The sequence below is a fragment of the Acartia tonsa genome, chromosome 2, assembly GCF_053477335.1.
Source record: "Acartia tonsa isolate MP-2025a chromosome 2, ASM5347733v1, whole genome shotgun sequence".
NCBI classification, from domain to species: domain Eukaryota; kingdom Metazoa; phylum Arthropoda; class Copepoda; order Calanoida; family Acartiidae; genus Acartia; species Acartia tonsa.
The window spans coordinates 31,561,589-31,678,071 of NC_137261.1; the positions used below are offsets into that span (position 1 = coordinate 31,561,589).

General features: G+C 32.6%; 1 protein-coding gene across 3 annotated transcripts; it reads left to right on the top strand.

Moving 5' to 3' along the window:
• Window positions 1–1,685: 1,685 nt before the first annotated feature.
• On the top strand, window positions 1,686–90,459 carry LOC145310534 (uncharacterized). Of its 3 annotated transcripts, XM_080150461.1 has the most exons (46): window positions 1,686–1,714; window positions 28,584–28,711; window positions 28,986–29,094; window positions 30,005–30,058; window positions 51,903–51,978; window positions 57,754–57,844; window positions 60,981–61,142; window positions 61,668–61,763; window positions 62,033–62,179; window positions 63,775–63,848; window positions 64,003–64,071; window positions 64,397–64,503; window positions 64,824–64,949; window positions 65,418–65,508; window positions 65,851–65,934; window positions 66,281–66,349; window positions 66,710–66,799; window positions 67,113–67,231; window positions 67,691–67,847; window positions 68,006–68,101; window positions 68,653–68,713; window positions 68,990–69,118; window positions 69,407–69,499; window positions 69,865–69,900; window positions 71,001–71,078; window positions 71,286–71,395; window positions 74,410–74,491; window positions 74,828–74,908; window positions 75,421–75,476; window positions 75,948–76,034; window positions 76,893–76,999; window positions 77,628–77,717; window positions 78,142–78,192; window positions 78,380–78,452; window positions 78,876–79,002; window positions 79,423–79,530; window positions 79,945–80,023; window positions 80,237–80,392; window positions 80,770–80,833; window positions 81,100–81,175; window positions 81,464–81,567; window positions 82,894–82,948; window positions 83,783–83,865; window positions 84,144–84,231; window positions 84,975–85,123; window positions 85,787–90,459. In XM_080150461.1, exons 2-46 carry the CDS (start codon window positions 28,655–28,657, stop codon window positions 85,851–85,853), a joined length of 4,164 nt encoding a protein of 1,387 aa, XP_080006587.1. In that variant the 5' UTR covers window positions 1,686–1,714; window positions 28,584–28,654; the 3' UTR covers window positions 85,854–90,459. The 3 variants fall into 3 exon arrangements, with proteins under 3 accessions (XP_080006587.1, XP_080006588.1, XP_080006589.1); XM_080150462.1 differs by lacking the exons at window positions 1,686–1,714; window positions 28,584–28,711; window positions 28,986–29,094; window positions 30,005–30,058 and adding an exon at window positions 42,925–43,069; XM_080150463.1 differs by lacking the exons at window positions 1,686–1,714; window positions 28,584–28,711; window positions 28,986–29,094; window positions 30,005–30,058; window positions 51,903–51,978 and adding an exon at window positions 57,311–57,404.
• Window positions 90,460–116,483: the final 26,024 nt, after the last annotated feature.

Genomic DNA, 116,483 nt, shown 5'->3' on the forward strand with positions numbered 1-116,483 from the left:
TTGTTTTGCTCTAGTGGCGTGCACAGGAAAGTTGCAATAAAACCCGTTTTTGGCGTTTTTTGGTGCTTTCCCCCGGCATTAAAGCCCGTTTGCGACCTAAATACCCGGTTATTTGGCCCAAAAAATTAAAAATGTAATTTTTGAACGCCCAAAGTGAGATGAACACTTTTTAAAACTACGATACGATCCGTAATTGAAAACTACATAACCTCATGTAATTGATAGAGCTACAACTAACATACAAAACAATTTATATCACATTTAAGATTTTGGCTATAGGTACCACCCCTTTTTGGTTAATAAACCCGGTTTTTGTTGTTGTTGTAAAAAAGATCTATTAGTAAAACCGGGTAATGAAAATTTCAGACTTTCCCCCCATATGCCGAGCCGGGTCTATATAGAACGTAAAAAAACGATAAAAAATCATATAAAAAATAATAATTTGAATAAAACGAATTCACAAATGAATGTAAATGCCAATAAACTTTAAATTTCACGAAAAAAATCACTAACTTTACTTCATAAACAAAAAAGTTAGGAGGGGTATTTTAAAATCACCTTGTTTTTCTTGGTTTTCAAATTTTGTTGAGCTATACCGGCAAACGGAAGTAAGCAAATCTGCCTGCTCCAGGGGGAAATGAAAACCAGGGTAGTAGAGGGGGGATTCATACTGAGAATGATGCAATCCTAAAACTGAGAACCGGTTTTTTTCGGCATTTTCTGGAACCGGGCGTTAAAAGCCGGTTCGTCACTAATGGGATAATTGAGCTGCTTTGCTCATAGGAACTTTCATATATAACTAATATGAACTTTTATACATACATTAAAGATGTAAATTTTGTTGATAGAATGTATAAATAAAAGAAAACAGATTTTTGTTTACATTTAATATCAGCAGAGCGTCAAGAAGTTTTGATAGTTTCCACAATCTGATGTTTAGCCAGTTTTAAACCCACTATAACTTTTAAATATCAACATTTATTATCATTGTAATAAAGTAACAGAATCTCAGTGTGTTTGTGAGTGTGTACTGAAGGATCTTGCTAACCGCTGAACCTATATGGTTCTCTTTTACAGTGTAGCTTCTCATAGGTCTTGTTAAGGTTTATAGATGTTTGAGGGGGAAAAATCGCCAAAAATCAACAAAATATAATATAATAATATTTTTGGTAAACAGCTGATCTTAACATAGATTGAAAAAAAACATTTTGCATGCCCCTAGAGATCTTTAGGGGTGTAACCACTAGTTTTATTTAAAAAGTATTTCATTGTGAGCAATATTCTATGATTTAGATATTTATGCCAGAATGTTTTTATCATAAGTGGACAAAAATCTTAGTTGTTCCTTTAAGACCCACCAGATTTACCAAAAAAAAAAACTTCATGATGATTCCTGTCAAATTTTTAATAACTAAAATAGCTGAATACATGTAGCTATTGAATTTCAAGGGTGATAAATCTAAATGATGTAGATATTGTTTGTTTTACATAAAAGTTTTAACTCTCTGAATGGTGAATATAGACAACATAATTTGCATCCATTTTAACCTTTACAATTTATTTTTTGGATATTAAATAAATAAAATATCTTTGTAATTTACATTGATTACTAATAAAAAATACATTTTTTTCTAATTTACTGTCTTTTTAGTAGCGAAGTCAGTCTATATTGTATAAACGACCAAGCTAATATTGCTTGATTCACTTCTACAAGAGACAAAATGAATTGAAAATGATTGCTAAAATCAAAATATATCTTCATGCCTTAAATAATGTATTTTTTTAAAATAGGTTAAAAAACATACTAACTTATATATATTTCAGTCAATAAAGCTCTAGGGTAAATAAATGTTATTTTCAAGGCTGCTACTTAAGATAGACAACTGAATTTATTTGTTAGGGTTCTCTTTACCGTTTAGCATCTAGTATAAATTCTTCTTGATCTGCCAGTCTGTTAGCTATGCTACAAAAACATAACTACTTATATGTATAAAACACATATTTTCATCCTTAATCTTTGTGCTTCGCTAATAATAAAAAAAAACATTTATTTGATGTTAATAATTTTACTGATTACTGGCAATTTTACCTTTGGGAATAATTTGTTAATGTAATAACTAAACACTCTGAAAATTACTATTAATTCCTATTATAACCTTTTAAACAAATTAATATAAAGTGTTCCAGTATAACCATTTAAATCAGGGTGGAAGGGGAAACTTGACCGTAAACCCGCCATAACGTGTCAATGTCACCCTAAGCTGGATACCCAGATCACCACCTCGTTGCTTGGGAGAAGGAGAGCATCCATCCAAATCCACTTCAATCTCATGATAAGTTCATATTATTTGGTGGTTCAAATTAACAGTATAAGAACATTTTTGCGGATTATTTCATCACTAAAACAGGTTATTTTGTTTTTTCAAATAGAAGATCGCAATGATTTATTTATTTAACCTTCAAATCCCTGATTTAGATAATGTGTAAAATTATTATTTTCAATATTCTATTTTTCAACAAATATGTTAAATATTAAAAAATATATAGACTGTTATACCTGTCTGTTGTTCGTATTATAAGTATGGTTTACATAAGCTTTTTATCAATCTTTTCTAGTGGTGGCTTAAAGGAATTTCCACTCTAAAAAATAATGAAAAGAATAAGTATTCTTGAATTATGATAGATTATTTAAATTGAATCGAAGATGACCACAGCCATCCAAGCAAAATTTAAAAATCACACAGTCGGAAAAAAAACGAACATCAACAGTTAATGTTAGGACATGAATAAACATAATTTAAACCACTTTTAAATTGTGCATAATCGTCCTAAGAATCAAAGTTTCTTGATGATAAAGGAAGTTTGCAAACATCTACAAATCTATTGTGATTAAAATAGTTCTACGGACTTTCTGGTAACTATTAGAGAGTTAAAGCTATGATATCTATTAATTGTATCTTATTGTTTCAAGAATCGCCCTTCAAATTTTTAAACCGATAGGATAATTTTTAGAATATGACTTAATCATCGATCAGAGCACCCCATTACAGTCGAAAAATAGACAAAAGGATAAACGGTTAAATCTTCAAATGTTGAAAATCTTCACTTTTAATAAACATACATAAATTCACATTGTAAAGCAACATTAGTTGAAACTGGCACATTGGTCAGATGCCAGATTTGTATATGGACAGGTTTACACCTCGACTAAACCAATTTCGGAGCAATTTCCATCATCCACCTTATATACACACACGTCAATCGTTCCTATGGTTGTTATTTTTTACATAATAACAATACATTAACAGGTAAGAGAGTATATAATGTTGTGATGTTAAAGAATAATTATATCACTAGGAATGATGAGCTATCTCTCGCTCTTTTGCTCGTTATCTATCTATCCCCGCAACCCAAACTCATATATCTATTCTCTCAGAGACAACTTACCCTCTTTTATATTCTCCCCCGGCTACCCACCTCCCTTGCCTTTTCTTCATTTTCTCTTTCTCTTGCTCTCTCTTTTTGCATCAGGCAATCTCTCTTATTAAAGCCCATTTTTTTACTCTTTCATTTAACTCTATCTTTTAGCACTAAAAACAAATATAAATGGCTAAAAATATATCTTCTGATAAAAGTAACATAAGTCATAAAACAATTTTATTTTGAATTTATTGTTGACATTATAAAGCTTGCTTAAGACATCAAAAAGTGGATAATTAATTATAAGATTTTTAAACATCCATAAAATATAAAATATTTTGTTATAAAACTTCTTTCTTGTATTGTCAATAGAATAGCTAAAAATTATATTTCCCTTTAATTATTTGAATTTTTAAAAAAATCTATCAACCTATATGTGTTAATATTATATGTCATAAGCTTGCATCATATGGAGGGGGGGGGGGTGGCCCGGGGGGGTATTGGGAAGTCAAAACCACCAGTAAATTTAAATTTGGAAGGCCTTTCTTCTCTTTTTCACCCCGTCAAAGAATCTCCTCGGAAAATGTCCTTGAAATTCGTGGGCATTACTATTCAGATGTTTTATAATGTTTAAAATGTATTAAAATCCAGAAAAAGAAGTAATTTTTTTATGGAAAAGTCAGTTTGTCCTATTGTCAGATTTGTTTAGCTTTGCTTATATAAGTGATGTCACCCTTGTTAAAAGCGCAGCTTTTCTAAAATTAGGGTGGGTCCATTCGTACGTCCGTCCGTAACGGTTAGTTATTTTCAATAATTTAGACATGTTAGAATTGTCCTATCAATTTCAAACTTTGCATGATAATTATAACAGTTAGGTACGATTTAGGAAGCGTAGCAACTATATAATTGTTACCAGAATATCCGTATATCTATTTAAATCATGCTGATTTTCAACTTTTATGACAATAACTTTTTGTATGATATTTTTATCCTATTCATCTGATTTTTTTGAATACGGATTCCTAGAACAACAAAGTACAATGTATAAGCAAAGCATCTCTATAATCAAGTCCTAAAATGTTAGTATGTTTTTAAACAGTATCCTGTTTAAATCAGTTTTGCAATAAATTTACAATTTTGTTTCAACTTAAATATTTATAAATATTCTGCTTATTCAGTTCTGATACTTTACAAAAATTTTAGAGCTCCGCTTTGATGGAAGTTATCATCCTTGTTTCTACATTGCTAACTCTAAAGCAACTTATTGCAACACTCTGTTATATGTACAGTTATATGCATCTAAATAAATTGTAGCTCTGATTAATCTAATCTAACTTTACAAAGCATAGGTGTAATGCAATTTTATTAAAAACGACACCTTTCTTAACTTACAGCTCTATTTTAGCATGCACGATGATTCCTGTAACAGTTTGATAACATTTAAAACTATAGCATTTCTGTTTTTAAATTAATTTAAACATTTTGATTTATTGATTTTTTATTAAAAAATCCTGTTGTTTTTATATAATTTATTTCGAATTAAACATGAAACAAACTAATTGCAAAAATCCTATCAATTTAATTTTGAAATTATTGTTTTCTAAGGTGATTAAGGACACTTAAGCATTTATCTGACGGATTTTCAGAGATGTTAGTCTGTTTCATCATTATCAAAAGTGCTGTTGTTATCTTTCAATAAATAGACAAAAAAAAATTTTTTTTTTAATTATTAATATTAAAGTATGTGTGTAACAGATAAAAATATAACTTACTTATAGACTAGCTGCAATCGTAACAGCAGAGGCGCGCGGAAGGAAGTGTCAACACCTCCCTAAAACAAGTCAATAAAAAAATAAAAACATCTTTTCCCTTTTTGCAACCCCATAGGGAATCGCTCTTCACGCCACTGATTAAAAGGCTTAACTCTCCTACAAAAGAAAATAGAGAACACAGATACATAGTATTTATATGTAGACAAAATGCGGGAGAATTCAACATTTATTGCAACACAAAACACAAAATGAATCAGCCCAGACATCTAAAGTAGAATAAAGAAGGACGAATGATTACGTCAGATAATTTAGCATTTTTTGAAGCCAAGCGATGATTTTAAGATGTTGATTTGTTAATTTATAAACTCTTACGAAACGCTAAACCTATGGTCAACGAATAAGATAACGTGGCTGTCCAACTATATTGCTAGGTGGTATTTCTGTGCAAATTAATATTTATACTTGTTTGACTACGATTCATTAACAGAGGGTCGACAATTTATTTAGAATATTTGTTTGACTTGTAGATTAATTTTGCCAATGAAAAAAAATATATGATTTTTGACAATTTATTCATTAAACTTTCATTATTCTAATATTAATAAAAATATTAATAGAAAAATATTAAATGCATCAAAATATATATTTGTTAAAATTTGTAGTTAGTTGTAAGATTCATGACTATCTGAAACAAAGAATTCTTTTAATCTTCCAATTTACTTAATTTTTCTTTCAGCTGTTCTTTTCTTGTTAACTGAAATTCAAGCTCTTTCAATTCTGGCAACATGGTACCCTTAGGCCCACTTTTCCTTCTACCAGCTGAGGATTTTACGTGTCCTGATACAGATTTCCTGCCATTGCTGCTTTCTGAACTGCTACTTTCCCTTCTTGGAACAAAGACTTGACTTTGAACTGGATTATAGTCTATCTGGCTTGTTGGTGAACTGCTATCTTGGCTGCTTAAGTTTGGCCTGTAGCTGACCGTTTGGTGGTTGTGGGACTCAAATTGTTGGCCTCCAAAGTCATTAACTTGGCCGCCAAAAGCATCATCCTGGCTGCCAAAGGCACTAACCTGGCCGCCAAAAGTACCAGCATTGCCTTCAATAGCAAAAGCTTCTCCGCCAACAGCACCAGCATATCCATCACTACATTTATTATCCCAATATTCTAATGAAAATCCAGGAGGGTCACGTGTTTGAGTATTCATAGAACCAGTCTCTTGATCATTGGTAAATCCTACATAATTATTCGAGTTGGAGTAACCGCTGAATCCATCCTCAAAATTGGCTAAGTTCAGGTAGACCAAACCTTCTCCTTCGACAATACCCGAGGCTAGTTTCCTTGAAAAATCATCTAGAATTGATTGATCGATTTCTGCCTCATCTATTTCAACTGAAGGTAAATTTTTGTCCGACATCATTGGCTTGCTACAGACACGACTACACTTGTTGTGTATTGCTTGTGGTGTTTCAAAATAAACTAACAATCTGGTCAAAAATCAACGTGTTTTATAGCAGATATTGCGATAGAAATCGAAACAGTAAATATATGTATGTATGTTGTAAAGTTACATAAATTGCGACAGTATGTTGTAAAAAGTTTAATAAATGTAGAGCTTTTGAACTTTTTGTTTACACACTAGTGACATCGCCAATAGCCTCTGAGAAATGGGAGGTTGTATTCCCCAAATTTATTTCTTGTTGAAAAAAAAGATTTTAAAAATATCTCGGAGTCCCCTTCTAAATAGCCTAAAACCTAACTTCTACCAATAATCAACTTCCATGAAAATTGAAGACAATCGGTTCTAATTGTACGAGAACTTAGAACACCTTCAAACAGACAAACAAGCATCATGCTACATAAGTATAAAAAATGTGTTAATGAATTTTACAAACTAGACTTTTTGAAACTACGTGTATAAATATAGTTTTTAGATTTTATATGCACATGGAGATATATCTAAAGAAAATCTTTAGGCCAAACTACGAAATAGAAAATAAAAATATTTGCTTATTAGTTGAAAGCTAGGTGTATCTATATCTAATAAATAAGATAGAAAAGTTTATGAAAGATATTTACAACTAAGTGGCCTGTGGAAAGGGAACGAAGGAGAGTTGTCAACAGTAACACACTTAATAATAAGTTATTTGTGAAAACTGCCTTTCCTTTTTTTCATCCCCTTCTTAAGGCTTAACATCCTCATGGCGAATTCCTGTGCACGCCACGTGCACTGGTTACAATTTAAGGTGGGATTTAGAAATTGGTCATGAATAATGCAAATATTACAAGATGACTTCATATTTGCCATAAACCAGCACACACTTATTCAAAGAAATAAAAGTTATAATATAAAACTCCATTGAACATTAGATTTTAAGAAATACTTTAAGGTGGCAAATAACAACAAGAATGACTATAATTGAATCAATATGAATAATATCTAGGTTTGCTATGTTAAAGATGGTATACAAAAATATTCATGAATAATTAGATAATGACTTCATAATTGCAAACAAATCAAGGATGACTATTGGCATGGTGGAGCTCCTTATTTGAAAGAAAATTAAATCAGCAATTTAATTAAGTCAAACCATTACTATGCACAGTTAACCCTTCCAGATAAAGGTCGTGCAATCAAAAGGAATTGTTGTCTAATGTATGTTCTTACCTAATATACGTGGGTGTTAGATTATATTTAGCATCCTATAACAAGCGGCTGATGCTCTGGCTTCTCTAGATGATCACTTTAACGAGGTAATTAACTACTAATGGTTTCCCATAGAGTAGTGGTTAGCGCACTACGCTGTGGTTGGGAAAATCCGAGTTCAAGTCCCCTCATAGATATTGTACTTGGATGACAAATGCTGTTGCAATTTGTCAGTATATAATCACGCAACCTTCCCTGTGATGCCCTTAGGTTGTAAGGAGGGAGATTTGTAGGAAGTTAGGATCCTACCTATCAAGCAACTGTAATCGTGCTTTCCCTCGTCCATGCTCCTCATTCATAAGAGAGTGCCATTAATTAGGGTGGCTTAATATGGAACACCTGCCAAAACTCTAGGCCAGGGTGATGTAATAATTGAGTAGCTTTCACGAGAATTGCGGGTCAGCTTGTAATGTAACATAGAATACACTCAGCTGTGCGCGAAGCTTACCAATCTAGGATTGGTCAAAGGATTCTCACCTCCAATCTCCTCGTGCATCTGAATCCTAACTTCAGAGAATCAAGGCTACATACATACATACACGAAATGTAACCTAAATAAGTTGAAACCACTACCAAAACCATTAAGATTGAATAGAATATAGAATATTAAATAGCACTAATCTTACAACGCAAAAAAAAAATAAGAGCTCCTTTGCTTTAATTAAAAACTAGCGTATTGTCCCTAGCCTATAGGGGCCCTGTATCCAAAGTGGGGGGGGGGGGGGGGGCAGAAGAAAAATTGCTGAGGCTATCAGTATCCAGGGACCTATTTGAAACCTCTTAATATGAAGAATTTGATTAGACCAGTTTTTAACGAGATCTAAACGTACAGCCAATAAACCTTTATTACATACTAACAGCTGTGCTCTTTTGTATATTGTTTCAAAATGAAATAAATATTTTAAATGTAACATCTAGAGGGTTCTGTATAAAAAAATAGGTCAAAAAATAACCTAAACCCTATGTAAAGCTTTCCTTCAAAAGAAAATTAAATCAGTAAAGTAGTGTAGTGGGTCTTACTTGAGATACTTGTAAAATAAGCAGAATGGCATTTTCGTGATCCTAAACGAGTGGACAGATTTTTATGAAATTAGTACCATTTTAAAGCGTTAATTTTTCTCTATTGATTTTTCTTTTATTTGAATTTTTAAGCCCACAAATGACGGATCCCGAGTTTTAATTATGAAACATTTGTACTTATTATATTCTGTTAAAACCTTGTGATATCTCATATGAGGCCATATTTTTCCACGAAATCAATATACATATAATGCTCCGCATTTATATGTATATTTGACCTTTCTATCATCTACGCGTGTAGGTTTTAGGCGATATTTAACTTATGTACTTTTGTAGAAGAGAGCTCCAGTTATCCAGGGATTTGGCATCCTCAATGCATCACGGAGATTTCCCCTGCACAACTGAACGTGACTAAACGGGAAACTCAACATACACTCCGGCCTGCTGATATATCCTACGCAGACCTACGTGTATCCCTTGCCATCCCTGTATGATCAGAAACGCCCCCTCAATACTTCAATACTCTCTGTAATTTTCCTATATGTATATTGATATAATATGTATTCATTAATTTTGTGTAAACTATACTTGTCTATTGAAAATACATCAGTTCCGCACAAACAGTTGTTAGTAGAGTATCAACTCCAATTTGTGGGCAGCTAATCCTAGCTGCAATTAATTATCCAGAAACATATAAAATCCCCTGTGGGTACTTGCGTGTAGTATTCGTTATTTAACTTAGCGGAGACGTACAAACGAAGGGAACGAGTTGCTTCGCTCTTGAATCGCTTCAGCCACAACGTTACCATTCCAACGTGAAGTGCCGCCACACCGCTTATGGGGGTGCTTTAATAGTTTTTAAAAAGCTATCTATTACGTCCGATCCGTTACAGTCAAACTGGTGACAGCTGTGCTTGGATAAACCGCAGTGCTCAACAGGAGATTTACGAGGAAATTACCCAGAGGAACTACGGTAATTTCGGACGATTGTGTACATCCAGACGAGTTTTATGAGAACTGAGATCAGAAAGGACGAAGATCCCTGTGTTTGGAGACCAGTGTGGGACCATTCTGACGTCTGGGACATCAACTTGGTAAAATTTTCCTTAAATTTTGAAGGAATTTCGTTAAGTTTCAAAGATGGCGCAAGCTCAGCAGGCCGCTGATCTAGAGCAGTTGAATTTGCAGCGTGCTATTCAAGAGGCACAGGCAGAAGGAGCGCCGAATGAGAACGCTCAGCTCATTGCGCTAGGCAATACCTGGTTGGAGAACCAGCGCCGGAAGCTTAACAAGCAGAATTTTCCCCGGTTTTGCAACCGTGCCGGAGAAGATTGGGATGGCCACAAGACAAAGATGGCCAACGCGTTTAGAATTGCCCGTCATCACCCATCGGATCAAGAGGGCAGGAAAGGCCAATACATCATGAGTCTCGACGGAGAAGCGTTCCAGATGGCCCGAGAAGTCGCTGACAACCAAGATGCGCTCACCCTTGAGCAGGTAATGGATAGGCTGGATGCCATATTCTTAGCACCATCAGATTCAGACATCAACAAGGACGCGTATAAGCAGTTGTCACAGGGCAAGAACGAGATTCCGCAGACGTACCTTGCCAAGAAAGAGCAGATGTGGTTGAAGGCCTACTCCCCAGACAACCGTGATCCAGGCCAATTCCGGAAAGAGGTAACCCTTGGTTTACGCCATCGAGAGGTACGAAAAAGAGTTTTCTGTCAGCTACCTAGTATTACCAGCATGGGTGTCCTACGGAATGTTATTATGAACGAGATTGCCACACAGCGCCAACTTATTCACCATGGAGATGCTGAGGATACCTCCATGGATGGCCTCGCCACGTCCAACCGTGTCATCTATCGCAACGACGGCACCGAGGATATGGAGGTCAACGCTGTCGGAGACGGAACTAGTAGCGTCAAGTGCTACAATTGTAACCAGACAGGCCATTATTCGCGTAATTGCCCTAAGAAGAAACAGCAAGCGAGTAAAGGTACGGGCGGTGCCACCAAAGACAAACCGAAAGGCAACTGTCGGAGGTGTGGCACGCCTGGCCATTGGCAGAAGACGTGTACTATTCCTGAGGACAAGCTGGCAAACGTGCGCAAGAGAAACCAGGAGAAGAACGCCAACAGCGGCGGACGCGGCCGACAATATCAAGATCGTGGCCGTCACGCCGTGCGAGAGATGCGTACCAACGAACCTGGAGACGCGGACAGTGGCGTAGGAGATGATGACCAGGCGCAGTTCTACGGAGATGTCAACTGTCTGGAAGCAGTTGGCCACAGAAGCAAGACTTCAAAAAATGTGAGAGAGGGCTCCCGACGGTAGGTCGGAGTCCCTCAGCAGCTGTAGACCCTACCACCCTCAATCAGATGCAAGGACGGAGAGGCGCCCGGGCCATGGTTAAAATCAGCCTGCGTGCAAATGGACCGACTGTGCGGACCTATGGTCTCATCGATACCGGTAACAAGTTGCACGAAGGAGTCGCCGTAAATGAGGAGTTAGCCCGGAAACTACAGTTGCCGATCGTTCCTTGCGAGTTATCAGTGGGAACAGCGGCGAATGGCGGCGATATGGACGTCATCGGCCGTGTGTACAACATCAGCGTCATCTTGGGAGATGACTGTCCTAGCTACATTCGAGAGGCCTTGGTTATACCTGAGCTTCGCACCCCCATCAATCTTGGGTGCAAGTGGGTCGAGGAGATTCGTGGAGTTCTAGATTACTCATCACCGGTGCAGGCGGCGTTGGTCGTGAAGCAGACGAGAGTTCCGCTTGTGCAGTCCATCGACTACGAGGTTCCAAGTACCTCAGAAGACGAAGAGCGGTCTGGAAAACCGCCGGGGGAGCACTCGCCCCCCAACCCTCAGATAAGTGTTTCATTACGAGCCTTCGAGGAGTTGAATGCAGAAATAAGTAGCTATAGTAATGCTGTAAATGTTTGTACGCCCACTTTTAAAGATTTATGTAAAGCAGAAGATAATTTTGCGAATGGTAATGTGCACCATTCACGTGAGTTTTTAGCACTTAAACCGGATTCCATCGAATCATATGTTGCGCAACTTTCTTTTAAGCACAAAGCAAAAGCAGATTTTGAGCGCAAAAACGTTTGGACACGTAATGTCAAGGGACCGCTTCGTAATTCCCAAGGGCCGGCCGTTCGTTTGAAAACCGTCGCAGTAGGTAAGCGGCCGCGTCCTGTCCGTTTGTCCGTCCAAGCGACTAGGATTCTCGCGCCAGAGTCAGTGTCTGTCGTTAATTTTCTTCCTAGCCGAGAACTCCGACCGCAAGCGATTGTCATGGTAGAAGAGACCGTTTTAGATGATAGTCCAGTGCATGTGTTGGAAGGAGTATACAGAGCCCAGCAAAATGGGATAGTCCGCATCCCTGTCGTCAACTTGCAGGAGGCGCCGTGCATTGCATCGGCCGGGTGTGTGTTCACCGCCGAGATTTGTGAGGACAGCAGTATGGTGATCAACACCGAAAGCTTGGTGTTGAGAGAGCCCCATGAAGTTATACAGTCAATGTCCGAGAACAAGACGAGCGACGCCACCAAGCCCATGACGAAGGAGCAGATGGAGAACCCCACGTTCAAGGAAGTTTGGGAGGACCTGGAGATGGAGGACAACGAGCTACTGAACGAGCACCCCGATGTCAAGAAGCAAGTCAAGGAGCTCATTTACGAATACAGAGACATATTCAGTCGAGAGGCCCCTGGGCACACAGACCTGGTAACAATGAAGTTGAAGCTCAAGCCAGGGACGGAGCCCATCAGGCAGAGATACAGGGAATTGAACCCTAAGATGTTGAAGGATCTGGAGGCACAGATGGCCGACTGGCTCAACCAAGGAGTGATCGAGCCGAGTTCATCGCCATGGGCGAGCCCCCTTGTTCCCGTGCGCAAGAAGGATGGAAAGATCAGATGGGCAGTGGACTTTCGCAGGTTAAACAGTTGCTTAGAGCAAGACAGTTACCCGCTGCCGAGGATACAGACTCTATTGGACCGCGCAGGAGGACATCGTGTATATTCAACGTTAGATGCCACAGCCGCCTACTTCAACATCTCCATCGATCCAGCATCCAGGGAGCTGACGGCTTTTGCCACGCCAACGGGTTTGTGGCAATTCCGCCGCATGCCCTTCGGCATCAGCACAGCACCAGCGGTATACAGCAGATTCATCAGCACCGCAATGAACCCGCTGGGGAGCGAGGTAGCGCAATGCTACCTCGATGATGTAATATCATATAACCTGAGAGTTGCGGATCATGTACCACAGATGCGACAGGTTTTTGAGGCTCACCGCAAGGCTGGAATCAAGCTGAAGGCCAAGAAGAGCAAGCTGTTCCAGAAGAAGATCCAGTATCTTGGCCACATGCTGAGTCACGAGGGTATCGGTATGGTGCCAGAGTATGTGGAGCGTATCAAGAACTGGCCGCCGCCCTCAACCGTCGCCGAGTTGAATAGTGTCCTTGGTTTTTACGGGTACTACCGGACCTTCATACCGGAGTACGCCGACTTGACGTGTGAGATGAATGCACAGAAGAAAGCCACCAAGCTAGAGTGGACCCCAGGGATGGAGGAGCAGTTCCAGCAGTTGAAGGACAAGTTCCAGAATGCCCCCATCCGCGCTGTGCCTGATTTTGAAGCGGATACCCCATTTCAACTGACCACCGACTACTCCGGAAGAGCAATCAGTGCGATCCTGAGTCAGGTTCAGAATGGCGCCGAAAGATTGATCGCCGCCATGGGACGTAAAACGACTGGCGCGGAGCAGAGATATCCCTCATGGAAAGGAGAAGCCTCCGCAGTTATTTATGGCATCAGAAAGTTTCGGACAATCCTGAGCTTCAAGCCGTTCCAAGTTAATACGGATAACAGCGCCCTCAAGCAGTTGAAGTCACTGAAGAAGAACACTGGCATGATGGCCAGGTGGACTGAGGAGCTGGCTGGTTACGAATTCCGTGTGGTTCATCGGCCGGGGAGACTCAATACCAACGCCGACGCGTTGAGCCGGCGTACCGATGCTGACATGCCAGACCCCACAGCCGAGGAAGAGGCTGAGCAGGAGGAGTACGTCGGAGCTGTAGATGACCCTGCCGACGAGCTTCCTGACCGCCGAGAACGGTACAGAGACAGAGTGTACCGGCATCAGTTAGACGACCCTATTTTAGAGAAGGTTCGTAGATGGATTGGCGTTGACCGGCGTGCACCAGACAAGGCAACCCTGCGTGGAGAGAGTAGGGACGTGCACCGGCTGGCTGAGATTTTCGACACTCTGCGCATTGCAGAAGATGGAGTCATTGAGCAGGAGATCAACACCTTCACAGGGAAGCGACGCAGAATCATGGTCCCTTTGTCCCTGAGAGAAGAGGTGTTCACTCACTGCCACAGAACTACCACGGGAGCGCATTTTGGCATGCACTCCACCATATCAAAGTTTTTGAGAAATTTCTATTATGTGGGACATCAAGCAGACATCCGCCTGAGGATCGCCGTCTGTCATGACTGCGTCCAGAAGAACATCAAGGCCAACATCAAGATAGGAGCGCACGTACCCATCCAAAACGGGTACCCGCTCCAGACAATTTATATGGATGTGGTAGGCAAGTTCGACACAACCACAGAAGGATACAATTTTATCCTGACACTACAGGACGGATGGTCACGTTTCGTTCAGGCGTACCCCTTGAAACAGAAGACCGCCGACGAGGTCGCCACGACGATTATGGACAAGTTCATTTGTACCTTTGGATGCCCGCAGGCATTCCACAGTGATCAGGGAAAAGAGTTCTGCAACACCATCATGAAGAAACTCTTGCAGAAGCTCGGTGTTAAGCACGAGCTAGGCCCCGTGGCGAACCCCCAGAGCAACCTTATAGAGAGGTGGCACCGGACCATGGAAGAGACGCTGAGAACCGTGATCCAAGGACGGGAGACTCTATGGCCAGAGTATTTACCTGGAGTTGTCCTGGCGTACAACACGAGGATCCACAGCAGCACCGGCGTGACCCCCTTTCTTGCCTTCCAGGGTAGAGAGGCTACTCTACCCGCGGATTTAATTTTGCGGTTACCAAACCCTGACGATGACAAGGATATTCCCACAGCCGTGAGAAATTTATTGGACAGATACACGACCATGTATGAAGCCATGGCGAAGAGTCAAGCAAGCACCATTCGAAGAAATGCTTTGCAGTATCACGGCAATCGCGAATTTCGAGTAGGCGATAAAGTTTTCTATTTGGCACCCAACCATGGTAAAGCAAAGAAGAAGATGACCAAACATTGGAGTGGACCATACTTAGTTACCGAGAAGTGTGCCGACGTTTTATACAAGATTCAGACAATACCAGCGGGAGAAAAGGAGGACTTGGTTGTGCATGTTGGTCGGTTAAAACCATATTACCCCCCAGCAATGACAGATGGAGACCCAACTTCTCCCCCAGAACCATTTGAAGAAGACGGAGATGAGGCAGGGGAGCAAATTCCCTTGAATCCAGAAAGGCAGGCGAAGCCGCCTAATCCAAGAGTTGATTTCTCAAATGGGGATGACAGCGATGATGAGGGAGGACCCCCCAATAGACCGGGAGGAGCACCACCACCACCGCCCAACATTGACCCCCTCAACCTTCCCCTACCGGATACACCACCGCCCAGATCACCAGCGATGCAGCGCACACCGCGCAGAGAGCAGAGTGAGAAGAGAGGGAGGGAGAGAGATCAATCTTGCGAACCGTCCGGTTCGGGCACTCAACGGAGAGATGCCAAGCGAACCCCCGATAGAGAGAGAAGCCCGAGAAGAAGCTCGCCCCCGCAGACACCGCGCCGAGATAGAGAGCGCGAGCGAGCTACGTACACATACCCTTCCGCACCCCGGGTAGAGAAGCGCGCTCTGAGCGACAATGAAGAGCCGTCCACGGACTCACCCGAAAAAGGGGAGAGGGTTAAATCCGGAGGAAAGAAGCAGAGGAGTGGGACACTTTGGCAACAGCAAGTGGAGGAGAGCAAAGAGGTGTTAGACAGCTCGGACGAGGATATGGACCCGCCTGCAGTGGCTACACTTGCGCGGACAATCAGAATCCCCGTCAAACGCGGAGCAAAGCTGCCATACAAGGGTACGAAAGAGAGTGCGGGCCATGACATATACTGCCCCGCCCACACAATCCTTCCCCCTGGGCAACAGACTTGCGTCCCTCTCAAGCTACACACCCGTGTACCCCCCGGATATTTTCTTAAACTCTTTGGCCGTTCAAGCATAGAACGGGAGGGAGTAATTTTACTGGCAGGATTAGTGGACAGCGACTACACCGGCGAGATACAAGCAGTCTTCTGGAACTTGAGTACCGAAGCAGTGGAGTTCAACAAGAATCAACGAGTGTGTCAAGCGGTGATCCTAGAGACTCGCGAGGTGGAATTTTATCATGTCGATAATCTTCCTACCACTGATCGCGGTGCTAACGGCTTCGGTAGCACCAACCAGTGAGGCATATTCATTAGACATAGTAGATTGCACAAACCCTTCCACCATCAAGAAATTCAACAAGGAAACAATATGCAGAGCAGAGGAACCTACACAAGAAGTTCCAGTGAAGGAGCGCTACACAATTCTACAGAGGCCAACCCTGACGAAGGTACACGGATACTCCTGCGAAGTGAGGGTATCCTTGTACCATTTCAAGTGCGGAGTTTGGGGCCACCTCAAGTTACAACAGGTACCCCAAACTATGAGGCACGAAGAAATTACTGCAGAAAATTGCCGCCGCATGTCACTGGTGCAGGAATATCAAATTTCTGGCTACGGTGACCCTATCAAAGTGAAACTTAACCGCCCAACCTACGTTTCGGCAACCCTGGCCGGATCCCTGAAGATGGAAGACGACAAGATCACCTGCATTGGGCAGACCATCCGCATGGGCGACACCATCCACTACAACACCCTGAAGTTAGCTGAGTACCAGATTCTACTCAAAGAGGAAACTTTTCTGGTAAGCAACAACAAGGTAGAGAGTGAAACTGATCATCTATCTCTACCATGTCCATATCATAAAGGGGAGTGCATCACTGGCGCTGCGACATTCGTCTGGAATATCAACGACAGTTCCTGCACTCTACAGATGGTCAACACCATCAACCCCCTCACCACCATGGACACCTACCTAGTGGACCACCAGCAGCAAGTTTTACTCAACACTACAGGCGCAATGAAATTAATGCATTGCCCCTTTAATGTCATCACCACGGACCACGACGGCATCTACCTGGGCAAGACCAGCGAACTCAGCAGACTCGCCACCATCGACCCCGGACAAATAGATGTAAACCTTCAAGCTGCAGTACATTTAAATTATTTAGCCTACAGTATGCGCCAGACCTTCAGCCAACTAGATGTAACACTACGGAAGACCATATGCGAAACCCATTACCATGGAAAGTCAGACCAACCAGTGCTGCTGCATGAGCAGACTTACGGACTCTTGAAGGGAGACCTGTTGATGACCTTCCAGTGCACCAAGAGGACTCAGAAGATCAAGGACGACATCAATTGCTATCAAGATATACCTTTGGATCCTGATGGTTATGCAGATGCTGCAACTAAACATTATAAGTTGCATTCTACAAGGGTAACGTGTTCAGCAACTTTCCCCCTAACTGTCAAGTCTAAAGAAGGCTGGATTCAGCTGACTCCCGCCATCATCAAGACTCAGGCCCCCATGGAAATGACCATTGACACCCCTCTAGTTAACTGGACGGATTTCAGCCATGGAGGAATCTACACGGAAAGAGAGAGAGCTGAATGGTTACACACCCTCACCTTCCCCTCCTACACCGAGGCAAGCCTGAAGGAGATCACCTACGGATTATGCATTGGAGACGGAAATTGTAACCAACTTTCTACCAACAACCTACCCCTGTACACCCTTGAGAATCTAGTGCCGGACATGGAACGCAAACTTGATTTGTGGAGCAGCGTCAAGAGCTGGCTCCATGAATATGGCGACCTAATGGCATTCGCATGCCTGGTCATCCTAGGGCTAAAATTTATAACTGATCTGATATGCATTATCCTCACATTTCTACGTGTAGGACCTGGAGCCGCCATCGCCTTAATTGCCCACCTTTATCTTTATAACAAGCATTCCTACCAGAAGCTTATGAGAAAGAAGAAGGCCGATACCAGACCTGAGAGGCGAGAACCTACGACAACAGCAGAGACAACGTCGCTATTACCAACGACATCAACCCCGAAGATCCAGATGACAGAGATACAGCCCATCATGTTAGATCCTGCATCCTTGCCATCATACAACACTGCGACTAAAACATCTAGGCTATCAACCTTAATACCATGACATCGCAATAGGTAATATTGGCCGACCAGTCTATTGTCTTTGCCAATTTGAGCGTTATGTTATCTGGCACGTCTGTTCGCCAGATAAAAAGGGGAGAAAATGTAGTGGGTCTTACTTGAGATACTTGTAAAATAAGCAGAATGGCATTTTCGTGATCCTAAACGAGTGGACAGATTTTTATGAAATTAGTACCATTTTAAAGCGTTAATTTTTCTCTATTGATTTTTCTTTTATTTGAATTTTTAAGCCCACAAATGACGGATCCCGAGTTTTAATTATGAAACATTTGTACTTATTATATTCTGTTAAAACCTTGTGATATCTCATATGAGGCCATATTTTTCCACGAAATCAATATACATATAATGCTCCGCATTTATATGTATATTTGACCTTTCTATCATCTACGCGTGTAGGTTTTAGGCGATATTTAACTTATGTACTTTTGTAGAAGAGAGCTCCAGTTATCCAGGGATTTGGCATCCTCAATGCATCACGGAGATTTCCCCTGCACAACTGAACGTGACTAAACGGGAAACTCAACATACACTCCGGCCTGCTGATATATCCTACGCAGACCTACGTGTATCCCTTGCCATCCCTGTATGATCAGAAACGCCCCCTCAATACTTCAATACTCTCTGTAATTTTCCTATATGTATATTGATATAATATGTATTCATTAATTTTGTGTAAACTATACTTGTCTATTGAAAATACATCAGTTCCGCACAAACAGTTGTTAGTAGAGTATCAACTCCAATTTGTGGGCAGCTAATCCTAGCTGCAATTAATTATCCAGAAACATATAAAATCCCCTGTGGGTACTTGCGTGTAGTATTCGTTATTTAACTTAGCGGAGACGTACAAACGAAGGGAACGAGTTGCTTCGCTCTTGAATCGCTTCAGCCACAACGTTACCATTCCAACGTGAAGTGCCGCCACACCGCTCGAGGCGGGCTTTAATAGTTTTTAAAAAGCTATCTATTACGTCCGATCCGTTACAAGTAGTTATTGAAATCTTACTTTCTGAAGAAAAAAAAACTTAGTACTTTCTATAATAGGATATAAAAACATTAATTAATAAATTAGGAGAAGCTACACCTCCCTCGCAATATCAACCCACACAAGACAAACCTTTGAGGAAAAGGGCACACATAAAAATGACACACACATAAGTTTTAGGGATTTCCCACTTTGTCGCAATGTCCATAAATTATATCCGTTAATTTTGAAGATGGTATCTTTTACCCCAGTAATGGAATTATCAGATTTTGGCATTTTAAAGGTTTATTTCAATAACAGTCGAAATACCCTAAATGAAAATACTCTCATCAAATTCTATTGTGGCATATTGTCACAAGCATAATACCCCTTAAAATTAAAACTAAGTGTTATTTGGCATACAAATCATGCGGGGTTCTATCCCGCCCCCCCCCCCCTTCATTCAACATTTATTATTTTTTTGTTAAAGAAAATATCTATTTTTACGGGCTTAAGTTTTGGGTCACCTCCCTCTATCTATTTTTGTTGTAAAAAAAGAATAAATGCTTTTGATTTTATTGGGGGTGGATTTATTTTTGAGGACATATTAAAGAAAGAAACTTAAAAGCTTAGAATGACCATTTGTTATATTCTCTGAAAAGCTGAGCCAGATGAAAGAGGGGGAATGATAGATAATCAACTAAATGTTGTAAGATTCTAGCATTTCTTGTGAAATCAGTATTGCCCATTTTGAAATATGCTCCGGACAGACATGCATACATACTATGTGATTGGTTCTACCACACCAGTATGCTAAATTTATCAATAAGCTTCTTAATATGAAGATTACATTTATAAACAGTGGGGGGAAAATTAATTTTATTGTATTTCCATAAAGTTTAATATGTATATTGTATAAGTTTTATATATACATGTTTGATAATTGTTTAGAAACAATAGGTCCTTCTTTAAGGACCAAATATTCTTTTCAAGGAAGCTTTGTCTAGGTCTTGTGAGAGTTTTGGGAATGTACTCGCTGATAAAGAATAATGGACAGTGGATAAAACTGATATAATATACAAAAAAAAATTAAATATCATTTAATTTCAAAAATTGACTTTTGTTGATTTTAGTTTATTCTTATACCAGAGTAAAAATATATCAAGTTCTAGAATTTCAAAAGTCTAACGCAATTTTTTACATTTTTTCCTTAGAACTTTTATTAGTCATTTTTATGGTGTTTTCCCTGTTCGCTTAAGCTTAACTTTTAAGGGGTAGAGTTTTAAGTCTGAAAGATTACCTTTTTTACCCCCCCCCCCACACCTCCTCCCAATAATGCCTCATGTAGTCCGTCTGCACGCACGAACGGCTAAAAAGAAGGGGGGTGGGGGTTTATGGTAGTTGTTTTTATGTGTGTGTTACGAAGGGGTACCGCAGAGGTTAGAGTAACCATCTAGCTGGAAAAAATTAATAGAGTGACGGAACAATTAGTATTTAGTATCCACTTCTTTTTAAATGTAACTTTCAAAAAATAAATAATCAAAGTTTTTTTCTATTAAGTAGTTTGATAATTAAATATTTAATTATGTAATAAATTTTTAAAATCAGTCAATGATGAATAATTGAAGTAAATTTTTTTAAACTACTAGTAAAAATCATAAAGTTGTTTTTACAAATATAGAAATATAAATACCCTGGTACATATAAATTTCCGCTCTTTTTAAAAATTCTTTATTATAACTCTATTGAACTAAGCACCTATTCTATTATGAACATCCAAGACGAGACCAGTTTTGTGTGTGTGTCGACGACCATGGGCGCCTAGTACGTTGTGAAATTAAAATTAGTTGACTATATAAGCTCTTCTAAGATTAGATTTTATTTTTCAGTGTCATTTTTTGCTTTGTTGGTATGTGAAAATATTATTTGTATATAAAAGTGAAATAACAAAGCATAAGTGTAGATTTTAAGTTTGACTTGCAAAAGTTTATATTAAAATACGCCATAGAATTTAAAACATATTTGGATTTATAGTAGCGAAGCTACTCTTTAATTCGTAATGTCCATGTGTCAGTTTGAGGGTCTGTCCGTTAAACACCAAAAAAAGGGAAATGTGATTTTCTTGGCTCCTATTCAAGATAGACAGCTGAAATGTTTAGGGATTAAACAAGTTCATAATCTACATAATTCAATCAAGTTTCATTAACGTTAGCTTAATAACTGGGGTAATTGATCGAATCCTAGATTTTCTTTGACACTGCTTAATAATTAAATTTTTCTGATATTCATTCATATTTTTTGAGCTTCGCTACTTATGAAAGTTGTCATCCTTGTTTGCTTATATTTTATCAACTTCCTTCTTGTTTTGTAAAACGTTTTGCAAAAATTATTAGTTTGCACACATAAAGGTTAGAAGAAAAATTAATAGGTACCATTTATCTAAAAATTTTAAAAACATCACAGAAAAAAAATGATGATTTTTCCCCTATTAATAGAATAACGTTGATGCATGTTCTAAAAAATGAGATTTTACGTAAATTTTGTATTTAAACAAAAATATACATAAAATATATCATTTTGACTTTAACACATAAAGAAAATATTATGCAACATCAATCCAAATTTATCGCTTGTTTAGTTGCTAAATTAGTGAGTCTATTCTTATGCAGTTAAAGTTTGCTTGTTGACTTGGAATTTTCAAGTGTAGTGTAAATATTTGTTTTTCTTATTTTATAAAGTAAAGAGTTAGTTCTAAACATTTTCTAGTGGTTTTGCTTATAGCCTCTAGGGGAGCCACCTAATAGAGTAGAGGGTCTAAATTTTAATTAGTTTTTGTTCATAACAGTGAAGATAGATTTTTTTTTTTTGGGGGGGGGGATAATTTTTCTTCTTGACATCTTTTAGGGTCAAAACTACCTAATACATGTCAATATCAAGTAAAATCTTCTTGTTATCATAACTGTTCATTCCGGTTCAGCATCATGATTAACAAGGATGACATCATTCGTAAATAGCAAAGCTCAAAAATCCTGCATGAACAAAGAGACCTGAGGTGGTTTCTTAAAAAAAATTTGCCCCACGAATCGCTTATGAACATAAGATTTTATTTAATTTTTGTAGATTTTTTTATTTGATTTTGGAGGATTTTTCACGAAAACAATTTTGCCCCAATAAGCGATTAGTGGGGCAAATTTTTTTTAAGAATCCACCTCAGGTGAGTAATAGAGTAGATGCTCAGTGGTCATAAATAAGGGGTGGAGGATAAGATAAAAAGAAAAGGATGAATCATGTAAATAATAAATCACTAAACCTTTGCATATCAATTCATAAATGTCATCCATATAAAGACCGACAACAGACTGACTGATCATGTAAGTTGTATAGTAGATGCTCTTTGGTAAGGGGTATTTTGACAAAAAATACATATTATAATTTCAGTGTATTTTGTATGCTTTTGGATATAGATTTTAGTTAATTAATTCTTTGTCAATATAACATAAAAAGGGAATGGTTTGTTTCCAGTTTTAAGATTAAAATCAATTTAGAATGCAATGTAATGAGCAATTAAAAAGATATTTTAAAAACAAGACAGCAAACGGTCATAGATGCGTAGATATATGACTTAACATGAATGCATACATATATGTATTTAAAGAGAAAGAGAGAGAGAAAGATTAAAGATTAATAATTGGTTACATTTTCATTGTCCTCTCCCTCCTTGAAATTCAAAAAAGGTTAATATTTTGAAATGTATTTGAGCAAAATCTAATCAAAAGTACAAAATAGTCATGATTTAAGAGAAATAAAAGGTTGTTTATCTTAGGTATACACTAATATACAGCTAACAGCTTTGACTCAAAGGGCTCTATAGTATTATTATTATATACTCTAATGTTATACAACATTTCTGCTGTAATGAGTAGATTGAGTCAGTGAGTCAGTGAGGGAATAAGATACTTATAGGGAGCTACACATCTAAGAACAAATTAGAGTGTTACACACTATAATACTTTTATCATACAATGATAAGAAATGACTACGAATGTTTTATTCTAAATATTAGGATTTATTTCTGTAGCTCAAGATCTCCCTAACCTCTGAACCAATATGTTTTTTTATAGTGAAGCTTCTCTTAGGTCCAGGGAAGGTTTACAACTATTTTGGGGGATCTAGGAGAAATCGCACAAAGAAAAAAAACTTCCTTCCCAAAAATTATCTTTTGAATGTAAAGATTAGGATCGACTTATCCACCCTTTCCTCAAGTACCCCTAGAAGCCTAAAGGGGCTTAGCCGCTAGTTATACCATATAATACCTAATTTTTTTTGTACCTAGAAGAAATCAAATCAATAAGTAAAAAAATGAGTGTAACATTTTCAGTATTGCAGTCCTTGGAAATTAGGATTCCTTTTTTTTTGAAGTACTGAATAGTTTCACTTTATATTCAACCATTTTGAGCTGATAATGAATTTTTTTACACCCTTTTTTTACATTAATTTAATTGTTGTATGTCCTTTCACTAAATGCTATAAATACACTCATATATAAAGTTAGGTCTTAAGTCCGATGTGCAGAGTAGCGTCACAGCTCTATAAAATTCTAGAAAAGCTATATATCATAATGTAACTAAAATATTTTTTTATAAATCTATTAGCATCACATCTTATACTGAATGATTTTACGTTCTAGCTATTAAGGAAAAAAATAACTCCTAATATTTTTCTTTTAAAATAAATCAAAATTTGATTTTTCTAGGGCATTTTTTTGTTGGATATGTGACAAAATAAAAGAGTAAAAAGCTAACAGTTTCTTAACCAAAAACCATGCCAAATATTATTTTTTTAATTATTAGAAATACATTGTTACATTAAATGACAACCCTTTGCTATGGAGTCAGTCACTAACACATTTTTACATGTATTTATACAATGTTGTTTAAATTCTAAAATATTTACGATTTTCAATACAGATATTTTTCATCTATAATACAAAGTAGCTTGATCTCTGTCTGTCCGTCCGTCCCTTAAGATCTCGGTAACCACTGAACCGATCGGATTCTACTCTTCAGGGAATATACCTACTGGTCCTGTTGAGGTTTTAGGCTATTTTCTTAAGGGGGTGGGACACCCCAACCCCCCCAAAAACAAAAAAATCCCCCCTTCCAATTTTGTTTTTTTTCTAAGAATTTGCTGAAGATTTCCTAGGTCCTTTTACGAATTTCGCCTTAATTTTTTTTTTTTACCTGTTGGGGCAAAGCCCCTAGAGGCTAGGGGCGAAGCCAGTAGTATCATTTAAAGTAGTAAGGGTTTTATGTCTGAAGCTTAAGACTCAATAACTCTGTACCGATTTAGTAAGTATCAAATAGGTACTGTGATGGTTTTAGGTCATGTGTCGGGTTGGTTTCAGGCTATTTTTTAATACAGGGCTACAATATGGTAGGGGCGTAGCCGTAAGTAAATTATAAAGAGCTAGTATTAAATTTCTTTCTGGATTTTAAAAGTTTGTTAATATTTTGCTAGCTCCTAATGAGTTGCTGTTATTATACTTTACATAGAAGCTTCCTACTGATCTTTTCTTACAGTTTTATTCACGAGAGGAGAAGGGTATAAAATCCTCTCTTGCTGTAAATAAGTGATTTAAATGGGAGCTTATTTCTGCTAATGTGCTAATTTGCTTTCTATGTATAAACACTTTCACATTCTTGGTGCAACCTTTGCTCAATGAAAAGGTTCTCAATCAATCAATCAAAAGAATAAAATTCAATAAATGCACTTTTACTACATCTCTTGCTTGTGCTATTATTTATATTTTCATATATTTTATGATCCAATGTTAATTTATTATATCCTAAAATTTATGGAAATTTAATTTTATTGTTTTGAGTGTTTAATGCTTACAGGATGAGCGAGAGAAAAATTAAATTTTGCGATTATTTGTACAATTATTTTTTTTATTTGGGATAGGGTGGGGCTAATTTTATACTTGGGATCTTATCAAATAGAGGGGGAGGCGTATCCTACCAAAATAGCCTGAGACATGCCCAAGAATAATATTAATAATTGATAATAATCTTATGGTTCATGTTCAAATACAAATCCTGGAAAAAAAATATGCAAAATTATTATTTATTAAACAAAGTTTCTCCCTTTAAGATCAAGCTTCAATGGTATACATATGCATTTTGGGAGGAGAAAAAATTTACATGTAAAAACTTCAGAAATTTTCAACTTAAATAGTTTCGGTCAGGTTTATTTAAACGAATATGGGACATTATAATAATGTAAAAGAAGTATTTTTTAAAAATTATTTGAAGTTTAGTTTACTCAACCAGCAATGCCAAAGAAAATACATAAGTGCGGTAAAAAGCACATTATTTATTTGACATTCGCAATATAGATAATTTTTTATTTTTAGTTGGTTCAAACATTCATAATCTTTTTGGGTATGTCCGCCATTAACGGTTAGCTGCGTTCAAAGTGGTGTTTATGGTATTAGTAGTTATGCTGCTTCATTAGTAGTTTTTAAAGCTTTTCTGTAATTTGGGTCGATTCGTACGTCCGTCTGGAACGAATAGCTTTTTTCGTTAATTTAGTCTTGTTAGAATTGTCCTAATGATTTAAAACTTTGCATGATGATTCCTGCGTCCATTTTATACATGTTGATTTTTTAACTTTTTTAACAACAAATTTTTATGTGATATGATTATCCGATTGATCCGATTTTTGGAATACTGATTCCTAGGACAACAAATTGTAACGTTATAAGCAAAGCATCTCAATAATCTAGACCTAAAAATGAAAGTATGTCCTTAAACATTATACTGTATTTAAGCAGTTTTTCAAAGAATTTACTTACAATTTTGTTTCGACTTTTATACATTATTTATCTGACTAGGTATTCAGTTAAAACACTCTACAATTGATAATGTTCGTTTGTCCTACCCTTTCAGAGCTTCGCTTTTATGGATGTTGTCATCTTTGCTTCTGTTCAATGGTATCGTTCAGAATACAGTTTCTAGGAATCAATAATTTCTCTAGATTTAGTTTTCCAGTATTTCTCTGAACTACTCTGTAAACAAACTTTCTGTTTATATATTTCTTAATTAACTTATTTTGGTGGACCATGTGCTTTTATAGGAGCTAATCCACTCGATAAATTGTCGTTGCTTTCTGTCTGAATAAATGCTAATACCAAGAATTTATTGAAATGTATCAATAAAGAAAAAGTTTTCCCCTTACATTTTTTTCTTATTTCTCTTTTACTTTGTTTCTTTCAATTTTGTTTTATTCTATCTTTCTTTTTTACGTCCTCTATCTCTTTTTTACTTCTATTCTTTTAATTTGTTTTTCTTCTATCTTCATTTCTTTCTCTAATAACTTGTTTTTTTCTTTCCTTTTTTTGTCTTTATATTTTAATGTATGCTCTTGTGTCCCTCCTATAATGTGAAGCAGATTGTCCTTGTTATACTCATAATGAGACCCTATTGTTGACTTTCCCAAATATGATTACATATTCTGTGTTAGCCTGATGCTAGAAAGAATATATATAATCAACAGGAAAAAATCAATTACGTTCATTTGTAATAGAAATAAGGTTACTATACTTTTTGACTGAATAAACAATAAACATACCAGTTCATATTTGGCCTTGGGTGAAAGGGGGAGGGGTTTTTCCCTCCCCCCGAGATATTTTTTCTCAGGGGATAAAACTTTTATTATCCACCCACCAAGATTTTTATTTCTTGGGTAAAATTTTTTAAAGAGGGATTGAGGGGTTTCAAAGTTTGTTTTTTTAGGGGGGTTGGTATTGAGCCACCCTTTATTTGTATCATTTATTCATTTTTAGCTAAACACAGTTTAATCATCTAATGCGTTAGGTATTTGATTAATTATAAGACTACTGATCAATAAACAAACAAAAAATATGACGTCATAATTGTGGTGTTATTATTTTTGGTAAATTACAATTTATTTTGAGTTTCTTAAGTAAAAAAAATGGCTCCTTCCTTTTTTAGTATTCTTATATCATAATGACCCCACTTTCCAGGCCTTAAAAAATATCATTTGAAATCTAGTATTTTGGTCAGCAGAGATTGTAATTAGATCCTAAATTTAAGTTGTTATTGGATTTATTTGTACGGAATCTTTATATAAACTACCAAATAATGAACAATGAATGCATCGATACTTTTTATTTGTCAATTTTGGTTTGCTTCGCTTTAATGGATGTTGTTATCCTTTCTATATACTTCCAATTATAGAACCTAAACTTTCTCTTTTGAGCTTTTTAGGCTTATGGAGGGGGGTGGGGTCAGGTAAAACAACCCCTCTAACACTACCTTCTCCCTAACTCACGTGTTAGTATCTTAAATGTACAAAAAAAAATTCACAAGCACTAATACACCAATTTGCGTTCAAAAAGTGTTAATACATTGACATTTTTCGACTTTTTAAAGTGATTTTTTGGCAATTTCTATCACAATATAAAATTTTACTTAGGTGAGATTAAACCTAATTGTTTATTGTAGAATGTCATCAAAACTAGTTAGCTAAAAATTGTAGTCTTTTTCTTTGGCGGAAATGTTAAAACACCATGGGGAAAAACTTGGGTCCTAATATTTACCTTCAGGGGAAGAAAGTATAAGGTAATTTTCTTCAATCTTTTTTTAAATTTTTGCTGCGTTATTTATGGACCCATTGATAATTACTTTCTTAAACTTTCTTTATTTTGCAATTAACAGCTCTTTGTTTTGATTTTATATCAAAATTATGAGATCACTAAAACATATAACTACAGTGGCTGTGAGAAAACCGCACAATTTTTTAGACAATTTCTTATATTTCAAATACAGGTCTTTTTAGAACCCACCTATAGAATGTTTTGGTTATTTTCTATATTCAAAATATTTGCCAAAACAGTTAATTCCTAGTGCAATCATTAGATCAACACAGTGATATTACACAAATTTCATTTTAGTAACGCGTTATTCAAATAATCCTATTACGAAAAGCAGTAATTTTTTGTTTAAATTGTCCTTTAAGATCTCTTTAAACCCTAAATGGTTTCAGTATTCTTTTTAGGAAAGCTTTACATAGGTCCATGCATGGCTTTAAACCAGTTTGTCGTTGATTTTAAATACAAGGATGGTTTTAGGCAATTTTACATGTCAGCAAGTAATTAATAACTCCTATTTTATTTGGAAGTTTATAAATCAGACGTAATGAAAAGCATTAAATTCGGCATGAACCATTAAAATGTTATTTAAAAACTCAATATTTTAATATGGGTCTAAATAAACCATTGGTGATAATGAGCGAATTTTAGTTTCAGACTGGTTCTAGCCACACACACACACACACACATTCAAAGGAAAACGTAAACTACGGGCACAGGATGAACGAATACGAAGCCAGCAGTAAAGATGGGACTTTCCCTATGGTAACTTCGAAAGTGAGCCTTCAAATGACGTGTTTTTATTGGGATTTTAAGTATTTTTAAAACAATGTTGATACATATTTTTAAAGCAAAGTTTTGTAAAAGTTTTTGAACCTACTGTAGGTGATACGCTTAGCATAGTTGCAAAGCTAATATTATTCATTTTATTTTTAAGTCATAAAATTTATTCTTTGCTGATTTTAACGATTGTATGAAATATTACACAAATTTTAATGATTTTCGCATTAAAAGTCCTCAAACCATCATTTGAATGCTGTATTTACAAAAGAGTGACATTGGAGAAAACAATGAAAATGATTATAAAAATGGTAATGGTGAAACTATAAGTGATGAAACTAGTAATGATATAGATGGCAGTGAGAGTCAGTTAAACACAGGTATTGATTTTTAAAGAAAACTAAACAAATGCCCCATGAAGTTTGTCCCTATCAAAATTTTTAAACTGGATGAATATTATATTCATACTTTAAAGTTTTGGAAGGACAGTGAAGAATGTAAACTCATGAGCTAATTGATATTCTAAAAGTAGTTTGTTTGATCCTGGTCCTGGATAGGTATTGTAAATATTTCTATTTTTCTGGGAAGGTTAATATTAATAACCCCAAGGAAAGTTTGCTCCGGATAATTAATTGTCATAGAGATGCTGACAAAATAATTGAGAACTTAATGCCTAGGGTTGCTTGTTAACTGACAATCTTTAAAAATCCTTTCTACTTTATATAATATTGCCTCAAGAGGTTTGATCAACCTATTTTTGCGTTATTTAGATTTAAAAAGAAAAAGTAAAAAAATCATTTTTTTGGGTGGGGGGGAGGTTAGACCCACCCTTTTTAAATTTTAGTTTTAAAAAGAAAATTTTTATTTGGGGAGAATTTTTTATTTTCTTGAAGGGTTAGGGGTGTCACATCCCCCCCCCCCCTTTCAAAAATAGCTTTAAACCATCACAGGACCAGTAGGTATATTCCCTGAAGAGTAGAGCCCAATCGGTTACTGAGATTTTAAGCTTCAGAGAGACAGACAGACATCTTACTACTTTTTATTATAGACTAGGGACACTTGAGGAGGGGAGAGTGGAATTTGATAACCAATTTCTTATTTTAGATTTTAAAAGAAAGTTAGAAAAAAAATTTTGGAGGGGCGAAAAAATTTTTATTTTTTTTTTGGGGGGGGGTGTGCCTTCCCTAATTTTTAATTTAACAAACACACTAACACACAGACATCCTGTTACTTTAGTATAAGGATATATATTATTTTAATTCTATTACTACTAAAATCAATGTAATTCAGCTAAACTTCTGGGCCAGCAAGTAATCAACATCATGGGGAACTCTTACAGCGAAGGTAATCATATTTTTTTTAATGCCATCTTTGCAATGAACATATCTATGCTTCTTGGTGTAAATAACACAAATATAAAATTAGAATGCGCTGTAAGTATATTTTAAGAAAAGTTTTTCACATCAATTATTTATAAAGCTGTTTGAGTATGAAAGACTATTGTAGCCCTAATTTATGTCTATATTTTATTAATTTTTTATGAACTTCGCATTTGAATTTTGTTTTTTTTATAAAAAAAATATACGTAAAGATGCTTGAAAATAAAAATAATTTTTCTTACCTATTACATTTTGAAAACTTTACTGGAGTGATAATTTATCAGTAAAAATCTTGAAGTGATTTTACAATCTTGCAACAATATTTTATATGTTGCAAAAATATTTGCAAAAAGATTAACCCCATTCACCGGTGTCCTGGATAGGAAACAGGTTTTTTTGACATACGTCTCACAAGACCTATGTAGTCATGACCGGGAGATGATGACGGTTCAGTACATGACTTTCGTTAAATCACAGCTGATCATTTTTGTGGATTTTTTTGAAAATTACTTTTTTATCCCAAATTTCATAGTTTTTCCCAAAAAAATCTCGATTTTTCTTACATTTGCTGCGTAGTCAGCCTAAATTTACACAAGAAAAGTATAATAAGTAACAGCTGTACTGAAGATTCTGCTATCACAATTTATTTCTCTTCTATTAATCCACCTGTTAAACTTATTGATCCATGTTTCAAGACATTAAAGTTACCGTCCCTGTCCTTCAACTTTAACAAGTATGCCTCACAATACTGTCCACTAAACAGGGTACCTCTCTCCACCCTGGTATAGCTAGACCTCTAATCTAGCTGGCTGACATGGTTCACCAAGCCTATAAATCTTGATGGAAGTTAGTTTAGAATTTTGTTTGTTAATCATCAATTTGACACAACAAAACTATGAAAATTTGGGTATACAAATAATTTTTTTTAAAAATCCACAAAAATGATCAGCTGTGATTTAACGAAAGTCATGTACTGAACCGTCATCGTCTCCCAGTCATGGCTACATAGGTCTTGTGAGACGTATGTCAAAAAAAAAACCTATTTCCTATCCAGGACACCGGTGCATTTCTAGGGATCATATCAGAAATACGAAAGGAGGTTTGTGGCAAAAACTGCTAATATCCAAACTGCTGGTCAAAAATCCAACGTTTATAAGACCTTAAAAAATCTTTATTTATAAGAAATAAAACTAAATATGTAACAGAAACTCATAGCAAGAGATAACGCGCATTTATGTATGCTGCGCATTGACTGTGAGCTATTTGATTTAAAGTACATAATTTGCAGCCTTATTATACCGTTTCTAATTTGTTTTCTTCAAAAACCTTCAAAGAAAATTTTCCTTTTTCTGACTTCATACCAAAATTTATTTTCTTGATTTTTAAATAAAATTATTTTTCTAATGTTGGAATAACAGGAATAGAATAAATTTCAATGCACTTTGTGGGAGAAACAATTTATTTTAAAGGATTTTTGTTGTTGGTCATTCTGATAGCATAAGAATATATTGAAGCAATTCTCTTAGGCAAAATTGAATTAGTTTATGATTAGGTAGCTAGACATTTTCTTCTTAAGTAAGTAACTTTTTCTTGAAAGAAACCTTAGCTATATTCTGCATTACAATGTGGAACAGTGTCCCTCTGTTCGGATAACTAACTGTTAGACTGATTGAGCTTTACTTTTCAGTGAATATACTTACTTGTCAGTCATACCAAGGTTTTAGGTTTTTTTTGGGGTTGGAATAATTCCGATCCGTTTTCCCCCTCCCACGAAAAAATTAAGGTTACAGAAGGGGCTTTTTTCAGTAGAGAACTTTAGGAATAATGCTTTTAGTAAAATTCGTTATGTGTGTATCGTGTTTACTCCTCCCCCCCCCCCCCCCCCCGTTTGTGTGCAAAGAGAGAAGTTATTCTTGATATATTATAATAATGATAATAATGACTATGTTATGGCTACTGATTTGGATAAATTAAACTTATTGCATATATGGTACACATACTTTATTCAACAAAAATCTTTAGTTTTCAAAATTATTTCAACAATTGACACAACTCTGAGTTAAAAGTTATAAAAGTTTATAATTAAAATTAACTGTGGGAATCATAATATAGGCAAAGTTTCATCTTGAACAGACAATTCTTTTAAAACTCTATGTTGTTATGCTTGTTATTGTCGAGGTTAAAAAGCTGATTTATGATTGTAGCTCAATAGTCATATATAAAGTATTGGAAATTTAAAAATAACTCTAAATTACAAGTTTGATACATATACATATTTATTATGTACATCAGCATGAAATCTTATATTTTAGATCAGTGAGGAAAGAGGATAGGTATTTAAACCATAGCCCCCATTTAGAAATTAAGGAGTAATTTCTTTTATAAAAACTGCATTCATATCTACGATCTAAATCAGGGAGGAAGAGGGAGGGGGGTAATAACTGACCCCCATTTATTACCACGAGCTACCATTCATTTGCTTTAGAATTTTCGGGGTCTGTATGGTTTATAATTGGTCTGTACAAAGTTACAATATCCAAACTTTTCCACCAATAATTCTTCTTAGAGTGTAATTTTAGGTCATTTATTTATCGCAATTGTCTGATCCCTAAAGATCCCTGATGATACATAGATAATTTTTGTAAAAGTGATGATCATAGTAAAATCAACACAAACATACATACGTACAACAATATTGTACACAGACATAGTACCTTGGGCTGACGAAATTAAAATTCGTGTAATATTGCAAATTTGGGACAATATTAATTACCCAAAATAACATAAAATTTTGTTTGAAAATATGTAATATGCAATCATTAACAAGGAAATAACAATAATTAAGCCTCAAATAGCCAGAATATTGCAGACTTAATTATGTTTTGTGAATGTAAAATTATAGTCTTAGAAACAATTAGCGTTGCAATATTGTATAATAACATATATATTGCCAGGCTAATGGATTTTGTTTGTAATAATCAAATATTTTTTTTCAAATATGATAATTTTAGTTTATTATAAAATCACTAAACCTAGCAAAAATCTTCTTAATGAAAAATATTCTTATTCTTTATTATGTACCAGCGGCTACGCCCCTAGAGGCCTCTAGGGTCACTTGATGAGGTGGAAGTTTATTTTTTTTGTGGGGGGGGGGGGAGAGGTAATTTTTTTCTAGGGGCGATTTCTCTTGGGAGGGTGGTGGTACCCTCCCCCAAAAATAGTTATATACCTTCCTGGGACCTATGAGAAGTTACTGTGTAAAGGAGAACCCAACCGGTTCAGCGGTTAGCGAGATCCTTTGGTACACACAGACAAACACACATCCTGTTACTTTATTATAAGGATGATATTTTTAAAAGCGAAGCTTTCATATAATTAGGATCGGTTTGTCCATCCGTATGTCCGTCCTTGATAAATAGCTTTTATTCCTTAATTTAGGCATGTTAGAATTGTCCTATCGATTTCAAACTTTGCATGATGATACCATACCTCTAGTAGTTAGGTATGATATAGATGTTGAGAAAGATGTAAAACATATAATTCACCATATAATTATAGTTGTCAGAAATTTCGTTTTCCTTATTCAGTTTCTTATCAAAGACGAGGGAGCATATTAATTTATAGAGTAGCTGACTTATATTTATATTCTTATTATTAAGTTCAGACACTATACAAGTCTTAATGTCCGTTTGTCCTACTGTTTCAGTGCTTCGCTTTTATGGATGTTGTCATCCTTGTTAATAAGTGAATATGTTAAAATTTGACAAAAATAGCCTTAACCAAACCCCCCCCCCCACCCTCTTACCCTCTATTCTTAATAACTAAATGAGACGCTGAACATTTATTTATTATTTAACTTTCATTTTCAATTTAACCCTGAATTGACAGGCAAAAACAGGGATTTAGGATTAAGTAAATCAGTGCTATATCTGTTTTAGCAAAGTTTGTTTTAGCTAGGAGACTAGTGTTAAAATCGTAGAATGAATGAAGCTAATGTAATAATGAACATATCAAATATTTGTTTATTGATTCAATTATATAAAATTGATATCAATCAATAATTATATTATAATTACAATGGAAATTGGATGAATTTTAATACTTGAATTGTTAAAGGCTGGATTAGATTTAAAAAGTGGGATAACATATTTTCTTTTTTTCAAACTGTAAATACCAAACAATTTTTGATTCAAAATTATATTATTTCCTTCTTAATTGTATTATGATATACGCCTATTTCTTGGAATCTATAAATTTCTCCTCCCTCTTTGTCACATTAGGTTGAACCATTTAAAAAATCATGGTATTCAAATTATATTACTTCCTTCCTGAAATATGGTTTCATAATTCTTAATTGTATTATAATATACGCCTCTTTCCATGAATCTATAAATTGCTCCTCCCAATTTTCACACCAACTACTCATTATCCCTATAATACTTTTAACTTATCATCTTGTAATTATAACTTTATCCCTGTAACATACTTTTAACTCTATTTTTTGTGATGGGGGGGGGGGGGGGGGGAGGAAATATCGAATTTCCAAATAATCCCTTCAAACAAAGAAAATAATATCTAAGTATTTGGGCAGTTTAAAGTGGAAGCTTATGAAAAAGTATCTTATGTGTACATAGAAAGCATTAAGGATTACTTATTTATTACATTAGAGATACGTTGTGACGAACAGATAAATTTTTATTATAGCGAAGCTGTGCTTCTAAAAAATATGGTTGACAATAATGTTTAAACTTACTGTTTCAACAGTTTCACTGTTTAACACAAAATCTTATCAAAAAGCCCCTTTTACAATCTTAAACAAGTCAAGTTTTAAGTCAGTTGACCTAAAATAGACTTCATACTGGTTCTAATGGTATGCCTACCTTATTCTACAATTACTATGAGCCGCTCAATTTAAATTTTAAAATCTACGTATGTTGTGGCTCACATATCATTTAACTTTAATACAGATTTAGGAACCAAATATTGAAAATCCATAAAAGCGAAGCTCTGAAATGAAAGGACAAACTAACATTTACAGGATAAAATGCACAAGTCTACATAAAATTATTGCGATTATAGTAAATTTGGGGGAAACGTGGGGGAAACGTGATTTTTAATAGCGAAGCTACTCTATCATTCGAAATGTCCGTCCGTCAGTCCGTCGGTCCGTCCGTCCGTCTGTCCGTCCGTCTGTTTGTCCATCTGTCCGTCTATCTGAGACAAAATGGGGGAAACGTGATTTTCTCGGCTCCTGTTAAAGACAGCTGAAATTTTTAGTGAAGATTCCCATGATAAATGCGCATCTAATCTATACATTGTTTTGTCCATCTGTATGTTAATTGGGGTGCTAGATCGATTCCTAGATTTTTTTGTTTTCATAATTTTCTCGACTCCTTTTCAAGACAGACAACTGAAATTTTCAGGGATTAAGTAAATTTGCATCATACATATTTTTACTAAGTTCAATTAAGATTTGTATATTAATTCGGGTGCTAGATCAATTCCTAGTTTTTCAATTTTAATGATTATCTCAACTCCTGTTCAGGATAAACGGCTGGATTTTTTAGGGATTAATCAAGTCAACATTTTTAAAAAGCTTTTTTTAAGATATGATAATTGGTTGGGGTGCTAGATCACTTCCTAGTTTTTCAAGTTTTCATGATTTTTCGACTCCTGTTCAAGATAAACAGCTGGAATTTTTAGGGAATAATTAAGTCAACATTATACATATTTTCACCAAGTTTATTAAAGACTTGCTATTGGTTGGGGGGCTAGATCGATTCCTAGATTTCACGTTTTTCTTCTTAGCTTAATGCTTCAAAAGATATCATACATTTTTAAAAGGTTTCGGGATTTATTTCATTTATGTCTTTTAACATACCTAAAAGATTATTTTTCCTGATGTCTATCAATAAATTTTGAGCTTCGATACTTATGGATGTTGTCATACTTGTTTTAGCATCGCTTTCACTACATGGATTCTACATGATTCTTGTTTTTACTTCAAACTAAATTTAATCTTAACCATGAATCTTAATTAATTAGAAAATGAAGTATAAAATTATGAAAATTGCCAATTACAATACAAAAAAAAATAATTAAATTATTGACCAAAAAAAGTTAGGATTCTGCTAGTTTGGAACCAATCAATCAAAATACTGAAATTATATCAAAATATAGGGATCTATAGAGATAAGACAATGGCTGTTAAATTGATGTACATAACCAATGATGACACATAAAATTACCCCTTCTGTAGTCCCCAAAGTTGTTAAGCCATCGCACAAGAAAACGTTATTTTAATGGCGTTGCTACAAAAGACCAACTCTACAAAAGACCAACGCCTACAAAAGACCAACTAGTCGGTTCTACAAAAGACTAACGCCTACAAAAGACCAACCCTACAAAAGACCAACGCCTACAAAAGACCAACGACAACAAAAAATCGTAGAGCTGGAAGGTCTATAGCTGCAACTGGTGTAGCATCATATTTGTATTTATCAAATTAATAAATATAATGAATATAATGTATGCTTTAAATAGATTTTAAGCGACACAATTACAAGAAAAAAATTGTAATTATTTTTTTGTATCAATGTAATCAAATAATGGCTTGAAAATCTTCTAAATTTTAAAGAAAAAATCTTCCAATTTTAATGATATCCAATATGGCGATTAAAACACAAGGACAAAATTCAAAACCGAAATTTCTTTCTTGAATAACTTTGTCCACAGGCTGAATTTTAAAATTCCGTCCGACAGTTTGTCCAAAGTCTGTGTTTGCTACGTAACGGAATAGTTTCGAACCCGATACAACCTTGCTTTTAAAAAATTGACCCTTTTGTAGTTGTTGGTCTTTTGTAGGTGTTGGTCTTTTGTAGGCGTTGGTCTTTTGTAGGCGTTGGTCTTTTGTAGAGTTGGTCTTTTGTAGGCGTTGGTCTTTTGTAGAGTTGGTCTTTTGTAGGCGTTGGTCTTTTGTAGAGTTGGTCTTTTGTAGCAACGCCATTTTAATCTTTGGGGACTAGTGTAATAAACAGCAAAATGCCCCCCCCCTCTCTCTCTCTGCTAGTTCCCAAAGTCTTAAAATAACGTTTTCTTATTTGTTGGCTTAACAACTTTGGTGAACTTTACTGAATTTTCAATTTTGTTGGTATAACCACTGCTATATTAATAACCTGACCATTCAAAATACAATAAAAGACCACAAAGTTGTTAAGCCAGCGAATAAGAAAACATTATCGTAAAACTTTGGGGACTAGTTTAATAAACAGCCCATTGTCCCCCCCTCTCTCTCTGCTAGTTTCCAACGTTTGATAATAACGTTTTCTTTTTCGTTGGCTTAACAACTTTGGGGACTTAAGGAATAAGACAATGGACGATAAATTGATGAAAATTTCCCATTTACGATAAGAAATAAACAAATCATTGTTCAAAAAGTTTTGAGGACTTTTATCGAATTTTGATTGGTTAGTTTATTAACTATAGTGTCCAAACGTCCAACCCCTAATCGTAATGTATAGAAGGGGTAATTTTGTTTACCATAATTGAGGATGTACATCAATTAATCTGCCATTGTCTTATTCCTGTAGGTTCCTTTATTTGGGTATAGTCCCTTTAGTGGCAAGGGGCGTTTCGTCATATTCTAAAAGCAAGGCTTTCTATAATTAGGGTCGGTCCATCCTTTCGTATGTACGTCCGTCTGTACATCCGGAATGGATAGCTTTTTTTGTTAATTTATGCATGTTAATTGTCCTATCGATTTCAAACTCTGCATTGTGATTCCTGTAGTAGTTAGGTACGATTTAGAAAGCGCAGCAATTCTATAATCATTATCAGAATGTCGGTATGTTCATTTTAAACATGTAGATTTTTTACTTTTTTAACAACAAATTTTTATGTGATCAATTATCCGATTTTTGTATATTTTTGTATATTGATTCCTGGGACAACAAAGTACAATATTATAAGCTAAGTAACTCTATAATCAAGTCCTAAAAATGTAAGTATGTCCATAAACATTATCCTGTATGAACTGGTTATAAAACTTTGGGTACAAGTGTAATTTATGGTCCAATGGCACCTCCCTCCTGGTTTGCTCAAACAAATGCATCATAAAACGGTTTGAGAAATAAAGCCAAACATTAACCCATTTACTAATTTAAAACAAGTAAATTTGAATAACAAAATGGTTAGCTCTTAAAAAATTAAAAAGGATGACAACATCTGACCAAACCTTCAAACTACCAATAATTTTAATCTGAAGATAGGTGCTAATAATGTTTATTATAATCAGATTGAGATATGAAATTATCCTCCATTGTTCATTATTATGATTTTAGATAAATTTTAGGGAGGGAGGAACATTGGGCTGTTTATTACACTAGACTCAAAAGCATTTAGTAACATTTTCTTATTTGTTGCAACTTTGCGACTTTAATTATCGGTTTATTGAGTTGAGTGTCCAAATGTTTCAACCACTAATTATAATCTACAAAAAGGGGTTAATTTTGTGTATCATCATTGGGGATGTACATCAATTTATTGTCCATTGTCTTGTCCCTTTAGATCCCTGATAAATTTTGAAATTCTATCAATTTAACCGTTTTGTTGAAAATAATATTGAGTCATAAAGTAGCTAAGCTCAAAAGATTGTGTTAATTCCACTGCTGCTCTGTATGATACTGAGCAAAGGGGGAGGGGGGAGACTTGTCCTTAAACATGGACTTGTATTCTTACTTTTCTACCGATTAAAACGAAATTTGATGCTTATCCACAATTTTATTCCAATACAAAAGGCTAATGTTTAATAGCATAATGTTGTTTTTTTCTTTATTATAGTATTTAGTATTTACGGTGAATGTTGTTTGTCATCCTTATTAAATTGAACTAATATTATTAAAATGGCTTAAAACCTGTCCTTAAGCAATATATGTGCTAACTGCTCAACTAATATGGTTCCCCTTAACAATACAGCTTAAAATTAAACCACCTCTATTACCTTAATAACAAATAAAATATTATTTGAGATGCAAAGAAAGGATAGAACAATTTAGTTTGAATGGGAGGAGAAAAAACAAATATGAATAATTCCCCCAACCCCTGAGTATCATATAACATAATTAACAACATTTCTTTTCGGTCAAATAACTTGACCTTGTTTGACCCCCCCCCTCCCCCATCACACACATCCAGATATATTTTTAAGAAGCGCAGCTTCTATCTAATTTGTTTGGCTGTACGTCACAACGTATCTCCATCAAAATAAACATGTAATCTATTGTAACCTAAAGTTAAAAAAATGTATTAAACATTTTTTTAAAGATCAATAAAAGTTTTAGACATGCTCAGAGCTGAAACTGATTTAAATTTGGAAATTATTTTCCTTGTTTCACTAATAAGTCATTGATTATTAGGAAATTCAATCATAGGTTAAAGTGAGGCGATCTCAGTGGCGAGGCAAAGTTGGTAATTTTCAACACACTTTCATTAAATGACACTTTTCTCCATGTTTTAATCGACTGATAGGAAAATCATTAAACCAAAGTTGTTCGTTATTAAATTACACACAAACAAGGATAATAACATCCATAAAAGCGAAGCTCTGAAACGATATGACAGACGAACATTAACTTTTGTTGAGTGTCAGAACTGAATATACAAAATATAAAAATATAAGGTTTGACAATATTATACGTAAATTTGTTGCAAAACTTCTTAAAAACAGAAATCTGTTTAAGGACATACTGCCATTTTTAATACATGATTATAATATTGTATAATATTGTACCTTATTGTAATAGGAATCAGTAATAAGAAATCAGATCAATCGGATGATTTTATCACATAAATAATTCTTATTAGAAAAGTAAAAAAACCAACATGTTTAAAATGGACGTACGGACCTTCTGGTAACGATTACAGAGTTTCTACGATTTCTCAATCGCCATGCAAAGTTTTAAATCGCTAGGACAATTCTAACATGCCTAAATTAACGAATAAAAGCTAACTATCTCGTACGGGCGGACTGACCGACCCTAATTATGGAAAAGGTTTGCTTTTAAAAAGTATAAATAGTAGCTGTTCATAGGAGAGTTTATAACTATTTCTGCAAGGGTATCATTATACCGAGAGTGATTGCATCAAGAAAAATTCCAATCACCCCCCCCAAAAAAATTAATTAAAACAAGGATGACAACATCCATTAAAGCAAAGCATTAAAACAGTAGAACAAAAGGACATTAACACTTGTATAGGAGAGTTTATAACTATTTCTGCAAGGGTATCATTATACCGAGAGGGATTGCATTAAGAAAAATTCCCAACCCCCCAAAAAAATCAATTAAAACAAGGATGACAACATCCATAAAAGCGAAGCATTAAAATGGTAGAACAAACGGACATTAACACTTGTATAGTGTCTGAACTGAATAATCATAATGTAAAAGTATAAGAGTCAAAGCAAAATTGTAAGTAAATTTGTTGCAAAACTGCATGATACAGGATAATGTTTATGGATGTACTTACATTTTTAAAAGTTGATTATAGAGTTGATTAATATTCAATATACCAAAAATCCGATCAAACGGATAATTAGATCACATAACAAGGATGACAACATCCATAAAAGCGAAGCACTGAAACGTTAGGACAAACGGACATTAACACTTGTATAGTGTCTGAACTGAATAAACAGAATATAAAGTATAAGAGTCGAAGCAAAATTGTAAGTAAATTTGTTGAAAAACTGCTTGATACAGGATAATGTTTTTGGACATACTTACATTTCATGAGTTGATTATAGAGTTGCTTTGCTAATAATATTGTTCTTTATTGTCCCAGGAATCAATATACCAAAAACCAGATCAAACGGATAATTAGATCACATAAAATTTTGTTGTTAAAAAAGTAGAAAAATCAACATGTTTAAAATGGACGTACGGACATTCTGGTAATGATTATAGATTTGCTTCGCTTTTTAAATCGTACCTAACTACTAGAGGAATCATCATGCTATTTTTGAAATTGATAGGACAATTCTAACATGCATAAATTAACAAATAAAAGCTATCTATCTCGGACGAAAAATTAACATGTTTAAAATGGACGTATGGACATTCTGACAATGATTATAGAGTTGCTACGCTTTCCAAATAGTACCTAACTACTACAGGAATCATCATGCAAAGTTTGAAATCGATAGGACAATTCTAAAATGCCTAAATTAACGAATAAAAGCTATCTATCTCGGACGGACGGACGGACCGACCCTAATTATAGAAAAGCTTCGCTTTTAAAAATGTGTTGTTAAAAAAGTAGAAAAAACAACTTGTTTACAATTGGAAGTACGGACATTCTGGTAATGATTATAGATTTGATACGCTTTCTAAATCGTACCTAACTACTACAGGAATCACCATGAAAAGTTTGAAATCAAAAGGACAATTCTAACATGCCTAAATTAATGAATAAAAGCTATCTATCTCGGACGGACGGACGGACCGACTCTAATTATAGAAAAGCTTTACTATTAAAAATGTGTATAACTCTATTCTCTAATACAAAGTAGCTTGATGTCTGTCCGTCTGTCTGTCCCTTGAGATCTTGGTAACCACTGAACTGATTGGATTCTACTCTTTAGGGAAAAAAATCTGTAAAAAATCTTGATTTGACCAAACTTATTTATCTAAGGATAAAGAGGTGTTTTTAAAAGAGAAGCGAAGCGAAACTGAGGCCTAGAAAATAATGGATTTTAGTGGATAAGACTTTTTAAAAAGAATTTTTTACGACTTTTGTTAGCAGGTTGACTGTCTACTATTAACAGGGATCTTAACCCTTTACGGTCGGGCCCCTTGCCGCACCTTAATCGGTCGGGGGGGGGGGGGGCGTTGAACCCCCCCCCCCCTCATTATCTCAGTTACTATTAGAGCTAGAGGGCTAAAAAATTTTGGATCACCCTGCCAGTTTTGCTGGCATCCTGTGCCCGCCAGGATGGAGATATTCAAAAAATTCCAACTCTCAGTTATGTGTTATACCCATACTTAAAAAGTCAAGCAGTTTGGGCTCTTTATCTTTCACACACAGAAAATGAGATAGAAAAAACCGGAAGGGGGGGCGTTCAACGCCCCCCCCCCCCCAACTGTTAAGGGTTAAGGGATTGGACAAAGTAGCCCCAAAGTAGATAAATTGTTTTAAACCCAATAATGACAAGCCAAATATAATTATTTGTTAAAAACTTCAAGTACTAATAGTTTCAAAAGTCATGCAAGGTTGAGTGATTTTTTTCGGAAAAAATTTACAAGTACCCCTTTTTGAAAAATTAGAAAATAAACCCCTTTTACCTAACATCATTAAGGATGCTATATTGACGAATATTACATCACTAATTATCTTTTCTTACCCAATATTACACACTTAATTATCTTTTCTTAAAAATACAGAAAATATAAAAATTAATAAGGTTTGTCATATTCCTATTATTACATCGTTGATTATTTTTTTTGAAAATAAAAATAAATAAACAAAATCATATAGGATAATCATATATGTAATATTCATTTTTGAGATATTGGATAATTTTGAATTTAGACAGTCCAAGGTACTATGTCTGATTGTACATTCTATCAAATTTTTACTAAGTACAGTTTATATTTTTATGGATATAAAAATATATATTAAGAGAGAGTTTCCTTATAAAAATAATGATTGTTAAAAGATAAAATATTAAACAAAATTGCACACAAATCAGATGTATTTTGCTAAAATTAATAGCACTTTTTTTGTAAAAACATAATTCAAGCATATGTGTAAATTTTGAGTTGTTTAGCACTTTTAGAGACTTAGTATGTTTGTATTGAATACATATCAGTTATTAAAAACACTCTAAAGTGATGAGGTGACAATCTGCATATTGAAAAATTTTAAAAGTAAAAAGTGTTAAAAATGAGTGTGGTTCCTTTTCTAGCTTTAAGAATTGCAGGTACAATGTTTATGTATGGTTTTAGGTATTTTTGTATTTTTTTATTGTAAAGAATCAAGAATGACTACACCCATAAAAGCTTTTCTATAATTAGGTTCGGTCCGTCCGTCCGTTCGTCCGTATAATAGATAAGATAGCTATTATCAACTAATGACCATGTTATAATGTCTAAATGATTATGTAACAAGGATAATTAGGTCTAATAAATTTGGAATAAAAAAGAACAGTAAAGTATCATTAATAAAAACAGGAAATTTGTAAAATGATATCCTTTATAAGTGTCTATACTGAAGGATCTCACTAACCCTTGAACCTATAATGTTTTCCTTTACAGTTGCTCCTCATAGTTCCTTGGAAGGTATATAACTATGTTAAATAATAAAATGACCCACAGAAAAAATTTTACCCCCCTCCCTCTCAAAAAAGTAAAAATTTTATTTACTTAAAAAATAAAAATTTATTTTACTTTTTCTTTAAAAATCCAAAATCTAATGTGGTTGGAGGGGTGGGGGGGGGGGGGCGACTTTATCCCACCTCAAGTGACCTAGTCTTTTGATAAAATCCCTAATCCCTATATTATCTACATATATATGCAGCACGCTTCGTTGAATGCATATCCTGATTGATATCCTAATGAGACATCTGGGTGGGGACGCACACACACACACACACGCGTAGGAACAGATATTCTGAAAACATTTAAGTATCAGGAATTCCATATTTTGCATACAACTAAACCATAAACTAAAAGGAAAATCAATCCATTTAAAATATGTGTTTAGAATTGTCTTTTTAAAAATGGGATGAAGGGTTACCATTAAATATTACATTCCCTAAAGCTCTCAAAGTTACACAATTTAAGTGAAATTTTTCGAGTAGGTATACTGTTATGGAGAAATAAAAATAATTTTTTTTTTCTTCAAGATATATTTAGTCTAATTCTAGTGCTTAAACAAATGCTATTCCAGATATCTTGAAATGGATAGTCTACATTAAACTACATGTATATAATATTTTAATTATCCCCCTAAAAACTGAAATTGATAATGCATGTCTCCAATTATTTTTCAGAATGTTTGACTATGTTTATTAGTATAGCAGGTATGAAGGGGAATGAACTGAATCTATGATAGGATATTGTAGCGGTCAAGTACGTTTAACCGTTAGAAAATACCCCGATGTCAAAGCTATGAAACTTAAAAACTGAATTTTTCAAATCCTCTACTAATACTGTGTAGTTTCAGTTACCACAATTTTTTTTTATATAAATCATTTATTTGAATATAAAAATGTTTATCAATAGATTTTTGTAATGGTGATTTAACTAGGATATCTATTTCAATAATAAGCACAGATAAATCTAGTAACAACATTATTTCATGAGAATAGAATATACCTGATAAAAAATACGTAGAGTGGGACCTTAAAGCATGTTACAATGCATTAACCTTAACAGATAATAGGTTGCACCTGATTTGGTTCAAGACATTCCACCTACTTTACCTATTTCATAGATCAAACAAATCATGCAGCCGTCTTTACCAATTTTAACGTCTTTAGTTACGGCAGGGTTTAGGTCGATATTCTAACCCAAAGATTCCCCCCCCCCCCCCAACATGCGGGTGTGCAAGGTAACAGTGTAAGAAAAGAAGTTGTGTATAGAAATAGAATTGAAAATTCGGTGAAGATAAAGTAATAAATCCCTAAATAAAAGTAAAAGGGTAAAAGGGTTTATCTGTGTGTACCGAAAGATCTTGCTAGCTTCTTAATAGAAATAGTTATTTATAATTAAAAGTTTGGCTTCTTATAGGACGCAAGAGAATATATGTCTATACCTATATAGTTAAGTTTTATTTTCCATAATTTTTTTGCATATTTGAGGCAGAGAAGGAAAATGTCTATTTGATATATTCAAAGATAATTTTTAAAAGCGAAGCTTTTCTATAACTAGGGTCGGTCCGTCCGTCCGTCCGTCACTCCGTACGTCCGTCCGTCACGGATAGCTTTTTTCGTTAATTTAGGCATGTTAGAATTGTCCTATCGATTTCAAACTTTGCATGGTGATTCCTGCAGTAGTTAGATACGATTTAGAAAGCGTAGCAACTCTATAATCATTACCAAAATGTCCGTACGTCCATTTTAAACATGTTGATTTTTTTACTTTTTTAACAACAAATTTTTATATGATCTAATTATCCGATTGATCTGATTTTTTGTATACTGATTCCTGGAACAACAAAGTACAATATTATAAGCGAAGCAACTCTATAACTAAGTCCTAAAAATGTAAGTATGTCCATAAACATCATTCTGTATCAAGCAGTTTTTCAACAAATTTACTTACAATTTTGCATCGACTCTTATACATTTATATTCTGATTATTCAGTTCTGACACTATACAAGTTTTAATGTCCGTTTGTCTTACCGTTTCAGTGCTTCGCTTTTATGGATGTTGTCATTCTTGTTTAACCAAAACTAAGATGGTATGATAAATACAAACAACTAAAAGGGTGTTATTTTAATGTCAGTGGTGTGGATACCCCCCCCCCCCCCAAATTGCTAAAAGGCTCAAATGTTAAACAAGCGTCCTCTGATTGGCAAATTGACGCAAACCAAACATCTATCTCAAATAGCAACCAAGAAATTCCTATTTCAGGCATATTTTAGGCAACAGACATATAAACATTCATCCAGAATACAGATCTTATGAAACCATTTAAAAAGAAATCAGCCTCTTTCTTAAATAGCAAATAAGAAAATCATAATTCTGCTTACATTAGACAGACAGATATCATTAACCTTATATCCTGTCTAATCAAAAATAATCTAATATTTTGTCTTTACTTCTGGAATATAAATGTATGTTGTCTTCCTTGTTGATAATAAATGAGCTATGTAATATACTCTATCATGAAAATAAATTTGCGGAAAGAAATGATTTTGATAGCAAAATTTTTCATACACTTCTTCGCAAATTTGAATTTGCATAAATACGGGAAACAGAGATAGGACAATTTACTGTAAAAGATAAAGTCAATCGGTTCCAATGTTTTTTTGCCATGCGTTAGCTTTATTAACAAAAAGAATCAAATGATTAGCTGTTTTTTTTTCAAACCACAGAACCTGATCTTCATTTGCTTGACCTTTATAGTCCTACTTGAAATTAAAAAAATGAAATAAACTTGGAATCTTAAGCCAATTTTTCCATCACTTTTACCCTTATTCTGATTTTGAACCATTAATCTTGTCCTTTCTCCGACACAGAGACTAGAAAACCTACTTAAGTTTATTAACAAGCATGATACCACCCAAAAAAATTTTACCTCCCTCCTAATAAATTTTTTGTAGAGGGGGGATAAAACACATGTTTTGGAAATGAAATGCCAAAAATACCACAATAAGAATTATTGGCATTGATGAAATCAATCGATCAACTAGTCAGCATTAATATTTTTCCAGTCCTCCTTTTAATTTCGCTACTCTTGGAAGTAACCGTCTTTTTAAAAATACTGTGTATGAGTGTGTGTTCGTTTGTGTGTAATATGTAATGTAAGATGATTGATGGATAAAAACATTTCAGTTCAAACAATCATAATATTTTTGTCTATTCAGCCAATTTGAAAGTCCCGCAAAAAAGATAGAAGAGGGTTGAATTTAGACATATGGAACTTTAGTTTCTAGGATAGAAACTTTTATTCTATTGTGGTATTCCGTATAAATTTGTAACAAAAATTTTTCTAAATAATATTCAAAATTCTGATTAGCCTCAATGCGGTACTGACTGACGGACAGACTATCATTAAAAAAAGGAATTCTTGATTAGCTTTGCTACTAAATAAATTGCATTTAGCAAGTCGTAGCAAATTTACATTCATTTAAAGTATTTGAAATGACTTGCTTAAATTTTAAAAAGTTGCAAATATTATTCTGATTTTGCATATTATGCTTGCAAATCAACTATTAATGGTAATGGTATTAATTTTTTCTTGGTAATATCTTAATATCTTTATTTTTGACAAAAAACAATCACGTTTAATTAGATTGCTTTATTATAGACTAAGCGGTATAGTTGCGTGACAATTCATTAACCAAACAGTAAGTACTTATAAGAAAATAGCATTAAACCTTTATTGACAGTATATAAACATTTTCCCTACAGAGTAAAGCTTTATCGTTCAGCATATATTAGAAATTAGGCTTTATCCGGACAGGCAGACAAACAATCATCGTACTACTTTATTATGTTTGTTATGCATTGTATTTCTAGTAAGAAAATTTCCAAAAATAAATGTATCAGATTAGGAGAAAGAAATTGCCCAGAAAAAAATCACTCAACCATAAAAACCTTTTTTCTATTTATTTTTTTAATATAGTTTTCACTAAGCGTAACAAGAATTTTCCCCAAACATTTGTTGTGGCCCTTTGCCAGAAAAGTTAATAGTTATTTCTCGCATCGTATTATAAACGGCTTTCCGCGGATATAGAATGTACACTTATAAGATTTATTAGCCCATAGGTGCCGTAGGCACGGGCTAAAAAAACTGGTTTTAATCTTATGATTGTACATTTTTATATTCGTAGAAAGCTGGATATAATACGATGCTAGACATAATTTTTTCGTATGGATGAGAACCGGTTTCTATCCACCGGATTCGAATAAATACGAGAAATATATTTATAGATTTATATATATATAATATAATTGAAATGTTTCTTAAAGATTTGATTAAGTCGAGTTCGGTCATAATTATTTTGTCTAATAGAAACTAGGTTGGGTAATATAGAGTTGATTCAAATCAAATGAGGATATTTAACAAAAAATAGTGATTGAGCTATTCTTAGTTTTAGTCAAAATGTGAGGCATTTTTTTAATTCATTATTTGGAGAAATTTATTTTAAAAGATTATTATATTTAGTTACCTTATATATGAAATAATTAACTATCACAAAAGCAAAAGTAAAAAAATAATAATACACATTGATAGTCTGTTATAGACCATAGTTAATGTATCAATATGTTTTTAGGGAACAGATTACTTTTGGAATTATGGATATTATCATCTTTGTTTTTTTCTCTTTCTGCCTTTTAGTTAATTAATATTTGTGAGTGTGAAAACAAGAGGATATTTATGGTTCAATTTACAAATAATTGTATTTATTACATAATATTAAAACAATAATTGAAAGTAAGGCAACTTGATGAATGCAATTCATAGTAAGGTAATTATAATTGAAAACAAGGATGACAACATCCATAAGTAGGGAAGCACAAAAAATCGTACAAGTAGATTTGAAGTGTATTTATTAAAATCAAGAATAGATATTTTAGAGAAAATACTAGATACGCATAACAATGGGAAAAATATTTTGATACTGTAATCGCAAAAAAAGTTTGAAAATGGGATCAAAAATTTAAAAAGATATATTTGTAAAACATATAGAAATAGCCCAAAACCTGCTTAAGGCAGTCTGACCGCCAATTGCTTATTTTCTTAAAATTTTAATTTCTACAACTGAAAATTTTTTGTAAATCGGACCATAAACACCAAAGATATGGGGAAAAATGTGGAAAATATAAAAATAGCCAAAAAAAAACCTGCAAAAAAGCAGTCTGACCGTCATTGTTGTTTTCTTAAAGCGACGGGAAATTTAATTTTGATATCGTTAACTGAAAAAATTTTAAAAATCGGACTATAAGCACCAAAGTATATGGGGAAAAATGTGGAAAATATAAAAATAGCGCAAAACTTGCTTAAACGCAGCCCGGCCGTTATTGATGTTTTATTGTTAATTGTGCTCCTTAATGATGGGAATGTTGCAAGAAGTTTCAGCCTTCTATCTTTTATGGAGCTGAGAAAATCACGTTTCCCCCAAAACGTTTCAGACATACGGACAGACGGACATTTCAAATTATAGAGTAGCTTCGCTACTAAAAAATGTATTAACATGTTTTTAATTCGACTAATTATTGAAAAAATTGAATACATTTTATTTAGAAACATGCTCACATGGCCTAAGTACACAAAAAAATGAATACATCCATCCTGGCGGCCACATGGGCCATCCAGATACATTTTTACAAAGTTGCCTGAAAGATATTAAAACAAACAATGTTAATACAAACTTAGGAGAAGAATTTGATTTTGCAAATAAAGTTACCATCTTTGATCAAGAATACCATACTTGAAGGTGGTGGAATAAGATCAGGAATCCTAAGTGATAAGCCAATAAACGATAAATATATGTAAAACCTCCAATGATGATAGACAAAATTACCCCTTTCATAGCTTGAAAATATTGGTTGAAAAGTTTGGACACAATATATTTTGGATAAACCAATCACAATTCAGTAAAAGAAATCAGGGTTCGGAAGCCGCGCCTCAGCCGCGCATAAGCCTCAGTTTTAAACCTGCTTGTGAGCAGAAAAAAAAGAGACTACTAAAGAGACAGTTTTATACATCCAGCTAAACTTTATATTGATAAAATGACGATTTTACTGAGGCTTACACGCGGCTTCCGATCCCTGAAAGAAATCATAATTTTTAAACCGACGAATATGATAAAGTGACAGGTACCCGTATAAATTACAGTCCAATGTCTTCCCCTCCCCCTCCCTGAGCGTATTTTTAGTTAATTTGTAGATAATTGAATTTATGATAAAATATGGGGAGCCATAATTGACTAATAATTTTGTAATGTTACTAAATAAACCCTGCATTTTTTATTCTTTGGAAAATTTGCAAAAGTTCTTAAGTGCAAATCCTATGGACAAAAACAGATTTTATACAAAACTTTCCAGCGATCAGAAGCAGGGGACTTTATTACAAAAAAAAGGAAAAAATGGCAATAAAAGAAAATGATGAAAATTATTTCTTTATAATACAAAGTAGATCGATGACTGTGCGTCTTTCTGTACCTTAAGTTCTCGGGTAATCGCCGAACCGACAAAGGTGTACTTCTAAGGGAATATACATACTTGTCATGTGGTGGTTTTTATCTTCCTTAAAGGGTGGATCAGAAAAATGACTGGGTTATTGAGAGATAAATAGATATATTGGATGTAGTCGCGTGTACATGATTTTGTAAAGGGGGTGTGCGAAGCTCATCCGCAAATTTTTAAACCCTCTTTTTTTGAACCAAAATAGAAGGTGAGGTATATGTGTATAATTCATACAACAAGAAAGGGGTGTGCTAAGGGTGCAACTTATATTCCTCGACACCCCCCCCCCTCCATGGCTATTTTAGAGGGTAAAGTTAACACCCCTTACAACACGCCTCTGCTTGACATATAATTAATTTAACTTGTTTTTCTGATCTGATTAGTTTAGAGAATGTTTTTCACAATCATTTTTTGTGTGTTTAATTCTTACAGCATAAAAGCATACTTTCCTTTAAGAGAAATCTCTCATAAAAAAACCTTATAGATTTATCTGAATGGTTTGTTGAATGGCTGATTTTTAACCTGTGTTTTCAGAAAGTTTTTCCTAAAATATCATTTTTAGTGATTTATTGTCAGAAATAATTTACTTTTATCTTTTATGTATTTTTAATTCTATCATATTTTATTGTTCTTTTTCATAAACAATTGCGTTATATTTTATAGACTTTAATTTTTTTACATCAACAACATTTAGCTGTTTTGTCATTGTGTTTTTGCATGATAAAATAAATGCGTGAGAATTTACCAACTTTTATCAGTAAAAGTCTCAACACACAGTTTTTTGCGAGGAAAATATTTGTGTGAAAAATTCATGTTTAAAATAGAAAAACAACCCCTGTACGCTATTAAAATGACCCAATGAAGATTGTCATTATACTAACAAGGATGACATCATACCTAAAAGCGAAGCTCTAAATTTAGACGAAAGGACAAGCAAAAATTAACACTTGTAGAGTGTCAGAATATAAGCAGGATTTAAAATTCTGAACAAATTTGTATATAATTTTTTTTTGAATAGTTGCTTATTTACAGTATATTCTTAAGGATATACTTATGACTTTATTGTAGAGATACTTTGTCTAAAACATTATTCTTGAAGTTCTAGGAATGATTGTTCCAAACATTAGATAAATGATTAAAATCAAAAATTTGTCAAACAAGTCAAAAATAAGAATAAAAAATTGACGTAAAACGGTTATAGAGTTGCCACAATTCTAACACACAAATAATTCAAACATAAACTAATCCAATGAAAACGTAATACGCAATTTAAAAAAAATCAATGTATTGTATGACTTTAATTGATAAACGTTGAACATCTTAATTGTCTATTTTATGCACCATTGAATTTGATTTCAATATAGCTGAAATTCTTTTTTTTATTTTGCATGAATTTATACGAGAATTTTGTCACTAGATTTTGTTTTATTAAATGGTATTTAGCCACTTAGGGAAAGAGTGCCAAGGGGACTTTATTTTTATACTGGTACCCAAATAGTTAGTTCAAAAACCTTGGGAAATCTTGATTTGTTGCTTCAAACTAGAATTGTCATTAGGATCCCTGCATAAGAATGCGTGAAACTAGCTGGCATATTATCTCATATTATAGTTTAGAGAGTTAATTTTACTTACTTTATACAGGTGCGTTGACATTATGACAAATATTTGAAATAAATTAATTATATAAAACTGTGGCATACTGACAAGTTTCTTATGCATGTTAAATGTATATAATAATTAAGTTTCAGGAAAGTAATTTTTGTTATCTTCATCATACCAGTATCGTGCGGTAAGTTAAAAATTAAAATTAGGAAGGTCTGCCTTTCCTCTTCCTTTAAATCCACAGGTGAACTGCTGTGCATGACATTCCAGCAAGTTTTTATATATTTTAGAGTTTGCTGTTGAAACTGTGAACCATGGGGACAAGACAGATGACGTTCAGATCACCGAAATTATCGGTCATCTCAGGTATACTTTTTGATGCACGTAGCTACAATTTTTTTATCTGGTCCTTATATATTTATTTGCTAGTATAATTAGCTTTTCTTTGTGTTTTCAAATAATAATTTTAGAAGCACATCTACTCTGTAACTAAAAGCCTCGACTAATATACACAAGAACATATTTTAAAGGGGTTCGGAAGCCTCGCCTCATCCGTTCATAAGTCTAAACTTTAAACCAGTTTGTGTGCAAAAAGAATGAATTCCTCGAAAAGATGGATCGTTTGTGGGGAACAGGTTTAAACATCCAGCTAAATCTTTAAAGTTCTGATATGACAATTTTACTGGGGCTCAAACGCGGCTGACGCATTTGTTTCACGTTCTCAATTTTAGTATAGGTTTTATTTATGTTGAATTTGTGCTTTCTTAAAAACTATAGTCTGTACTGTACGTTTATGTGCACTACTTTTGGATAGCATTGTCATTGTTGACTTTTCATTTCAGTAAAAATGTATAAAATCCATGAATTAAGTTTTGAAATTCGTCAGAAAAGAAGTATGTGCAGTTTAATTAAAATGATTAATTATAAAGAAAACATAAATACAGGGAAAAAGGCATATATTCAATATTTTGAAAGGATGTTTATTTCTCGTCTTAGAATAAGATTTTTTCACTTGATACGGTTTTGATGTAAATTACATAATAGCATGTCTTTTAATTAGGGGAATATACACAAAATATTATAAACAGAGCCTTTACATTATATCATACTAGCGGCTACGCCCCTAGAGGCCTCTAGGGGCACTTGAGGAGGGGAGAGTCGAATTTGATAACCCAATTTCTTATTTTAGATTTTATAAGAAAAAGTAAAAAAATGAATTTTTGGGGGGCGAAAAAGAAAAAAATTTCGGGGGGGGAGTGCCCGCCCCTAATTTTTAATTTTAGTTAAAAAAAAATTTTTTTGGGGGGGGGATTTTTCATTTTTGGGGGGGTTGGGGGTGTCCCACCCCCCAAGAAAATAGTTATTAACCTTCCCGGGACCTATAAGAAGCTACCCTGTTAAGGAGTACCCGATCGGTTCAGCGGTTAGCGAGATCCTTCGGTACAAACAAACACACAGACATACAAACACACATCCTGTTACTTTATTATAAGGATACTTAATACATTGAAATAATTATTAAAAAAGACACACAGTTGCGGATAAGAAAAACTGACATAAATGTAAAATCTTTTCAAAATTGATTCGTAAATTGGTACGAAAAGTACGCAAATTATTTTTTTTGCACACCCCTTAATTTTTAGGGTTGTAAGACTTTTTTTTTTACCTAACATCCCCCTTCGCTGTAATAGGTTGTTGTAAACCCCTGCCAAGGGTGGTGAAGGAAGGTGGACCCACAGGGGGTAATTATGTATACACCCATCTTAATTTTGTCCCCTTCTTCTGCAGTACCGATATTGGTTTGTTGAATGAGTGATCGTTTAGAAAGACAGTATAATGTCTTCTGACATAGCTTTAGTGTACCTTTATTTTAGAAACAATATTTATCCTGACTTAAATTTGCAATACTTGTTTAACAGTGGGTTACATCAACACACACTAAATTAATCAAGCAAAAAATTTTATATGTTTAAGCAAAACTGCTAAAAGTCTGTAATTATTTAGAAGTAAAAAATGTAAATTTATTTTAGATCTTAATGATTAACTTAAAATTGTAAAGCTACTTAAAATGATATTTAAACGACTATTAGATATCAATAGATGGGCGGCTTGTAAAATTTGATTGTTGCTTTAAAAAACTCATTTTCACATGTAAATATATACCTTAACGTATTAAATTACACATTTTAATTTTTATCAAAAGTTTAAAAGTATTTTTCGACTTTTACTTTCATTTTAAAAAAATGAACTTAGAAAATGCTATTTTGATGCATTTCATATTAGGTTTCACTTTTTATTAACGTAGCTACTCTATAACTGGGTTAATTTACACCTATGTATTTACCTTAAATAATCACCCTGTAATATTTTATAATAAATTGTTATTTTATTATTATTGGCGGATTTTGTAAATGTTGTATTATTGCTTAAACTTTATAGAAAATATTTTAAATTTCGGCATGCTTTACGTAGCATTTTCCGCAACCTCATAAAAGAAACTTGAACTGGATCATGGAAAGAAAACAAAGTCATTCCTTAATTAGGACAGAAGTCACCTTCCTACGAAGGACATAAGTAGCTTCCCTTATGTGAGAATTTGTTAGATGAAGGGCATAACTTGTCTCCCTTAACAAAGATTTTGCAAGATGAAGGACATAAGTAGCCTCCCTTCACCACACAAAACCTAGCTTTTTGGTCCTTCACATAGCAAAATCTTGCATAAAATAGTTTATCTGTCCTTCACATAGCAAATTCTTGCAAAACATAGCATTTATGTCCTTCACATAGCAAATTCTTGCAAAACATAGCAAATTCTTGCAAATCATAGCAAATTCTTGCAAAACATAGCATTTATGTCCTTCACATAGCAAATTCTTGCAAAACATAGCAAATTCTTGCAAAACATAGCAAATTCTTGCAAAACATAGCAAATTCTTGCAAAACATAGCATTTATGTCCTTCACATAGCAAATTCTTGCAAAACATAGCATTTATGTCCTTCACATAGCAAATTCTTGCAAAACATAGCAAATTCTTGCAAAACATAGCAAATTCTTGCAAAACATAGCAAATTCTTGCAAAACATAGCAAATTCTTGCAAAACATAGCATTTATGTCCTTCACATAGCAAATTCTTGCAAAACATAGCAAATTCTTGCAAAACATGGCAAATTCTTGCAAAACATAGCATTTATGTCCTTCACATAGCAAATTCTTGCAAAACATAGCAAATTCTTGCAAAACATAGCAAATTCTTGCAAAACATAGCATTTATGTCCTTCACATAGCAAATTCTTGCAAAACTTAGCATTTATGTCCTTAACATAGCATTTTGGTCCTTCACATAGCAAAATCTCACAAAACATAGGTTTTTCTGACCTTTTTCTACCAGGAGATCAGAACTAAATCAGAACACACATAACAAGAGTTTTACATTATTTAACTCTGCATAAATTATGATAATTCATTATTATTACCCCTCCCCCCCCCCCTTTTTAAAATTTACCCCTGCATAAATTATGATAATTCTTTATTATTACCCCTCCCCCCCCCCTATTTAAAATTTACCCCTGCATAAATTATGATAATTTATGCTGAGTTAAATGTACTGTTTGAACTTCTATCTAACAGGATATGAGAACTGGGAGGTTGTGACACAAAAGAGGCCAGCTATGGTGCCATGTAGGAAAAGTGGCATTGCATTCTAGGGCCTAAAAGGCGTCATAGCTGGCCCCTTTTCAGTCCATCATATGACATGGGAAGGAGGTTGAGGAGCATTTTGTGCAGTCTAAATTCCCAAGAATGCAATGCCACTTTTCCTACATGGCACCACCTCCCATGTCATATGATGGACACAAAAGAGGCCAGCTATGACGCCTTTTAGGAAAAGTGGCATAGCATAGTTGAATTTAGGCTGCATAAAATGCTCCTCAACCTCCTTCCCATGTCATATGATGGACTGGAAAGGGGCCAATTGAATAATTGTTAATCTGAATGTACTATGTAAACACTCTTGTTATGTGTGTTCTGATTAAGTTCTCATATCCTGTTAGATAGAAGTTCAAACAGTACATTTAACTCAGCATAAATTATCATAATTTATGCAGGGGTAAATTTTAAATAGGGGGGGGGGAGGGGTAATAATAAAGAATTATCATAATTTATGCAGGGGTAAATTTAAAATAGGGGGGGGGGGAGGGGTAATAATAATGAATTATCATAATTTATGCAGAGTTAAATTATGTAAAACTCTTGTTATGTGTGTTCTGATTTAGTTCTGATCTCCTGGTAGAAAAAGGTCAGAAAAACCTATGTTTTGTGAGATTTTGCTATGTGAAGGACCAAAATGCTATGTTAAGGACATAAATGCTAAGTTTTGCAAGAATTTGCTATGTGAAGGACATAAATGCTATGTTTTGCAAGAATTTGCTATGTTTTGCAAGAATTTGCTATGTTTTGCAAGAATTTGCTATGTGAAGGACATAAATGCTATGTTTTGCAAGAATTTGCTATGTTTTGCAAGAATTTGCTATGTTTTGCAAGAATTTGCTATGTTTTGCAAGAATTTGCTATGTTTTGCAAGAATTTGCTATGTGAAGGACATAAATGCTATGTTTTGCAAGAATTTGCTATGTTTTGCAAGAATTTGCTATGTGAAGGACATAAATGCTATGTTTTGCAAGAATTTGCTATGTTTTGCAAGAATTTGCTATGTGAAGGACATAAATGCTATGTTTTGCAAGAATTTGCTATGTTTTGCAAGAATTTGCTAGGTGAAGGACATAAATGCTATGTTTTGCAAGAATTTGCTATGTTTGCAAGAATTTGCTATGTGAAGGACATAAATGCTATGTTTTGCAAGAATTTGCTATGTTTTGCAAGAATTTGCTATGTGAAGGACATAAATGCTATGTCCTAATTAGGAATGACTTTGTTTTCTTTCCATGATCCCTTGAACTTAATTAAAATATAACATTAAACAAAAATGTCGTAGTCAGTGATTTACTGATACTTGCGTTGTTTCACCCTTTAGTAAAGGTTTTTTATCATACTTGGCATAAAAAAAGTTGTAAAATAAAACTAAGAGAACAAAAAATGTATTTAAAACCTGATCTAAGTTCTGTAATGATTAAACTCGGACGCGGTGCATTTTTCTGGCCTCTATAACATAAAAGAACATTCAGTCGAAAAGAATTTAAATTAAAAAAATTGCAATATTGATATAGGAGTTTCCTTTTAAGTAAGCATCATAAAGATCTTGTGTATACTTTTTATATATTTTTTTGGGAGGGTGAGTTAACGAAATTAAAATAAATGAAAACTTAAAAAGATTTACGCTTCCCTAAAAGAAGCATTTTCTTATGAATAAAACATATTTCCTCTAAGCACATAGAGACTAAAGGCAATCAAATAGTCTCTACTCCCATCCCGGCTTTTAGAGTAAAAGAAATAGGAGAAATAAAGCTACAGAAAGAAAAAAGAATTTATTTAGCTATATGGCTAAAAAAATCTTTAGAACCACTAAAGCGAAAGGCCCAAACATCTTATTTGTTTTAAAGTTGCACAGCTTAAAAAAATATTGAATTTTTTTGGGCAAAATAATCTAAATATCTAATTTTATGAAATAATTCTGCTCCATACTTTTTTTATTGGTGGAAAAAAGGGTAACTAAACTATAGTCAGTGAATCAGTATTGTTTTCAATATTACAACAGTGTTGTTGGCTTTCTAGACACAGCCAGAAGTTATGGTGTTTACCTATAAACTTTTACAATTATGCTGTGCTGATATTAGGTATGATATCTCATAGAATTAGTTAAATCTACTAAAATAGGCTATTTAAAATAGTAAAGATTTATTTTATTGTGTATATCTTTGTAGTGTATAAAAGGTGTTTTAAGAAATTTAGTTGCTAACATGGAACTCATTTATTCGTCAGTTTGTTCATCCAGTAGTAGGGGAGGGGACGGGATGTTATTTTTATTTTAGGGGTGTTTTTAATACAATATGAAAATCTGGTGTAATATCCAAGTAATGATATATCCATTAATTCACAATGGTTAGCTAATTTTAGCGGCTGCCTGCCTCTACCGCGTTTTTGCAGTTACCAAATATAATTATTATTATTATTATTTGTTTACAGTGAGAATCCCCTGATGAACGAGACCATGGTGAACAAACATTTCAACAAAAATATTAATTTACTCAAAGGAAATAACAACAAGAAAGGCGGGGTAAGTTATATTTTAGTTTGCAGATTCTCTAATAATATATATGTTCGTTTGTTTGTTAATAATAAGATATGCTAAGAAGAATTTATTTCTTTTAGATGTGTAACAAATTACTAAAAACAAAGTCGCACAAAAATATCATTTGAGCTAGATACAATTATAGAGCAAATGCTTTCATATAAAAATTAAGTAAAAACGTAATTTCAAAATTGTAAGATGTGATAAAAACAAAGAATGATGTATTATTTTCGATCCTGTGTTGGAACGGCCTGCTTATAAACAGACAAAGTAAGTTTTAGAGTATCTTCGCTGATAAAAACAATTTCATTTCTTAACCCCAAAAGAATTAAATAGTCGACATAGTTGCATAAATATCTGAAGCCAAGTTTAAATTACATAAGACTTTATTTAAATCTTTTAACCCTGTATAAATGTATATTGAAGATACGGAGTGGAGACAAAACACCTAATTTAAAAATACCTAATTTAAAAATGCCTAATTTTATAAATGTCTAATGTGACAAAACACCTAATTTATAAATACCTAATTTAAAAATGTTTAATTTAAAAATACCTAATTTTAAAAATGCCTAATGTGACAAAACACCTAATTTTAAAAATGCCTAATTTTATAAACACCTAACTATAAATACCTAAGTTTAAAAATACCTAATTTTAAAATACCTAATTTAAAAAAAACCTAATTTTAAGCATATCTTAAAACTGTTGTTGAACATATTAAACCGGCAGCTACACCCCCTAGAGTCCTCTAGGAGCGATTGCAGTGCGGAGGGGAATTCAATAAGTGTGGGGGGGGAGGGCCCAGGGGGTTACAACCAACCTCCAAAATTTCAAAATATAATTTGAAATAGAAAACTGGACGGACGTACGGACGGACCGACCCTAATTATAGAAAAGCTTTGCTTTTAAAAATAAAATTTTATGATTAGTTTGTGGCACCTCACATGACTCATGAGAAATAAATTAATTAGTAAAATCAAAGGTTGGAGGACAAAGAAAATGAATTTTTATTGGTTTTTTCCCTAACCTAAGTAGCCATAGCGTCGCTTTCTTGAGGGGTGATAGTTGACCTGACCATCCCCCATTTTAGTTCTAGTTTTATAAAGAAAGATTAAAGAAATATAAAAACAGGGTGAAGGGGGGGGGGGATTTTTTGAAAGGGCGATTTCTCATTGGAAGGTGATGGTAACCTCCCCAAAAGCGTTTTAAACCATGAACTACGGGAAGCTTCATTGTAAAGATGAACCATATTGGTTCAATGACTAGCGAGATCCTTTAGTCAATTGGATTAATGTTATCAAAATTTTAAGTATTTTAGTGAAAAAAATAGATATTTTAGAATTAGGCATTGTTAAATTAGGCGTTTAGATAGTTTAGAATTAGGTATTTTTAAATTAGGCGTTTTTAATATTAGACATTTTTAAAATTAGGTATTTTTAGTTAGGCATTTTTAGTTAGGCGTTTTTAAATTAGGCATTTATAAATTAGGCATTTTTAAATTAGGTGTTTTTAACGTAGGTGTTTTTAACATTAGGTATTTTTAAACTTAGGTGTTTTTAGTTAGGCATTTTTAGTTAGGCATTTTTAAATTAGGTGTTTTGTCCCCACTCCGAAGATACAGTAGGTTTAGGAAGGAAATTTTGTAACAGAGTAATTTTGATAGATATTATATAGTCTTATTATACGATCTATAGAAAATATAAGAAATTGTTGATCTTACATAGAGAATTTCAGAATCAACCCGCTCTGCCCTTTTTTTGTAATTTTCCCCTAAAAATATCAGGGTTTTTTTTCTAAAGGGCCCCTTAACCCTGATTCACCTGAATCCCCCCCCCCCCCCCCACCTATTTCTATAAATTTCAAATCGTTAAAGACATCAAAATATACAATTTTGTTAAATATTATAGAAAATATGTGTCCTGTCTTGTTAGTTGTGTGCATTTAAACTAAAAACAAACAGTCTCTGTCATCTAATATTGGCTTGGGTCCTTTTTTCTGCAGATCATTGCATTGTCCCATAAATTTCACTTTGCTCTCTTTATTAAAGAAAATTCGTAGGTATAATATGAACAAAATTGAGCTTTTTCAATCTGAATCAATTATCAACTTGACCTTACTTTGAAAACGTAGCGGCTGCACCGATAGTAGTCCCCAAGGTAGTAGTCTAAGGGGGAAGGAGAGGGGCGAAGCCTAAATCAATATGCTATGAATTAAATTTTTAAATACAATAGCAAAAAGCATCAGGGGACCTATGTAAAGCTTGTCAAAATCTTGAATATTTTAGAGATAAAGGGTTTAAATTTGGCCAACTTGGAAAATAGAAAGGAATACTCAACTTTTATTTGTATTTCCCTGTAAGAATGACGTAGACTATATTTAGGTTGGTTTCCAAAGCCATTAAAACACAGATATATAACATAAAGATTTGTATGCCTGTGCAAACTATTCAACTGTTATTCCTATGAATCTACTGGATTGGGGACTTAACATTTTTTTTGCATCGGTTCAACTGCACAGGGTTTGGGAATAGAATTTAAATTTACTAGAATTATAAAACTGTTGTTTTGAAATATATTCTTTTTCCTCCATCTATTGATTCATTTGCACTTACCTTTTTTTTGTGTACAGAGTTTTTTATTTCTTAGTATTTTTATCAAAAATCTTTGATTTTCTATGAATTAAATATTAATTGGTCCACAATACATTCAGGATCCTAAAGGATAAAGAGACAGTTAACTACTTTGACATAAAGGATATTAGCGCTATTCCAATAAGATGTAATTACCAAACCTAATGTTTATTGTTGTATTTTCACTAAATTTAGCACTTTCTTTCCCCCGACAAAGCATGCAACACTAATTTTATTTATTGCAAAATACAAAATAGTTTCTAACCTTTACTTTCAAACTATTTTCTTTTGGCTGAAAAAATGGAATATGATGATTCCTTACAAGCAAATTTACAATACATTTATTTTTTATAAAAGTTGTAAAAGTAAAAATGCTGTGGATTTTGGTACAAACCACAAACAAAGCAAGAATCACCCCCCCCCCCCCCCCCCAACCAATTAAATATCTAAAACTTTAGTAGCTGCGCTACTAATCATACTTTTTTTTAGGCTTTATCTGAAGTAAAGAGACTTTTGACCCGAACTACAGATGTTTCTAAAGTTGAAAGCAACGCTGAGGAGGTTGAACAAGAACAGATTAAAGAAGATCCAATACAAAAAGAAACACTTGAAAAACTTGTTCATATTGTCAAGAATAATGTTTTCACCAAGGTATAATATTTCTAATATGTATAACAAGAATTTGATTTTTATAGGTAAAAAGAGCTGCCATTTTATAAAAATAACAATAGTTTATTATACTACTTTATTCCAAATAATATTGATAATCTTATGACATTTCTATTACTAATTTTATTAATAGTTTTCAGTGAGATAGAAAAATTGGACTGTAAATTTGCTGGAACCCAAAACTTTATAAACACATTTTTTCATCTAAAAAACTACGATAAAAATAGTACCCAAAATTAACTAGAAATTTTTTAAAATTTGGGAAAATCAATTTTGATTTTTGGGTAATTTCGGGTATTTTTGTGTAATGTATAATATATTGGTCTGTAGAGTCGCGTATGTTTGTTCAGAGTGCTATGGACTATATTGTTGTTTATATGTGTATAATTAAAACTTGGTGGTCGTAATTTCTAAACTAAGAAAATTTAAGAATTAATTTGATTTAGTCTTCTTAAATAATTCATGTGATATAACTTTTTAAAAACTAATTAAGCCTAATTTTTGTAGGTTGCAGGATTAAACAAAGATACCTACAGGACCTACATATCACTCATAAAAACCTACATGACCCTGAATGCTGATCAAATGGATGTTATAATACAGGTATTGATTGGAACTAAGGAATACAAATTAGAAATTCATTTTTTTAGATTTAAAGTATTTTTTTAAAAGTTGACTTTGGTTTCTTTTTAAAAATCTTTTATGGTGGGTTCAAACTTGAGGTGTTCAAACTTTTCAACTTATAATTTAAATCTGAGGATGAAGTAATTTTATTTAACACCATAGGGATGATGTACATCAATTTTTGTTCATTAGTTTATACTTTAAGAAAAATGACTTTACTTCAAAATTTAACTATTGTTTACTTTTAGAATGGACCCAAAGTTTTGGAGAACGGACCCAAACTCTCTATCAGTTCACTGATGATTGTAGCAGAAAATTATAAGCTAAAGAAAAAATCTCTGAAAGCTCAGCTTTACTTTAAGGATATGACTGAAAAATCTGAAACTGAAGTGCAGGTGCGTTATTAATCAAAAGTGGATGCAACCCTAGAATCTTGGGGGACGTAGGAAGGGGTTTTAAAATAGCACAAACCATTGAGAAATCATAAAGTCTAAAAAACCTTCCTGATACTTATATTAGAATTCCCTGTAACGGAGAACTCAATAATTTCAGTAGTGATAGGAATCCCAAGCTTCAGAAAAAGAAAAATCCTTGCTACTTTTTATGGCATGATATTTTTATGTATTTGCCTCACACAGGGCATTGGTTACAAAATCTTTGGAAACTTGGATACAAGAATGGCCCAAAAATTGATTCAATTTTATTATCTTTTAAATATTGGGAATAGTATTGAGTTGTAAATTATTTCATATGAGCGGTTAAGCCTCTTGAGGCACTGGAGGTGGTGAGGAGTAAAGGCCGCCCCCTATTTTCAGTTTAGACAAAAATAAATCGGGAGGGGTTTATTATCTAGAGGTGATTTCTCTTGTTGTTGTTGTTGTTGTAGCCATGATTCTCTGAAGTTAGGACTCAGATGCTCACGGAGACTGGAAGTGAGAATCCTTTGGCCAATCTTAGATTGGTAAGCTTCGCGCACAGCTGATTGTATTCTATGTTACATTACAAGCTGACCCGCAATTCTCGTGGAAGCTACTCAATTATTACATCACCCTGGCCTAGAGTTTTGGCAGGTGTTCCATATTAAGACACCCTAATTAATGGCACTCTCATACGAGGAGCATGGATGAAGGAAAGCATGGTTAGAGCTGCTTGATTTGTAGAATCCTAACTTCCTACAAATCTCCCCCCTTACAACCCTAGGGCATCTTAGGGAAGGTTGCGTGATCATAATCTGACAAATTGCGACAGCATTTGTCAACCAAGTGCAAAGTCTATGTGGGGACTTGAACTTGGTTTCTCCCAACCACAGCGTAGTGCGCTAACCACTACACTACGGGACACCCTTTGTGATTTCTCTTGTTTTGAGGGGCGTCGTAGCTTAGTGGTAACGCACTGAGTTACGGTGGTGGTGAGAGTTTCTTAGCTTCCCCTGGTTGTGTAAGAAGGGAGATTATTGAGTGGTTTGGATACTCAATATCTGTATAACCCTTATCCCAAGCTCCTCTGCAGAGAGCGTCATTTATCACGGTGACTTAATTTGGGACACCTGCCATGCTTGGCGAGGGTGAGGTAATATAGTGTAGCTCCCTTGAGCGGGTCAAGTCTTAATGTACTTGATCGTGGAGCTTGATCTGGCCCTAGTGGCTATTGTAGCAGGGTGAGAGGTTCGAGCCCTGCAGCGGCGCGAGTCAACAATAGGTTCCGGAAGCTTAGATTAAAAAAAGGCAGACTGTGATTTGAATGTAGCTTTTATTGAACTTCCCTTAGTAGGCTTGGCGGCTGATAACAACGACTGTGCATAATTTGTTATCAGCGATCTATTTATAGCCGTCTCGTGATAAACAAGTTGGGTGCGGAGCATCTCTATAATACAATCTGGCTTCACACTAACACACTATACAAAAGTATCTCGTCCTTATCCATGACTACTTAGGTCCAAACACTAAGAAATGACACCCGTATGATATTTTAATTATAACCATTAATATAGGAAAACGAATACAATGTTGATTTCAAAGATTTCACCTCCCTATCTCTTCCTGGATTTACTGATCCCTATTTATGGTAAGCTTTATTTTCATCATGATTTAATTAGCTAAATTAAATATATACAATAAATATTATGACATATTAAGTAAACATGCAATTAATTCCATAAATGTTTCTTTTGAAACTAATTATATTAGCATAAATTCTATGTTTAATTAGCTTTGTTTAGTATTGATGTGTTGAAAGCAAGTAAGAAAGAAGGATGGAAGATAGTTTTATCTGCTGAAATAAGACTTAGGTATTAAATCATTATTAACTTCATAATATACCTCTGTCCAGTGTCCACAGACTAATTTTTGTGCCTCTTTGACAGACACTAGAAATTCTCGGATTGATCATTTATACTTAAAAAGAACTTTGAAAGATGCAAGCTGCCTGACTAATGAATGTCTTTACATCAACATAAACGGCACAAGAAGCTCTATAAATAATCTATTTTTCTACAGTTGATCTTGATTCTATAATAATTATATTTTAGTGAGATAGTATGTATCCAACCTGTCTATATACCCTTGAAATAAATATACCTATATATTATGGATTATATAATAATTATATTTCAGTGAGATAGTATGTAACCAACCTGTCCACATACCCTTGAAAGAAAGAAATCTGGGTATTATGGATTCAACTTTTCAAGGAAACTCTTCTAACCATGCTGTTATTAAAGGTATTGTATTTTAGTTAAAGCACAATATTGTTTAAAAAGCGTATTTTAAGCAGTAATAGTTATTTCTCGCATTCTTAGTATCATAAACAGCTTTCCGCGGATACAGAATGTTTTTTAGCCCGTGCCTTCGGCACCTCGGGACTAAAAAAACTGGTTTAAATCTTATGATTGTACATTTTTATATTCGTAGAAAACTGGATATTATACGATGCTAGATATAGTTTTTTTCGTATGGATGAGAACCGGTTCCTTTCCACCGGATTCTAATGAATACGAGAAAAGTTTCTTTCTTGATTGTGATTAAATTTTATTTTATTCAGCTTGCATAGAAAAGAATAATGATCATCCCAACATAGTAATACCAACAATGTTTTGTCAACAAATATTGACCAAGTGTTCGGAACTTTATCAAACGGTTATTGAATTAGATATGGATGCATCTACAGGTATCATTTTATTACGAGTTTTTAACTTTTAACTTAAGTTTGTGGGTGTTAGAATAAGCACTTCTTTTATACAATCTATTGTGTGTCTGTCCTTTTCTAAGATATTTCTAAACACATTTAAATTCTCCATTTGTAATGTATTTTTCACAGCTTACATTTGGCAAATGTTTATTTGTAGGGAATTTTGGGTCAATCTTAATTTTGATCAAAATGTATAAGAGGATGTCTGTCTGTCTGTAAATATCACTAGATATGGCTCTTAAAGGTTCGAGGCAGATTTTAAGTTAAAGTACTCACTCATTCCAGTGTAAATCGCACTTTTTACTTGTTTTTCATCGTGGTTGGTCAATTTTGCCTTTGCCCTCCCTTCCTCTTTAAAAGTGTGGCTAATTTGCTCTAGTTCAATAGCTACTAGTTTATTGTAAGCAAGAAAATAGTTTTGATTAATCAAAATATTATTATTTCTAGATAAAAAGTCGTCTTGTTACGTGAATGTATCACTGCTTGGTGACACGGTGATGCCAGATATTATTTGCAGATATGCCAGCCAACAAAATACAGGAATCTCAACAACTTTGCAATCAATTTTAATTATCTTTAACCTTTCTTGTTATCATCCTAAAGTAATCTTAAGAAATTGTACAACAATCTACAAAAGAAAATTACATTATGAAGAGTAAAAGTAAATACTATTCGAATTTATTTTGTGGTGGAGTCGTCAATCTTTTTTGATGGGGGGGGGGGGAGTTTGTTGTGAGAAAGGATGACACCCCCCCCCTTCATCTTTAGCATCTCTGAAGATGAATATTTCTTTAAATTTGAAAAGTTAGGGGGAAGATTTATTTAATTTTAGTTTTATTTAATTTCTAAAATTCTATGATAAATGTTGTTTTATCAAAATAGGATCCAACTCAATGGGATCTCAAGGTGGAAGTCCTGAAGTCCAATGTCTACTGTCTGATCAAATTGTCTTTGCTAAAGTCAGGTAATATTGTGGACTGTAGTGGACATTTGAAAGTAAATTAAACCGCTCCTCAATGTTTTATAAATACGTTCCCTCATTCGTTGTCCTAAAAACTGTTACATTGATCACTGATAATTTTAATCTACGGGAAGGTTAAATTTTTACTACTAATTAATTTTGTTATTTCTTTTACTTTAAAATGTCAACTAGCAACTGCGCCCCTAAAATCTAGATGCGCTTTTTTAAAGAGTTGTAGGGCAAAAAATTAGCTTAAAACCATCATAGGTCCATTATGAAGTTTCCCTTATATGGAGAACAAAATCAGTTCAGCAGTTATTGAGATCTTTATATAAAAGGATATTTTTAGGAGCCGTGACCCTTCACCAGGAATAAACAATAACAGAGAAAATAGATTATCTATTGTCAATGATGTCAAGTAAGAGAGATAGATAGATAGATAGATAATTATATAGAAAAATAGACATTAATATAAACAAATAATAATAATAAAACAGACAAGTATACAAACAGAATCAGATGGATACAAATAAAAAGAAAAGAAAATATAAAAAAGAATCATGACTAAGAAAACGATTGATAGATTAAATAGCTTGTGACTTTACCATTTTGGAAAACATTTTGATATCCCAAGAAAAAAACCTATGGGTAAGAAAGAATAGACGGACAGACAAGCATAAAGACCATCAAAGAGATTTACAGAGAGATATGTATAAACAAAGATCAGATATAAAGAAAGGTAAAAAAAATAATGACTAAAACTAGTTTATTCCTTCAGGGAATCATTCAATGATCTACTGAACCTCTCTCCTTCCAAACCAAAGAAGAATTCTCTTCCAAATGGAGAATTAGACTACTCACCTTCTAGGTACATTATTACTTTTTTTGATTCCTTAGAAGCGAAGCCATTTTACAACTAGGAGGTGAGTATGTTTGTCCCCAAGCACTTTTTTAGTTAATGTACTTCATTCCTTTAAGCTTGTTATTGCAGCGCAGTTAGAGACATAAGCATCTAATAATACTTGAATAATACTTTTTTCGGATCATGGAAGAAAACCCTAATCAACAACATTTACCTAACATAACTTAGCCTAAAATAACCTATCAAAAGCTACTGTGAAAATACGACGAAACCCGCTACTTCGTTTTCTTTCTATGATCCACTTTTCTATTTTTATCAGGTACAAAAGACCCTCGTTGAGTCAATCCTTACTGTCTCCGATGTCCTATACCTCTGGTTCCCTACCTACAAAACAAATTAGGGTTCATGATCTTCTTGACTATAGGAGAATGCTTGTAGGTAATATTATTTCATATTTTAATACATGTACCTATTCCAGAAATATAGTATCTGTTTGTCAATCCCTCTCAAAGTACCAGATCAATAATGTTTAGTTATTCATTGATAATACCAATTTGTGTTTATATTTTTGGCATTTTCCAATCAAATTCAATTATATATTAAGCAGTGAAAGCTTTATAGTTTGTCCCTTATATTGATTGGTCTGATTTTATTTTCGTTTGGATGCATTCATCCCTAGAAGTTTATTTCCTAAATAGATATCGTAATAATAATACAAATTGAATGATAGACCAATTAACGTTATTGTAACATCGATTTAAGTATTGTTTATTATAAGATAAGATCTAATTAGATTCATATTGTAGTTAGTTTTTTTTTGTCTAGCAGGTACTGGTTTGAAGTCTGGCATAACAATTAATCTTTTAATCAAAGCATCAAATTTATGTTTTTGTTTAGACTTTGAGGGATCACAATGGAGTTTGGAATTGAAGAATGAGACTTCTGTGAGTTTGAGTACCTCGGAATTTATTCGACTTTACTCAGATGTAATTTGCCACGAGGCTAGCACTGATATCAATGCAAATTTTGATGGAAATTTTACTAATAGTTCCAGGTAGGCTTTAAGCTTCTTTGTAAGTTTTGGGGTCCGAAGGTAAAATACAAAGTTAGAGCAGGTTTTAAAGAATGAGTTGACAAGATATAAATATATTTTTTTTTTATTATTTTATTATACATGTATGAATCAAACTAAAATTCTGATTTTGTTTTTAGGACCGTTCTTGAGATCTTGTCTCACTGTGAAGTTGATAATTTATCCGATTGCATTGGAATAGCTTACATTAGAGCTCATAACAGAGTTCCTTTTCAACAGGAATTTATATAATCAAAACATTAAACAATGATGACAACATCCATAAATGGATAACCCAACAAATTTGACATAGGGATTAAACATTTTTCTTTTAGAGTGCTATACTTGATTTTTTAAAATCGTAATATGAATCCCCTTTAAAAAAATATTCAACAACATGATCGTTAATATATACCTATTTACCAAATCATTACAGGAATTTGTATACAAAGTTTTTTTTCCATAGAACAATTTTATTTATAGCAAAGCTTCCTTTTACCCTGTAGGACAAACGTAAGTACTGACAGGACACATCTAATAAGTGAAAATTTGAAATAAAAGGCTGTATATTACAGTAGTCCTCCATGTTTAATAATAACGTTCCTTATTGGTTGGCTTAACAACTTAAGGAACTTTTATTAAATTTTGATTGTTTACTTAATAGAGTTGTGTGTCCAAAAGGTTCAACCACTAATTATAAACTAGAGAAGGGGTTATTTGTGTATCATCATCGGGGATGTGCATTATTTGATCGGCCAATATCATGTTTGATTATTAAATTGTATACACAGTCTGTTCTGACAAAGATATTCCAACAAATGACCTTCCAAGTTGAGGAATATTCAGAGGTAATTAATTCATTTAGATTTTACTGATAATACAATGAAAGATAAATCAATCTTAATTCTAAAACTTACAGTCCATTATTTTTTGGTGCGGATATGATTTTTTTGAGAACTTTAATTCAATACTATTTTTCTAAACCTCCCTTAAAAGATTTTGAGGTGTCAAAAATCGTAAAGGCGGGGTAAAAATTTTCGGTTGCACTTCTCGCGGCCCCTTGGTCAAAAACTGTGTATGCCACTGGCTGAGATATTAGTGTTTACATTTTTTTTAAATTTTAGGAGATAGATTTGTACCTGACCAAAAGTATGAAAGTGATCCGAGACATGAGGTTCTACAAGATGCCAGAATTAGAGACGCTACTCAATAATCTACAATATTTTCCTCACAAATATGACATACCTACAAAGGTAATTCTATTATTTTAATGTTAGAGCAAGTCCGTACTTGTTTCTTCTTTAACAGGATTTGTAATATTAAAAAATATAAATTGCATCTAATTTTAGTAATAATTTATGATAAAATTTATACGGAAGATTTAGGCTATTTTTGAATTATTTCTAATTAGCTTTAAATTTACTGTATTATGAGACATATACACCAATTATAACCCACCATTAAATTTTAACACTTTTTTTAAATTCAGCAAGCATTACAAGCAGTGCAACACTATTCAATTATTTATTTGTTAATTTTAGTTGAGTGAAAATCTAGCAGCCAACGCGGATAAGATGTTTTCTATTTGGTTGGAGAATGCTGAGGCTGATTTACAGATTGATAAACATTCACAGGCAATTTCAGATTCATTAGTTTTCTTTTAAAGTGGAGGTAATTTTAGGTGCAAATTTTTCAGTGATATAATGGCCTATAAATAAATGTATATTCCTAAATGATGATTACCCCTTCTTTAGATTGAAATTTGTGGTTGAAACTTTTGAACACTCAATTTAATGAATCAACCAATTAAAATTCACTAAAGTCCCCAGCCAGCGAATAAGAAAACGTTATTATAAAACTTTGGGGACTAGTGTAATAAACAGTCCATTGTCCCCTCTCTCTCTCTGCAAATTTTATCAGTGTACAATACTTTTTTGTTTTATATCGCAATGCAACCTTACAAAAAAATTAATGAATCCATATTTTTTTTTTAAAAAAGGTAGAAGCTAACAAGATTGAAGGAAATGATATGGCGGTAAGTTTTATTATTCATGAACACAGTAAAAGTGTCGGACTGATTATGACGTAACAAAAAAAATTAGCCAATGAGAGGCCATCATTGTTACGTCATAATCAGTCCGACACTTTTACTGTGTTCATTATTCATTCCTGACTAGTAAGATATATAAGTTGAAAAGAATTTTAATGTTAGAGGTAGATTTGAAATCTGCATCAAATTTTAAGGATTTTTTTTATAAAATTAGTTTTTTGTATAATTCTTTATCTAAAAGCGGAAATACAATTTTAGTTAATTAATTTTGACATCTGTGATTGGTGGATTGAGAACTATCTGCGCTATGATTGAAGAAGCTTAAGTGTCGTACATCATTTAACCAATCAGAGCGAAGGTAGTTTTCAATCTACCTATCTTGGATGTCAAAATTAATTAACTTAAATTGTATTTGCGCTTTTAAATAAAGAATTATACAAAAAAAAATTTATAAAAAAAAATTCTGAAAATTTGATGCAGATTTTAAATCTACCTCTAACATTGAAATTCTTTATAAAAACTTATATATTTTAATGACTAGCGGATGCATCCATATCATCTAGGGGAAGCAGCACAGTCAAATAACCTAAAATTAACCCGTGACCCATATGTTAACCTTCCCTTAAATGGATCACTCGAACCTGTTCAGTGTTTATCAAAATCTGAACGGATAGAAAGAAAAAATATATATATTATATGTGTATTACATAAAAATAATTCAATTCAAGATTTTTCTATTTAAAACAGATCGCTGTTATTTGTGAATTGATTTTTTATTACTTTCTCTTACAAAGTTACATACTATATCTACTGTGTAACTTTAAAAGATTAAGCTTGTATAAAAGAAAATATCCGTCTCTTACATCTGTAGATTACACCATTTTTCATATACAACACTTTTTATAGATATTTCCTTTTTATCCTTCAACTGTGTAATATAGAGTAAAGGAATGGACTTAAAAACATTTGAGTTACACATTCTGGCTAAAGAATGGATCTAGTATTTATATTTTAAGGAATTGACACAAAAGCATTAGTTACAAATTCTGTCTACGTTAGTAAATTAGTTTTTTTTTTAATTTAAGGAATGGACTCAAAGAACATTAGAGTTACAAGTTCTTGCTAAAGTAATGAACGAGTGTTTATACCCAGATATTTATAAGGTAAATTACATCAGCAGCTGTTCATTTATAAAAGAATATTTAATTTAATAAATTTAGTTTTAAAAATACATTAGTGTATTTCATCTGATTCTCTTATTAATTTTATGTATCTGAATACATCAATATTTCTTATTCCATTCTTCATGCTCTACTTCAGAACAAAGTTATCATTATTAATTTAATATTAGTTTATCATTCTTTCCATAGATGACGCTAGAGTATATGCCGTTGTTCTCGGCTTTTGAAGTGAATCCCAAGTATGTTGTTGGCCAAAGAATGATTCAGCGCAGCAGGGAGAAAATTGAAGAAAATCTTTGGTAAGAAAATTTTTAAAAAGAGACATTTCCACACTGCTACTCTTCAACTGACCTATAACTGACGTCCGTCTTACTAAAAATAATATTTATTTATTTAAAGATGAAAATTTAGTGTCTTTCATTGCTGTTCTACTTATGAGCATTATTTTGTTTTTTATTCGGCTGAATCTATAGCTAGGCGAGGAGAGAAGCCGCTTAAATTGTGTTGTATTATATTGTTTCTTCTGTGTAATAATTTGTAAAACTTTGTGTGTATCTGTTGACAACTAAACATATAAAATAAATATCCACAATAAATATAAACACATATGAAATAGAAGCAAAACAGTTCGGACATGTATTCTAGAACTTTATATATTAAGATATACTATCCCACGAATGCAAAAAAGTTATTGCAAATAATAAAAAGGGTTATTAATAACTTTCGTTTACATGTTGTGCGCACAGCGATATATATATGTGGGAAGCTTTGAAAGGTGAAAAGGGGAAGGTTCCTATGTAAATTTGTGTTGACACTCCCCTTCGGCACGTTGATGAATGAAATTTAATAGTTTGTGTATAATATTTTGGTCGATATGCAAGATGCAAAATGTATTATGTAATGTTAGAAAGTCTACATGAAGACGGAGTGATTTTATAAGAATACTTGTCATAGTTTTATCAACTAGACAGGATAAAAATTTATCCGAGGAAATAAAAACAAAATATTAGAAATGTAGTGGAAGAAATCGCAATTTTTCAAGTATTTCTTTTCTTTATTTTGGGTTTTCCATATTTTACAGTAGCAGAAATTTTTTTTTAAATTTCATGTACCTCTACAATATGTAAATTTTTAACTTCTCTTAGCTTGACCAAGATTTACCTATCAATTCCCCCTTACCGGCGAGGATGCTGGCAACCCCTTTGATGGTACTTGACCTTTGTCTGGAAGTGTTAACTGTGTGCCAAACATTTTTAAATGGACAACTCTGTCAATGGTTGGCCCTATATCATGCTTCTAATTTCAAACCACTTTGCTTCTATTATACGTAACGGTTCTTATTTTTCAATTTAGGAAGTTTTTTTTTAGAGAAATGAACGATTATTTTTTTGCTCAAGGGAAAGTTTATTTTTTTACAGAAAGGAAAGAAGCACTGGAAAGAGTCATGTGTAAAAACACGTCTAGATCCATCTATTTTTTGGAGGTTTTCTTTCCCACTTCTTCTCGTATCCCTCCTTTTTAGACGTATTTTTATGACGTCAGACATGACAGTTTCCAGCGCTTCAAAGGAAACTTATTCTGTGGCTTTTTACTTGCAATACATATTTTAAATTGAGTGTGTCCCCTTGTCAATTTTGGTAATGTTGATGTATGTACCTATAGAAAATAATCTTGATGTAGGTACCAATAGAAATAACGCTGCTAGGCAACTCAACTGTCAAAACTTCCTATTGGTAAAGATTAAACTTTTCAAACAGATGTCATACTTAGCAATTCTTACAATTCAGCAAATTTATATAGAAAACAAGGATAGGTCATTAAAAATAGACTAATCGTATACCCCAAAAAGTATTTATTAAGTCGAATTGATAAATAAATTTAGGATACATCGGTTATTGCCGAATTATTGACAAAATTGTCATTTCAAGATTTTGTTGTTTTCTAGGACAACTCATATTCCAAAGATAGCTTGGTCAGCATTTTCTTATATCTTCTCATTGCATTTACAATATTTACACAAATAAATTGAAAAGCAAAATGGATACAGAAAAAGTATTTAATTGTTCATATAAAAAGCCTAAACAATCAAATTTAATAATTGGTTTATTTCAAAATTGAATTAGCAATTTTTTTATATGAGAAAATAAAAATTCTCGAAGCTCGTCAAATCAAACAATATATTTTTTTAAAGTTTATACAAGATTGTTAATGAACTTGAAGCTTGGATCCTTATATAAAGTTTGTAATCATTAGGAAGATTCTAACATGCATGAGTCTAAAACCAGAGGCATTGACAGACGATTGACGGATACATACTATAAAATTGCTTTTATAATGCACTTAGTACTTATACATTTGCCCATGCAATGTTTGTAACATGGAAAACCTTAGAATTACCAAAATCCAAATAATCATAGATGTCATAGGATAAATTGATATTTCATCTTTCCTTTTTATTAATTTTGTAGTGAGTGAAAAGGCTGGATAAAAGGTAATATAGGATTAAGGAAAGGCTAATGGAAGTGATGTGGAAGTAAAGAAAAGTGAATTATCTAAACAAAAATAAGGCTAGTTGCCATTACAGACCGAGCAAACGACAGACACAAATGATATATAGTAGCTTTGTTAACAAAAGTTATTTTTGACCAAATTGAGAAATTCGGACATGGTATAATAGTATTAAAGTATTTGTAAAACCACTTCTAAACAGAAAACAGTAAAAGTGTCTAACTATGACGTCAGAAAAAATTAACAATTAACCAATGAGAGGCCGCAATATATTTTACAACATTGAATACTGGCTTCTTATTGGTTTATTGTTAATTTTTTCTGACGTCATAGTTCGACACTTTTACTGTTTTCTTCTAAACATTCTAGATGTATAAATTTAGTGTGTAATTCAGATTTATTAGTCTGAATTTGAATATAATTTCTACCAAAAGTTGGCATAATAAATCAACCTGTTAAAAGTTTATTTTTCTGATTGCAAACAAACAAGGCCGTATATGGCCATAACAGGAAAAGTTAGAATTAAAAGTAAATTTGATTCTTACACATAGATACAGAGAAAGGAATCAAAGCTTTATAGAACAAATATTTCCTATGGATTCAAGTAACAGGATGTCTGTTTGTCTGTATCGAAAGATCTCGATATGATTTAACTTTATTAAAGGTGATGGGAGGTTTTTAAACAAACTATTTTAATGATTGGGTACAACCACTATCCCGATATATTTAACCTATTCTTGGTATCAGTCCTGGTCCCTAAAATACAATATTTATAAAGAATTATAACAATATTATTTATGCCTAGGAGTGAAGCAGAGATAGCAAGGTTTCTGTCAACATACCAACACTTCAATGAAAAAGACATCAAATATGAATACTTTCAACAGGTAAATTTGAACAAACAAAAACATTTTGCATCATGGCTTTCAACAAATTCTTACGGGCTCTTTTCTTTTTAATCTTTGTATTTAATTTTTTTTACAAATTCAAAACTTTAGTCATAAAAAAATGAATGCTATTTAGTATTTAATATATCTAAAATTTAGTCATTCTGTCTGTGTCTTTCTAACCTTTTTGGATTATAATAAAGACTCATCTTTTTTTGTCTTAATTCATCTTTTTTTCTTTTTTATCTCTTTATGTACAAGTTAATAATATCTATCTCTATCTTTCTCTGTTTGACTTTTTTGTTAAAGTTTCTTTTAATTTTGCATACCTTTCAGGCTTACAACTGCTACTCAGTTCTACGAAGATTAGTTGGACTTGTAGAACAAATATCAAATATTCCAACACAAGTTTTCCAGGTAGTCATTATATTTTTATATATTGGTTTCTCATGTTTGATATTCCATTAAAAGGCAGGGAGGGGGGGGGGGGGGACATTGGACTATAAAATTATACTGGTTATAAAAAACTTCTTTGATTCTTTAGCTTATAAACTTTGGGTAATTTAATTTAATCTTGAATGGTTTGTACAAACTATTCTTATTGGAAAAGTACTAATTATGGGCATTGTAATGAAAATTACTTTGAGTACAGCGGTAATTAAGATCTTACTAGACAGACGGATTGACAGGCATCTTTATACTTTTTCTAATAAAAGTATTGTATTATTCTATTGAATACTATTTATAAACTAGGCCTTTTTTTAAAAATATAGTGGGCATTTTATGAAAAAGGCGTTTTTTGAGATAGGCGTTTTCTGAGATGGGCGTTTTTTGAGATAGGCGTTTTCTGCGATGGGCGTTTTTTGAGATAGGCGTTTTCTGAGTTAGGCGTTTTTTGAGATGACCCATAAAAGTAAGCTATATTTTAGAATTTCTCAGAAGCATGGTTGAACCTTGGAATCAAAAAAGCAAAAGTTCAAATCAGGTTGGATTTGATTTCATTTTAGTTGCTGCTCTAAATCTACATGAGCTTATATTGAACTAAAGGAATAAGAAAATTTGTTTTTTTGTTTTATAATTAAATATTATACATATTACATATCCCTATAATTTGAAGTAGCAAGGATTTGTAGTGAAGATGGTTTTAGCTATTTAAGGTTGTAAGATTACTTTGGGTTTATATCTCTACCCTCCATCTTTATTCAGCCTCCCATAGATGTTTTAATTCTAAAGTTTTTATCCTTTCACGCACTAATTGGAAAGATTAGGAAAGGATTAAGAACAGAGTAGAGACAAATTGTATTTTAGTAGGTCTTACATTAACAAGGATGACAACACTTATAAGACAGATTAGCCATATGTTTACATCAAAGTAAGAAATATATTTTTTTTCAGGCTAGGTGCAAGATATTTTGTTCCTAAATGTATCACAACTTTAACAGAAGTTAATTTTTAGGAGATTATTATCACAAGCTAGATATGATGAACAGGACTCCAAGCATATACAAAGTATGGATGCTGTTATACACACCCCTCATCACAGGTATAATAATAATAATTATTTCACAAGCTAGATATGATGAACAGGACTCCAAGCATATACAAAGTATGGATGCTGTTATACACACCCCTCATCACAGGTATAATAATAATTATTTCACAAGCTAGATATGATGAACAGGACTCTAAGCATATTCAAAGTATGGATGCTGTTAAACACACCCCTCATCACAGGTATAATAATAATAATTATTTCACAAGCTAGATATGATGAACAGGACTCCAAGCATATACAAAGTATGGATGCTGTTATACACACCCCTCATCACAGGTATAATAATAATTATTTCACAAGCTAGATATGATGAACAGGACTCCAAGCATATACAAAGAATGGATGCTGTTATACACACCCCTCATCACAGGTATAATAATAATAATTATTATCACAAGCTAGATATGATGAACAGGACTTTTAGCATTTACAAAGTATGGATGCTGTTATACACACCCCTCATCACAGGTATAATAATAATAATTATTATCACAAAATAGTTATGATGAACAGATTAGACTAAAATAATAACGGGGGAAGGGGTTAAATAAATGTATATCCTCACCCTGAGAACCCTGTGCCGACTTTCAATTGGGTGTTTGAAACCGATAGCGTCGGGAATATTAACACAACCAAGTCTCTACAAAATAACAGAAAGCAAGTTGCTGGCAGACCAAAAAGGTCCCCAACAGGGAGATCCAGGTAGTTGTCTGGTTAAACATCTATATTTATAGATTTATTATTAATAGGACTCTAAGCAAATATAAAGCATGGATGCTGTTAAGCATATTCTATAACTATAAAGTTTGCACAGATAAATTGATATTCAAAACCTATTTTTTCCAGGGATAAATTAGCAGAGGAAGACCATGTTAGCCACCAGCTGATAACATTCCTGGGTATAAGTGAAACTTGCTGGAAACTTTGGGAGGATTTGACTTATATTTCCTGTGGTAGGTTTTTCTTAATTAGCGAAGCTACTGTATAATTGTTTGTGTTTGTCTGTTCTTCCGTAATAGTAATAGAGGCCGATTTTTTTAAGTGCGTTACTTCCCCAATACTCTAATTTCCTGAACTTACCCATTTATTTAAATTCTCTTCTATTCCACTCTCTTTCACTTCCCTTTCTCATTCCTTTTCATTTTTTCCCAGCCCCCAATAACTTACCCATCACTAAAGCATATATAAACATTTATATAAAAGGAGAAAACTGAAACACTCAATTTAGTATGAAAAAAATTTATTCCCTTTAAAGAAAATTAAACGTGTAATTAACCCACCAAGAAAGATTTTAAGTGGATGAATTAATTTTAAATCAAGATATATTGTTAGAAGAAAGGTATCCCTATATAGATAGGATATGTCTATTTATAAACCATTATATTTTCTTAGTTTAGCGTTAAGTAAATGCAACTACCTGGATGGACTAAAACGCAGCTCTGTCCTTACTTGACTGATATGCTAAAAAAGAAAAAGAATTTCTTTACTCAGACTGTTATAAAGTTTATTATAATTACTCATATAAAAAAGGTGTATGCTTATTGTTTTGTGTTCAAAAAAGATATAAATTTATTTTTGTAGATCAAAAGATGAAGAGTTTTCTAATGTTGGTTGATGGTCTCTGGTCCTTGGGAAAAGAATTCATTCAAGAAAAAGAGAAAATTTATCTAGGTATGCATATTTTTGTTCTTGTTCAGGAATATAATAATAGTTAAATGAAAGAGAATTCTTTCTTTTATGTCCCCATTATTTTCAAATAAAACAAGGGTGACAACATCTATAAAAGCCAAGCTCTAAAATCAGACTGTAGAACAAACGAACATTACCACTTGTAGTAGAGTGTCAAAGCATAATAGGCAGAAAATTGCTTTAAAGATATTAAAACAAAATTGTAAAAATACAAGATTCTGCTTAAGAACATACTTACATTTTAAAGACTTGATTATAAAGATGCTTTGCTTAAAATATTGTACCTTGATGTCCTTGGAATCAATGTTCCAAAAATCAGATGAATAAGTTCCAAGGATAACAACAAACTTTCTATTGTTAGGAAGTTTTAATTTTGTATTTTAACAATTAGATGTATTATTTTTAGTTGATCAGATATTGGATGTTGCTGAAATGACCAAACAAGTTTCACTTATAGGTAAGAAGAGACTGAACTGTAATTCTACAATTACATTTAACATTTACCATGTTATTTAATCTTTTATTTATTTCGTGATTGTTGCATCAATTATCATAACATAGTTTTAAGGTTTTAAAATTTATAAAACTATGTAAATATTTTATGCATACACAATTCAATATGATTTTGAAAACTCGTTTTTTAGATGGATTGCAGTTAAAATTTAAACAAGGAGAAGCAAGGTTGTCCAACATGAAATGTGATATTGGTGAAACCATGTAAGCAGGATTTTATGCCTTTCAATTGTGAACTAGAAGGACCTCTAAAACAGTGGTCTACAAAATTTTGTCTGTGTGTCAGTACGTTCACTTTTTGAAATTTGGCATATCTTTGGCCGATTTTTAATGGATTATTTCCTGTTGTTCTAAGCAGGATTTCTATCTTGGCCAAAGTTATTGAATGTTAGTGTGTCTCTTTTGATATTTTACTCGAAGTTATATGAGGATTGTATGTCTGTACAGTATACAAAGAACAGAAACAAAACTGGTATTAATTTTATGTTTTTTATTTCAATATTCGCAGAAAATTGTCTCTAATACGATGCTATACATATCTTTTAGTAAGGCTCAGAACTGGTTCTAATCCAGCGGTTATTAATCGGTTCTTTAGCCATACTGGAATAATTAAAATTATTTTTGCAGAAACGAAGAGATAAGTATTCAAGTAGAAAAGGGATTTCAGAAGTTGAGACAAATGGAGGATTTACTGAAAAAAGAAATAGAAAATTACATTCAAATATATGCCAACACATTTACACCTCAAATACAGGTAGTATTTTTATTTAACTATGAATGGATAACTACAAAGAACAACAAATTTGGGATAGATAAAGTTAGTTATAGAGCAGATTTTCATTGTCATAAAAGAGCAGATACCTAGATAGTAAAAATCACGAAACCTTTTTGTATAAAATGTGTATCTGTCTTTTGTAGCATGACTTATAGACTGACGGATCAAGTACATTATACCTTGATCTACAGGAAATTTTTACCAAAAAATCAGCCGTCTATCTTGAATAGCAGCTGATAAAATCACGTTTCCTCCATTTAGTTTGTTACAGACATACGGACGGAAATTCAAATTATATAGTTGCTTCACTACCCAAAAAAAAATTTTGTAAAATGCCAAAAAATGCCTTCCTTTATTGGCTTACAAGCATAGAGTATATTCTTATAGTTTATATTCTAGCAATTTGTAAGAGACAAGACACTGAACAAGCCCTACAAAGAGTCCATTGTGTATTTCCTCAACCAACGAATGGAAGAGATACACAAGAACTTTGATAAACGATTTCAGGTTAGCTTAGTCTATATATGTGCATTATTTTTATTTATTTATTTTTAATAACATTTATTAAAGCTTTATTATCATATACCTTTTATATTTACAAATTATACTGTCGAGAAAAACAAAGTTTGTAGCGTCGCCTTCACCCACGCAGCTACGGCTTAGTGTTGCTTCGAATGACTACGGCTAATGATAGTTGAATTTTAATTTGGTACTACAGCTAAAAAATCCTAAAATCCACACAACTTTCTCTAAGCCTCGCTTTTTGTTGCGGCTGCAAAGCTTTGTCAAAGCTGACTGGTTAAGTGCAGCTGCGACAGAGCTTCTTTAACGAAGCATGGCTTCGTAAGACTGCGTCTAATGGTGACTTAAAGTTAAAATTAATGAGTTCAATGTATATATTTTCTACTGAATTTTGTACAGGGTAATGAAGAAAGAAGTAAAATGTACAGTCAAAAAGCTTGTCTTATCTTATGGAATGTTTTTGAGAATGAACTTACAGGTAAATCTAAAAATGTATGTTCAAAAAAGTTGCAATTACTTCATATGTTGTTTTCTTCATGATCACATTTACTAAAGTTTTTTGAAAATTTGTATGTAACTGTATTTTATGGTATATTATCACAGGCAATAGCAACCACCCAAAGTAGTGCAGATATACTGACGGACAAAGTTGAAGTAGATTCTCTGTAGTAAAAACATATTTTTTGTTAAGAACATTTCAAGAAGAAAAAGGAGAGAAACGCTGAGAAGAAAAAGCCAGAAAGATTTGCCATACTAAAGTCTGATTTACCTGACATAATCAACACAAAGATGATAGCTGTACAAGAGGGCATCATGGAAAAGGCTACTTGTGATCAGCTAATTGCAAGTAAGCATTTCTGTCATATAATTTTGCCTGCTCCTTCTAAATTCAGTATTAAATCAAAAAGTATGTTGTATTTATATGTCACAAAAAGTCCTTTGCAATCTAGAAAACCTCAGCCCTGGTGTTCCTCTTTAAGGAAGCAATGGGAACCTTTTATAAATCCATTTCATTGTTTGTTTGTTTTAATAAAAATCCAAGGTTTTGGTGTTAAAAGCCGCTAGTTGATTCGTTTAGTGTTAGTCCTATGGGTGATATGTTCTTCAAATTCCCTTTAGCTTTTCAATCATCATTTGTCTTGAAAATCATATATACTTTTTAAGATTTAAATTTTGTTTTCTAGCAACAGAATTTAAGTAAAAATTTTAAAATCTTTTTTTAAGTGCAATCAGAGTTGGATCAATTTCTCACAAAAACTACCAAAGAGTTGATTTCAGAATTTCTCAGGTAACTTTTAAATAAACACTCAAAGAAACAATAAGAGTTAAGATATTTTAAAGTATTGATTTTTTAATTATAGTTTAGCATTACCATTTATTTTAAGAAAAGAGGTTTTAAAGAATATGAGGTTTATATTTCAGTAGCATAAATGGTCATCTAATATTAAAATCATAATTGTTTTCTATTTGAATAGAGAAAAATTTTTGTAAAAGCTTAATTGCTAGGCCATTTTTTTTTTTTAAATGTAATTATGATTATTGATGCTTGTTTAGTAAGAAAGAAATTGTAGAGAAGTCAGATTTTAACCCTGAAAATACTGGAATATCATTTACAATTGGATATTTAAAGGTAAAATACATTTTTATAAAGAATTAGGTACATAGAGTTTGAGTGGTCAATCAAGGTTATCAAGGGTTAGGCACTCTATATCTACTACGTGATAAAGAAAGATGAATTGATTTACAATATTAGTTTAATAAACATTATTCATTCTATGCTAAGTCTTTAAGTTATATGATTATATACATCAACGGATACATCAATGGATCTTTTACCGCTTTAGGTTTTGTTAAGATTCCACCTGAGCATAAAGTGTATAACTATGTGAAATTGATGAAACTATTTTATTTACTATAGGCGGAGGACAAAGTATTGCTGGAAATAAAATCTATTTACAAAGTAAAACTTGGAGACAAAGATAAATTGAACCTGGAATTCAGATCTCTAATTTTTCCTTTCCAGTAAGTTTATTGGTAGCGCAGCTACTCTAAAAATATTTTATGTCCGTCCTTTTAGAACAGGAAACCAAAAATTCTTAGATATCAACATCTTTTTTTCATCAAGGGGGCCCGAAAAAATCATTCCATTGCAAAAAACGCGATCTTTGGTTTGTTTAAATGTCCATTTATTTAGCATTTTTCAAGAATGTCAAGCGTGGGAAAATTTATAGAATGTGGGAACCATTTATTTTGATTTAAATGGTACATATGATTTTCATTTAAATTCATTTTTTGGACCCGTGAGAAAATTTTTTTAACGTGAGAACCATTTAATTTTCATTGAATTTCATTTTTTGGAAGTGTGGGAAAAAACGTGAGAAAAAATATGTTTTAGTATAAAGAAATGTTCTATCAGTTTCAAACCTTTTTCATTCGATAGATTATACTGACTTTGGAAAAACTGTCAGACCGATTTTTGAAATTCAATCTGTGAAAAAAGATATTCAAGTTTTAATTTTTTGTTTTGAAAATATCATTTTACATGTATTGACGCCATCTTGGATTATGATAATTTTTTTTGTTAGAAGATTTTTTTTCTAAAATATTTTTTTTAAAATCAACTTTTTACAATAAAAAAATCTTTGAACTTAAATTGACCAATAATTCAAAGATTTTTTTATTTGATTTGGAAGATTTTTTTATGATTTTTATTTTTAATGTCAAATAAAAACACAACAGTGAAAAAAATGAAAATTAAATGAAAAAACGTTTTATGATTTTATTCAAGAAATTATTTGCTAACATCACCTTTTTGTTGCAATAGAATGTTATTTAAGCAAACAAAATTTAGCATAAATGGATATTTAAATCCCTCGTTATTAAATGATGAGCTAACGCTCGATCATTTAATACCTTGGGATTTAAATATCCATTTATGCTAAATTTTGTTTGCTTAAATAACTCATTGGAATAAAGCATTACTAACTGTTATTTGTTGTTTAGCCACCTTTTTAATATTTCATTCTTGCTCAGGGATCTAAATTGATGCACATCCCCAATAATGATACACAAAATTACCCCTTCTGTAAATTAAAAATTAATGGTTGAAACGTGTGAACACTCAAAATAATAAAAAAATAAAAGTCCCCAGAGTTATGAAGCCAACGAATAAGAAAACGTTATTATAAAATTTTGGGGATTAAGGAAATAAACAGTCCATTATTCCCTTCTCTCTCTGAATTTTGATGCACTTTTCATGGAATAAAATGTCCTGTTGAATATTGAGTAACTCCATTTAACTCTCATTTCTTTTCATTTCTGGTCTTTTGAAAAAATTTATTTTTCTAGGAATCCTCAAAAACCATTACAGCAAGAAAGAAAGAAATCTTTTAATGTATATCAGGTAAAAATCTTACATACACAAATAAATATATTTTTCTTTTGCTAGGGTATTCAAACGTCCAGCTTTAACTCTATTGAAATAACAGTACAATTTATTAATGAATATGAAAAATTGTTATCAAAATGATAGATCGCCAACGGAGTTAATTGTCATATGAAATTATTTTTTTACAATGTTAAATAAAGATTGAAATGGACGTCAGAGCTCCTTTTCTTAGCCATTAGGTGCTAATTATCTGCCCTTTTTAAAAAGAACAGATTTACGTTAAATTTGTACTTTGCACATTTTTTATCACTGATTAATATTATCTTTTTGCACATAACATATTGTTTTTGCAACAAAAAATTATGCAAAAGAAGTACTTGCAAAATATTGCTAATATTATTTACATTTGTTTTGTGTTAAATAATAAAGATAACACTAGTCTATTCTAAAATATTAGAATCTACTTTCTATTATTTTTGGGAATTACAGATTCTAAGCCTAAGAGATTTCATATTTAGATTTTGAAAAGTCCTATAAGAGACGTAAATAAAAAGCATAAGGTCAATAAGAATAGATAAAAGTATTTATAATAAATTGTAAATTCCCCTATCACCCGCTCGTTCTTTTATTTTTGCTTACTCAACTTTAACTCTTTGAATGAGGTCTATCTTTATACAGCCCTAACCCTCTGTGGTTCTCCTAAATCTTACTCAACCCAAACGAAACTTTCAGTTTTTTTTCCTTAGAAAATGTAAAATATAGTGCAAAGTGTACACAGTATAGATACTGTACAGGTGATTTAAAGATTTTTTTTAAAAATTTAATTTAAAATGCTTTGCTTATATTTAGGAGGGTCACATATTTGATTTGCACGACTCTGGAAACAACAATGATGAAAGATATATCATTGAAGTTCCTTTCTATAATAAAAGGTATGTTAAATTTTCATAAACTTATTAGGGTGTATGATGCAATTACTTTCATATAACAATGTGCTGTCCTTTTGGTACTAGCCACTTACGAAGCAATTATCTTTGTAATAATTGTACAATATAACTTTTTCGATAATTATATTTCAATTAGGTGTTCTTTTTCTTTATATCTAAGACTTTTCAGCTTTTTTGTTGTCCTTGATTTCTTGTTTAATTTCATTGGAAACCATAAAAATCATATACATAGAAATTACAAAACAATCTATTTTTATTTCTAGGCCACTTGAAGACACCTTTATATGTTTGGACCTGTTTTTGAAACATCATTTGAGACCATCAGAATTCTTAGGAGATATCATTATAAAGGTAAACTAAATTATTTCTTTTAAATTGTGTAACAAATATGTCTGAAAATATAAGTCCAAGTACATTTAACAAATACTTTCTTGCTTTTTTGATATAAGTATAGCATTTGATACTAGCTAAAAGAAGACTATCCACGAACGAGAGCACATGATTCTAAGTACCTTCCAGCATTGATCCTAAGTATTTTCTTTCAGAATATAATAGGTCACCATATATTATTGATATATTGACGAGAAAATTTATGTTTCACCATGTTTTTTTATGTATTTTAATTGATTTTGAAAACTTTTATGAAGCTAATTCTTTTAATAAAATGGATATTTGATGATACATATGCGAATACTAGTGTTATATAGATTGTAAATTAATCCATATTAGCATTGATTTAAACATACATATGAGATATAGTAAATGTGCTTTTGCCTTTTTTTTAATTTTTATCATTTGACAACATGGACAATTAAAGACACCCCGAATTCAACAAAACGTTTGATAGAATTTTGACTAAAAATGGTGGACATCTTTTTACTTTTCTTCAACTTGAAGTGGTGAAACATAAATTTTCTCGTCAATATATTAATTATTAATAGTGACCTATTATATTCTGAAAGAAAATACTCAGGATCAATGCTGGAAGGTACTTAGAATCACGTGCTCTTGTTCGTGGATAGTCCTCTTTAGTTTTTTTTATTTCCTCAAAAAATTGAAGGTAAAACATATGTTTAAATAATCTGTTTGTTTAGGTAACAGAAGATGGAAAAGTGTTACCAGAAATAGAAGAATACTCTGACCAGAGCGAATTTAATGCATCATGCGGAAGCAAAATGCAACGTCGCCAGATTGACAAGGAAGGGGACAATGTCTATGATTCACAACAATTTGAAGAACTAAGGTAGAGATAATATGTCGAAGAAAGAGAGGAAAAGAGTAAAATAATGACATTTTTCTTTAGGAGAAGGTAAAAAGGCTAGTAGGAGTATGACAATGTTTTTGCCTACAAGGCCAATATGAGATACAATTTTCATCTGTAATTTAGAAAAAAATTATATATAGTAATATGGGTTTTTGTCTGAAGCTTAAGCTCTCTTAACTGCTGAACCAATTGTGTTCTCTTTTTTAGGTAAGCTTCACTTAGTTCCTGTGGTAGTTTTAGGCTATTTTGTTTCAGATTTAAGTCATGGGATGGTTTAAGCTATTTTTGCGCTACGAATACAAAGCCCCGTAGATGATAGGGCCATAGCGAATAGTAAAATAATACAAAGTTGCTTGATGTCTGTCCGTCCATCTGAAGCTTAGGATCTCGATAATCACAGTACCGATTGGATTTTACTCTTCAGGCAATAAATCTACTGGTCCTGTGGTGCTTTAAGCTATTTTCTTGATGGGGGGGGGGGGGGAACCCTAACCCACCCTAAAAAACATAGAAATCTCACTAAATTTATTTCTTCAATTACCTAGTGGGGCAAAGCCGCTAGTAAAATATATATTTAGTAAATTCCTAAATATCGTCTTTTATAATTAAAATAATAACAAAATTAACATTATTTTGTTTCAGGGCCCGAAGAGATGAAGTTGCCAAAGCATTCAACAAATGGCAAAGAAAAGATAAAATCAATAATTAAAATGATTAAAACAAAAAAATTTTTTTGAAATTTAAGACGCAATATTTCAGTAATTTTAAACATTTTTTTAGTTTTTTATTCATCAAAGTGGGCTTATAAAGGATGCTTATTATTTTATGTGATTCCAGCTTAAATTGTTGTCGAATGTGTGACTATGTTGTATAATTTATCCGTCATTTTGTATGCACACAAAACATATCTTAATTAATATTTTTATATTTATTTAAATACTTATATTTATGTTTTTAACGTTATTTTATTATGATATTGCTTAAAACGTAGTGATACCATTTTGTGTTTTAGAAATATTTATGTACATTTTTCTAAAGTACATATTTAAAACCAGTTCCTAATGTAAACATTAGCGGGTATATAAGCTCGTATGTTTCAAAGATATAGCCAGTTGTTTCTACAGTCAGAATGCTTGGGGATAACTACCCAGCAGAACTCTTGACTATATAGGGCCTAAGGCGTGTTTCAGGGACACAACCTGGCACAACCATCACAATAGGTTAATCTGTTATACTTGTGAAACTTAATTAAAGGCACCAACAAGTAAGGTTTTTATTTTATAATTCATTCTTTAATTTAATCTCTTTTTCATAATGCTAATGCTAATGCTATAATATGTTTTTATTTAGTTTTATGAACGTGCAATAATGTATCTGCTGTTACATAAAATCGAGTGTCTCTTTTAATTCCCTAACTGTAAATAAACGTTGTAAAATAAGAAGATGTCTGGTGTTATATTTTTAGTTGTTAGCCGCTTTAAAAGTTCCACAACATTCATAAAATTGTTGAATAGCAACTGCCAGAGCAACGTTTAGTTTTATTAAACAGTTAGGGAAATGTAAAATATTTTCACAGTTGATAACCTGAAAGTGGTTTTTATGAAATTCAAATTTTAGAGGGGAATTATAATCAACCCTTTTAGATAAATATATTGGGGGAAATATAAAGCATCCCTAAATAGTTTTTTTTATTGATTAAAGGCATTAACATAATTTTAAAATGCCTAATTCAAGTGCTAACAAACATTTTGTTTCTCCCTTAATACATGGAGACAACCAAAGTATTTTGTCAAATCCAAGTGATTTTCATGCTTACTATGATTTAAAAACAGCTGAACTTAAGTTAAATGCGAAAATCCAGCTTATTGAAAAGTATCTTGATAAATGTGATAAAAACTTTATTATACAGCTTACTGAATCTGATTATGAAAAAAGATTTAAATTTATGCAACATCAAGTAAACTATTTAAGTGATGTTTTAGATTTTGCTTTTTTAAATGGGGATGAAAATCTTCAAGAATTATCAGCTGAATATTTAGATAAGGTCCAAACTTTAGTTGAAAAAATGAAGGAAATCAGATCTTCATTGTCTTTTGAAGCAAATTCTAAGAACTTTATTTGTGATGACACTAATGCAGTAACTAATGCAAATGTAGCATTAGCCGAATCTTATATAAATCATATTGCTCTTATAACAAGAGAAGTTATTGATAATACATGTTCAGAATCTAGGCTAAAGTCTCTTCTTGTGACCGATATACCTTATTTAGAGAAAAAGGTTGAAATTATGAATAAACTTTGTAATGATCTTTCAAGTGATGAGTCACGTTATGGAAATATAATTTGTAAGTTATCTCATGCTATAGTAAAAGCTGATAATTGGATTCTTGAGTCTATGATCATAATTAAATTTATGAAAATTGATTTGGTAGATGATAGCCAAACATTTACTGAACCTATCAAAATCAAACCTTTTGATGGTTGGAAATCAGACTCAAATATATTTGATTTTCTTAGTGAGTTTGAAAGAGTGTATTGTACAGCAAAACAATCCACTAAATTAGCTGCATTATTCAAAAACTGTTTATCTTCAAATATCGCAAGTGAAGTGTCTCATTATTATGCCAATAATGATTACAATGGCATAATATCTTATCTTTTGTCAAAATATGGCAATGCTCGTAGAATAGTTAATGCTAAAAAAGCTCAGCTTACTGAACTCAAGTATAGCCTAAAAGATGTAGAGGTTCAAACTTTATATTTGAGATCTTACTATCAATGCTTAATTGGTCTTGAAACTTTAGTTAAAGCACATAGTGATAAAGTAAATGATCTAGGCAATGAAATATATAACCAAAGTTTTCTTCAGCATTTGACAATGATTTTACCTGATTATCATAAAAGAAGGGTTCTGAAAGAATTATCTAAGGCAGAGCGCGATAATCATGGTCAGCTTTGCGATAAAGATGAGTTTGAAATTGTTAAACATTACATCTTTGTTGAACTTAGTGATCTAGAATATGCTATTGCTAAGTGTCCATCTTTGACAGATGGGAAAAAAGGTCATAGTGAAATTAACTATGTTCAGTCTGAAACAGCTTATGCTTCAAGTCAAAGGCAAAAGAACTTTGTTGATAAAAACACTAATTGTAACATTAGGATTAAATGTTTTATGCATGAAGTTTTGGCTGATCCTTATTCTCATTCAATTGGTAAATGTAAAGTTTTCTGTCAGGCAATGCCACAAGAAAGATTTAATAATGTTATGAAATATTCTCTTTGTATTACCTGTCTTAGTGATAGATGTAATGGGACAGAAAATGTTTGTAATAATATGTCTAATGTACCTTCGAATCTTATTTGCTCTAATTGCAAAGAATCTTGTCCAACCAAACCTAAGAATGTTTTAGTTTGTTCTGACCACAAGAAGGATGTAAAGGGCATTTTATCTAAGTTAGATTATATTACTGGTTATAAACCTGGTAGCTATGTTCAGCTCCATCAGGTTAACAAATCTAAGATTGATTTTAATGTTAATCACATAGACTTTCACAATATTCAAGATGTGATAAGACCTAATTTTTCAAATGCTAGAAAGTCAAAACCTAAGAAGAAATTTAAATCTGTGAACCAACAGTCAACAAATGTAATTGATTCTAATGTCCCTAGGAAATACAATTCTAATTACTATTTTAGGAATTATATGTATCCTTTTTTGATTTTTTGTTGCTTTGCACAAGTCGTTTCTTCTAGCACAAATAATAGTGCACAAAAGTTCTTTGATATGCCAAAAGTGAATCAGAATACTCCACAATTGATTCCTAGAAACATTCAGTTTTCTAGTTATGATTTTATTCATCATAATAACTTAGAAACATATTTTTACAGTGATTATTTAAGTATACTTCCTTATAGGGATAAAACTCCCTTTTGTTATAATCTTAAGCCAAAAGTTGCTTTATTTTCCTTGTCAGGGGATACCACCCTATGTTTCAGTGTTCTTAGGGGATACTACCCTAAGTTTCAACATTTAAGGGAAACTACCCTGTTCACCAGATTGCCAGGGGAAACTACCCTGGTTGCAAGATTGTCAGGGGACACTACCCTGCCTTCCAGCCCTACATATTCTACAGGTTGATTGCATTACAACACAAAATGAGTCCACTACCTTGGGGCCCCCAGTGTTGTATAATTTATCCGTCATTTTGTATGCACACAAAACATATCTTAATTAATATTTTTATATTTATTTAAATACTTATATTTATGTTTTTAACGTTATTTTATTATGATATTGCTTAAAACGTAGTGATACCATTTTGTGTTTTAGAAATATTTATGTACATTTTTCTAAAGTACATATTTAAAACCAGTTCCTAATGTAAACATTAGCGGGTATATAAGCTCGTATGTTTCAAAGATATAGCCAGTTGTTTCTACAGTCAGAATGCTTGGGGATAACTACCCAGCAGAACTCTTGACTATATAGGGCCTAAGGCGTGTTTCAGGGACACAACCTGGCACAACCATCACAATAGGTTAATCTGTTATACTTGTGAAACTTAATTAAAGGCACCAACAAGTAAGGTTTTTATTTTATAATTCATTCTTTAATTTAATCTCTTTTTCATAATGCTAATGCTAATGCTATAATATGTTTTTATTTAGTTTTATGAACGTGCAATAATGTATCTGCTGTTACATAAAATCGAGTGTCTCTTTTAATTCCCTAACTGTAAATAAACGTTGTAAAATAAGAAGATGTCTGGTGTTATATTTTTAGTTGTTAGCCGCTTTAAAAGTTCCACAACAGACTATATGCTTTAGTTATACATTTACCATGACTGTAACCTTATTATTTTTGTAACTCAGCTTCTGTAAATCAAGGATAAGTTTGTTCGTCTCTTTTACTATATTTTAGTAAAGATGTGGTATATGTAGCTAGCTGCATCGTTTTTTTATGTCGTAGATTCTCATAACTATGAGGTATATTTGCTAATAAAGAAATTAGCAGTATATAATCCCTGCCATGAGTCGCTGTATAGTATACCTTACTTTTGCCATTAAGTGTGTGTATTGTTTCTGCTGCGATATTAATTGTCATTGTTGTCCTTGTTTTTTTATTAGATACCACATAGTTTACACAAATCTTATTATTATGAAAAAACTTTTTAAAAATTCTCATTTGAAAATACTCAAAAATAATGTATTTAACAGAAGAGAAAGTTAATGAACTGTAAAATATTATTTAAAGCTGTGATACGTGATATTTTTTATGTACAATTTTACTTATTAAATACATTTGTAATATTCATTGATTCTGTTTTTTTTTTTTTATTGAGGCTTTATGTTGGTATTAAGATAAAACTTTTTGTTCCAAATTAGGGATGTGTGAATCGCCCTGTTTACTATAAATCTTTAACTAGTGTAACAACTATTAGATAAATTAAATAATGTTCTGTCCGGGAGAAAAATTCAGAATTAATTATGAATATATATTTCTAATCGTTCAATCCGTTTTGATCACATTATTACACCTTTTTTACCCAATAGAATTATTTGGATATGTTGGGTGGGTCGACTAATATTAGGTTAATTTAGCCCCACCCTTTTGTTAAGCCACTACCCTAGGTTCAGAAGAAAGGATCTACAAAGGCTTGGGACTAGTTTGTGGTTGCAATTCCGTGTGGATTCAGGCAAGTGTTCATTTTGTGTATAGATTTTAGGATTATTGCAAGCTTTAATGATTATTTGCTAAATATTTTTACCTAAATTAATTTGCTTAATATGTCTTATACAATGTTATCTAAGCCTTTGTTAAAAACTCTTTAAATTGAGAAATAACTTTTTTTCATAAAGTCTACTGAAAAGTTATGCAATAGAACCTACGTAGTAAATTATGGAGAAAAGTTATATAAAATGTGTCAAATATATATTCGGTGAGAAAATAACTCTAAAGGAAAATTCTATTATAAGTTTAAGTATTCATACAAATTTTCATTAAAAAAGGTATGGATATATAAATATAGACTGTTTCATGATATCTTTTATAGTTTTCGAAATAGGAGGGAGGACGTTTTACGCCCTTTGCCTTCCGGAATAATTAGGGTTAAGTTATAAGACAATAACTATAAATTGAAAAAAAATTACCTCTCTGTAGGTTATATTTATTAAAGATTAGACCTTGCTAGTTTGACGCTATCAGTCAAAGAAACAATATTTAATTCATTTTCTTTTCACTCCTTTCTACATATTCTTTAAAAACCTAATTAATATAGTTAATAATTATTTATTAACCAAACTTAGAAATGAGATACAAATTTAACATTTCGTACAAAACATGGACTAGTAAATATACAAGTTTATAATAAGTTTAAGTAATTAAATAATTTAATAATATTACATTTAGTAAAAACATTTATTACTTCTTCAGATTTATTTTTTGCTGAAATACATAAACACTCAAGTTTGCAGACAAGTAAAAGTTTTCTGTCAATTCTAATGAAACAACTTTTTAGCACACCTTAGTGTTAATTCAAGTAAGTAAAAAATGATATTATCTTATGGTGAAGAATACCAATTGGTCTGAAAATGCACACATTTTAAAAGTAAGAGGGCAAATAACTACTAAAGCATTTAGTAGAAGACCAACCCTAAAATCTAAAGATAATTCTATTATCATATCAGTGAGAAAATATGCTTTACAAAAAATATAAAAAATGATTAATACTAGCAGTTAAATTTTGATCCTATTTAGTCGATCCTTGTAAAGTTTTGTAATATTTAGCTGTTTTTTTTAATCTTGCTGTGTTATATATCTATCTAGAGTAAAAGAACTTGGTGTCAATTCTAATTAGCTGACTTTTAATATTTTGTAGTTATACCTATCACCAGTGTTTCTTTATACCGATATAATTCTCCTTTGCAGTGGATCTGAGATTGTTTATATAACTACTTTTGGTGAGGGTATCTTAACAATACCAATGGAAAAATACCCTAGAAAAAATACACCCCTAAAAACTAATATTGTTTTTCAGACCTTAAATCGTAAGAACATTTAAGGTAAATGTATGATATTAAGGAATAGTTTATTCTTATGTTATTAAATGCTTTAATCCGACTGTTTAAAAGCTTAACTTTAAATTAGTATTCAAATGAAATGTTCTGTAGAAATGTCGTCATAGCAAATTTTCTGTTTCATTATAGAAAAAAATTGTTTAATTTTGCACAACCCTCGATCCCAATTAAGGATAAAGACTTTTACTCTACTTTATAACTTGAAATGTACGTCTATTTGATACATTTTGGAGAAACATGATATTCTCGGCTCCTATTCAAGATGCAAGGCTGAAATTCCATGTCCCTCATGGAGAATATTTATGTATCCATGGCAGTCAGACTGCTTTTAGGCAGCTTCCTAAATGCTTTTGTCTTTTACTACTGGTTTCCTATACCAATTTTTTGTGGTTTATAGTATCAAAAATATATCTCATCGCTTTTTATTTTTCATTTATCTTTGGTGTGTTTGGTCAGATTTTAATAACTTTTGTTGATAATCATCTACTTTTTAATTTTTATGTTTCTTCGTGATATCTTTTGTATCGTTACTTTTGAATGTTAGCATTATTGTTTCATTATTCAACATTCAAATTAATCTTCTAAAACTTATGCTCCACTTTTTATTGATATTTTATTGCAATAAAACTTGCATAACAAAAACTAAATTGTGTGTACGTGATAATCCAATGTTATACTTGATCGCTTTGTAATCTCATCTTTAATAGCGAGGATTTCCTATAACTAGTTCGTTAGTTCAAGGAATCAAAATAAAATAATTTTAGAGATAAATTATTCAAATATGATCAGAGTAAGATGATCCCATTAAGCATAATGTCAATAGAAAAGGTTAGGAAGTAAAAAAAGTATTGATCCATCTCAACCCAAAGCTACTTCAAACTAAAATCTAACCTTTTCCCCTCATATTAAAAAATTAGCGTAGGGATTTTTCAGTGCTCGACAGGCACTTGTGAGAAAGCATCAATTATTTTAATTAAATGTTCAGTTATCTATTTTGATGAATATTGTGATCCTTGTTATTTGTGATAATACTTGTCTATATTAAATTTACTGTAACCAAAAATTATTAGAGCACAGAAAATAAATGCAAGGTTTTCTTTTCCAAAAAGATTTGCACACGCTAGCCAGAGTTTCCAGAGTTCTAGTAAAACAAGGATGACAACATCCAAAATTATAGTTAGCAGAATATTAATTTAAAGGTTTAAACAAACTAGAATATAAACTTGTTGAAAAACTACAGAATTCTCTTTAAGGACATAGCTACATTTTTATGATTAATTAAGATCTTTTGCTTAAAACATTGTACTTTGATGTCCTAGGAATCATTTTTCAAAAATTCAGTTGATTATGATAATTATGTAAAAAAAATATAAAAACTAGTTGTTTTCAAAATGTTAAAAATCAACATGTTTTAAATGAACGTGGCATTTAATTTTGAAAAAAATACAATCTACAAATAAACATTTTATTCTAAAAAACAGTTTATAAAATAAAACTCTTTTAATCAATCTTTTGTTTGTAATATTCCCACGCTAAATAATAATCATTTCAATTATTATATCTTAACATCAAAAAAATGTAATTCAGGGATCGCCAGAAGTTTCTATATGTTACGTCATAAGTTATTTTATTTGGGCCATTACACATCTTTGAATAGTAAAGTTTAAAATAACAACAAATTATTCAATCCTTACTTAAAAGTAATGTGATGTCTTAAGAACCAAAGGATCTCGTTAACCGCTAAACCGATTTGGTCAATGGTTCTCCTTAAAATTTTCTTTTTAAAACTAAAATTGAAAAAGAAGGCTTGTCGACTTCCCATCCCCCCTCCTTCTTCCACCTCAAGTGCCCCTAGTTGTCTCTAGGAGCGTAGCTGCTAAAAGAAGAGGGGGAAAAGGGAAACGCAATCTATCTTATGTTCTTTATTTTAAGGGGGATATTACCACTTCAGGTCTCTAATTACATATGAGTCATTTTTATTGTAGCTGCGGCCAGGTACCCTGTACAACAATTATAATTTCTAAATTTCCCGTCAATATTCTTGATGTACATTTTTATACAAAGTCAATTATTTCTAAAGTAGCAAAGATAAGAAACATGTTCATCCTGTTGGTCCGCAGTTGTTAATCTGTGATGCACTTTAGCCTCTCATATCCTAATATTATGTCATTCTTTCTTTTATTTCTTTTTCTTTATTTTTCTCCCTTTTTTCTTTCCATTTTAGTTTATCAAATAATTTTGAAAAGCTTCGCTTCTACTGGACGTTATAGGCCTTGATCTTGTCTTTTATTATCTTAATTTGTAAAAAAAAACATAATTACATATAATGTTTAGCTTTTAGTCATATTTACAATTTGTTTGTTTTTTGTTACTACTGATACAATTGTCCTTGTTTAATATTTAAAATTTCCAAGCCTAAAGAATGATTGACAAATATAAAGGAAATGACATATACATAATAATACATATAAGCTTAGCTACATCAGAAACAATTATTAAATCACAGATGGCAACATCCAAAAACGCGAAGTTTTGAAACCAGACGGTGGGACACACGAACATTAACACTTGTACAGTGTCAAAATTTGAAAAGCAGAATATTAATTCATAAGTCTAAACAAAATTGTAAATATATTTCTTGCAAAATTGCAAAATACAGGATACTCTATAAGGACATACTTAAGACTTGATTGTAAAGATGCTTTGCTTAAAATATTGTACCTTGTTGTTCTAGGAATCATTCCCAAATTGAGATGAAAAGGATAATTATTCTATTCTAACTATACTATTTCTGCTCATCCTTACACCTTTTAATATAGAGCACCTAGATGCTAGGGGCTAAGCTGCATATATGTTTGGATAGGACGTAGATTAGCCCAGATATAGTTTAACTTATTGGATAGTTTTAACCTATGTTATGCCTTTGTTAAATATATTTTAATTTAGCTTATGTTATCAAAAGTTGGTCTTGATTTATATCCTAATATTTAAAAGCCCCTTTAAATTTTGAAAGAAACACCTAAAGTGCGTAAGTAAAGCCGGCGTTTTCTGTAAAATATATCGTCAGAGTACATACACACACACTCACACACATAAAAACCCTGTAACACACAAACGCACACACACTGTATTTGCACAGACGCTCAAACTTTCACAAGTATGTCCTACTGGTGCCCTAGTAATCTCAAAACGTGTAAGTAAGCAATTAACATTTTTTTTGGCTTACTTAAATGTGCCATTGTGCCATTTTTGTGGTAAATTACTGATAAGCCATAAAGAATACTAATTGCTTACTTATATCAGCATTCTACAACAATTTGGTCTTACTTGTGAGATAAAAGAGGGTGGAGTAAATAAATACTCAGTCATTTACAGTAAAAGTGGCTTATATAAGTTGAAGTGAAGAAAAAGAAGGAGGAGTGATAATTAATCCCTTCCTTCCTGTAAGCAGTTTATGAAAAAAAGAGAAGATTTGGCTGATATAAGCCAAATAAGCAACAAATGTGATTGATTGCTTATAAGTAATTTATCCAAAAATTGCATGATTTGGTATATAAGCCAAATAAGCATTTATTGTGATTGATTGCTTGTAAGTAATTTATCAACAAATTGGATGATTTGTTATATAAGCCAAATAAGCATTTATTGTGATTGATTGCTTATAAGTAATCTATCAAAAAATTGTATGATTTGGTATATAAGCCAAATAAGCCGAAATTTTTATTGATTACTTATAAGTAACTTGTGAAAAAATTGTATGATTTGGCATATAAGCCAAATAAGCCAAAATTTTCATTGGTTGCTTATAAGTAATTTATCAAAAATTGTATGATTTGGCATATAAGCCAAATAAGCCAAAATTTTGATTGATTGCCTATGAGTAATTTACCAAAAAATTGCATGATTTGGCACATAAGCCAAATAAGCCAAAACTTTCATTGATTGCTTATAAGTAATTTATCAAAAATAGCATGATTTGGTATATAAGCCAAATAAGCATTTATTGTGATTGATTGCTTATAAGTAATTTATCAAAAACTTGCATGATTTGGTATATAAGCCAAATAAGCCAAAACTTTCATTGATTACTTTAAGTAATTTATCAAAAAATAGCATCATTTGGTATATATGTCCAAATAAGCCAAAACTTTCATTGATTACTTATAAGTAATTTATCAAAAAATAGCATGATTTGGTATATAAGCCAAATAAACAACAAATGTGATTGATTGCTTATAAGTAATTTATCAAAAACTTGCATGATTTGGTATGTAAGCCAAATAAGCCAAAACTTTCATTGATTGCTTATAAGTAATTTATCAAAAAATAGCATGATTTGGTATATAAGCCAAATAAGCATTTATTGTGATTGATTGCTTATAAGTAATTTATCAAAAAATTGCATAATTTGGTATATAAGCCAAATAAGCCAAAACTTTCATTGATTACTTATAAGTAATTTATCAAAAAATAGCATGATTTGGTATATAAGCCAAATAAGCATTTATTGTGATTGATAGCTTATAAGTAATTTATCAAAAATTGCATAATTTGGTATATAAGCCAAATAAGCCAAAACTTTCATTGATTACTTATAAGTAATTTATCAAAAAATAGCATGATTTGGTATATAAGCCAAATAAGCATTTATTGTGAATGATTGCCTATAAGTAATTTACCAAAAAATTGCATGATTTGGCATATAAGCCAAATAAGCCAAAACTTTCATTGATTGCTTATAAGTAATTTATCAAAAAATAGCATGATTTGGTATATAAGCCAAATAAGCATTTATTGTGATTGATTGCTTATAAGTAATTTATCAAAAACTTGCATGATTTGGTATATAAGCCAAATAAGCCAAAACTTTCATTGATTACTTATAAGTAATTTATCAAAAAATAGCATGATTTGGTATATAAGCCAAATAAGCCAAAACTTTCATTGATTACTTATAAGTAATTTATCAAAAAATAGCATGATTTGGTATATAAGCCAAATAAGCATTTAATGTGATTGATTGCTTATAAGTAATTTATCAAAAACTTGCATGATTTGGTATGTAAGCCAAATAAGCCAAAACTTTCATTGATTGCTTATAAGTAATTTATCAAAAAATAGCATGATTTGGTATATAAGCCAAATAAGCATTTATTGTGATTGATTGCAAATAAGTAATTTATCAAAAAATTGCATAATTTGGTATATAAGCCAAATAAGCCAAAACTTTCATTGATTACTTATAAGTAATTTATCAAAAAATAGCATGATTTGGTATATAAGCCAAATAAGCATTTATTGTGATTGATTGCTTATAAGTAATTTATCAAAAACTTGCATGATTTGGTATATAAGCCAAATAAGCCAAAACTTTCATTGATTACTTATAAGTAATTTATCAAAAAATAGCATGATTTGGTATATAAGCCAAATAAGCCAAAACTTTCATTGATTACTTATAAGTAATTTATCAAAAAATAGCATGATTTGGTATATAAGCCAAATAAGCCAAAACTTTCATTGATTACTTATAAGTAATTTATCAAAAAATAGCATGATTTGGTATATAAGCCAAATAAGCCAAAACTTTCATTGATTACTTATAAGTAATTTATCAAAAAATAGCATGATTTGGTATATAAGCCAAATAAGCATTTAATGTGATTGATTGCTTATAAGTAATTTATCAAAAACTTGCATGATTTGGTAAGTAAGCCAAATAAGCCAAAACTTTCATTGATTGCTTATAAGTAATTTATCAAAAAATAGCATGATTTGGTATATAAGCCAAATAAGCATTTATTGTGATTGATTGCAAATAAGTAATTTATCAAAAAATTGCATAATTTGGTATATAAGCCAAATAAGCCAAAACTTTCATTGATTACTTATAAGTAATTTATCAAAAAATAGCATGATTTGGTATATAAGCCAAATAAGCATTTAATGTGATTGATTGCTTATAAGTAATTTATCAAAAAATTGCATAATTTGATAAATAAGCGAAATAAGCCAAAACTTTCATTGATTACTTATAAGTAATTTATCAAAAAATAGCATGATTTGGTATATAAGCCAAATAAGCATTTATTGTGATTGATTGCTTATAAGTAATTTATCAAAAACTTGCATGATTTAGTATATAAGTTAAATAAGCCAAAACTTTCATTGATTGCTTATAAGTAATTTATCAAAAAATAGCATGATTTGGTATTTAAGCCAAATAAGCAAAATCTTTCATTGATTCCTTATATTTTATCTGTTGCATATCCCCTCTTCTGTCTAATTCCAATATGAACCTGCCCTATTATACATAATATATTTATGTTTTTTTTATTTAGATTTAAAAATTATATTGATTTTTTTTTTTTTTTTTTTAATTATCAAATGATTTCATTTTTAACTGCTCTAAGAAGAAAACCTCCTTTAAAGGTTTAATGTGATAATAAATGTAGGATGTCTAGATCTCCAATTACTTAACCCATTAGTGACGAACCGGGTATTAAAACCCGGTTCCGAAAAATGAAAAAAAAAAACGGTTTCCAGTCTTCAAATTTTATCATCCTTTTGTGAGCCTCCCCTTTACTCCGTTCTTTATCTATTGTCCCTGAAGAGAAGTCTCAGATATGGATCTATGATATGGATAATATGGATCAACCGCGAAAAAAAAGGTGCATTAATAACTTTTTTGTTTTTATAGTTAAGTTGCTAATTTTTTTCATCTATTTGTTAATTCGTTTTATTCAAATTATTATTTTTTATATGATTTTTTTATCATTTTTTTACGCCCTATTTGGACCCGGTTTGGCATGACCATAAATACCCAGCTCGGTTTTGGTTTTAATGTTTCTACTATTAAATATTTTTTTATGATTTATTATTCTTGAGCCACCCTAATCAGTATACCCTAGTAATCTTTATATGTGTCCTCCAATAGTTTTATGCTCTTTTTCTGATATGTATCATCCAATTTTTATATGTTCTTTTTTTGTGTATGCCAGGTTTTAAAACTTCGACAAACGGGCCTTTTTACCCGGTTACGGCGGCTGAAACTGGCGGATCAGTAATATTTGACATAATATCATTTGACATAAATTCATTTCACATAAAACATTTGACATAAAACCACTTTACATAAAGGTACATTTGACATAAAAACATTTGCCATAAAGGTACACTTCACATAAAAACGTTTCACATAAAGGTACATATGATATAAAGGTACATTTGACATAAAGGTACATTTGACATAAAGGTATGATTGACATAAAGGTACACTTGACATAAAGGTACATTTGACATAAAGGTACACTTAGCATAAAACCTTTCACATAAAGATACATAAAGACACATAAAAATATTTTCATATAAATATGACTGTATAGACATGGGGACTTCTTTCGTCCGAGGCTTGTGGTGCAGAACTGAGATTCTGTTCACCGGTTGCCATGCAATGTACCTTTATGTCAAATGTACCTTTATGTCAAGTGTACCTTTATTTCAAGTGTACCTTTATGTGAAATGTACCTTTATGTGAAATGTACCTTTATGTGAAATGTACCTTTATGTGAAATGTACCTTAATGTCAAGTATACCTTTATGCCAAATGTACCTTTATGTCAAATGAGTTTATGTGAAACGTTTTTATGTCAAATGTACCTTTATGTCAAATGAGTTTATGTCAAATGATACTTTATGTGAAATATTTTATGTGAAATGAATTTATGTGAAGTGATTTTATGTCAAATATTACTGATCCAAAACCGGCCGAAACACTTAATTTGAAATAAATTGCTTCGTATATTACTTGTAGCCCTATATATTACATGAGGTTGTGTAGTTTTCAATTACGGATTGTATCAAAGTTCTAAAAAGTGTTCATCTCACTTTGGGCATTCAAAAATTACATTTTTCATTTTTTTGTCGAAATAACCGGGTATTTAGGAAAAAGCGGCTTTTAATGCAGGCAGAAAACCACCCAAAACAGGTTTAAATTAGGGTTGGGCCGGATATCCGGCCATTATCAATAACCGGCCGGATGTTGAAACTATCCGGCCGGATATCCGGCAATATAATCTTTTATATTTTACAACAAAAATCTCTGTTATTTTAATCTTAAATGGCTGTAATTTTCTTATTATTGAAGCTAGAAGAACAATTTTTTCTGAATATGTTTATCTTTATGTAAATTTTATATTAGAAATTTCAAAACATAAATATTGGCGGTGGCAGCAGTACTTTGCAGCTGCTAGCCGCAAACCGACGGTTGGCAGGTAACCGGCAACGGATTTTATGAAATTGTAATATGTCATGAAGATATATAAAAAAAGCCTAAGTTTTTTAAATTTGAAATCTTAAAGTAAAGATTTGCGGTCACAGGAACTGTTTAAAGATTTCTAGGGACCTAAAGGTTCAGGACTTGCAGAATTATACCTATAACCTGAAATCGACTTTACCACCTATATTACATATGAGGATGTACGACTCTAGGATATTTTAATATTAGATAACATGAAATGCTTTGTTTAAGTAAAACAATATTTTTACTTTTTACCTGAATGACCTTACCAGATTTGCTGGCATCCTGTGCCCGCCAGGAAGGAGGTATTAAAAAAATTTCAACTCTCAGTTAAAGGGTGTTAAAAAAATAACCGATCGCTCACAATTTGAAACACCATAAGTACTTCAAATCTTGGAGATAGACCCCATAATGAATAAAGTTTTTGAAGGGGCATGTAAAGACCTTTCTTTAGACACCTTAACAAGGTTTATAACTCAATCTATGCCAATTTGACATAAAAAAGACATTCCCATCCAACTTTGAGGCATGACGGCTCTGTCTATTCCTAGTTCTTGATAATTGCCAGGTCTTTCTTTTTTATGCCAAATTGGCTAAGATTGTGTTAGAAACCTTGTTAAGGTGTCTAAAGAAAAGTCTTTGAATGCCCCATCAAAAACTCCAAATATTATGGGGTCTATCTACAAGATTTTAAGTACTTATGGTGGTTCAAATAGTGAGTGATTGGTTTTTAAAAAGACAAATTTGTAATAAAATATGCACTTTCGGCGTAGGGCAAATTTCTCTGCAAGGGTTAGGTCTTAAGCTCTAGGTCTCTGGAAGGGTGAGTAGATTCAAAATTTAATATTGTTTTTTCATTGTCATTGCTTGGGCATGAATTGTATTATTTTTTTATTAGTTTTGGACCAAAACTGTAAGGTTTATATTGAAAAAAGTGAAGCAATTGGTTTTTATTTTAACACCCTTTATGTGTCATAACCATATTTCAAAAGTTACTCAGTTATAGCCCTCTACCTTTTATACACAGAAAATGGGATAGAAAAAAAACAGAGGGGGGGGGGGGGGGCTGGCATTCAACGCCACCTCACCGCCCATCCTCCAACCGTTAGGGGTTAATATTACAGATTGAGGGTAGTAATAGTTAATTAGATTTATTTGCTAAGAAGAAAGATCATTTAATAGTTACTTCATTTTTAAGTTTTAACCCTAATTTTATCCTATTTTATAAAGTACTAAGCTTTTTTATGTCTGTAGCGAAGGATCTTGCTAACTGCTGAACCGATATGGTTCTCCTTTAGAGTGAAGCTTCTCATAGGTTCCAGGGTGGTTTTAGGCTGTTTAATTTTTATAAAAAAAGTCGTTCTAAGGTTTTAAGTTATTTTTCTGCACTTTCATGTCCCTTCTAATATTCCTAGATACTAGGGATGCAGCCGCTAGTATAATACAAAACACCAGTTGCGGGTATATTCCCTTTTGTGGCTACGCCCCTTAAGGAGCGATTATTCGTACTTTCACAGTAGCTTTCCTCCTATTTCTAGCCCCTCGCGGGGGACTCTAACCTTGCGGGGCCAATTGCCTAACCCTGCGGGGCAATCACCTAACCAAATATAACCTAACCTAACCTAAAATAACATATTAAAAGCAATTTTAAAAAAACAACGAATCGCCCCTTAAGGTGCATTGCTACAAATACTTTAATATGTAGTAATTTGGCCGGTTATCCGGCCGGATATCCGGTAATTTGGCCGGATAACCAGATATTTTCCGGATATCTGGCGTTGGCCGGATATCCGGCATTTGAAATCTGCTGGATATCCGGTATCCGGTATACGGCCAAAAAAATATCCAGCCCAACCCTAGTTTAAATACCCGTTGTGCATTTATGGCCATGCCAAACCGGGTTTTTTTGCAACTTTCCTGTGCACGCCACTAGAGCAAAAGAAAAAAATTGGAATTTCAATTTGACCATTATAAAGCTTCCCTGAAATTTTCAGCTCGATCAGCCCATAAAAGTGGCGCTCGGCACTAATGGGTTAATTTGACGAATAGGAATAAAATGTAGACACAATCATACCACAATAAAAATTAAATTGAGAGTAATCAATTTGCCAGGTATTTTTACAATATTCGATTAATACAACTTTGAATATTTGAATTTAGTTTAAGATTAAGGTTGTTGAAATTATGATGTCTAAAATCTATTTATTATGGGATTGATTATCTAGTAGTATTAAAGGAAGCCTGCAAGAAATACCACGCTTTAACTGCTGAAAGACTGCCACAAGTAGACCAAATACCCCAAATTTGAAGCCTTCAGCTTCTATAACAAAAAAGTTCTAGGCATTTTAAATGACATTTTATGTACATAAAAATTTTGAAAGAATTGCAATGCTCATGTTGAAAACTTTGAAATTAAACTACGTGGCCTAGAAACAAAATTATAAGCTTAATTTTGTCATAAATTTAGGTTTCCAGTAACTAATTATATTTTTACAATAAAAATATCCATTTTTATAGTCAAAATCATTAAAAAAAATAAGTTTTACTTGCATTGTACCGAATGTACTGTAGCCAATCAGAAGGCTGAATCAGCTTAACAACCAATCACAGCTAAGCTTGTATTAGTTTACCCCTTTGTTTCCGCTATGATTTTGGTTTTAAAATGCAATCTAAATCCAATTTTTTTCATAGATTTTGACTATAAAATGAAGTGTTTTTATTGTAAAAATGTAATCAGTTACAGGCAATCTAAGTTTCTGACAAAGATAAGGTTATAATTTTGTGTCTAGGCGACGTAATTTAATATTGTTTTTTCTTTTATGAGCATTGGAAATCTTTCAAAAATTCCATTGTACATAAAATGCTAATTTGAAATGCCTAGAACTTTTTTGTTATTGAAGCTGAAGGCTTTAAATTTGGGGTATTGGGTCTTCTTGTGGCAGTCTTTCAGCAGTTAAAGCGTGTTATTTCTTGCAGGCGTCCTTTAAATCCTTTTTTTTTATCAAGTTCGTATTATTCAATTATTGCACTGATTATAAACAGCTTTCTGCAAATATAAAATGTACAATTATAAGATTTAAGGCATGGGCTTAAAGGAAGCCTGCAAGAAACATTACACTTTACCTGCTGAAAGACTGCCACAAAGAGACCCAATACCCTAAATTTGAAGCCTTCAGCTTCAATAATAAAAAAGTTATAGGCATTTAAAAAAGACATTTTATGTACAATATAAATTTTAAAAGATTTTCATTGCTCATTTTAGAAATTTTGAAATTAAACTATGTTGCCTAGAAACAAAATTATAAGCTTTTTTTTGTCATAAATTTAGGTTGCCAATAACTAATTATATTTTTACAAAAAATACACATTTTTATAGTCAAAATCATTAAAAAAAATTAAGTTGTTTTGAGAGTACTGTAGTATTTCCAGCCAATCAGAAGGCTGAATCAGCTCAACAGCCAATCTCAGCTGAGCTTGCATTAGTTTTGTTAGTTTCCGCTATGATTTTTTGTTTGCAAGCACAATTTAAACCGAATTTTTGTCAGAGATTTTGATAATTGAATGTGGTGTTTTTTTATTGTAAAAATGTAAACAGTTACAGGCAATCTAAGTTTCTGACAAAGATAAGGTTTTAATTTTGTGTCTAGGCAACATAATTTAATATTGTTTTTTCTATTATGAGCAATGGAAATCTTTCAAAAGTTTCATTGTACATAAAATGTCATTTTTAAATGACTAGAACTTTTTTGTTATCAAAGCTGAAGGCTTCAAATTTGGGATATTGGGTCACCTTGTGGTAGTCTTTCAGCAGTTAAAGCGTGGTAATACTTGCAGGCTTCCTTTAATATTCAACTAAAAAGAGCAATAAAAAAAGTGGTGATTTCTTGGATCTTGGACAAAGTAGCCTCCTAAGGAAAATAGCCTCCACTGTAAATAGTCACAGCCTTTAGCTTGGACAAAGTAGCTTCGGACAAAGTAGCTTCAGACAAAGTAGCTTTGGACAAAGTAGCTTCAGGACAAAGTAGCTTCAGGACAAAGTAGCTTCAAGACTAAGGAAAGTAGCCTCCACTGTTAATAATGGTCATAACCGCAGCACTCAGCCCCCTGGCCTGCTTAGCCGCGGGTGCTCGGCCCCCTAGCCTATAACCTAACCTAACCCAACCAAAAATTTGTAAAAACATTATTAAAGATTGAAAAAACAATATTAAAAATTGTAAAATCCATCAACCACTTTTTGCAAAATCCACGAAATTCTAAACCATTGCCGTGGTCATTTTGACCAAAGCAAAAGGTCTTTTTTTTATTTGGGTAAAATTCGTAGCTTTTAGAGTGTTTTGCTTCATAAATATTGTATTCTGGTATAGAGTAAAATTAGGCCTTATGATTTTACTATAAAAATTCACTAAAAAGTTAAATCTTTACAATATACCAATGAATTAACATTAACATGTTTGTGTTCGTTCACCTATTTTAAACACATAAAAATTGGCTGTAAGTGTTAAATTTGATGACAAGATGACATGATGTCAACAAGGGGGGGGGGAAGTTCTGACACATTTGCGTAAACGGTGAGTATAGGCTTTATCTTTGGACTGAGAGGATAGGTTATTAGGGATAAAATCATTCTTATATGATGAATTTCCCCCAGATTTAAGATTTTTTGGATAGGCCTCCAGGTTCCGGAGCTCCAGGCCTCCAGGTGGTCTCTGTACAGGTAAAATTGAAAAAAAAAATTTTTTTTTTAAAGTTACAGGTCAACTTATAAAACAAAATATGCATCTTTTTAATATTATTCACATATTTGAAGAAAAAATATGCATATTTTGTTTAATAAGTTGATTTTTAACTTTAAAAAAAAATTTTTTTTTCTTCATTTTTACCTGTACAGAGACCACCTGGAGGCCTTGAGCTCCGGAACCTGGAGGCCTATCCAAAAAATCTTAAATCTGGGGGAAATTCATCATATAAGAATGATTTTATCCCTAATAACCTATCCTCTCAGTCCAAAGATAAAGCCTATACTCACCGTTTACGCAAATGTGTCAGAACTTCCCCCCCCCCCCTGTTGACATCATGTCATCTTGTCATCAAATTTAACCCCCCCCTCTATCTCGGCTTCTGTTACAGATAAAGAAGTAAAATTTTTTTCTGGTGGTTCATGTGTATTTTTAGAGAAAATTACTTTTTCTAGTCATAGAGGTCAGGCCGCTCCGTAGCCGCTTTTTAGCGGCCAGCCGCTAAATTTTAAAACAGCTGTAGAGCGGCCAATTTTGCAGCTAGGATGACCAAATTTTAGGACGAACTTTTATTTTTCATAACAAAAAAATTACTTTTTCTGATCATCGCCGAAAAACGGCAAATAACGGAAACCGCCATTTTCGGCGGTTACGGCGGTAAAACGGCGGTTGGCGGCGCCAATTAATATTTTTATCTGTTTATTGTTGCTCAAGGATTTACCAAAAAAAAATTTAGGTCTCTAGCTGTAATAGAAGCCACGATATTCATGATATATGTCTGTAGTAAAAGCCAGACAAAAATCGGTCATAAAGTCGGTCAGGGTGCGGTCAAACGGTCACAACACCACATTTCTCATAAGTTCATTGATATCTCAGTATTCACCAAAAAAAATTTAGGTTTCTACCTTATACACAAAAGTCATAATGTAGAAATTAAGATTTATTTAGAATATTTTTTTACCAGACACAGACCAGATATCCTAATAAAATTAACTCTTGCTGACGTATAATTACTAAACTTAAAAAGTCATGAAGTCACAGCTCTCCATCTTACCTACAAAAAAAATGACATTGAAAAAACTAGAGGGGGGGGGGTCAATATGACCCCCCCCCCCCTGATCTGTAAGGGTTAAAGGTTACGTGGAGAGGACTTGTACCTGAAGCATCACTACACCTCTAGAGTCAAAATTAGAGAAGAAATAAGATAAATTTTTTTTTATAAATGAGTAACTATTCTCCCCCTGGCTCAACCCTTAACAATATATTACTGTACAAACAGATAACCATCCTGGTACTCTAAACTGTAAATTAAATTGATAAAGTACCCAAAAGTTTTAATGCCTGTTCTCTTATTAATTTTGTTTTATTATCATAAGTGAAAAATTCATAAAAAAAAACCAAATGTGAAAATTAAAAAAAAAGCCCGAAAACTACTAAAAACACAAATGGAGGGACTGACAAACACACAGACAGACATACCAAAGACAGACAGACAGAAAGACGGACGAATAGAAAGAAAGATGGACAGACAGAAAGACAGTTGGACAGACAGATGGACAGAGAGATGGACAGAGAGATGGACAGACAGACGACAGACAGACGGACAGATAGACGGACAGACAGAAAACAGATAGATGACAGACAGATGACAGACAGACAGACCGACAGGTAGACGGACGGACGGCCAGACAGAAAGACGTACAGAAGGGCTGAAGGATAGATGGACAGACGGACAAATATGAAGAGAGACAGACAGACGGAAAGACAGTTGGACAGACAGACAGACAGACGGACAGACAGACAGACAGACAGACAGACGGACGGACAGACAGACAGACAGACAGACGGACAGACAGACAGACAGACCGACAGACAGATAGACAGACCGACAGACAGACGGACAGATGGACAGACAGACGGACAGATGGACAGACAGACGGACAGAAAGACGGACAGACAGACAAACGGACAAAAAACAAGACAGATAGATGGACGAACAGACAGGCAGACAATCAGATGGACAGACGGACATTCACAATTATACAGTAGCTCTGCTACTAAAAAGTATAAAAAATCGCTTTAAATTTAAATTCATCTAGACAAAAAAAAGTTATAGATATAGAAAATTTTACTTTATATTAAATTTATAAAATAAAATAAAACAATATTTTCCCGCTCTAGATGCTCTAGATCAAAACCACGGAAATTGCAAAAATCGTCAAAATCCCGCATTCGGAAGTAAATCATGGCAAAATTATACATAAAGGCAACTGATACATAATTAAGACAAGATACGCCTTTAACATTTGATTGGTTAATTTAAAAATTGTAGTGCCCAAAGCTTCAACCAATAATTTTTAATGTACAAAAGGGGTAACTTAAGTTTCATTGTATATTTTAACGTTCATTGTCTTATCCCCTTAGATTCCTAAATTAAAATATGTACAAAGATTCTTAATCTTAACTACTTTACATTATTTGTTGACATAAAAGCTTTCAGTACGCTAATTGAAATTTTAACCACCAGGGATCATTAAAGGGATAAGGCAATAGTTAATAAATTGTCGTACATCCCCAATGACAATATACAAAAATGCCCTTTCTGTAGTTTGTCATTGGTAGTTGAAACGTTTGGACAATATACTTCAATTAATTAACCATTCAAAATTCAATAAAAGTCCCTAAAGTTGGTTAACCATCGATTAAGAATTCATTAGAATAAAACTTTGGGGACTAACGTAATAAACAGCCTAACTTCCGGATCTACCTAAAAACCATGCTCGCTCATTGGTCAGCTTAAAAGTTTGGGTACTTATGTTGAATTTTGATTGCTTTGTTCAAGAATATCAGTGTCCAAACTTTGTGACCCATAGTAAATAAACAAAATTAAAAGGTGGCAGGAGTTATCAGTGCTCAACAAGTACTTTGAATGAAAGTATCAAACACAAATAATCATTAGCTACAAAATACAGAATTTGGTTCCTAAAAATTTTACATCGAATTATTTTGTCAATTGTCTTTTCCCTTCACATACCCAACCTAATTTTATATCCAAATTATAAAAAACGAAATCTGTGTATGATTGTGTTTGTGTGTGTGTGCGCGCGTGAGCGTGCGTGTGTGCGTGTGTGTCGTGCCAGCGCAGCACACCTATTGGGTCAACACAGAAGCTACTCTGTCGCGTCAGTACTACTACTCAGTAAGCCAAAGTAAATCTTGGGTGAAAGATGTGTTTGTTACAAATCTGTGAAATTTAATTTCTACAGTGATTTGATAATTCATGAAACCTTCTCTGATGAATTCTATATCTTTTTTAGCACTGCGTATTTTCAACAATTAAATATTCTAAATGTTTCTTTTATGAATATTTCAATTGTAGTAAATCGTATTGTTAAATAAAACTACGCAGCAAAATGAACCAATCTATGTTTAAACGAAACTATTATGAAGGTTAGAATATTTTTTTTAAAGTTTTATTTTTATTGCATATGAATCAGCATGGCTGTGAACCGGTTCTAATCCTGCGGATATGAATCTGTTTTGAAGTCTTCTTGAGATTGGTGTATACATTTTTACAGGCTAAGCTTTTCTATATTAGGAGTCGGTCCGTCCATTCGTAAGTCCATATCGGTTAGCTTTTTTCATTAATTTAGACATGATGGAATTTTCCTTTTGATTTCAAACTTTGAACTATAACAGTTATGACACACTTCAATAGTTAATGTTCTGTAGAGAGCTTCGATTTTATGAATGTTTCATCTTTATTTCTCTGATATTTATCAGGGATCTAAAGGAATACGACAATGGCCGATAAATTGATGTACATCTCAATTGATAATGCACATAACTACTACTTCTGTATAATTTCAATTAGTGGTTGAAACCTTTAGACACTCAACTTAATAAACTAACCAATTAAAATTCAATCAAAATCCCCAAAGTTATTAAGCCAACGAATAATAAAACTTTATCTAAAACTTTGGGGATCAGTGTAATGTACAGCCCAATGACCCCTCATTTCCTGGATATTTCAACTGTCCTTTTCTTATCTGTCCCATTTTATTATTGGCAGAATTTAGTTCATAATATTTTTCGTCAATTGTTCCATCCCTGTTTGTTTATATATACCAAGGGAGGGAGGGACATTGTAAATTAGAATTATAGGAAAAGAACGAGGACACAGGTACCCATAGTTTTATAACTATGCCGGTTTATTAAAAAAAAAATTGGGGGATTTTGATTTGTTGATTTTGAACTTGTTGTGCCCAAACTTTATTAAATCCAATAAATAAATTTAATTCATCATCATTGTCTAATCTCTTAAGATCCCTGTATTATACCTTACCTCGTAAGGGCGAGATTACCCCTGAAGTATATACAATATTTAATACCATTAATAAAGGGATAAGACAATGGCCGATAAATTAATATACATCCACAATGATGGTAAATATAATTACCCTTTCTGAAGATTACAATAAGGGTTGGAAACGTTTGAACACTTAAGATAATATTGATTTTGATTAGTTAAGTCCTCAAAGTTGTTTGTAAATAGGGAATTTTCATCAATTTATCGTCCATTGTCTTATTCCTAGTAAAAACGAAAATTTAGTTTGAAGTAAAAACATGAAAAATAAATCCATAAATGCAATGCTCTAAAGTAAATTGGCGCTTTCACTCGAAGTACCTTGATGAGCACTGATACCTACAATTTTGGGTCAGGTTAGGATAGGTTGTTTAAGGAGAAGGGGGTGGCATTTTACTTAAAACGTTTTTTTTTATTTGAGGCACATCTTTGAACAAATAAAATTAAGCTTTTTGCGCATTATTTTTAAGATATTTTTACTCTTACAAATGTATATTTTAAAATACACGGAAAGCTGTTTAGGGTTTATTATACGATGCTATAAATAACTACAAATCTAAGCTTTCCCTCTTGATTATATAGGTTATGAGTCATACTGAAAAAAATGTATTATATTGAAGAAAAACATTGCTTGTGCGATAACTGTTTACAATATGCACAATTACAATTATAAAACGGGACCCCTTTTGTAGATTAAAATAATCGGTGGAAAAGTTTGGTCACTGACTTTTGCAGACACACCATACCCAGGGATGTAGGGATCATTGAGCAGTAAATTGCATTTATATCCAAGGAGGGAGGGTACATTGGACTGTATTTACACAGGTACCCAAAGTTTTATTACCATTATCGCTTATATTTAGCTTAAAAACTTTAGGTACTTCTATTTTATTTTGATTGGTTGGTTCCAGACAAGTATTGCCCAATCAATAATTTTAATCTACAACAGGGGTAATTTTATATTCAGTATGGCTTTGAAACCGATTAATATCCACGAGCTTAGAACCGGTTCAAAGCCATACTGGAAAAATGTGGAGTATTATGATCTAGACAATTTTATATAAATATTAAAATGAAAAAAAAACATAATATCAATGCCAGATTTGTAAGCCCAGGACTTCGGCCCCTCAGGGTTAACAAAGCCGGAATTAATCTTTTAATTTATAAATTTACTACACGCAGAATGCTGTCTATAATACGATGCAATGAATAACTATTATCATAATTGGGGATGTATTGCAATTAAACATTCATTTTCTTATAGCAATAAAAATTGGGTACTTTGATGAGCAATGAAACCCTGAAACCTTTGAAAATCTAAGGACAACTTTAACATGCCTAAATTAACGAAAATGTATTGACAGACATACAGACATGAACAGATGGTCAGAATTTTTCTATCAATTTCAAAATTTGTATGGTGATTCTTGTGGTAGATAGGTAGACTTTAGAAATCGTAAGAACTCTATAATTGTTACCTGAATGTCCGTACGTCCATTCTAAACAGCAAATTTTTGTGTTTTATAATTATTTGATTGATCTGATTTTTGGAATACTGATTCCTAGGACAACAAAGTACAATTTTGTAAGCGTAGCATCTATAAAAATGCAAGTATGTCCTTAAACATTATTCTTTATTTAAGCAGTTTTTCAACAAATTTACTAAAATTTTGTTTCAACTTTTAAATATTTATATTCTGATTATTTAGTTCTGACACTCTAAAAGTGTTAATGTTCATTTATCACACCTTTTCAGAGCTTCGCTTTTATGGATGTTGTCATCCTTGTTTACCTATTTTGACCCCACCCTTTTTAATTTTTTTTATGAGCAAATCATTTTGTTATTTAAATTTACTTGTTTTAAATTAGTAAATGGGTTAATGTTTGGCTTTATTTCTTAAAACGTTTTTATGATGCATTTGTTTGAGCAAACAAGGAGGGAGGTGCCATTGAACCGTAAATTACACTTGTACCCAAAGTTTTATAACCAGTTCAACTTGGTGAATTGATATAGGGTAGGGCTTTACATTATATTATTCAATATTAATATTAATTTAGTTGGAAAGCTGTTGATAATAAGATGCAATAAATAACTATTCCAGTATGGCATCGTATACTTTTAATTTCTACAGGTTCTGAGCCATACTTATAAAATAATGTGTAGTGTCGTTTTATAGACAACTTTCAATATATATCCTATAATATAAAGTAATAAGCTTTTTTGTTTGTAGCGAAGGATCTCGCTAACCACCGAACCGATATGTTTCTCTTTTAGAGCGAAGCTTTGTACAGGCCCTGAGATGTTTTTAGGCTATTTTATTTTTATAAATAAGGCTGGGTATAGTTTTAAGCTATTTTTCTGCCCTTATTTAGCCCTTCGAATATAGAGCCCCTAGATGCTAGGGGCGCAGCCGCTAGTTTAATTATAAAGTAAAAACAATTTACTTGTTTTCATAGCCTGGGCTCATAATAATTTATTTTATTTTAATATCCCTAAAAAGTTGGTATTAACACGATCTGTTTTATTTTAACTGGATTAAAAGGATCATTTAGATATATACCCAGGGAGGGAGGGAACATTGGACTGTAAATTATATAAAAGGAGAGAGAAGACCATGCACGTTTTATAAAAATAACTTTAAATAATTTTAGAGATTTGGAATTTTGATTTTTTGGTTTCTAACTAGTTGTGCCCAAACTTTAATCAATTAAATTAAAAGTTTAAATCCACAATAGGGGTAACTTTATTTATCACCATTATCCTATCCCTTAGTTGTGCCTGATTATAGGTAAAAGCATTCCCCATACTCAAACTTTTTTTTGTCGCGCCTCTGACCTAACCCAACTTAACCTAGCTAACGTAACCTAATAAATCCAAAATCTAATATAACAAGGATGACAATATTCATAAAAGCAAAGCACTAAAATGGTAGGACAAACGGACATTAACACTTGTATAGGGTCAAAATTGTACTTTATTTTACTATTGTCCCAGGAATCAATATACAAAAATCAGATCAATCAGATAATTAGATCACATAAAAATTTGTTGTTAAAAAAGTAAAAAAAATCAACATGTTTAAAATGGCCTTTTGGACGTTCTGGTAATGATTATAGAGTTGCTGCGATAGAACAATTCTAACATGCCCAAATTAACAAAAAAGCTATCCGTACATACGGACGGACGGACGGACCCTGAATATAGAGAGCTTCGCTTTGAAAATTCGACGAAACGCCACTTGCCACGAGTGGGACCATACCCAAATTTTATTATCGCAGAAATCTAAAGGGATAAGACAATGGGAGATTGATTGATGTACATCCTCAATGATGGTAAACAAAATTACCCCTTCTATAGATTACAATTAGGGGTGCACGTTTGGACACTATCCATACAACGTAGAACGATGTCTGTTTGTTTGTTTGTCTGTTTGTTTGTAACGAAGGATCTCGATATCCGCTGAACTGATCGGGTTCTCCTTAACAGGGTAGCTTCTCATAGGTCCCGGGAAGGTTTATAACTATTTTCTTGAGGGGTGGAACACCTAGAGGCTAGGGGCGAAGCCCTCCTTGTAATATAATTAAATTATCAGGAACTAGCAGAGAATGAGGGGGGACAATGGGCTGTTTATTACACTAGTCTGCAAAGTTTTAAGATAACGTTTTCTTATTCGCTGACTAAACAACTTTGGGGACTTTTATTGGATTTTGAATGGTTAGGTTATTAAGTATAGCAGTTGTTAAACCAAAATTTAAAATTCATTAAAATTCCCCAAAGTTGTTAAGCCAACGAATAAGAAAACGTTATTATAGAACTTTAGGAACTAGCAGAGAGGGGGACAATGGGCTGTTTATTACACTAGTCCCCAAAATTTTTATGATAATGTTTTCTTTTTCGCTGGCTTAAAAACTATGGGGACTTTTATTGGATTTTGAATGGTTAGGTTATAGCAGTGGTTAAACTAACCAATCAAAATTGAAAATCCCCAAAGTTGTTAAGCCAACGAATAAGAAAACGTTATTATAAGACTTTAGAAACTAGCATAGAGAGAGAGAGAGGACAGTTTGCTGTTTATTACACTAGTCCCCTCAAATTAAAATAGCGTTTTCTTGTGCGATGGCTTAACAACTTTGGGGACTACAGAAGGGGTAACTTTGTGTGTCATCATTGGAAATGTACATCAATTTATCAGTCATTGTCTATAGATCCCTATATTTTCATATAACTTCGGTAGTTTGATTGATTGGTTCCAAACTAGCAGAATCTTAACTTTTTGGCCAATAATTTAATTTCTCATATTGATTCGAATCCGGTTCTCATCCATACGAAAATAAACTATGTCTAGCATCGTATTATATCCAGCTTTCTACGAATTTAAAAATGTACAATCATAAGATTAATACCAGTTTTTTTAGCAAGAAATAACTATTAATTTTTTGTATTGTAATATATTCATCTATTTATATTCCATTTTCTAATTCCTTAAGATTCATGGTAAAAATGTAATTTAGTTTGAAGTGAAAACAAGAATCATGTAGAATCCATGAAAGCGATGCTATAAAAAGTACTGGTGTTTTTCTCAGAGTACATTGTTGATCTCTGAAACATAATTTATGTAATAGTTATTTATCCAATCATATTATAGACAGATTTCCGAGTATAGAGAAATGTAACATTAAAATTATTGTTTCAAAGTACCCAAAGTTTTAAACCATCAAACACAACATTGTGGACCAGTGTAATTTACAGTCAAAGGTCCCCTCCCCTGATATTATTCAATTTTTCTTTCTGTGTTACAATTTATTAAAGCTTTGTATAAACAAAGGAGGGAGGGGACATTGGACTGGAAATTAAACTTGTCCCAAAAACAAATCTGCTGTTTGTTGGCTTAAAAACTTGTATGTTTTTTTGAGTTGTACAAACCAACAGTGTCTAAACCTTTCTACTAAAAAAGTGTAACCTACAAAAAAGATTTATTGTAATTGTGGTGCTTACATAAATTTATCGTCCATTGTCTTATCTCCTTAGATTCCTCGTAAGATCAAATATTTAATCTATAATGAATGAAAAGAAGGATAGTTCAAGGGAGGGAGGGGACCATGGGCTGTTTTATACACTAGTCCCCATAGTTTTATAATAAGTTTTTCCTATTCGTTGGCCTAACAACTTTGGGGATTGGTTGATTGGTTGAGTGTACAAAAGTTTCAACCACTAATTGTAATGGAAGATTTTTGTTTTATCATTGGGGATGTACATTAATTTATCGGCCTTTATCTTATCTCTGTAGATCCCTGCATTAAAGCAATAATAAATAAGAAACAATTTAGTTATTTTAATTTTGTCTAGTGTCACATCTCTTCACGATCCATACAATGCAATGCTTTACTCTGGTGGGCCTTCACGTCTGCATATTGTCATATTTAAAACAATTTTTTTTGCAAATTAGTAGAAGACCATACATATTTGAATAGAATTTTATTTGATGAAGGTAAATATAAATGGAAAGATTAAGTAATAAACTATGGTTCTGAATATTCTATCATTTTGACGAAGGTGATGTTGCACTATCCTATCATATAAAGTAGTAGCGTTTTTGTCTATCCCGAAGGATCTCGCTAACCACTGAACAGATATTAGTCTCCTTTACAGTGAAGCTTCTTTTAGGTCCTGGGAAGGTTTTAAACTATTTTTGGGGAGGGTATCTTCACGCACCCCTAAACAAAAAATATTTTTTTACTCTTTTTAAACTCAAATTCAAATTCTATTCTGAGGTCGACTTTTCCCCCTCCTACCCCTAGATGCTTCTAGGGGCGTAGCCGCTAGTTAATTATCATAAAGAAAGACAAAATAACCTTTGTTATATATTTCAAATACTAACATTTAAAAAATATGCAAACAAGAATAGTCCCCTAGTAATCTCTCCTCGTGGAGTAAGCATGAAAAAAAGTAAATTGCTTACTTAATTGTGCCATTTTTGTGGTAAATTACTGATTTTAACATTTCATAAGTGCATTTATATCCACAAGTTTGTCAGCAACATTATGATAATCTAAATTTAACCCTTACAGATCGGGCCCCAATTTTCACCTTAATAGATCGAGGGGGGGGGGGGGGGTTCATATTGACCCCCCCTCTATCTCGGCTCCTGTTACAGTTAGAGACATACAAATTTTTTCTGGTGGTTCATGTGTATTATTAGAGAAAATTACTTTTTCTAGTCATAGCGGTCAGACCGCCCCTTAGCCGCTTTTTAGCGGCCAGCACCTAAATATTAAAACAGCTGTAGAAAGGCCAATTTTGCAGCTAGGATGACCAAATTTTAGGACGAACTTTTAATTTTTCATAACAAAAAAATACTTTTTTTCTGATCATTGCTGATCAACATCAAATAACAGAAACCGCCATTTTCGGCGGTTACGGCGGTAAAACGTTGGTTGGTGACGCCAATTAATATTTTTATCTGTTTATTGTTGCTCAAGGATTTACCAAAAAAATTTATAGGTAATATAGCTGTAATATAAGCCACGATATTCATGATATATGTCTGTAGTAAAAGCTGGACAAAAAACGGTCATAAAGTCGGTCAGAGAGTGGTCAAATGGTCATAACACCACTTTTCTCAGAAGGTCATTGATATCTAAGTATTCACCAAAAAAATTTTAGGTTTTTCTTATACACAAAAGTCATAATGTAGAAATTAAGATTTATTTAAAATTTTTTCTAAATTTGGTGCCACCTAACCGACTTTGACCGGACGCCACAACCGACACAGACCAGATATCCTTATAAGATCAACTCTTGCCGACGTATAATTACAAAACTTAAATGGTCATAAAGTCACAACTCTCTATTTTACCTAC

Bases quoted from the DNA above. Each gene is read 5' to 3' on its own strand.
- LOC145310534 (XM_080150461.1), top strand. From the start codon at position 28,655: ATGAACGAATACGAAGCCAGCAGTAAAGATGGGACTTTCCCTATGGTA. The intron at 66,350-66,709 runs GTAAGAGAGATA...TTATTCCTTCAG, and splicing joins TCTATTGTCAATGATGTCAA to GGAATCATTCAATGATCTAC. The intron at 67,232-67,690 runs GTAATATTATTT...GTTTTTGTTTAG, and splicing joins CTATAGGAGAATGCTTGTAG to ACTTTGAGGGATCACAATGG.